This window comes from Dendropsophus ebraccatus, chromosome 6 (genome assembly GCF_027789765.1).
Source record: "Dendropsophus ebraccatus isolate aDenEbr1 chromosome 6, aDenEbr1.pat, whole genome shotgun sequence".
NCBI lineage: Eukaryota > Metazoa > Chordata > Amphibia > Anura > Hylidae > Dendropsophus > Dendropsophus ebraccatus.
In genome coordinates, this window is record NC_091459.1 from 150,524,215 (window position 1) to 150,663,794 (window position 139,580).

Here is a 139,580-nt window from a genome sequence, read left to right on the forward strand (position 1 = left end):
ACATTCCTGATCTTGCACGGTAAATGGCGTAAGCGCAAAATCTGCCAAAGTGCAAAACTGCTGATTCTACAGAGAGGAGTTGTGACCGGGAGAAGTCTTAAAGATGGCCGGGCCAGATGGAGAGGAAAAGTGCATGACTCTGATAAGAGAAGACGTTGCCTGTGAGTCACTGGTTGTAACTGCACTGTTATAACTTACATGGTGTGCAGAGCCTGTGTAGCACTGGTAGCTACCTCTGTGTGGATCAGTGTAAAGGGAGATTGAGTAATGGTATGGTGGAATTAGTCACTATGTGGTGGAAATAGTGGTGGTGGAGGTGCGGTGGTAATATTTTTTTTCCTATATACTGGTATCATTGGTCTTTGTATACTGGATTTTAGTAATGGAATGTGGTATTGGTAACTATGTTGTGATATTAGTCACTGTGGTGAAGGTGTGGTAATATATTTCTTATATACTGGTCAGTAACAGTGTCAAGGCATGGTATGAATTCACATCTGGCTTTTGCCACCTTGTCTGTTGCAAAAAATCTGCAGTTTATAGTGCTAACCTATGACTGTGTGAACAGCAGTGGACATAGTGTTTGTGCATGGTTATGTGGATGTGGTATGGTGATGAGGATGAGGTATAGCTATGGGGGAGTGGCATGGTAATGGGGATGTGGTATAGGTATGGGGGGCATGGTGATAGGGATGTGGTATAGGTATGGGTAGGAATGGTGATGGTGAATAGCAATGGGGGAGTGGCATGGTGATGAGGATGTGGTATAGGTATGGGGGAGTGGCATGGTATGGGGATGTGGTATAGCTACGGGGGAATGGCATGATGATGGGGATGTGGTACAGCTATGGGGGAGTGGCATGGTAATGGGGATGTGGTATAGGTATGGGGGGCATGGTGATGGTAAATAGCTATGGGGGAGTGGCATGGTGATGGGGATGTGGTATAGCTATGGGGGAGTGGCATGGTGATGGGGATGTGGTATAGCTATGGGGGAGTGGCATGGTGATGGGGATGTGGTATAGCTATGGGGGAGTGGCATGGTGATGGGGATGTGGTATAGGGGGGCATGGTGATGGTGAATAGCTATGGGGGAGTGGCATGGTGATAAGGATGTGTTATAGTTATGGGGGAGTGGCATGGTGATGGAGATGTGGTATGGGGGGGCATGGTGATGTTGAATAGCTTGTTAACAGGGAATGGTATGTTGATGAGATGTTGAGAGCAAATATCCCTCTTTTTTCCCATCAAAAGTTGGGAGGTATGCCGAGACTGTGACCATTCCTCACCTGTCTAGTGGGTCCATGTCTGTTCCAGTCTAAGCCACTGGGGAATCTGCAGCTAAAAGTCACAATCAGCTGATGATGTTGGACTGATTCAGCCGATTATCGCTCCAGGTGATAGGGCCCTTACACGGCAAATTATCAGCAAGGAGGGTTGTTAGAAAGGCCCCTTTGGCTGATAATTGTCCTGTGTAAAGGTGTTAGTGATCAGCAAAGGACAGGAATACACCTGCTCAACGGCTGATCGCATCTTTTGTGCAGCTTCAAAATTTATCATAATTGGCTGCACATCTCCCTGTGTAAACGGGATGTGGGGCCGATAGCAGTATATATATATATATATATATATATATATGGAAATATATGTGCTTGCTTATGTCCTTGCATGGTGAGATATCGAGCCATTTGAAAGGACCCTAAGGCTCTAGACAAGACAGGGAACACAAAATAGTATAGCGCACAAGACTCTCCTAAAACCAGTAAAAATATGAACATAGCAAAAATCCTGTGTGGTTGTGAGGAATATGTGGCTGTGGACCGGACCCCATACACTCCTGGTGTTGGGACAGCCATGTCAGGGTCCCTTGATAAGTCATCTAGGATGGGTGCTACCTGTCCCCCCTTTCAAGTTGGTTTCAGATAAAACATTGGCTGCATTTTATAAGGCGACTCATCAGGGCCGGCTCCAGGTTTTTGCGGGCCCTTGGGCGAAGGAGTCTCTGCGGGCCCCTCATTTACACACTATGCACAATAACGTGAGACACCACTAACATGTACAAACATACATTATTGACATAGACACTGACTGACTGACACTGACACAGACACTGACTGACACTGACACACCCAGACACAGGCACACAGCAGTTACAGCTCAGTCTTCTCCCTCTTCCTCTCTGTCAGGCTGCTCTCCCCACTGTGAGGTTGAGGACCTTTAGGTCATGTGATCAGGTCCCTATCCCTTTTCTCTCTCTGTGCAGGTCCTGCTCCGTCTCCTGTGTCTTCTAATGTTCATCCCCTCACCCTGCACTACAGTGAGCAGGCTGAACATCAGAAAACCGGGCCCCTCTCCTTCTCTGGGCCCCTAGAGATAATGTGGACCCCGACACTTGCCCAGGTAAGCCTTGTGCTTCCAGTTAGCCGAATAGCAGGCATGCAGAGGACCATATCGCCCCCATCTATAATACCTGTGCTCAAGGGTGTAACTACCACCGTAGCAGCCACAGCAACTGCTATGGGGCCCGCCACATCAGGGGGCACAGTGCCCCACTTCTGCAATACACTGGGCCCCCTGAGCCATTATCATTTGCAGCACCCGGTGGCCGAACAGGCTTTCACTTGACGGGTTTGTGGTTAGTCGGGGGGAGGGCAATCAAAAGTTTACTATGGAGCCCCACCATGCTCAATTACTCTTTCCCAGAATCTGTTTCTGGAGAAGGAGGTAAGGGTAGCTGGGGGTGCAGGACCGTATGGACTCTGGTCACCGCAACCACAGAATAGCATTATAGATTCCCCACATAATTGCAGATGGACGATTCATCACCACAATGGTGCACTGCTTGGCACTAAAGCCATAGTCCAGCTCCACAGTGTCCTTTGGAATATTCCTTCAGATGCCCCCAGCCAAAATGTTATTTCCAGGTACCAGCTGTATAGCCTCTGTTGGAACTACACCGGGGTTAGCGATAGTCAGGAACACCTACGTCTCCCTAAACCCCAACACTTTGAATCCATACATTACGACATCCTGCAGGTTGTGTTGCCGTGGTGTTCACTGTGTAGAACAAGCCCTGAATAGCTGATCGGTGCAGGAGCTAGGTGTCGGCAGCCTGCCAGTCAGTCACTCATCCTGTGGAGAGCTCATCACTTCATCATTGGAAAACCGCTTTAAGTGTCCTTTTAAAATTAAAATTTTTGGAAGAAAGAAAATGCTGTTGAAGCTCAAAGAGACAACGTAACCACATAAATGTCCCATCCAAACAACCGGCGACCACACAAGATGAAACAAAAGTGGAAACATGGCTTTATTTGGAGTGGTTTCTTCCTCTGTTGTTGTTGGTATTTTGTGGATGTTGGGGATAGCCTGGGACACGTGCACCCAACTATAAAAGGTATACAGCTCTACTTACCTGTCCCCGTGCTCCCACAGCCCCGCGTCACAGGTTCACTTACAGCTGCTCGAACTCTTTTTCTCCCAGGTTCCAGTGTGGTCACAACCTGGGAGAATGTACCGGACCCAGCTGATAAATTAGTTGCTCAGTCAGTCAGTGACTTCAGCGGTGTCCTGTCCCAGTCACTGACTGGTGAGCGGGCAATGAATCAGCTGGGTCATGACGTCCCTGGAGAAGGAGATTTAGTAGGATGGCAGGTGATTGTCTTCGGGAGCACGGGACATTGTGGGTTTGGACATATTATTTTCTCTGATCTTTAGAGACACGAAGCAGGGGACATAGAATGAGGCCACAAGTGATCAGAACACAATTCCCCGTAAATACAGATACAGCTGAGGTGTGGGGAGGCCCAGGTGACAACTGAGGAGTCAGGAGAGCGTCCTCACCTGTGCTGATCCCCTGGTATAGTGTATGGGGAGATTCCATCCTGACCTTATATTACGTCTTATTATCTCCCACCATGAGGGACAGAGAGCCTGTAATTCAGACACAACCTGTAATCAGTGAGCGACTGACTGAGAACATCCTGAGCCTCGGGGGGACTGACACCACTAATTCTACCAGTGTCCTGTCCGCTGAGTCCTGGGGCCTCACAGGAGCTGACACATACATGGGGAAGATGCACATGTGTCTGCCTATATATAAACATGTATACAGGGGTGGCTGTAGGGCTGCAGATGGGAGCGGGATAGTCCATGATAATAAAACTATAATCATCAATGTCCATGACTATAAGAAGACTATAAGCCGCTCTGAGGAGCATCACCCACATGTAAGTAGTTTCTCCAGGATTGTAGGATTTCTGTAGCTTTAGGGGAACATGAATATTCTTCCCGGTTACTTCGTGGACTTGTTTCTATAGATGAACGTTTCATAGTAAAGATGCTCGATCAATGATAAACTCCAACGATCTGTTAAGGGACTGGGTATAAACTCCGGGATGTTTGGGGTCTCTCGGAGCCTGGCCATCATCTTGGTAAATGGTTTGGCACTGCACACAGGAAGTGACCAGGATTGTGAGATCCGATAATGGTTCTGAGAAGCTCTTCTGAATGAGGGGGGAGTAAGCTGCTACTAAACTCCTCTGATGGCGGCTGAGCTCTCTCTAGGACAAAAGGATTTGACAAGCTGAAATCTGCCCGAGCCTTCTCTACTAAACATCTGATCTTTGGACACTGTTGGATACCCCTATACATATGATATGGCTGCTCCCATGGTTTATAATGGTAAAATCCAAAGGTTTAGCTGACATTAAGCCCATCTTTAGAGTCATTTTACACCCGAGATGGTTTTGTCTTCTTTCTTCCTTTGATAGTGTCTTGTAAGTGTTTACACGAGGAGATATATCACCAACACAAACAAATGTGTGTGAATTCTCCCAGAACGACCACTGGTTATGTCCACACTAACCAATGATAGTCACTGCAATACTTCACACAATAATTTCTCATTCATCTTCATAATAACTTTTCCATTCACTATAATGGAGAGGTGGTCATGGTTCCTCCGGGATCCCTCTCGGATCTTATGGAGAGGATTCTGTGGTTGGTTGTATCTGTTTGGATACATGTCAGTGTCTCCTACATTATATTTTCTTCGTTGTGTGTAATGTTTCTAGAATTGTGGGCCCAAAAAGAAGTGACTGATAATTGCCCCCAGGGGGTGGGGGAAGGTTAGGTCAGGACTAGGGTCATTCTTCGATGGTTAGTATGGCTGGGAAAGGACACGTGTCCATCAAGTTCAACCGAGTAGACGAGAAAATGGACAAAGGGGAGAGGATGTAGGCAACCATAGACACAAACGCCATACCTCTGCTTACATTAATGCTACTCTGCCCTAGGAATAGCTCTCAGCCTGTTAAAATGTCCTCAGCGGTCTCTGCTGTGACAGCTCCTGACGGGAAGCCACAAGAACTAAGAATCTGTGGAATAGGGTGATCACATCCCCCTTAAACATCTCAAGACTAAACAACTGTAATTCATTTTTCCTTTCCTCATAAATAACATGTTCCATGTCCCTTATCAGTTTAGTTTCCATCTTCTCCAGCTCCATTGTCCTACTAGCTGGTGCACTGAACGGAACAGCATCCACCACATTACTCCCCCAGGACATAGGACGCAGCAGGTTATTACTCCCCCTAAGACATAAGATGATGCAGGTTATTACTCCCCCTAGGACATAGGATGCTGCAGGTTATTACTCCCCCTAGGACATAGGATGCTGCAGGTTATTACTCCCCCTAGGACATAGGATGCTGCAGGTTATTACTCCCCCTAGGACATAGGACGCAGCAGGTTATTACTCCCCCTAGGACATAGGATGCTGCAGGTTATTACTCCCCCTAGGACATATAATACCTGTAGGTTGTTAGTAGCCAGATGCATAACCCTTCCACATTCTCCACACTAAACCTCATTAGCCTGGTGGATGCTCAAACACTGTGTGTCCAGGTCACCCTATATCTTATTCACACCTTCCATAGACTGGTCTGTGCTACGCAGCTTGGTGTCATCTACAAAGATTAAAACAGTGCTATTCCCATCCGCTATGTCATTAAAAAATAAGTTATATAAAAGTTCCAGTACCGAACCTTGGGGTCAGTTCTAACCAAGGAGCAGAGTAGGAATCATTGACCAACACTCTCTGGATATGGTCCTTGAGACATTTTCAATCCAGTTACAAACTAAACTTTATAAACCCACAGACCTTAATTTACCTCTCTATGACTCTATGAGATGTAAGGGGAAAGCTTTTTTCCAATCCAAGTTTCTAGTCACCTCTTTATTAAAACAAGTCAGGTTGGTGTGACAACTTCTGTCCTTGGTACAACCATGTTGGCTATCACGTTTAATATTATTACCCCCTACATGCCTTGGAAAGACTTAAAGCCCTTGTTAAAGCTGAACACTACATTTGCCTTGCACCAGTCCCTCAGCACAATATCATTCACCAAAAAATCTCTACAAATTATAGACACAGATATTGAGTTGATACGCTCGGAGATGCTAATTGTTATTGAGTTGTTGCAAATAGTTACAGTTTGGGGAATAGATGGTCACAGGCAGACCTCTCTCCTGACCACTACATGTACTGAGTCATCCCCAAAACATCATGTTTTGAAATTCAATAGCCCTAATTCGTCTCATCTTTCTTTGTCCTACAGTCCATCCATTGCTTCATTCCTTCCGCCTCACGATCTGTGCTTGCTTTATATTGACTTCAATGCTGGCAGAGATGTGAGAAGATCCCTATTGACTGGACACTGGAGGAATCAGATCTTGACTTGTCATCATAGATAGGATGGGCACTACATGCTGTATATTTAATGGCTCATGACATTCCTTCCACCTCCTGAAAACTCCATTTTATAATCATGATGGCAATGATCAGACTTCTACTCATCCTTTTGTCCTTACCGCTCTCCATAGAGCAAGACCCAAGCTGCAGACTGCTGGGGTGGGAGATGGATCCCTTCACCCAGCCCGGAGATGTTCTCATTGGGGGGGTCTTCCTGGTCTATTCTGGATATGATTTCCCACAGCCAAGTTTCCACAATTGGCCTCAGCCTGTGACCTGTAATGGGTAAGAGAGATGTTGAAAGTTGTTCTTGGAGGAGAGAAAGATCAGGCCCATTGGTTTTCAGTGTGCCAGAGCACTACACCAAGCCTCTTCAAGAAATGAGATTAAGATATCCCTTATCCCTGATACATGATAACAAGCCCTCAGCTGTGCGAAACAACAACAGTGTTTTAATTCACAGCAGAGTTTTTGAAAGTGGTGATGAACTAAAACACAAGATCTATAGACTAAGTAAAGGTTTCCTAAACAAACTCTTCAACACTGACTGAATTCCTATTCATCTAGAATATTATGGGTAGGTCCATCAGTCACACAGGGGATACAGATATCAGTATGTAAACTATTCATCCTTTATCTTGGTGTCTTCTACAGGTTCCACATTCGATATTACAGGGATGTTCTTGGCCTTATATTTGCAATCAATGAAATAAACAATTCCCCGGACCTTCTGCCTAACGTCACTATCGGCTTTAGTCTTGTCCACTCTTGTATGTCAGAGCTGCGGAATATCGGAGGGGCAATGTCCCTGATGTCCGGTACTGGAAACCCCGTCCCCTGTTATGACTGCCGCAAGACCTCAGTTATGGCCGGGATCATTGGAGATAAGCTCTCAGCTCTGTCTCTTCCTATAGCTCGAATCTTGGGGGTTCACTCTTACCCACAGGTAACACAAATATTTCTGTAAAGTCTTTTTGTCCTTAGTTTTGGAGACTTTTACTGTTACAGTCTATGTGTATGAAAGGCACATATGTCATGTCTATATATATTAAAAAATAATAAACCTTACATAACAATCTATAAGACATTTCCCCTTAACCAAGCTTGAACTATTTTACACCCACTACTTTGTGCTCTAACATGGAGTTTCACAAACACAGCAGTATAGAATATAAAAGTTAAAGGTAGATCGAGACACCAGGATAGAGCGTATAGGCTGCAGAAAGACCAAGACACAAGGGTAGAGGCTATCGGAAGACCACCAGGCTAGAACGTAGAGGCAGCAGGAATATGAGACAAAAGGGTAGCGCAAAGAGGCTGCATCCCTGTAGAGTACCTACTCATCATCTATAAGTTATGTAACTTTTGTAAAGTTGGGCAGTGTTCAGCATATAAAAAATTTAGTACCCTCCATAGTCATGTGCAAGCATCCAATTAGGCACGGCCTATTTAACCAAAATTTAATACTCTGGTTGTAACATTTCTTGCAGATCAGTTATGGAGCCACCACTTCAGCACTGAGTGATAAAGTGAACTTCCCATCTTTCTTCCGCACAATATCCAATAACATGTTTCAGCATATTGCTATTTCTCAGCTGATCGGCCAGTTTGGTTGGACTTGGGTGGGGATGGTGATTGTAGACAATGAAGTAGGAGAGCTTGGTGGGCAAGCGATAAGAACTGAAGTAGAGAAAAGTGGAAGCTGCGTCGCCTTTGCTGAAAAGATCCACCTGAGCTACTCAAAGAGGCAAGTCCTAAGGGTGGTGGATGTTATAAGGGAAAGCTCTGTAAACATCATCATTCTGCACAGCACCGAAGCCCACATGAAGTTTCTCCTTGATGCCATGTATGATGAGGGAGTGACTGGGAAGATCTTCATTTCCTCCGCATCATTTACAATAACACCTGGGCTCTTCTCCAAAAAAGCTTGGAAGGTCCTAAATGGGACCATAGGGTTAATGTCAAAAACGGGGCAGATTCCAGGATTTGAGACATTCCTACAAAGCTTACACCCTTCCTTGAACCACTCACATCCCCTTATAAAGCCATTTTGGAAAACTGCTTTTAACTGCAACTGGGAAAATGGAGAATTCATCAAAAACACAACACATGCTGACACCCAGGGGCCGCTCTGTAGCGAGGATGAAGATCTGAAGACGATGATACCTTCTTTACTTGAGACTTTTGACCTGAGCCTCACTTACCATGCCTACCTGGCTGTATATGCCTATGCTCATGCCCTTCATGCATTACTCCAGTGCCCATCAAGGGAAAATCACCAGCCATGTGGTAATGTCACCAGTATACAGCCATGGAAGGTAACACTTATGTTATAAAGTGATGTATGATCTGTGCAGAAGAGTCACACAGAGGCAAAAATCTATCATGCATGACCTCTCTATCTCTCTCCACTGACAGCATCTGTTGTTGGTAGCCGGAAGGCCTCCATATCCCTTTTGTCGTCGGCCAAACTCGGCGATGGCAGTGCGTTTAGCAAACTTTAGTATAAGGTGTATAGGCACCTCATTGGTCCTAAGGCAGATTATTGACCTTTACAAGTAAAAGTGGAACACCTACAAAGACCAATTGCTGAGAGTTAACAGGCACAAGAACAGTCACTGATACGGCTATTCCATTCCATTAGTCATCAGCATGGAGAGATACACTGCTAACAAAGTTTGCGATATAAAAAAAGAAACCAACAGAGTGGGCTTGTGCAAAGTGGCAAACGGACAGCCATAAGCAGTATACACATACCCATAGACACATACATATATATATGCTTTATGAAACAACGGCTGAAATCTATCAAGACTGATCATATTTTCGACAGTAGACTCATACAGGCCATCTTTAACCATCGTTGAAATGTAATTCTACAATGACCAACGACGGTAATTAATTCACCCTAGATGATCAGACACTGACCCTGCCATCTAATGATGGGATTACTCCATTGACCCAATATTGAGAAGATCCAGCCTACATGTAGTCACATACACAACAAATCTGACAAAACAGTTGCAGAAAAAGCTAATTTGTATCAATATTCACAACCTTCTCGAACCTCAGGACGGTCACTGTGATCTTGTATAAACTTTTCATGGATCAACAGGTTCTACGGTCTTTGAAGAAGACGCCATTTCAGGCTCATTCTGAAGATATCATAACTTTTGATGCCAACGGAGATGTTCCTGCATTACATGACATTGTGACCATCCAGATCCTTAATGGACACTTCCACCTAGTGACGGTGGGGTCATTCACTCCCGGGGCTGTAACAGGCCATACTGTTCTCATCAATCGCAGCCAGATTCTTTGGAATGACAAGTTCTCCCAGGTAGGATTTATGGATAATCAATAGATGTGAGCAGTGACATCTGATGTTTATAGGATATTTCTATCTGTGTATACATTATACTCGGCCCACTTCAGAGTCAATATGATATTTATTCATCAATGCATAATACAGGGTACAGTCCTTCCCAATGGATCTCCTACCATTATCTCCAGAATATCTGATGGTTACGTAAAATGTTACGGTCCTGGCACGATCTGGGATAGAAGCTGTAGCAGACCAGGGAGCAGGGTTATTTTTTAGATCTGGAAGTTAACATATTGTAGTATCTTTGTGAACCTCTCCAGCTCTGTACATAAGGCTCTATATTACCACAGCCTTCTGTGTAGACCAAACGCTGCGATAAGGCCAGGCTGTAACACAAGCTCACATAAGCCTTACTGAAGACACTTGTGACTTTAAAAGAGCAAACTTTTCCAAAGTTGTGATCACCTGGTTTGCAAAACTTAAACTCCATCTTTACCAGTAGCCTACAACTAGTGTAGAACAGTTAAGTCACCTACTATCTAGGTACTTGTGAGCTGTGATGAGGCGATGGTTATGGTAACATACATGGCTATAGGTACTATAATGAACCCCTGAAGGAACAGTGACATACTTAGTACATCGTAGAGCCATTAAAGGGGAACTCCAGGTAGAGGTAAAAAAATTTTAACTTTTGCAGAAGTATATAGCATTACTTACCTGTCTATCCCAGTTTCTGCTGACAATCTTCTATGTTTCTTCTATCTATGTTTCTATCACCATTGTCACAAAGATCTTCTCCTCACACCTGTATCTCCACCATGGCTGCTGTATCTACAACCATTGGGTGTGCTCCTCTCCTATCTTTTCCTGACACCTGTATCTCCACCATGGCTGCTGTATCTACAACCATTGGGTGTGCCCCTCTCCTATCTTCTCCTCACACCTGTATCTCCACCATGACTTCTGTATCTACGATTGTCCTGAAATCTACTCTCACCTCCCGCATTGCCTTTTACTGAGGTTCTGACATCCCCTCTATACTTCCTCCTGATTGGATGAAACAGCCGTTGCATGTGACTCTTGTTCATTCTTCTTTCCACCAATGCCATTTTAGCAGGCTTGGTAAAAACAAACCGCCCAAGGATCAGGTCAACACACAAAGTTCTTGCGACGTTCAAACTAAATGTGGTTTTGATGGATGCAGCTTGCTCATCTCTTCTTGTGTGGGTTACCAAGGTTTTCTCTACATCTCACTGCTCTCTCTATACTCAGGTCCCAGAGTCCGTGTGCAGTAATAGCTGTGGCCCCGGCTCCAGGAGGGTCACCAGACGAGGACAACCACCCTGCTGTTTTGACTGTGTCCCGTGCTCAGCTGGAGAGATATCTAACAGTACAGGTAAGTAGTTACATGTAAAGTTTACAATCTCTGGGCACACAAACCTTCCTTATGACATACACTGAATGACCACTTCACTAGAGACCCCTGCCCTTTCATCATTCGATCTCTTTGGATCAGTTTCCGTGTTAATCCACTATATATTGGATGAGTATTTCAAGTATGAGGAAGAACATCCAGCAAAAAACGATCCTGCAGACAGAAACAACTCATCTTCTACAGGGGCCAGAGGAGGATCAGAGCAGGAAACTGTAGCCGAAAACACAAACATCTCTGAACATACAAGTTGCCACTAAATGGGAGAAGGAAAGGCCATACTTCAGGAAGCAAACCAGTGAAAATTGTATCAGTGGAGAAACATCAACTGGTCAGATGGATCCAAAACTCTACAGAGAAATATAGACTCCTGGACACGTGTGAATAGTTCAGGCTGGTGGAGGAAGTGTAGTGGGGGGAATGTTTTCTTGGTGCCCTCCGACCACTCCGATACCGGTGGATGGATGTTTAGCCAGTCAGGCTAAGCATTATGGCTGACCAAGTTCATTACTTCATGGTAGCGTGATCTACAAGGTTGTATAGAAGTGGATTAGCTCCAGTATCATAACAAGAGTTTTCCTTGATCCCTATGCTTCACAGCCCACAGATCTCGGCCCTGAAGAGTATCTCTGGATGTTTGTATAATGGGTTGTTTAGAGCATGTCAGGACCGCCATTAAAGGCTCTATTACACCAAGCAATTATCAGACGTATTTGGACGATTATCGCTGCTTGGTGTAATAGGTAGTGTTAGTAGGCAACGGTCAGCCGACAGATCGTTGTCTTTCAATGCTTTGGTCTGCTGGCTGTCACTCCGTGTTCTAGGAGCGGCAGCAGATCGCCAATATCTCCAATCTCTGTCCGGGCAGCCCACTCATGCTGTTGGTCCATGTAATAGCGCCAACAGCGAGCAGGGAACAAGGAGCAGGTGATAGCTGACCTGACAGGTCGGCGCTCGCTTGCTCTTTTAATGTCAGCCTGTGTAATAGGGGCTTTACTTGTGGTGAGTACTGTGAGGAGCGATTCTGCCTACATTGACAGATCATTCTGTAGAGCAAATCCATCACCTGATCTAAGCCACATCAAAGTGCTGCAGATCTGAAGGACAAAGAAGATCCAGCACTCTGCTCGATGGGGGTATCTAATACAGTGGCCATTCAGTGTAGATACAGGTGATAGTGGAGCACATGTACTATAATACATTAAGAGCCACTTGTTGGGCAGTGGGCAGCATGGTGACTTAGTGGTTAGAACTGTAGCCTTGCAGCGCTGGGGTCCTGGGTTCAAATACCACCAAGGGCAAAGAGTTTGTAGGTTCTCTCCGTGTTTGCGTGGGTTTCCTCTGGGTACTCCGGTTTTCTCCCAAAACATACAAATAGGTGAATTTAGATTGTGATCCCTATTGGGGACAGGGAGCAATAATTGGCAAAAACTATGTAAAGTGCTGCAGAATCTGTGTGCGCTATACAAATAAAAGCATTATTATTATTATTGTTGGGCAGGTTACATATATTGTATTCGCTTATGCCGCCCCCTAGTGGCTATACGTGAAGACATGAACGGCACTGATCTCTAATGGAATTATAACATTTTAGGACTCTGCTACTAAACACATCTTTCTTTTGACTCATGTGATACATATATTTGGGCCCAAATTCTATTTAACAAGACCATGATTGTTGCAATAAGCCGATTCTGCTTGTAACATTAGATGAAGTAAACCAGAACAATCACATTTCTAAACTACTGTATATAAGGAAGGTCATCACTCATGGAGAATAACTCCCCCCCCCTCCCTCTGTCCTCAACAACAATGACAATAATATGCTGCCCCAATTACTAGTACCATTGCAATCTAGATACAAGACGCCAGGCTGTAGAACATTTGGACACATGACTCCATCGCAGATATATATTCATATTTAATGGAAAAAATAGGCCACCAGGCAGAACTATTCCTTTGGTGGACAAACTGGCTCTTTTCCTAAGGATGGTTTTCATTTCTAGTGCTACCAATAGGAGGAAGCTATCACATAAGTCAAGTAAGTAACCAATATTATCCAAGCCAGGAATGCACCCTTAGACAGCTGGTTAGGATACTTGTCCTTTGTACGCACAGAGTAGGGTACTGACTATTGTGTCTTTGATGCACATCTCAGATCCAGCAATGTCGGGAGCCTTAGGACCATAGTACAGTTTGACGACTTGTGGAAGTGAGCGTGATCTGCTAGAGCCTTTTACAGGGCTTGATAATCGTGCCACAAGGGCTGCACAGACATCATTATCGATGTCTGTGCAGCCCTCGCCTGAAGTATAAAATAATAAATGTTATACATATCTGTCCAAGCTTCCTGGTGTCCTTCTTGCTTCTTTCTGCCCGCTCTCTGTGACCGCCACTGGAACTTCTGAGCAGGTCTCTAAAGTGAGAAGCTGCTCAGCCAGTCACTGGCCACGGCACTGTCCTATCTTGGTCAGTGATTGGCTGAGCAGTCTGTTATTTCAGAGGCCAGCTCAGAAGTTCCAGCGGTGACTGGAGGCAAAAGCAAGAAGAAAATGGGGAAGCATGGAAAGGTATGTATAAAGTTTACTATTTTCTTTACACTGTCATCAGCCATTTGCCCACTTCGCTGGCAGCCAGGCAATTTTTAGGTACAATTAAATGTGATGAACAAGTGATAATCGTTTTCATATGCTGATTGTTACCTTTATTGCAAGAATCTATAATCTGCTAATTCGGCCTGATTCGGCAGACTATCGCTCCATGCAATAGGGCCCTTACAGTGTGACAGAACACAAAACCAATAATGACAACACAGCTAACTTTATAGAAAACTATTTTCAAACTCCAGCTAATCTACATATGCCATAACTAACACGGGCTTTGCTGTTTAGATGCAGTCAAGTGCTTCAGATGTCCCCAAGACCAGTGGTCGAATGAAGATCAAGACAGATGTATCCCAAAAACCATAGAATTTTTGTCCTATCAAGAACCACTGGGACATATTCTGGTGTCGATGGCTTCCGTGTCCTCTTTACTAGGTTTATCCATTCTACTGACTTTCATTAGATTCAAAGACACGCCAATCATCAAAGCCACCAACCGGGAGCTCAGCTACATCTTACTGACGTCCCTAATTCTCTGCTTCCTCTGCTGCTTGGTCTTCATCGGTCAGCCATCTACGGTTACCTGCCTCCTGAGACAGACCTTCTTCAGTGTGGTCTTCTCCATCAGCATCTCCTCAGTCCTGGCTAAGACTATCATGGTAATCCTGGCATTTAAAGCCACCAGACTGAACAGTCCTCTGAGGAGATGGTTGGGTCCTATAATCCCACGTCACGTTGTGGGAATCTGCTCCGGGCTTCAGATTCTAATCTGTTCTGTTTGGCTTTACAAGTCTCCCCCTTTCCCGGTACTGAACACTCAGATAGAAAACCATAAGATAATATTTGAGTGTAATGAGGGACATAAGTTATTCTTCTACATGACTTTAGGGTTCATGGGCTTCTTGGCCACCATTAGTTTCTTTGTGGCCTTTCTGGCAAGGAACCTTCCAGGCAGCTACAACGAGGCCAAACTGATCACCTTCAGCATGCTGATCTTCTGCTGTGTCTGGATCTCCTTCATCCCGGCCTATCTGAGCACCAGTGGTAAATATACTGTTGCCGTCCAGGTATTTGCTATTTTGGTCTCCAGTGCTGGACTCCTGGGTTGCATCTTCCTCCCCAAATGTTACATCATTATTGTGAGGCCGGAGAAGAACAGACGCGAGTGCTTCGGAGGCAACACAAGTTTTAAGCATGTTAGACTGTAATAACCAGTGGAGGCCACATTCTATGTGGTTAGCACGTTGATCCCTAAATGCAAACTGTAACATTTTTGGTCAAATTCTGATATGGTAAATCATATATTGCTGTGGCTCCAAAACAAGGACCTCACACCTTGTGAGTCTTTGATAAATTTCAGCTCAAGGGTCTGATATTTCCTGAGTAAAAAAAAAAAAAAATGCTATTGCAGTGTTTCAGAGCCCGCCATCTAATGTGTTGTCGGGTGGTTACTAGAGATGAATGTGGCTCGAATGCAATCGCTCTGCGTTTGAATACTGGTGGCCGACAAAGTCGGGTACAGCTCTAGAGAGTCCTATAGGCTGTGTCTATGTTTTCCAGGACTGCATCCAACTTCCTCAGCTACCATTGCATTTGAGTCAATATACAGTTAGTGAGGATATATGGGTTCTAAATATCAGGGGCCGAGAATCTCATCAAGTTATCAGCTTAAAGCAGCAGAGAATTAAAGAGTCTGACCTCCGTCCACTGGCTGGCCCACAGCTAGTGAGAAGAGGTCACGTGGGCATCAGCAGGACCCGAACAGTGCCGTACCACTGGAAGGAAGCTGCACCGGTGGAAACTGATTGTTAATGGTAAGTGTACATATCAGCCTGCAGCAGGGGAGGAGATGAAAAAGTCCACTGCTTCTTCAATATCCAGCAAAAATCCAATCCTTCATCTAGAAGAAGGCATTAGTCTAGACATAAGTAATTGTACTCAGGAGCCCTGGATTCGGTGGGTTTGGACATATTATTTTCTCTGATCTTTAGAGACACGAAGCAGGGGACATAGAATGAGGCCACAAGTGTCGATCGCCTCGCGTCATCAGGAAGCCGGGTATAAGCTACTTTCTCGGTGGTACTAGGTGCCTACTCGCTTACATCGATTCTTCCCTGACGTGTCCCCACAATGCTGGAGGAACTGCGGCGGAGAAGGATCCCTTTTGCATATTTTTTGGAGTTGTCCCAAATTAACTCCCTTCTGGAGGAAAGTGTGGCGTATTACTTCCACCTTCACTGACCGCCAGCTCCCTTTCTCTCCTACATTGTTCCTCCTGCATCTGTCCGACATTCCACTCAGAAGCTACCGTCTCTCAGTTCTCCGACACCTGATCAACGCTGCTCGGGCCTGCGTTCCTGCTTTATGGCGCCAACCCAGCCCACCCAGTCTCTCCATGTGGATCCGGAAAGTAGAGGAGATCAAACGAATGGAGAATCTCACTGCCCAGCTGCAAGACCGGAATTCCCGCTTCTACCGGACCTGGTTTTACTGGGATCAGTTCACCGACACCGCCGAATACAAATCTCTATTGGCCCAGTGAGGAGCTACCTGCCCCCCCCCTCCCATCCCCTCACCTGTACTCTCTCCACTCTCATCTCTTCCGCCCTCTCCTTCTCCTCTCCTCATCCTCCCCCCTGCTCTAGTGTGGAGCGCTAGCTCACTCCCTACCCTTACTGATGGTAAAAGCTCGCTTCGTATGGGAGCCGTGGCTTGCCTTGCTTGGCCCGTTTTCCTGGTCAGGGGCCTATATTTTTTTTTTATATATATATATTTGTTAGCATTTCTGTTGTTTTCAGTTGTATAAGTGCCTTGGTGCCCGCGAGGACGCCAAATGTTCAATGTTTTCTTTTTACTGTAAATTGTGAAAATCTAAATAAAATTTAGAATTAAAAAAAAAAAAAAAAGAATGAGGCCACAAGTGATCAGAACACAATTCCCCGTAAATACAGATACAGCTGAGGTGTGGGGAGGCCCAGGTGACAACTGAGGAGTCAGGAGAGCGTCCTCACCTGTGCCCATCCCCTGGTATAGTGTATGGGGAGATTCCATCCTGACCTTATATTACGTCTTATTATCTCCCTCCATGAGGGACAGAGAGCCTGTAATTCAGACACAACCTGTAATCAGTGAGCGACTGACTGAGAACATCCTGAGCCTCGGGGGGACTGACACCACTAATTCTACCAGTGTCCGCTGAGTCCTGGGGCCTCACAGGAGCTGACACATACATGGGGAAGATGCACATGTGTCTGCCTATATATAAACATGTATACAGGGGTGGCTGTAGGGCTGCAGATGGGAGCGGGATAGTCCATGATAATAAAACTATAATCATCAATGTCCCTGACTATAAGAAGACTATAAGCCGCTCTGAGGAACATCACCCACATGTAAGTAGTTTCTCCAGGATTGTAGGATTTCTGTAACTTTAGGGGAACATAAATATTCTTCCCGGTTACTTCACAGACTTGTTAATATAGATGCTCGATCAATGATAAACTCCAATAATCTGTTATAGGATTGGGTATAAACTCCAGGATGTTTGCAGTCTCTCAGAACCTGGCGATCATCTTGGTGAATGTTTTGGCACTGCACACAGGAAGTGACCAAGATTCTGAGATCCGGTAATGGTTCTGAGGAGCGAAATTGGAATCGAGCTTCTAATCCTCCTCTCCCCCGACATCTGAGGTTAGAACAATGTTGGAGGCCCCCATATGTAATTCATACGTTTTATTGACATTAAGCCCAGCTTTAGGGTGCTTTTACATTTTAAGATAAATTAGCAAGATTACATGCCAATTGGCAATATGGTGAGTTGTTACCATCTTTGTTATCTAATTGTATAAAATGGCTTGTTTTAATCACTCGAGATGGTTTTGCCTTCTTTCCTCCTTTGATACTGACTCGTAAATGTTTACAAAAGGAGATTTATCACCAATATAAGTGAATGTTATCAATGACATGTGAATTCTCCCAGAATGACCACCGCTAATGTCCACACTAACCAATGACTGCAAAGGTTTAGTCACTGCAATACTTCACACAATAATCTCTGACTCATCTTCATAATAAAAACTTCCCATTCACTATAATGGAGAGGTTGTGGTCAGGTAACGTTCCTCTGAGTTATCCTGTTAAAAGGATACTGTATTTGTAGTGAGACATGGCAGTGTTTTCTACCATGTCTTGTCTTAGCTGTATATAATGTTTCTGGGATTGTGGGGCCAAAGTAATTGATGATTCCCTTCTAGAGGTGGGGGAATGTTATGTTGCCTCCAGGGTCATTGTATAATGGTAAGTAAGGCTGGGAACGGACACGTGTCTATCAAGTTAAACCAAGGAGATGAGAAAATTGATGAAAGGGAGAGGATATATACAACCATAGACACTAACACTATACTTCTACATTCACGCTAATACTACTAAGATATATATATATCTCTGAACCTGTTGCAAGGCCCTTAGGTGTCTTGGCTGTGGTGGCTCCTGAAGAGACTGCTCTACAGATTCTTAGTACTTATGGTACAGATGTCTTTTATCCACATAGAACCTCAATTGTCTGATGAATGCCAGTGTATTCAGATCGCCTTGTATCTTATTCCGTACTTTTACAGGTTGTCACGTACAACAAAGCTTAGTGTCATCTGGAAAGAATCCATACTACCACCCCCATCCTCTATATCATTAATAAAAACGATATAAAAGTAGGCCGAAACGAGCTATTTTTTAACTCCAGCTACAAACTAAATGTTACAAACCCACAGGCCTTAATTTAAAGGACTCTATGAGATGTAGGGGCAAAGACCACTATGTCCACAGCTTTCCCTCATCCAAGCTTCTAGTCACTTCTTTACAAAAACAAGTCAGGTTTGTGTGACAAGTTCTGTCCTTGGTACAACCATGTTGGCTATCACTTATATTATTACCTTCTGCATACCTTGGAAAGACCTAGAGCCCTTTTTGAAGCTTGACACTATGTTTGCCTTGCACCAGTCCCTCGGCACAATATCAATCACCAAAGAATCTCTACATATTATGGACACAGTGAGTCAATATGCTCAGAGATGCAAACTGAGTTGTTGTCATCAGTTTAAGTTCGGGGAATAGATGGTCACAGGCAGACCTCTCTCCTGACCATTTCTTTATCTTTATGTAGTAACTAAGTTGTCCCCTAAAATCTTCTTTACAAACTCAATGGCCCTAATTTCTCTCATCTTTCTTTGTCCTGCAGTCCATCCATTGCTTCATTCCTTTGCCCTCCACCTAAGGATCTATGGTTGGGTTATCTTGATATCAACCATGGTGGAGATGTGAGAATATCACTATTGTTTGGACACTGGAGGAATCTATCAGATCTATACTATTGTCTTCATAGGTAGAAGGATGGAGACTACATGACATATATATATTAGATGGCTCACATCATCCCCTCCACCTCCTAAAAATTTCATATTATAATCATAATGATGTTCAGAAACAAATGTCAATGATCAGACTCCTCCTCTTCCTCTTCTCCCTACCCCTTTCTATGGAGCAAGCCCCCAGTTGCAGACTGTGGGGGTGGAAGATGGATCCCTTTACTCAGCCTGGAGATGTTCTTATCGGGGCACTCTTCTTGGTCTACTCCAGATATGACTTCTCATTGCCAAGTTTCCGCGATTGGCCTCATCCTGTATCCTGTAATGGGTAAGAGAGTATATAGATATAGCCCATTTACTCCTGGGTTTTGGACACGAGCTGGATCACATGAACTTAAATCTACTAGTCTTGTGAAAAGTGGGGTTTAATCTTAAGGATTTAGTAGCAGGGAGATACAATATTCTAGGTCTTTAACTATGTATAGAATATGGAGGAGTTTCATCAATGAAGGCAGAAAATCAACAACCTCAGATATATATAAAACTTCCGTTCCTCGTCATTTTATAGATCTCTGCTTGCTGTCGGTGTCAGAGGCAGGAAACAAGTGCTGACCTAGTCCTGCTAACATAGCTGAGGGTATGAGGACGTTCATGCAGCTGTGCTCGGCTCACAAAGCATTGTCTGCACCAGGGTTTCCCAAGAAGGGTTTCTCAAGAGCAGCAGTGAGACTTGTCACTTTTACATGAGGGATGAGAAATTATGCGGATGGCCAGTATTAGGACTGGATGAAATAAAAATTGGCCGCAAATCTCAGTTTAAATCTATAGATTTAGTAAAGTTTTCCAAACCAATATTCTAAACAACGAATAACGATGATGTAAATGTGGTCTTTTTTCCATGGGGTTCACTAGAGGCATCACAGTTTCTGTATAAACCTCCACCCAAATCCAGAATTTATATTCATCTTTGTCTAGAATATTATGGGTAGGTCCATCAGTCACACAGGGGATACAGATATTAGTGTGTAAACTATTCATCCTTTATCTTGGTGTCTTCTACAGGTTCCACATTCGATATTACAGGGATGTTCTTGGCCTTATATTTGCAATCAATGAAATTAACAATTCCCTGGACCTTCTGCCTAACGTCACTATCGGCTTCAGTCTCGTCCACTCCTGTATGTCAGAGCTGTGGGCCATCGGAGGAGCAATGTCCCTGATGTCTGGTACGGGAAATCCCGTCCCTTGTTATGACTGCCGCAAGACCTCAGTTATGGCCGGGATCATTGGAGATAAGCTCTCAGCTCTGTCTCTTCCTATAGCTCGAATCTTGGGGGTTTTCTTTTACCCACAGGTAACACATATCTTGTATTTTTTTGTTTTTAGTTTTGGTTCCTTTAACCGGTTTCACTGTTAACAATTCTGTGTGTATGAAGAGCACATGACAATCTGTCAAAAATGTCTCCACACCCTGGTGGGGGGTAACATGCAGTAAGGACCTGGGCATCATCAAGTCTTTTATAACACAAGGGCAGACAGCTCCTAGTTCCCTCTATTGCTTTCTACACCAACAATCAGCAAGCTTGCTGGATGCACGTGTTGCTTGATCACAGCAGTATTACAAATAGAAGATGAAGACGAGACACAAGGAATGAGCGTGTAGGCTTCAGGAAGGCCAAGACAAACCTTACATTCCTGAAGAGTACTTGCTCATCATCCATAAATTAAGTAACTTTTGTAAAGTTGGGCAGTGTTCAGCATATGAAAAAGTAGAACCCTCCATAGTCACCCAGAGTGATTGTACAAGCATCCAGTTAGGCATGGCCTATCCAACCAAAATCTAATATTCTGGCTGTAACATTTCTTGCAGATCAGTTACGGAGCCACTACTTCAGCACTGAGTGATAAAGTGAACTTCCCGTCCTTCCTCCGCTCGATATCCAATAACATGTTTCAGCATATCACCATTTCTCAGTTGATCGGCCAGTTTGGTTGGACTTGGGTGGGGATGGTGATTGTAGACAATGATGTAGGAGAGCTGGGTGGGCGAGTGATAAGGGCCGAAGTAGAGAAAAGTGGAAGCTGCGTCGCCTTTGCTGAAAAGATCCACCTGAGCTACTCAAAGAGGCAAGTCCTAAGGGTGGTGGATGTTATAAGGGAAAGCTCTGTAAACATCATCATTCTCCACAGCACAGAGCCCCACGTGAAGTTTCTCCTTGATGCCATGTATGATGAGGGAGTGACTGGGAAGATCTTCATTTCCTCCGCATCATTTACAATAACACCTGGGCTCTTCTCCAAAAAAGCTTGGAAGGTCCTAAATGGGACCATTGGGTTAATGCCTAATACCGGGCAGATGCCAGGATTTGAGACATTCCTACAAAGCTTACACCCTTCCTTATACCACTCACATCCCTTTATAAAGCCATTTTGGGAAACTGCTTTTAACTGCACCTGGAGAAATGGAGAATTCAACAAAAACACAACACATGCTGAGACCCAGGGGCCGCTCTGTAGCGAGGATGAAGATCTGAAGATAATGATACCTTCTTTATTCGAGACCTTTGACCTCAGCTACACTTACCATGCCTACCTGGCTGTATATGCCTATGCTCATGCCCTTCATGCATTACTCCATTGCCCATCAGGAGGAAATCACCAGCCATGTGGTAATGTCACCAGTATACAGCCATGGAAGGTAAAATGTGTTAAATACAGATGTATAATCTTTGCCAAGAATCATACAGAGGCTGATCAATGAGTGTGTTACTATCCTGCCTTACCTAAAGCTGTTTTACACATAAGATTCCAGAGTAAGGGTCCTATTAAATGGGGGGATTGTATGCTGAATCAGGCAGATATCACCCCATGTTATAAAGACAGTGATTAATCAATCATTGTCTTTCAACATGTTAGAAAATCAAGGGCTGCTGAAACAGTAAAGAAGATAATAAAGATCCATACTTAGCTCTCCATACTCCCCTGGTGACCTCCTGACTGGTTTCTGTTTTCCTCGTTCACCGCAGCCGGTTCTGAATCTGTCTCTGCAGTGACAGTCCCCTGAGCCAATCACTGACCCAAATGGGACAGAGCCAGGGTCTATGATTGGCTAAGCCATCTGTCACTGCAGACATAGGATTGGCAGTGTCAGCGGCCACCATGTTGAGCAAGTAACTGAACACGGCGGGGCATAGAGAGGTAATTATACATCTTTATTATGTAGCGACATCATCAAAGAGAAAGGAACCGCACGCACCGCCAATGTCTTCAGTACTTCTTTACTTATACACGACAGCAGATATTAAACGAGTGAAGCGTGTACATGCGGGCAGACGCCAAACAAGGCCGGCTAACAGTCTGTTTCGGGCTTATAGCGCTTCTACGGACTTTACGCTATATAAAAGGTAGAGAACAGTGATGTAGACAAACATGTGATTCAAATTTAAAGGGGTTATCCAGCGCTACAAAAACATGGCCACTTTGCACCAGAGACAGCCCCGCTCTTGTCTCCAGTTTGGGTGGGGTTTTGTAATTCAGTCCCATTGAAGTGTATGGACCTTAATTGCAAACCACACCTGAACTGGAGACAAGAGTCGTGTTGTCTCTGGCCATGTTTTTGTAGCGCTGGATAACCCCTTTAAACAATATTAAAAGCAGTGACAAAGAGGATAGGAAGCTACAATAAGGAATTGCGGTCAAGTCTGGGCGTTCTGCCTATGTGAGAAGAATCCATTTTGTTTCCGCACTTAACACACTGTGTGTATCTTGTCCTCTTTGACTATTCTTTTTTTCTATACTTGCAAATTTTATTACAGTTGCATTGCTATTATGTTATCCCTAATGTGTTAAATACATTGTGGTTGTCTATCCCCGTTTTAACTAAATAGAAGTGCTCTCTTTATGCGGACGTGCAGGGCCCTTTATGTTTTCCCACATAAAATCATCTGCACGGACAAAACATAAGGGCAAATTATGGAAAGGGGGGTGGGGCTTTGTACTTGTACGCCGGTCTTATATTATGCCCCACCCCCTTTTCCTCGGCAGGATTCACTAAGAGGTACACACCTTTTAGTGAATCCAGCCGGCCGGGCGCCTGAACCAGCGCCTGGCGTACTAAATCTACACCTGTTTCCAAGCAGGTGTAGATTTGGATCATGATTTAAGTCTGCGGGCAAGCGTAAATCATGATAAATGAGGCGCGGGAGGAGGCCACACCTCCTCCCCGCCTTGTCATCCCCCCCAGCCCGCCCATCGGGCGAGCAGGGCGTACGGGAGACTTACGCAAGGGAGAAGGGGAGAATCTGCACCTTCTCCCTAGCGTACACCTCAGGCGGACACTTGATAAATGTCCCCCATTGTGTATACCGCTTGCTTTGTGTTACAGCAAATAAAATCAATTTTTATATAGCAACCAGATTCAACACTATCCATAAACTTCTATCCAAATATTTACACTAGTTACAATTGCCACAGCAATAATTCCTTTTTTGATTGTTTTCTAACCAAGAAACATTCTTTTTAGTGGACTGAAAATTACTATGTAACAATTCATCAGACTTCTACTACATTTAATAAAAGGTAATAAAAGGCTTATTTTCTGTCCATAGTCCTAATGATTTGCCATTCTCTAATAGATATCAATATTTCAGAAATACCCTCCCAATATTATCTGCCATCGGGGACAATTTAAGAAAAGGCAAATATTTTTTTTTTGTTTTGTTTCCCCCCCCCCCCCCCTACTCTGGTTCATCGATCTGGCAAGTAAAACATCTCTGTCCTGTTCTGCTGCCTTCTGTAGGGTCTCATTCAAAATAGACTCCAGATAACTCCATTGTAGCAGGCGAAGTTTAAATTCATCTGCTTTCCTCAAGAAGAAATCCCTAGAACTATTAATACACCATAATCTAAGAAACTGGCTGTAGGACACTGCCTATCCGTGTGGGAACTAGTGTGATGAAGTAATGTATTAGCGCCTAGGGGTTTCCTACAGCTCTCTGTATAAAAGTTATTATCCTTTTTTTATAACAGAACATCTAAAAATTCCATTTCTACATGATCCACTTTACTTGTAAATAGCATGCTCATAGTGTTTGTTGTGTTTAGGTGTGCCACAAACTCCTTAAATTGGATCTTTGCGTCCAGATATTAAAAATATCATCTACAAACCAAACATAATGAAGACTAAATCTGGAAAATGGGTTATGTATGGAGAAAACGTAGCCCACCTCAAACAATGCTACACTGCAGGCCACCGGAGTGCCCATGGCGACCTCGGAGGAACCAGTTACCATCAACTTTAAACACATTGTTGTATAAAATTGAATCAAGAGCCGATGTGCATACTTAAACTGGTGTCCGAAAGTAGTGAAAAGGGATACACACAAATAACTAATAATCTATGCCGTGCAAAAATAGAATTAAGAACCAGAAATTCAGATGAACAGTTTCAAATATTTATGACCAAACTGGAGAAAAAACTAGACACATTACAGACACTGGTGGAAGATTGCGGAGTAGTTATAGTTCTAGGAATTACATCTTGAGGCAGGCAGATGAACTTAAAGGACAACACCGGCGCAAAGGGAAAAAAACCCATTAGGGGTATGGACAGAAAATAAGCCTTTTATTACCTTTACACGTAGTAGAAGTCCGAGAGATGATTTATTACATAGTAACTTTAAGTTCACTATAAAGAAGAACGTTTCTTGGTTAGAAAGTGATCGAAGAAAGAATTATTGCTGTGGTAATTGTAACTGGTGTAAAAACTAGGATAGGAGTTTATTGTTGGTGTTAGCGTGGCGATATACACTATGATTTGTCAGTGTGGATGATTTTATGTGGGGAAAACAAATAGAGCCCTGCACGTCCGCATAAGAGAGCACTTAGATTTAGTTAGAACAGGGATAGGCGCCCATGATGTATTCAACACATTAGGGATAACATAACAGCGATGCAACTGTAACTGTAATAACATTTAGAAAAAAATAATAGTCAAAGAGGATAAGATAGACACAGTGCAGAGAACACCTCTATTCAGTTAGAACAGGGACAGGCGCCTTGTCTGCCCACATGTCCACGCCGCACTCGTTTGAGGTATATTGTCGTCCTGAAGACGTTGGCGCTGAGTGCGGTTCCTTTCTCTTTGATGATGTTCTTACATCCTTGATACTTTGTCTTTCTGGATGAGCACCACGCAGTCTGCTGCTCCCCTTCCTATCTGACACAGTCTAGCAGTGCCGTGCCAACCTTCACTCTTTGATAGTATTATACACTTTTGTTATTTTTATACACACCACTATACCCTAGCTGCATGGACAGCAGCCATTGCTGCACAATTATAGAGCTGCCTAAAAGGCTCTGTAAATCATGTTGTAATATTAATCGCACACCTGGTGTGCCATTAATATTACAACATGATCTATTGAAGTTCTAATCGCACCAAAGGTGTGCACAGATATAATACTACTACTAAAAGGCTCTGTAAGTGAGCGCCAATCTAGCAGATTGGCGCACACTTACCTAGCATATCGGGTTGTGTAATATGACCTTAAAGGTCCCCCATATGGCTGGCTGGACGGCAGTTGCCCATTCTACACAGTCGAGGATTCATGTTTTTTTATAGGGAGGAATAAGCTGCAGCCAGAAAGCTAGCGAGAGCTTATTCCTTCCTATAGAAAAAAACAGCAGCTTCACTCTTTCAGAACAAAGGGGTCAGACAGTGATTTTCCATCACACCTGACACCCATCACCAACATCATCTGTCGCTGGTTATTTGGGAGAGCCTTACACACCTTAGATTGACGTCCGAACTCTGTGCCAAAAAAAGAGTTCAAGGTGTATAAGGATTTTTAAAGTGCTCATGCACCTTCAATAACTGCCTGTGGAACGTTTGTTTAGCTAGAAGATCTCTTTTCCAGCCACCCCATAAACATGAAAGAGAACACTTTTGGTAGCGCTGATCAATGGGAAGGGAAAGGATAAGCTGCAACCAGACTGGTCTGGCGCTGGCCTATTGCTTTCAGAACAAAAGGTTTAGGATGCCAAAATCCATGATGCCAGGCCTCCCTCTCCACTGGCATCATCTGTCTGAGGGGAGACAGGAACCCCCATAGGTCTTTCGTTGTTAAGCAAAATTAGCACCAGCTTTGTCTGAATTTAGTATCTGTGTATGAGCATAAAAGTTTTCTAAATAAAAAAAGAAACCAACAGAGTGGACTTGTGCTAAGTGGCAAACTACCGGCCAAAATCGACTAAGCATGCCAACCTTCTTCTAACATGACAGATAATATTCTAGGCAGACATGAGTCTTATATTGGGCATCATTCATATGTAATACTAAAACGGTTCACAATAGCCATTATATCTGAATTTCATCTTAAGTGTATAGCCATAGATCTGTAAGTAAGGGCCCTGTTACACGGAGCGATGATCTGCCGAATCAGGCTCGCTTGTCAGCTGATCATTGTCTTTTAACGTATCTAACAATCATCTCTGCGCTCAATAAGAGATGTGCAGCCAATGGCTGATCAAAGCAAGGTTATCCTACACGATACAGTCTTAACTCTCACCCATTAATGATGAGATTTAGGACCTCACCCTCTATTGAGAGGTTTCGCCTTAAATATGATCACATACACAACAAATAAGTGGCAAGAAAAAAGAACAAAAATTATTTATATGAATATTCTCAAAGTTCTCGAACCTCAGGACAGTCACTGTGATACTGTTCAGTAAACTCTCATGGATCTCCAGGTTCTGCGCTCTCTGAAGAAGACGCCATTTCAGGCTCATTCTGGAGACATTTTTACGTTTGATGCCAATGGAGACGTTCCTGCATCACATGACATTGTGACCATCCAGATCCTTAATGGAAACTTCCAGCTAGTAACGGTGGGGTCATTTACACCCGGGGCTGTATCAGGCCATAAGCTTCTCATTAATAGCAGCCAGATTCTTTGGAATGACAAGTTCACTGAGGTAGGTTTGTGGATAATCTATGATTGACTGTTGTGGATAACAGGCTATTTATACCCAATGGAGTACTCATTCAAGAGTCTCCATTGATACATTGCCCCCTAAAAATTTAGAATATGCAAAAAAAAAAAGCGATCCTTAGCGCACAGCCAGAATCCTGCTCCACACTGATGAGGGGCAAACACCCCAAAACAGCTGTCTGTGGATGGATGCCTACCTTTGGTAATCCTTTGTCATGTCGCAATAGTCACAACTGAGTAAGAATTTGAGGCAAAAGGGGCCACCCTGGTATTTTCTTACTTATGTCCTAATAATTGCAACTAAGTGGGACTAAAGGGGCTGCTTATCAGGGTGGTTTGCTGTTCTTCCCAACGGAAGCAGGTTTCCTTCCCAGGAGGGATATCTGGCCATTCCCGTGTTTTGAGACTCGTGACTAAAGCTCCACGGACCCCTTTTTTTTTAATATTCTAATTTTTTAGGGGGCAACAAATCAAATGGAGACTCTTCAACAAGTACTCAATAAAAAATTTTTGCTGATCTCCTTTAGCTCAGTGATTGTGTTTTGCTGGTCTTCTCTCTTCATTGCCCCATTAGCCAGAATCCTGATCCACAATGATGAGGGGCAAACACCCTGAAACAGCTGTCTGTGGGTGGATGTATACCTGTCTTTGGTATTTCCCTTGTTATGTCGCAATACTCACAACTGGGTTAGACTTTGACAAAAAAAATGGTCCTCCATGGTATTTCCCTACTTGTGTCCTAATACTCTCAACTGAGTGGGACTTAAGGCACCTGTTGGCAGCAGGTATCCTTTCAAGGAGGGATATCTGGCTATTCCCGTGTTTTGAGACTCGCGACAGGCTCCACCTACCACTTTTTATTTTGTTTTTACATAGGCTATTTATACCTGTGTATAAATTATACCTGGAGCACTCTGGGGAGTTGTGGTATGGTTGGTGTCCTGGAAAGTGCGCAAGAGTGACACAAAAACCTTTATGCACTGCTTTTTCACAATTGGCATAGGCTTTTGCTGAGGCTTTAACAGTACCCCCTATATGGCCTAAGTGGATGAAAGAGCTCTTTGTAAGGTGTGTGACCCTTCCTCCTTCGCCTTTTTGCCCACACTATTTCAGCAAGTTTGGTAAAAACAAAAACCACCTGAGGATCAAGTCTGCACTAAAAGTTATAGCAAAGTTTGAACTCATCAAACTTATATCTCACCGCTCTTCCTCTACACAGGTCCCAGAGTCCATGTGCAGTAGTAGCTGTGGCCTTGGCTTCAGGAGGGTCACCAGAAGAGGACAACCACCCTGCTGTTTTGACTGTGTACCATGTTCACCTGGAGAGATTTCTAATAGTACAGGTCAGTAGTTATACCTGACATCTGCAATCTCTGGACACACAAATCTTCTTTACGATAAGCACTGAATTACCACTTTACTAGAGACCCCTACTTTTTCATGATTGGATGGTCCCTGCACGGACAATATACCCTTTGTCCTGTGAAACATCATAAAATCAAGTAACATAATTTCTTTGGATCAGATGCTGTTTAAATCCACTTCAGTTGGGAAAATCCTGTGATCACAGTAACTTGGGAGCGAGGCCTGGGAATTGCTAGATGAGGTGGGGGGGTAATATCAAGCAACACTGTTGAAAGATAAGATTAAGATTCAGAAAAAAAAAATGTGGACAGAAAAAAAAACTCTTCTACAGGGGTTAGAGGAGGAACTCAAGAATCTGGTGAATTGGAAAACCAGCCACAAAACTGTATGTGACAAACACAGCCCAGTCAGATGGACCCAGATTTCTATGGAGAAACATGGCCGGTCAGATGGTTCCAGATCTCTGTGGAGAAACATGGCCAGTCAGATGGATCAAAATCTCTCTGGAGAAACATAGTATGGTCAGATGGATCCAGATTTCTGTTGGGAAACAAAATCTCTCTGGACAAAACATAGTATGGTCAGATGGATCCAGATTTCTGTTGGGAAACATCGCCGTCAGATGGACCTAAATCTCTGTTGGTAAACAAAATCTCTGTGGAGAAACATGGCCTGGTCAGGTGGATCCAGATTTCTGTGAAGAATCATGGCCCCAGTAAGGATATGTGCACACTACGGAATAAGCAAGGAGACTTCAAGCAGATTCCGCCACACGGCCTCTGCTTGAAGTTCCACCCATCCCATAGACTCAATGATATTCAGAAGTCTCTGCGTGTATTCCGTAGTGTGCACATACCCGAAGACAGTTTTCAGGAAAATGCATGATCCACAAGGGTCATATAGTCAAAGATTCACTCCAGAAACATAACTGAGTTTTCCTTGATTCCCAGCACTCACAACCCACGGATCTTTATTATAAAGAGGATCTCTAGGTGGAGGTAGAATGGGTTATTCAAAACATGTCAGGACCTCTATTTAGGTGTGGTGATTACTATGAGAAGCGATTCTGTCCTCATGAGCCAAAATTACTGCAGAACTACTCCAACTAATGCATCAAACTGCTGAACTTCTGAGAGACAAAGGAGGAACCAACACTCTACTCAAAAGGGGTCTCTAATAAGGTGGCCAGTGTGGGTAGGGATGTCACAATACCAGAATTTTGAGTTCGATACCAATACCAACTTTTTTATTTCGATACTCAATACCATTTCGATACTTGGCGTATAACGCCCCCCCCCCCCCCGCCCATAATGATTCAATTTAACGCTCCCCAATGTTCACTATGTAATATAGCTGACATGTTATCTATGTTTTTCAGGTCGGTACTATTACAATGGTACAATATACAGTGGTGCCTTGAATTACAAGCATAATTGGTTCCGGGGCCGCGCTTGTAATCCAAATCCACTCTTTAACCAAAGCAAATATTCCCATAGGAAATCATAGAAATGCAGACAATTGGTTCCACACCCCAAAAAATAAATATTTATCATTCTGAATAACATGTAAAACAAATGAAACAAACATCTAGAAACAGCAGAATCTGTGATATTATAAGTTACTGTACAGTAATGGAGAGGATGGGAAACACCAGGGCGGACAGAGACTGCAGGGAGAAGGAAGGAATGAGCAGGGAGATGTGGGCACATACATGCAGCGCTCTCTGTCCGGGGAGAGAGGGGTTACAGCTATGGAGAGATTACCTCCACAGTCCTGTCCCCTGATGTAAGCCCCAGCCTGAAGTGGATCTGCTATGATTTGGAAGGTGAGGGAGACTTCCTGGGTCAGAGTACAGGGCTGTAGACCCCGCTATGCAGACCATGCCCCTCCCCCACTCCACCTCCAACCAAGTACTGGGAGCTCTTAAACCAAAGCAATGCTCTTAAACCAAGTCACAATTTTGAAAAACTGTGAGCTCTTAAACCAAGTTACTCTTAAACCAAGGTATGACTGTATTTTCATTTTAATTTACAACTTACACTGTACAAATGTTACAAAAGTTTAGTATTTTGTAGTTTTTTCGAGTCTTTTTTAGTGCGCAATGATTTGCAGCTTTGAACACTGTTTACTGTGCGAGATTGGGAAGGTAGTATGGCTGACACGCAGTATAGTAGGACAGGGGTAGTAGTTATATGGCTGACACGCAGTATAGTAGGACAGGGGTAGTAGTTGTATGGCTGACACGCAGTATAGTATGTCGGGGGTAGTAGTTGTATGGCTGACAAGCAGTATAGTAGGTCGGGGGTAGTAGTTGTATGGCTGACACACAGTATAGTATGTTGGGGGTAGTAGTTGTATGGCTGACAAGCAGTATAGTAGGACAGGGGTAGTAGTTGTATGGCTGACACGCAGTATAGTAGGTCAGGGGTAGTAGTTGTATGGCTGACACGCAGTATAGTAGGTCAGGGGTAGTAGTTGTATGGCTGACAAGCAGTATAGTAGGTCGGGGGTAGTAGTTGTATGGCTGACAAGCAGTATAGTATGTTGGGGTAGTAGTTGTATGGCTGACACGCAGTATAGTATGTTGGGGGTAGTAGTTGTATGGCAGATGCACAGTATAGTAGGTTGGGGGTAGTAGTTGTATGGCTGACAAGCAGTATAGTAGGTCGGGGGTAGTAGTTGTATGGCTGACAAGCAGTATAGTATGTTGGGGTAGTAGTTGTATGGCAGATGCACAGTATAGTAGGTTGGGGGTAGTAGTAAGGCAGATGCACAGTATAGTACGTTGTGGGTACTAGTATGGCTGACACATAAAACAAGTATAGTATATTGGGGGTTGTAGTTGTATGGCTGACACATAACATTAGTATAGTATATTGGGAATAGTAGTTGTATGGCTGACACGCAGCTATACAACTACTACCCCCAACATGCTATACTAGTGTTATGTGTTAGCCATACAACTACTGTCCCCAACATACTATACTAGTGCTGACCCAGCACTAGTATAGTACATTGGGGATAGTAATAGTTGTAGTGGAGCAGAACCTTCACCTCCTGCTCCATGCTGCCCGGTCCCGGCGTCACTCCCCCCTCCCTCCGCTGTGACTCCCGGCCCCCGCACACAGGCTGCAGCCTCTTCACTACAGGACAATCTCTAAAGCCATCGGCTGCTGCGTACGGAGCGGCTCGGATGCTGCTGACACAGCGGCATCTACACAGTTAAATAGCCGGTGTAACTGTGTAGATGCCGCTGTGAAGTGTCAGCAGCATCCGAGCCGCTCCGTACACAGTAGCCGATTGCTTTAGAGATTGTCCCGTAGTGAGGAGGCTGCGGCCTGTGTGCGGGGGCCGGGAGTCACAACGGAGCACAGCCCAGTATGAATACCGCTCCATAGTGACAACGGCATGTTGTACCCGGACGGACCCCGCTGGTTGCAGAACAGGGGTCGGCCAGTGGGTAGTGTGGGGTCAACCCCCGGCCGTGACACATATGCTCTGGCACGCTGGCTCACTGACCTGCTTGACCGGGCAGCATGGAGATGGAGCAGAAGCTGGTGAGTTGGTAAGCAGCGTGGGGGAGAGAGATGACACCGGGACCAGGTAGCATGGAGAAGGAGTTGGTGAGCCGCGCGGGGGAGAGAGATGACACCGGGACCAGGCAGCATGGAGAAGGAGTTGGTGAGCCGCGCGGGGGAGAGAGATGACACCGGAACCAGGCAGCATGAAGGAGTTGGTGAGCCGCGCGGGGGGTGGGGAGCACACAGAGAACACGGCCGGCGCTCAGATAGCCGCCGGCCGTGTTCTCTGCACTATACTCTATGTTAAGCTGCGCTATTGCACATCTTAACAAAGTATCGATACCAGGAAATCCTGGTACCGAACCGTTTTTTTGCCCCGAATATCGATATTAGTATCGATATTTTGGTGCATCACTAAGTGTAGGTACAGGCCAAAGCAGAGCACATGCTGTAAAATACACTTACAGCAACTCGCTGGACAAGTTGGATATATTTGTTTGCTTATGCCTCCACCTGGTTGCTGTACACATACATATTAATGGCACTAGTCTAATGAAATTCTAACATTTCAAGATTCCTCTATGAACGGCTCCTTCCTTTAGACTCATGTGATACATATTTGGTTCCATCTTCGATTTTTCAAGACCAGGTTCATTCTAATAAACAGATCCTGTTACATCAGATGAAGTAAACCAGAGCGATCACATTCCATATATATATATATATATATATATATATATATATATATATATATATATTATAGGTTATCACTCATGTGAAATAAGAACTGTCCCAACAACGTCCTCTTACATGACCCGATAACGATTTTATGACTGTACAAAAGAAAATCAGCTGATGAGCTGTGGATACCATAACTAACATGGGCTTTGTTGTTTAGATGCGGTCGCGTGCTTCAAATGTCCCCGAGACCAGTGGTCGAATGAAGATCAAAACAGATGTGTTCCAAAAGTCATAGAATTCTTGTCCTACAAAGAACCACTGGGACATATTCTGGTGTCGATGGCTTCCGTGTCCTCTTTACTAGGTTTATCCGTTTTACTGACTTTCATTAGATTCAAAGACACGCCAATCATCAAAGCCACCAACCGGGAGCTCAGCTACATCTTACTGACGTCCCTAATTCTCTGCTTCCTCTGCTGCTTGGTCTTCATCGGTCAGCCATCTACGGTTACCTGCCTCCTGAGACAGACCTTCTTCAGTGTGGTCTTCTCCATCAGCATCTCCTCAGTCCTGGCTAAGACTATCATGGTAATCCTGGCATTTAAAGCCACCAGACTGGACAGTCCTCTGAGGAGATGGTTGGGTCCTATAATTCCACGTCACGTTGTGGGAATCTGCTCCGGGCTTCAGATTCTAATCTGTTCTGTTTGGCTTTACAAGTCTCCCCCTGTCCCGGTACTGAACACTCAGATAGAAAACCATAAGATAATATTTGAGTGTAATGAGGGACATAAGTTATTCTTTTACATGACTTTAGGGTTCATGGGCTTCTTGGCCACCGTTAGTTTCTTTGTGGCCTTTCTGGCAAGGAACCTTCCAGGCAGCTACAACGAGGCCAAACTGATCACCTTCAGCATGCTGATCTTCTGCTGTGTCTGGATCTCCTTCATCCCGGCCTATCTGAGCACCAGTGGTAAATATACCGTCGCCGTCCAGGTATTTGCTATCTTGGCTTCCAGTGTTGGCCTCCTGGGTTGCATTTTCCTCCCAAAATGTTACATCATTCTTCTGAGGCCGGAGAAGAACAGACGAGAGTGCCTTGGAGGCAACAGAGGTTTTGAGCATGTAAGACTGTAATAACCAAGGGTGTGTTGTTCCGATATAGTCTGCTTTTCCAAAATAAGCACCTCACATGTTCTGCGTCTTTGTGGAGGTTCAACTACAGGTTATAGTTTCCAAATACAAATACAGAGAAAAAAAATAATAAATGCAATGGTTTATACTTAAAGCTATTCAGCAACATGGTAGGCATGCCATCAAGCCATCTCCACCCTTTTATTTATTTTCCTGAGTAATTTTGTGACCCCCAACTGATCCAATAGGGGTCACGTGCATTTCCCTCATGGCATGTTCGTAGCCCTGGATACCCGAACCTATGGCCTCAAAGTGGATTTCACCACTGATCAGTCAGCAGACATGGCGACAGGTACGCTTTAATGTCAATGGTAGCAAAGTTGCCTGACACCTGCAACCAATAATCCTATTAGGAAAGGATTCCTTGGGAATGTTGTGACTCTCCGACATTACGAGGGGCACCAATCTTTGTTGCACCAAAGTAACAGTCTAGCCCCAGCCTTACAGCCCTTCCACATAGGGAAGTGCTGCCATGCAATGAATTGTGGGAGGGCATAGTATCTATGAAACGTAACATTCATGATGAATAAAGTATGTGCTAATAGGCAGTTATGATTGTACAAATGATCTATGGGGCTCTCTCTGCACATGATTAGGGCCCTACTACACGGGACGATTATCGTGTGAATTATCGTTAAATTGTTTGAATTTAAAAATTAATCGTTTTGTGTAAATACCGGCAACGCTCAAACAAGAAATTGTTCATCATTCGTCTGGTGCCGACACCAAAATCATCATCAATCGTTCGCTTCTCGTTTGCTGTAACTCCACATCGTTCCTTCATTTGCTGGGATCAGATGAAGTAAACAATCGTATTAACGATCATAACTAACGACTATCGTTCTATGTAATATGGTGAATGATTTAATGTTAGCCATAGAGAATCGTTTGTGATCGTTTATCGTTAAAGCGCAACTATAATTTCAGTAGCCAAAAAATGAAATTCCTCAAATAAAAAGCCTATGTGTTACCCTTTAAAAAGTGCCCTAAACTGCGTTGATATCTTGTACGCTCGCTGAGATATCCCCAGTTGTTTGGCTCAGAGGAATAAATGAATATTTCTCCTGGCTGAGAGAAAGTGGGCGTGGCCTATCCCTCATCTCCCTGGCTGTGTCCCTCCATTCACTGAGCAGCACCTTAGCAGATGTATCACACACATTGGGATCAGATACAGCCCCAGCATACAGTAACACAATGTAAGATTAGATACAGAGCACCAGCCGATGGTATCACACACAGTTAGTTGGATTAGATACAGTCATCTGCTCTCATTACACTGTAGGATAATGTCAGCCATGGAGGTGGGGGCACCTGCTGCAGACATCTGATAGTGAATGTTCTATGTACTATGGAAGGACTACAGCTGTGTTGTGCTGGGACTTTTAGTCCTCCCCTCAGTGCCTCACCCACTCTCCCTCATGTAGTACATTGGAGTCATGGTGGCACTGGATCCACTTGTCCCTCCATCCAGCTCTTCCCCTGCGCTGCTCCTCACACACAACACCCTCAGCTCTGCTATGTGATCTCTGTGAGGGGAGGGGGAGAAGGTGCTGCTAGGAGGTGGGGGAGGGGGGGGAGGAGGTTTTGTTTGTGTGTGTGTGTCAGGGCTGTTATCTGATCCTCCTGTCACAGTCCCTACACTCAGGACGGATCTGCAGGGAGGGGGCCTGTCCAGCAGGAATGCAGAAATAAGTCAGAGCCAGAGAGAGCTATAAGGGGATAATCAGCCTTATGTATTTATAAAACTGTTCCTTTTAGGTTATTAATGTATACTGCAAAAATTCTTATCATGACCTAAGCTAACTAAAACTGAATGGTCAAAATATTTTATAGTTGCGCTTTAAGAATCGCTTCATCTAACAGACCCCTAAGTGTGACGCTGAGGTGCACATACAGGACACCATAGGACTCGAAAGGTCTCTGCTTTACAAAGAGGCAGGAACATTATGCTCATGACCACTCATGGTTTAATGTTGGACAAAAAAGTACAAAGTAACACACAGGCGCTAGCGATCCCCGTTCATCCTGAGACCCCCTGCAGACCCTCGGGAGATTGCCATGTTGTCTCACAACTGAATACATCAATGTGTGTGCTTATAAGCTAACCCGTAAAGTGCAAAACCTTCTCAAACTAGAGGAAATAGCCTACATCAATCAGGTCAAGGCCCATCAATGGACGCCCCCCCAGGGGGCCAGTGCCCTGGACCCATAGTACTTACCTTATTAGAGAACTGCTACAAGTGTCCCTACCACTTTAAAAACTTTTGACATATGAAACATTTGATTTTTCATAATGTGGGTGTTCAGATCCCCCATTCATTAGAGCAAGGAGAAGCACTTGGCTCTGCACTTCACTCCCCAGCTCACTGCAGGAGATGGGCTCCACCAACTTACAATGGAGAATGTCTTCTGCAGCAAGACAAAGGAAGCAAGCCGGGGAGACAAGCGAAAACATTTTTAAAGCGACAGTGCCGAATTAGGATGTCCATACACCTGGAATAGCTTTATTACTCCCAACTGCTTGACGGCAGCTCTGGCAGCAGCTTATCTCCCCAGATACAAAAAGGTCAGGCAGATGAAATCTAACATGCCCAATAATTCTCCTCTCCCCCGACATCGTCTGAGCGTCGAGAGGCCTCCATGCACATGTCTAACCAAAAATGGTAGATTTGGGGGTCCTATTATCTGGCTTTAAATTAATGTTGGCCAATCTCCCTACATTAACAGGCAACTCTCCCCAGATGACAGATGTCGGGGACACAAAGGATCTTTCCCGATCCTTTTAGTCCCAGAGAAGATGATCACCACCAGAGAGGTTTCTGGCAGCGGCTTTCCTGCTCATTCAGAATACACACATGCTATATCATGCAATACAGGGAGAATAAGGGTCCAAAGTGTACAGCCAGCTATAATGGATATCGAGTGCAACTGGGGAGTGGGGGCTGTCTCCTTCTAAAATCTAGGCATCCCCCATGAAATCAGCTCTCTGCTATTAACCCTCCCAAAGCCAAACATAATAGGAATAGTGGACACCCCTGATTCTTCCAGAGAAGTAGCTACGGACAATAGACGAAGCTCCTATGTATTCGTTTAGATTAGGGATGAATGATGGGACGGTGGCGAGCACAGATGGTATTGTCTTCTCCATCTCCGTTATCCATCTCCGTGCTGCTGGTTACCTACCACTTATGTCACCTATAAACACCATGGACCTCTCTAGGACCTTACATCCTTACCCTATCAGTGCCCCTTAACCTGTGGAGGTCCATTCTGCACCCAGTATCACAACGCACTCTGGGCCAGGATGTGTGGAGCATCTGCTTTATGAGAATGGCGCAATGGTGATGTCATGTGACCCATACAAAGCAACAGGGCCTTAGGTGAGTGGAGGTGATAGGGGCAATCTGACAATGACATTCAAGAGCAGAAAATGGAAAGCTCAGGCACAAGGAATCATGGGGGTGGATTGCTCCAGGCCACGTCCTCAGCTCCGGCTCCTCTCTCCACTCCCTGCAGGATGTCCTCCACCACATGGACACGACTATGCATACGTAGCTGTGACTTGTATATGAAGGTCCTGTGGCAGCGCGTGCACTGGTGGGGGCGATCTCCAGCCATGTGGGTGCGCTGGTGCCTGTTGAGATCAGAACTCTGGCTGAAGCTTTTGGGGCACATATTGCACTTGTGGGGTTTCTCGCCAGTGTGGGTTCTCCGGTGGTGGATGAGGTTAGAGCTGTGAGTGAAGGTCTTGCCACACTCTGTGCACTGGAAGGGTCTCTCGCCGGTGTGGGTGCGTTGGTGGTCCTTCAGCTGGGTGCTGCGGCTGAAGCTCTTGGGGCACTTGAGGCACTGGTAGGGTCTCTCTCCCGTGTGTGTCCGCTCATGCTCCCTCAGCTGGGTGCTGCGCAGGAAGCTCTTCTCACAGTAGGGACATTTATGTTGTTTAGTCACATCCAGACCGGTGGTCACACCTTCTCGGAATCTGTCAGTCGCCCCTGGTAGACCCCAGTCAATAGAGAAGAGTTGAGATCCCTCCTCAGGGGCCACCAGCGGCTGCGGCGGCAATACACGGCCTGGGAACGACCCCCCGAGGCGGGCGTGCTTCTCCCTCTCCTCATCAAAATACCGTAACAGGTTCCCCACCAGCGTCTCAGGGAGAGGCTGCCCTGTTTCTAAAGTCTTTCCCGGACCCGGAGAATGATGCCCGAGGCTGACGATATCTGTGAGTAGGGAGAATGAGAAATTAGATGAAACCGAAAGAAACATCACCCAGTGCAACAGAGCAGAAAGCACAGACTGCCCTAAAACATCACATGCAACTCTGCCAACACTCCAGTCACATCCATTTCCGTCAATATACAACACCCCCACTCCTAGATCATCCAGGTAACGGCCTGCACCTTGGGACAGATGTCTACAACTATGACAGCAAGAATGAGCCTGAGAACAAACTGAAAAGCAGCAGAATAGTGAGTGCAGCTCTGGATGTGACAGGAGCAGAAGATAAGTACATAAGTAATGTTTACATCCTGACTGTCATTGCAGCTACACTTTTATTTTCTCACCTCATTCAGCAAGCTACAAATTGTCTCCTCCATACCACCAGGGGGCTCCACACATGATGGCACCGAGACCATTTAACACTTCATAAGCACACACAGAGGGGGCGCTGTTTGGGGCTGCATCATCGTTTGATTTGGATAACAGGTAAGTGTCTTGTGTCCGTACAGCTGGTCATTGTAACTACACACACAGTGCCCCCAGAGGTGACGCCTGGGATCATATAGTCGCACTAATCTAAGAAAATAAAAATATTCTAAAAATAAATATACTAGACGGCTCCAGTCAGATGCACTGGTGGAGGGCGTGCTGCTGCTATCTGTCATCCATGGCACCCATGCTGGACAGCCAGTCGTCCATCCCAGCCAGCGCTGACATAGAGAAGGGGAGGGAGCTGCGGTGGATGTTGTGGGCCTTTTTGAAGCTGTCCAGCCACCCATTCGAGGCTTTGAAGTCCTGGATACCCATGTCTCGGGCAATCTGCAGAGCCTTCTCCCGGATGATGCGGCCGGATAACGTGACATCGGTGTCCCGTGTGGAGAGGAGCCACTCCCACACAGCAGAGTTCAGCCTGTCATTGGTGGTCCTCCGCCGCCGCCGGATGCGGTCTCCGCTCACATTATTCTGCAGGGCGTCCAGCAGTTCGTCCCTCCGTTTGATGATCTGCACAATCTGCGCTCTGCTGACTCCAAACTGGGCAGCCAAGGAGCCCACCGACTCGTTGTTCTCGTAGGCACAGAGGACCAGGATCTTGTCTCGTAACTTCAGCCCATTGCGTTTGTGCACAGTCGCCTTGTCACATTGAGGCTTAGGAAGTCTTCCTGTGGATGGCATTGGAGAGTGGGTCCCTCTAGGTATAGGGGGCAGAGTCGAGGCTGGAAGGGACAGGAATGAACGAGGTTACACGTCTGAGAGCCGAAGAGGAATCTGTATCCATCCACAGCTGAGGGCAAGAACCCAACACTTATATCCAGACACAAGACATCAATGGAGGGACACGGCTATGTCACCGCGGCTCTTAATAAACCAGGGACAATACTTGTGTGCTCCCAAGCACCGGCCATGTATAAGAGCGGAGAGGATGTAAATGAGCTGCACAAGTCCCATCAGGCCCAACACCATACTACAACTCTCATCATTCATGCCATCTATGCACCACACACCCAGACAACCTCACTAGCTGTGCCCACTGCTACGGCTCCATTACTCCTGACTAAATCTGATCACAAAAGCCAAAAATGGCCATACACATCATTAAGTCAATCTCAACTGAACAGGCAATTGTAGTAAATTCAGCCGACCATCTAACGTGTATGAGGGTCATTGGACGGGAGCTGAACACATGTAGATCCTGTGAAAGAAGGAGCTGTGATACAAATAACGGACTACAGCCTTTATAGAAGAGGGGAGAAATCAGGGCAGGTGGTGAACTCTGACCCTGGCCTCACTTAGGAATACAGGAACCTAACCATCCTACTCCACATCCAGCAGCCTGAGCCATTCTCTTTCTCCTACACCCACCTCCCTTCCTACCCAGGCATTAGCTCGCTCCTTTTCATAGTCCTCCTCTCATATCTAACTCTTTGCAACTTTTTCCAAACCCATATCTCACCTTATTTTGGGCCCAGTAATATTCTCTTCTTTTTGGACCAGATAATCTCCTCCCCATGCTGCTCTCAGGCCAAGCAATCTTCTCCTTTTTGTTTTAGGACTAGAAATGTCTAACTTCCTTCTTTCGCCTCCTCTCAGGCCCCGCAATCTCCAATTATTCCTCCTTTCAGGCCCAGCAATGTCCTCTTCCTTCTCTTGCTCTCAGGCCAAACAATCTCATCTTTGTGGTCCTCCTCCTCTCAGGCCTGGCAATCTTCTCTTCCTTCTCCTTTTAAGACCAGCAATTTCCCCCTCCTCAGAGGACTAGCAATCACCTTCTCCTCTCAGGCCTAAGAATCTCTTCCTCCTCATCTCAGGCCTAGCAATCACCTTCTCCTCTCAGGCCTAAGAATCTCTTCCTCCTCATCTCAGGCCTAGCAATCACCTTCTCCTCTCAGGCCTAAGAATCTCTTCCTCCTCATCTCAGGCCTAGCAATCACCTTCTCCTCTCAGGCCTAGCAATCCCCTCCTCCTCTCAGGCCTAAGAATCTCTTCCTCCTCATCTCAGGCCTAGCAATCACCTTCTCCTCTCCGGCCTAAGAATCTCCTTCTTCTCATCTCAGGCCTAGCAATCACCTTCTCCTCTCCGGCCTAAGAATCTCCTTTTCCTCATCTCAGGCCTAGCAATCACCTTCTCCTCTCAGGCCTAGCAATCACCTTCTCCTCTCAGGCCTAGCAATCACCTTCTCCTCTCAGGCCCAAAACACGACAACTTACAACCACCAGTTGGATCAACTTCTCAGCATTGGTGCAGGAACAGGGGCTCGTATTGCTGATAAAAGCCCCTCTATTGCATAAATCGAATAAAACACATCGTCCCTATCAGCTGTGGATTTTATCCGATTTCTGCAATAGTGCTGCTTTTATCAGCAAGACGAGACCCTGTTCCTGCACCAATGCTGAGAAGTTGATCCAACTGGTGGTTGTCTAAGTTGTCTTGCTTTGGGCAATCGGATGGTGAGGGATGAGGATTGTGGGATCCAGGCCTGCGGTATTTCTGTCCATCACAAACGCTCCATATAGTTGTGCCTGTTCCAGCACAATTAGATTAGTTTTAACAACTGAACCACACCTGTTTTTCATTTACTGAAGAATACTGCACCATAGTGCGCCCCTGTGGTCTGTGTGTGTTTGTCTAGAGCTTTCTCTCAGGTCCAGCAATCTCCTCCTCCTCTCAGGCCCAGTAATCTCCTCCTCCTCCTCTCAGGCCCAGTAATCTCTTCCTCCTCTCAGGCCCAGTAATCTCCTCTTCCTCCTCTCAGGCCCAGCAATCTCCTCTTCCTCCTCCTCTCAGGCCCAGAAATCTCCTCTTTCGTCTCCTCCTCTCAGGCCCAGCAATCTCCTCTTCCTCTCAGGCCCTGCAATCTATCCCACCGCCTCTCAGGCCCAGCAATCTCCTCTTCCTCCTCCTCCTTTTAGGCCCAGCAATCTCTTCCTTCTCCTCCTCTCAAGCCCAGCAATCTCCTCTTCCTCCTCCTCTCAGGCCCAGCAATCTCCTTTTCCTTTCAGGCCCTGCAATCTTCTCCTTCTCCTCCTCTCAGCCCAGTAATTTCCTCCTCCTCCTCTCAGGCCCAGTAATCTCCTCCTCCTCCTCCTCTCAAACCCAGTAAAGTCCTCTTCCTCCTCTCAGGCCCAGTAATCTCTTCCTCCTCCTCTCAGGCCCAGTAATCATCTTCTCCTCCTCCTCTCAGGCCCAGTAATCTCCTCCACCTCCTCTCAGGCCCAGCAATCTTCTCCTCCTCCTCCTCCTCCTCCTCTCAGGCCTTGTAATCTTCTCCTCCTCCTCCTCCTCTCAGGCCCAGTAATCTTCTCCTCCTCCTCTCAGGCCCAGTAATCTCCTCCACCTTCTCTCAGGCCCAGTAATCTCCTCCTCCTCCTCGCAGGCCCAGTAATCTCCTCCTCCTCAGGCCCAGTAATCTCCTCCACCTCCTCTCAGGCCCAGTAATCTCCTCCTCCTCCTCCTCAGGCCCAGTAATCTCCTCCACCTCCTCTCAGGCCCAGTAATCTCCTCCACCTCCTCTCAGGCCCAGTAATCTCCTCCACCTCCTCCTCAGGCCCAGTAATCTCCTCCACCTCCTCCTCCTCAGGCCCAGTAATCTCCTCCACCTCCTCCTCCTCAGGCCCAGTAATCTCCTCCACCTCCTCCTCAGGCCCAGTAATCTCCTCCACCTCCTCCTCCTCAGGCCCAGTAATCTCCTCCACCTCCTCTCAGGCCCAGTAATCTCCTCCTCCTCAGGCCCAGTAATCTCCTCCACCTCCTCTCAGGCCCAGTAATCTCCTCCTCCTCCTCAGGCCCAGTAATCTCCTCCACCTCCTCTCAGGCCCAGTAATCTCCTCCACCTCCTCTCAGGCCCAGTAATCTCCTCCACCTCCTCCTCAGGCCCAGCAATCTTCTCCACCTCCTCTCAGGCCCAGTAATCTCCTCCACCTCCTCCTCAGGCCCAGCAATCTTCTCCACCTCCTCTCAGGCCCAGTAATCTCCTCCTCCTCCTCCTCAGGCCCAGTAATCTCCTCCTCCTCCTCTCAGGCCCAGTAATCTCCTCCACCTCCTCCTCAGGCCCAGTAATCTCCTCCACCTCCTCCTCCTCAGGCCCAGTAATCTCCTCCACCTCCTCCTCCTCAGGCCCAGTAATCTCCTCCACCTCCTCCTCCTCAGGCCCAGTAATCTCCTCCACCTCCTCTCAGGCCCAGTAATCTCCTCCTCCTCAGGCCCAGTAATCTCCTCCACCTCCTCTCAGGCTCAGTAATCTCCTCCACCTCCTCTCAGGCCCAGTAATCTCCTCCTCCTCCTCAGGCCCAGTAATCTCCTCCACCTCCTCTCAGGCCCAGTAATCTCCTCCACCTCCTCTCAGGCCCAGTAATCTCCTCCACCTCCTCCTCAGGCCCAGCAATCTTCTCCACCTCCTCTCAGGCCCAGTAATCTCCTCCACCTCCTCCTCAGGCCCAGCAATCTTCTCCTCCTCAGGCCCAGTAATCTCCTCCTCCTCTCAGGCCCAGCAATCTTCCCCTCCTCCTCTCAGGCCCAGTAATCTCCTCCTTCTCTTCCTCTCAGGTCAAGCAATCTCCTCCTCCTCCCAGGCCCAGTAATCTTCTCCTCCTCCTCCCAGGCCCAGTGATCTCCTCCTCCTCCCAGGCCCAGTAATCTCCTCCTCCTCCTCTCAGGCCCAGTAATCTTCTCCTCCTCCTCCTCCCAGGCCCAGTAATCTTCTCCTCCTCCTCCCAGACCCAGTGATCTCCTCCTTTTCCTCTTCCCAGGCCCAGTAATCTACTAATGCTCTCCAGTAGTGTTGATACAACCATTAGTCTTTATGGTAGAGGGATCAGGGGGTCACAGCTAGAGCAGTTGTCAGTGTCGGCGACCCTCGTCTGCTTACCTTCCACTGCTGGCAATGCCCTGTCCTCCTTCGGTTGCGAGCTGGGCTCCCCAGACGTCACTCCCTCTTCTTGCTTGATCCACAAAGCTAGCTCTGGATTAAACACTGCACTGCCTGAAAAGGAAGACGAGACAAATCATGATGGCGGCCTGTAACACGAGCCCCATCTACAGATGTGTGATGTGAAGCTGCTCCCCCATCACAGTCTGGCTACCAAGGCTCTATTGTACTGATACGCTGTTAGCTCTCAGGCAGCATGACTTCTCTGCTTCCCCCAACTGGTCATGTGTCTGTACAGCTCTAGCTCTGCTGCAGTGCATACTGGGAAGTGGAGGGTTTATACACAACAATGGATATTTATCTGATGTAGAGAACAATGCATATCCCACAATGCAGTGCAGCCAATGCAGACCACCAAGTGATGGCATTCACCCACCGGACTCTTCCTCTTCTTCCTCCATTTGTGGGACGGAGGTCTGGCAGCTCTGCTCATTGGTCATGTTCTCCAGCTTCACCCGCAGTAGTATGTCAGGTTTGATGGCAGGGAGCTCGGGCACAGGGTCAGCACAGTCGGACATTTTTTTCTCTGACTTCTGGGAGTGCGGCCTCCATGCTGTGGACAGTAACAAAGATAAGTAGGTGTCCTTCACAAAGACAGGCGGCCTGGGGGTGAGGCGGGGATCACTCACTGTGCTCGGACGCGCGCTCCGTAGCGGCATCATGTGACCCGTAGTAAGGCTCCTCCGACTGCTGGATCCGCACCAGAATACCAGGATTCTCGATTTCATATCCTAGTGGGACAAGATGGGAGAGACTTCAGCTATGGCGGCCGTACCCTCATTCCTGACTCCTCCCCCATCCAATAACTAATAATGACTCCTCCCCCTCTCACCATATAACTGCTTCTGACTCCTCCCCCTCCCCCATATAACCGCTTCTGACTCCTCCCCCTCTCATCTTATAACCACTCCTGACTCCTCCCCATCATATAATAATAATAATGCTTTTATTTGCATAGCGCACACAGATTCCGCAGCACTTCACCTATCTGTATGTTTTTGTGTGTGGGAGCTGCAAGGCTATAGTGCTAACCACTGACCGTGCTGCCCTAACCTCTGCTGACTCCTCCCCTATCATATGACCACTCCTGACTCCTCCCCCTCCCATCAAATAACCACTCCTGACTCCTCCCCCTCCCACCATATAACCGCTTCTGACTCCTCCCCCTCCCATCTTATAACCACTCCTGACTCCTCCCCATCATATAATAATAATGCTTTTATTTGTAAAAGCATTGCCCTAACCACTGCTGACTCCTCCCCCATCATATGACCACTCCTGACTCCTCCCCCTCCCATCATATAACCACTCCTGACCCCTCCCCCTCCATTCTATAACCAGTACTGACTCCTCCCCCTCCATGACAAAACCATTACATCCATCCCGTCGCTGACTCCTCCCCTTCATCCCGTCGCTGACTCCTCCCCTCCATTCTATAACCTCACATACCGACCCCTCCATCCCGTCCCTGACTCCCCCCCTCCATCCCGTCCCTGACCCCCCCCTCCATCCCGTCCCTGACCCCCCCCCTCCATCCCGTCCCTGACTCCCCCCCTCCATCCCGTCCCTGACCCTCCCCTCCATCCCGTCGCTGACTCCTCCCCTCCATCCCGTCGCTGACTCCTCCCCTCCATCCCGTCGCTGACTCCTCCCCTCCATCCCGTCGCTGACTCCTCCCCTCCATCCCGTCGCTGACTCCTCCCCTCCATCCCGTCGCTGACTCCTCCCCTCCATCCCGTCGCTGACTCCTCCCCTCCATCCCGTCGCTGACTCCTCCCCTCCATCCCGTCGCTGACTCCTCCCCTCCATCCCGTCGCTGACTCCTCCCCTCCATCCCGTCGCTGACTCCTCCCCTCCATCCCGTCGCTGACTCCTCCCCTCCATCCCGTCGCTGACTCCTCCCCTCCATCCCGTCGCTGACTCCTCCCCTCCATCCCGTCGCTGACTCCTCACCTAATGCATTGAGGGCCCCGTGTATCTCTTTCATGACATTGCGGTACAGCTTCTTCTGCCACTCCGCCAGCAGCTCCCAGTCCCGTAAAGAGAAGTAGACGGCCACATCGCTGAACGTCACTGTGCCCTGAGAGGAGAGGAAACTCATCACCTGACGGTTTGAGAGATCAGTACAACACAGCGGATATGGAGTAATGTGCAAGATCAGCTACAAAATGTACGGCCGACACCAGAGGACAGCACCTCACATCCACACAACGGCCGACACCAGAGGACAGCACCTCACATCCACACAGCAGCCGACACCAGAGGACAGCACCTCACATCCACACAACGGCCAATACCAGAGGACAGCACCTCACATCCACACAGCGGCCAATACCAGAGGACAGCACCTCACATCCACACAACGGCCGACACCAGAGGACAGCACCTCACATCCACACAACGGCCGACACCAGAGGACAGCACCTCACATCCACACAATGGCCGACACCAGAGGACAGCACCTCACATCCACACAACGGCTGCCACCAGAGGACAGCACCTCACATCCCCACAACGGCCGACACCAGAGGACAGCACCTCACATCCCCACAACGGCCGCCACCAGAGGACAGCACCTCACATCCACATACCAGGACGGGGGTGGTAATGATGATGTCAGGCTGTTACTGGGGGGGGTGATGCTGTTACTGGGGGGGTGATGGTGATGTCATACTGTTACTGGGGGGGTGATGGTGATGTCATACTGTTACTGGGGGGGTGATGGTGATGTCATGCTGTTACTGGGGGGGTGATGGTGATGTCATACTGTTACTGGGGGGTGATGATGTCATACTGTTTTGGGGGGGGGGGGGGTGATTGTGATGTCATACTGTTACTGGGGGGGTGATGGTGATGTCATACTGTTACTGGGGGGGGTGATGATGTCATACTGTTACTGGGGGGGGGTGATGATGTCATACTTACTGGGGGGTGATGATGTCATGCTGTTACTGGGGGGGGTGATGTCATGCTGTCACTGGGGGGGGTGATGATGTCATACTGTTACTGGGGGGGGTGATGATGTCATACTGTTACTGGGGGGGGTGATGTCATACTGTTACTGGGGGGTGATGATGTCATGCTGTTACTGGGGGGGGGGTGATGATGTCATACTGTTACTGGGGGGTGATGATGTCATGCTGTTACTGGGGGGGGGTGATGATGTCATACTGTTACTGGGGGGTGATGATGATGTCATGCTGTTACTGGGGGGGGTGATGTCATGCTGTCACTGGGGGGGGTGATGATGTCATACTGTTACTGGGGGGGGGTGATGTCATACTGTTACTGGGGGGTGATGATGTCATGCTGTTACTGGGGGGGGGTGATGATGTCATACTGTTACTGGGGGGTGATGATGTCATGCTGTTACTGGGGGGGGGGGTGATGATGTCATACTGTTACTGGGGGGTGATGATGATGTCATGCTGTTACTGGGGGGTGATGATGATGTCATGCTGTTACTGGGGGGGATGATGTCATGCTGTTACTGGGGGGGGGGGGTGATGTCATACTGTTACTGGGGGGTGATGATGATGTCATGCTGTTACTGGGGGGTGATGATGTCATGCTGTTACTGGGGGGTGATGATGATGTCATGCTGTTACTGGGGGGGATGATGTCATACTGTTACTGGGGGGGGTGATGTCATACTGTTACTGGGGGGTGATGTCATACTGTTACTGGGGGGTGATGATGATGTCATGCTGTTACTGGGGGGGATGATGTCATACTGTTACTGGGGGGTGATGATGTCATGCTGTTACTGGGGGGGGGGTGATGTCATACTGTTACTGGGGGGTGATGATGATGTCATGCTGTTACTGGGGGGGGGGTGATGTCATACTGTTACTGGGGGGTGATGATGATGTCATGCTGTTACTGGGGGGTGATGATGATGTCATGCTGTTACTGGGGGGGATGATGTCATACTGTTACTGGGGGGGGTGATGTCATACTGTTACTGGGGGGGGTGATGTCATACTGTTACTGGGGGGTGATGATGATGTCATGCTGTTACTGGGGGGGATGATGTCATACTGTTACTGGGGGGTGATGATGTCATGCTGTTACTGGGGGGGGGTGATGATGTCATGCTGTTACTGGGGGGTGATGGTGGTGATGTCACCATTTACATCATCTCCCCTCACAAACTAGATGACCTATTCACAGCCTGTCTCCTCCCCGTATAACATGGCGGAGGGACTCACCGGGTCTCTGATCTCCTCCTCGGCCATGTCCCCGCTCCGCGCCGATCTCCCGGTACCTTTCACCGATCTCACCACCGGCTTCCGGTCCGGAGAACGCGACTTCCGGCTTGAAAAGCCCCGCTCTGCGCATGCGCCGAGTTCCCGCCGTTTAGTCAGTAGTGCGCATGCGCTGGAGTTCTCGCAAGTTGATTTAGTGCTAATGCCTCATGAATGGCTGTAATAGAGCGGGCGCGGAGAGGCGGGAGCTGCTGTAATCTGTCACTCAACACAACACGCCCTAGGGGTTAATATGAGGGATGATTGTGCCGAGATGTCCGGTGAGAGTCTGTGCAGTCCTCCCTCCGGCCGCCAGGGGGCGCTGTCTGTCCCGTCATGAGGGGAGTTGTGGTGTAGTAACAGGTGGAGGTCCAATGGTGGGATGTCACCGCCTGGCTCCGGCCTACTGCCTCACAGCTCATTGTATATCAGTGTTCCAACCGCTTCTTTATTTGCTGTGTGACCGCCAGAGACGTGCCGCGTACCTGCTGTGTGACCGCCACGGACGTGTCGTCTAATTACTGTGTGACCGCCATGGATGTGCCGTGTACCTGCTGTGTGACCGCCAGGGACGTGCCGCGTACCTGCTGTGTGACCACCACGGACGTGCCGCGTACCTGCTGTGTGACCGCCACGGACGTGCCGCGTACCTGCTGTGTGACCACCACGGACGTGCCGCGTACCTGCTGTGTGACCGCCACGGACGTGCCGCGTACCTGCTGTGTGACCGCCACGGACGCGCCGCGTACCTGCTGTGTGACCGCCACGGACGTGCCGCGTACCTGCTGTGTAACCGCCACGGACGTGCCGCGTACCTGCTGTGTGACCACCACGGACGTGCCGCGTACCTGCTGTGTGACCGCCACGGACGTGCCGCGTACCTGCTGTGTGACCACCACGGACGCGCCGTCTAACTGCTGTGTGACCACCATGGATATGTTGTGTACCTGCTGTGTGACCGCCACGGACGTGCCGCGTACCTGCTGTGTCACACAGCAGGTACGCGGCACGTCCGTGGCGGTCACGCGGCAGGTACGCGACACGGCACAGCAGGTACGCGGTCACCGCCACGGACGTGCCGCGTACCTGCTGTGTGACCACCACGGACGTGCCGCGTACCTGCTGTGTGACCACCACGGACGTGCCGCGTACCTGCTGTGTGACCGCCACGGACGTGCCGCGTACCTGCTGTGTCACACAGCAGGTACGCGGCACGTCCGTGGCGGTCACGCGGCAGGTACGCGGCACGTCACACAGCAGGTACGCGACACGGCACAGCAGGTACGCGGTCACCGCCACGGACATGCCGCGTACCTGCTGTGTGACCACCACGGACGTGCCGCGTACCTGCTGTGTGACCACCACGGACGTGCCGCGTACCTGCTGTGTGACCACCATGGATATGTTGTGTACCTGCTGTGTGACCGCCACGGACGTGCCGCGTACCTGCTGTGTCACACAGCAGGTACGCGGCACGTCCGTGGCGGTCACGCGGCAGGTACGCGACACGGCACAGCAGGTACGCGGTCACCGCCACGGACGTGCCGCGTACCTGCTGTGTGACCACCACGGACGTGCCGCGTACCTGCTGTGTGACCACCACGGACGTGCCGCGTACCTGCTGTGTGACCGCCACGGACGTGCCGCGTACCTGCTGTGTCACACAGCAGGTACGCGGCACGTCCGTGGCGGTCACGCGGCAGGTACGCGGCACGTCACACAGCAGGTACGCGACACGGCACAGCAGGTACGCGGTCACCGCCACGGACATGCCGCGTACCTGCTGTGTGACCACCACGGACGTGCCGCGTACCTGCTGTGTGACCACCACGGACGTGCCGCGTACCTGCTGTGTGACCACCACGGACGTGCCGCGTACCTGCTGTGTGACCGCCACGGACGTGCCGCGTACCTGCTGTGTGACCGCCACTGACGTGCCGCGTACCTGCTGTGTGACCGCCACAGACGTGCCGCGTACCTGCTGTGTGACCACCACGGACGTGCCGCATACCTGCTGTGTGACCGCAAAGGACGTGCCGCGTACCTGCTGTGTGACCGCCACGGACGTGCCGCGTACCTGCTGTGTGACCGCCAGGGACGTGCCGCGTACCTGCTGTGTGACCGCCAGGGACGTGCCGCGGTACCTGCTGTGTGACCGCCACAGACGTGCCGTGTACCTGCTGTGTGACCACCACGGACGTGCCGCGCACCTGCTGTGTGACCGCAAAGGACGTGCCGCATACCTGCTGTGTGACCGCCACGGACGTGCCACGTACCTGCTGTGTGACCGCCACAGACGTGCCGTGTACCTTCTGTGTGACCGCCACGGACGTGCCGCGTACCTGCTGTGTGACCGCCACGGACGTGCCGTCTAACTGCTGTGTGACCACCATGGATATGTCGTGTACCTGCTGTGTGACTGCCACGGACGCGCCGCGTACCTGCTGTGTGACCACCACAGAAAGCACTTTTACTTACAGTCTGAGCACTATGTTATGTGTCGTTTACTTACTGTCTGCCCCCATGGGATGCGCCATTCCTTGTCTGACCAGGGATGTCTTAAAAGTATTATGGGCCCCTGGGCAGAGCTGTGACCTGGTTTCAACCCCCCTATCCTGCCCCCCCATTACCAAACCCTCCCAACCTTGCAACCCTTCCCAGCCACATCCAAAGCCACCCTAATTCCTCCCCCAAATTGAATGTTATCTTGCGGTGCATGGGTACAACGGCCTCTTGTCCCACGGATTTGTGAAGCACAGCTTCAAGTAATGGGGGGAGGGAGATAGCTCCCTGTGGTGCGGTCTGTGGTCCCATTGTTACAAGAGAGAATTATAGTCTGCTGTATGCAGAAAGGCCCCCATGAGTAATAGGCCCCTGGGCAGCCTCCTACCCTGCCCAATGAGAGAGACTATTGGATGCGCTGTTTACTTGGCATCTGACCACTACTGGATGCGCAGCCATTTACTTGACATCTGGCCACCATTCTATGGAATACGCCCATTAATCACTGTGGAACGTGCCATTTACTTGCCATCTGACCAGTACCCATACACATTGTTTACTTGCCTTCTGGCTCCAATAAAGAATAGGATTCTCTTTTTACTTGCCATCTGACCGCCACTGGAAGCTCAGTTTACTAGTCATCTGACTGGCTTGGGATGCACTGTTTGCTGTCTGCCCACTATGGAACATGCCGTCTATCTGCCATCTGACCACCATGGTGTTCGCTGTTTTATTTGCCAACTGACCACCACGAGAAGCACTTACATTACATCCGTGGCTTGTCACATGTAGTGTACAGCACCAGTATGGGCACTTTACACCATATTAAAAAACTTTGTTCTCTCTGTATAATTTCCCAAAGCAATTATGACGAAGCATCCTAAAAAGTTTGGCCCTTTTCAGGGTATGGCCAGTGTCAGCGCCCAAGGTAGCAAGTGGAAGCAAAAGAGCTTCTGGCGAGCCTAGCATTCCCCCAAGAGTCTTAACCACTGTACTCTGAAGATCTTTTGAAAGAATATCAGGACACCCAGCGGCTGGAAGGCAGCATTGAGACATTCATTAGTTTCTAGGCTGCAAAGCAGTCAGTAGAGCCACGGAGAGGGCAGCTTCTGCTAAAATACCAGATCGTACCGCATGCCGATGGATAAAGGAAGTTTAGGAGAGGAAACTTTTGCCCCAGACTACAATGATGATGTCAAAGACCCTACATGGAATCCCGGTCCACAGATGTCATCATCAGGGGATGAAGGTGTTTTTCTTCCACTGACACAGCATCAGGTCCCATCCACAGCTCGTTGGTCCAGAGGCAAAATGGGGAAAGGTAAAGCTTCAGCTTGTAGACAGAGTAGTCTTAAGGCGACTCTGTACCCACAATCTGACCCCCAAACCACTTGTACCTTCAGATAGCTGCTTTTAATCCAACATCTGTCCTGGGGTCCGTTCGGCAGGTGATGCAGTTATTCTCCTAAAAACAACTTTTAATCCTGCAGTGCTGTGTCTAACGGCCGGGGCTTACATTTGTATATGCATTAGGCTGGCACACCCTCTCTGTCCTTCCTCCCCACCCTCCTCATCATTAGGAATGCTCCAGGCAGATTGCTTCCTATTCCCCACCTGTGTGTATAATGAACATGGGCTGGATCGTTAATACACCTGTGCAAAGCTCAAACAGCAGTAAATGTTCCTGGAGCATTCCTAATGATGAGGAGGGTGGGGAGGAAGGACGGAGAAGTGGTGGCGGCCTAATGCATATACTAATGTAAGCCCCGGCCGTTAGACACAGCGCTGCTGGATTAAAAGTTTTTTTTTTAGGAGAATAACTGCATCACCTGCCGAACAGACCCCAGGACAGGACTTGGATTAAAAGCAGCTATCCGAAGGTACAAACGGTTTGGGGGGGTCAGATTGTGGGTACAGAGTCTCTTTAAGCAAGGCCCAGGCACTGCCCAAGGCAGCGTCAGCAGCCAACAACAGTCTAACAGTGCACCTGCTTCAAAGACCCACCCACTGCAATCTGTAGTGTGGCAGTTTTTCTGTCTCGTTGGTGGCAAATACCATGATGCCCTATGTGCCATCTGAGACCATAAAGTGCGTTGGGGTTTGGATACCCAGGTACTATGTGTTAGTACATGGAATGCCACCACCCCACTGCCTGGAAGAACCAGGACCCCTACGCCACTTCTTGCCTGGAACCACAAATAGCTGCATTTACCATCGTGCAGCCCATATTTGCAAGTCATAAGTCAGCATGCCTCGGTTGGAAGCAGTAGGTCCCTAGCGTCTACCCCTGCCTCCTCCGTCAGGTACAGTGTTCAAACACCGCCACTGTCAAGACATGTCTCTGTCTAAAACCAAGCTGAAAAGATAGCAGTACGCCAACACCCACAGAAGCTAAATGGACACCTGGCTAAGTCGATTGCCCTGCAGTCTCTCCCATTACAGTTAGTACAGTCCAAGCCATTTAGGGAGTTGTGCCCAACCAAGATAGAGCATGCAAAGTCACCAATTTTTTGCCAACAAGGCAATTCCAACTCTGCACTTTCTGCCTCTAATCGGGTGCACCCAAGTGCGGATATCTGGAGTTCAAGCTATGGCCAAGAGCAGGATATGTCCATGACTACCCACTGGAGAAATATCCTCCCGGAGAGCTGCAGCTGAGTGGAGGTGACGCCACTATTGGCTTCTCGGTTTCTCGGTTCAGGGGCAATAAATATATATATATAGACCTCATCATGCCGGAAAAAACTCTGTCCTTGTGGTGTGTACCAATGCTACCAAGCCCAGCACTGTCAGGCTGCCCTTCACTTATGCAGCCTCAGTGAACCCAGCCACACTGGGCAGGAACTGCTTTGGGCAATGGAGGACGACATATCCAAGTGGCTTACTCCTCGACTTCTGCAGGTGGGCACCGTAGTCACAGACATTGGGAGGAACATCACATCGGCACTGCAGCAGGAAAGGCTGACATGCTTTATGCATGTGGCCAATGTGCTAAACCCTAAGGGTATGTGCACTGATAGGGTTAACCCGAATGATTATAATTTCTGGGATTATTCCTTGTTCTTGAATACATTGAAACAACAATTATTTCCCAGTAACTGTTCTTCAGAGACTCGAGACTCCTTAGTGTTGAAGGTCTCTCTCAGACCAGATTGTCTTGTACCGCCACCTATATATGGTAAACAAACACATTGTACCAACCCGACTGCGCAGGACAGGAAACTGCTGACCATCTATGGATTGACCTATCACAGTGTGATATGTATGTGTCTTGTGACTTGAGACCCCGCCTGTGTCAAGAGTTTATGTATTTCATGTGAATACACTGGGCATGAGTAGTACCGCCCCATACTCTGTCTATAAAAGTTAACACAAATTAATAAAGGGGGCGCTTCCCAAACTTACATTACTGATACGTACATCAGCTGTCTGTGTCTGCGATTTTAAGTTGTAAGCAGAACTGCAGCTGCTATCTCTAATCTGGAACCATCCTATACCTGGGAGGACCTGTCTCCATAGAGTCAGGTCAACATCTAAGTTTAACCTTATCAGCACACTACGAAATGGCAACGGAAAACCCATTGCGCATTCTGCAGCTCACAGACTGTGTGGGGGGGGGGGTGCGTCCCTGTCATAGACTCCATTCTATGCACGGGTGGATTCCATCGTCCGTCCAAAGAATGCATAGAATGGAGTCTATAACACAGGCGGAGACACTCGCACCCACCACAGTACGCGAGCAGTAGATTCCGCAACGGATTTTATGTCGCATTTCCGTAGTGTGCACAAACCCTTAGGCCCTTGCTCACTGAGCAATAGGCGAGGAATTGAAGAGGAATCCGCTCTTAATTTCTGCTTGAAATTCCTCCCGTAAAATATGAACAGAACAATGTCCTAATTGGATTTCTGCTCTGTCGTTCACACTGCAGAATGTTCGGCGGCAGATCCACTTTCCACCCTAAGAAGTGACACGTCATTTATTTGAGCGAATAGTGGAGGAGCGCGCGTCCTCTCATTCACTCAAAGCAGGACACTTAGCACAGCGGTATTCTGCTGCGGAGAGTGTGAACGGGGCCAAAGAAGTGACATGTCAGCGAGATTCCACTAGAGGAATCCTATAGAAGTTAATAGGGCTTCAATTCTGTTTAAAATTCTGCTTGCATTCCTTTTGAATTCTGCTCAAATTCTGTTCCTATTCTGCCAGAGCAGAATAGGGCCTCATGCACACAGGGCAAGAGTGGTGGAATTCTGCCAGCCTCATAATGACACTCTATGGGAGGATTGAGCAGCTCCTCTCTCCGCGCTGAAGAATGAATATGTAGCCTCCCATAGAGTGTCATTACGGAGGGTGGCGGCGTTCTGTTGCGGACAATTACGCCGCTCATGCTCTGTGTGCACGGGGCCTAGAAGAGGAATTTCAAGCAGAAATCTTTCCTCTTCAATTCCTCATCTATTCCTCAGTGTGCATGAGCCCTTAGGCCCAGTTCACACTGAGCAAAAACGGCAGAATTCCGCGACGGAGCTCTCTGCCACAGAATCCTGCTGTGCTCAGTGTCCTGCAGTGAGTGAATGGGAGGGTGCGCGCGTGTCCACTCCTGACGCTCAAAGAATTAACATGTCAGTGTGAACTGGGCCTTACAGTGTAAAGGTTCCTCCACTCCTTCCCAGGACTGAAGGAGTTGCCAAAAATGCAGAGGACACTTTGTATCCACTTCAGCCACTCCTACGTGGCACGGAACACCCTCCACCAGATCCAGCGAATAGTGAAATCCAAGAACATCGGCTGATCTGTGCTGAAATGGTGGAACTCGGCCCTCCACATGTTGGATCAGCTGTACCAATGGAGATCAGTGGTCTCTGACTTCCTCGTCATGCATTCCTGCAGCTTCACACAGAACTGCAAATTTTAGGTCACCCGTTGGCACATAGTGTGTGATGTCTGCTGATTGCTGGTACCATTGCCCCAGTGTGGAGAGGCTGATTATAAAGATGGACTGGATTTCACCACTCCAAGGCAGCACATGCCAGTATCTATCCAGCTCGAGACACCTAAACACCCCAGAGATGTTGCATCTTGCACCTTGTTGAATCATTAACCAGCGTTGATAAAGCCAGAGGCCCCGATTCAAAAAGGTTTCGGAACGCATTATTTGCACCATGTTTTTTTTTTTGCTGGTACTGTGGGAAAATGTATTACATTTAGTATAAAGCCTTCATGAATCTGGACTTTACTCCATTCTCCATCACATGGTCCTTGCTTTTATGGCTGGGGTTTTCCTACTTTGCAATTGACTTGGTGTTGATTTCCATTTTTGGGTCGTTGAATGGCCGTTCAGCTCACCTGTAAGATTACACCATCATTCCTTGACATATTGACATATCTGTGTGTATGTTTATTGGGGGCTTTCATTCTCTGCTCGGATGGTTAAAAGAACTAAAGGGAATCTGTCAGCCCCGGGTCCTATCTGAGGTGTGGCAGTGCCCTTGTGAGCATGTTACCCTTTGGTAATTTGTTCATGGAGTGGATTATCTCGCATCTCTTACTGTAATAAAGAGTCAATGAGGAGTTGTGGCTCAGTGTTTGTGCAGCACTCTGGCACTCCACACCCCTCCTACATGAATAATCAACGCTGCCCGGCCTCCTGCTGACTCAGCTGTCAGTCACATATAGCTGAACCTCATGGCCTGTGTAGATGTGGTCTAGGGGTAAACCACCCGTCTAGAGACCTACACCGGTTTCCTTTGGTTCCATTCCCCTGATGGAAATGGAAAAGTTTTTTATTTTTTCTCGATTGCATCATTTTTAAAAGTGCAAAGAATTCCCAATCAGATCCAAATTGTTTTAGTTTTAATACAATGATGAGAAAAATAAAGAAAAAATAAATTTTCCTCATCTTAAAAAAAGAACAAATTTGAAAACTAATTTCTACCTGTTTAGGATTTTATTTTTTGCACTTTTAAAAATGATACAATAATGAGAGAAACGAACAAATAAAATGTAAATACTGACTGGCAAACGGGCACAGCTGTTGTATAACCTGTACTCTGTGATAGTCTGCGATACTCTGCATGAGTCTGCGATACTCAGTGAGGGTCTGCGATACTCCGTGAGGGTCTGCGATACTCCATGAGGGTCTGCGATACTCCATGAGGGTCTGCGATACTCCATGAGGGTCTGCGATACTCTGCGTGGGGCTGCGACAATCCATGAGGGGCTGCGATACTCTGCGTGGGGCTGCAATACTCTGTGCCACTATTGGAGCTACAATGGTTTAACTGCTTTCCTGCGATTCATTTTGTGAGGTTCGAGAATATTCGCTCAAAATGTGCAAACTCACAAAATAAAAAAAGATTTGCTCATCTGTTATATATATATATATATATATATATACATACATACATATATATACTGTACCTGCTGTATAGCTCTGATGGGTGATGTATATACCTCTGCTGTGTAGCTCTGATGGGTGATGTATATACCTCTGCTGTGTAGCTCTGATGGGTGATGTATATACCTCTGCTGTGTAGCTCTGATGGGTGATGTATATACCTCTGCTGTGTAGCTCTGATGGGTGATGTATATACCTCTGCTGTGTAGCTCTGATGGGTGATGTATATACCTCTGCTGTGTAGCTCTGATGGGTGATGTATATACCTCTGCTGTGTAGCTCTGATGGGTGATGTATATACCTCTGCTGTGTAGCTCTGATGGGTGATGTATATACCTCTGCTGTGTAGCTCTGATGGGTGATGTATATACCTCTGCTGTGTAGCTCTGATGGGTGATGTATATACCTCTGCTGTGTAGCTCTGATGGGTGATGTATATACCTCTGCTGTGTAGCTCTGATGGGTGATGTATATACCTCTGCTGTGTAGCTCTGATGGGTGATGTATATACCTCTGCTGTGTAGCTCTGATGGGTGATGTATATACCTCTGCTGTGTAGCTCTGATGGGTGATGTATATACCTCTGCTGTGTAGCTCTGATGGGTGATGTATATACCTCTGCTGTGTAGCTCTGATGGGTGATGTATATACCTCTGCTGTGTAGCTCTGATGGGTGATGTATATACCTCTGCTGTGTAGCGCTGATGGGTGATGTATATACCTCTGCTGTGTAGCTCTGATGGGTGATGTATATACCTCTGATGGGTGATGTATATACCTCTGCTGTGTAGCTCTGATGGGTGATGTATATACATCTGCTCTCCCTCGTACGGTGGCAGTATTTTCCGTATGATAAATAACGCATCAGACTTGTAAAAACAAGATTTATTGCCGGAATCGTCTCTACAGGATCGGGACATTAGAAAAGTGAATATAGAAAACAATTCCTGGTTCTACCTATGGTGCCAACTCTAAGAGTCCGGGAGAAGGCGGCAGTGACATGGTGGCCAGTCTGTGCACCTTATCTTACAGGGGGCACCACCTGCCCGCAGCACCCTGTCCATCAGCAGGGTGACACCTCCCTCTTGTGCTTTTCCCTGTATATACAGTGGCCAGGACAGCGCCCCCTATACTCTACATGTAGTGTCTACACAACCTATCATTGCTTCCCCCTGGGCAGTGACTGCAGACACCATGTGACCTCCACCAGGGCCCACCCGATGCCCTGCCACCGGGGGAGGGGCCACCTGATGCACCACCACCGGGGGAGGGGCCACCTGATGCACCACCACCGGGGGGAGGGGCCACCTGATGCACCACCACCGGGGGGAGGGGCCACCTGATGCACCACCACCGGGGGAGGGGTCACCCGACAGCCCATGACGCAGATATGTATGGATGATTTTGAGCCTTCTGCTCCTATAAGTTATGGGGGGGGGGGGGGCACCTCCTGTAATACTTCTACTAATAACACTGTAAAGAATCGCTCCGCGCCGTGTGCCACATCCATGGGGGGGGGAGAGGACAGAGCAGAACAAAGATGGCAGCCGAGTGATAGCAACCACAACACAAGATTAACCTGTAAATAACACATCATGGGGGGAGGGGGAGTAAGTGCCCCTCCTCCCTCACCACACACATTCAGTGGCCAAAAAAATACTGTGCACCTGGATGTTACCACAGTGTCCTCCACACTCACAGCATCTCATCCTCCAGAGCTGCACTCACTATGCTGCTCTTCTGACAGACAGTAGTATAAAAATGGTATCACTTGCTATACTGTTGTGAATGATTGTGGAAGACCCCCGAATCCAAGATGGTGCCCCAACTCCAGGATAGCACCCTTGTCCTGTACTACTCCTGAACGCTTCTCTTCCAATGAACAGAGGATACGGCACACCCCACGCTTTATGTATGTGTACTATATATACCGCCTGCCACGCAATAAAGCTCAACTATTATTCTGACTGCTGTCCGGTCCAGTAATTCCGTGTACACATATCCCTATTCCACTATATACAGCGTGTATCCTCAACACTGTGCATCATATCTCATCCTCCAGAGCTGCACTCACTATTCTGCTGTTGCATCATGTCTCATCCTCCAGAGCTGCACTCACTATTCTGCTGTTACATCATGTCTCATCCTCCAGAGCTGCACTCACTATTCTGCCTCCTGAAATACAGGTACAATTCTCTGATTTGGAGACATGATATAACAGAATAGTGAGTGCAGCTCTGGAGGATCAGACATGATGTAAGGGTGCTTTCACACTGAGGAATAGGCAAGGAATTGAAAAGGAAAGAATAGGAGCATAATCTAAGCCTCCATTGACTTCTATAGGATTCCTCTTGCAGAAAGTCAATTCTTTGGGCCAGTTCACACGGAGTAAGGCTCCGTTCCCACTGAGCAAAGGTAGCGGAATTCCGCGACGGAATTGTCCGCCGCGGAATGCCGTTAGCCTCCCGCTCATAATGGGACTCTATGGGAGGCGCGCGCTCCTGCCCTGTCCGCGCTGAAGAATGAACATGTTCATTCTTCAGCGCGGACAGGGCAGGAGCGCGCGCCTCCCATAGACTCCCATTATGAGCGGGAGGCTAACGGCATTCCGCGGCGGACAATTCCGTCGCGGAATTCCGCTAGCTTTGCTCAGTGGGAACGGGGCCTAAGAGAGGCGGGAATCCCGCCAGCCTCAGTGTCATACAAGCTGTCTATGGGAGGACTCGCACGGCTCTCCACTCAATGAGCTGACATGTTCTGTCGCAGAATTCTGCCCCTTACTCCGAGTGACCTGACCCTTTGGGTGGAAAGCCAATTCTGCAGTGTGAACGACAGAGCGGAGATCCCATTGGACACAATAGGCATTGCTCTGCTTATATTTTACAGGAGGAATTTAAAGCAGAGATTAAGAGCAGATTTCTTGCCTATTCCTCAGTATGAATGCAACCCAACAGCAGAATAGTGAGTGCAGCTCTGGAGGATGAGACAGGATGGAACAGCAGAATAGTGAGTACAGCTCTGGAGGATGAGACATGATGGAACAGCAGAATAGTGAGTGCAGCTCTGGAGGATGAGACATGATGTAACAGCAGAATAGTGAGTGCAGCTCTGGAGGTTAGCAGCAGATAAGACACTGATGATGTAAGATCTGAAACCCCCAATAGGGTCAGGGTAGTACAATGCACTCAGGATCCCCCTTATAGAGTGGCCACACCCCAGCCACAAGCTCTTAGTAGCAGAGTTCAGCTCCGCCTCCACTGTTTAGCCCCGCCTCCGCAGTGTTTCACATTAACATAAAAAAATATTAAAACAGGAAAGGGTTAAAAACAATGCAGCAGCACGACGGCCTCACATGTAATACTGACCGATGCCACAGAAATGCCTGCGGGGCTGCGGCTGCTGCATCAACGCCCACTAAAATGCCCTAATGGCCATGTGCAGCCCGATCACCGAGCCGCAGAGGACGTCCACTGAGCGGCCAATCTAACAAGGAGGAAGACTGGGATATAAGGCACAGCTGCGGCCCTAACACTGTCCTGGCCCGAGTCCGTGCTGACGACCATGGGGGCACAACGCCCTCCACCCCCAGAATAAATTATGATCCAGTGTGGATGGGGAAGGGTAGAGGGCGCCACAGAGAGGCTCATCCCACTGGGCCCTTCACGTGGCCCAAGCTTCCTCCAGCTTCATGGTAACGGACTGTCTGAGTGTCAGGCAGCTGACCCCGGAGCGGGTGTAGGGTGCCCCCGCACTGAGGGCAGGACTGGAACGTCCCTTGGGGGATGGTGCGGTCGCTGAAGGTCCGCTCGCACAGGTCGCACTGGTAGAGCTTCTCGTGAGGCATCCAGTCATCTCGCTCCTCGGGGGGAAGGTCGCGGACCGGCAGCCGCTGCTTGGGATTGTTGTCATCATCCTCGTCACCTTCAGAATCCGGCATCTGCTCATACCTCCTCCTCTGAGGGGGGCGCCGCTTCCTCTTACCAGGCCTTGGTCGGGTGCTGACACAGAGGGTGGAGATACCTGGTAAAGACTCCCGGTACGAGGAGAAGCTGGGCTGAGACAGGGAGATGATGTCTGCATCTGGAGAAGGATAAGGAGGTCAGTGAGGAGGGAGGGACTGACAGAACACGCCCCACACACTGAAAGGACCCACCCCTGAGGAGCACAGGACACGCCCCACACACTGAAAGGACCCACCCCAGAGGAGCGCAGGACACGCCCCCAAGCATCACAGCACTCACACACTGAAAGGACCCACCCCTGAGGAGCGCAGGACACGCCCCCAAGCATCACAGCACTCACACACTGAAAGGAGCCACCCCTGAGGAGCGCAGGACACGCCCCCCCCCAAGCATCACAGCATCCACACACTGAAAGGACCCACCCCAGAGGAGCACAGGACACACCCCACAAGCAAAAAAGCATCCACACACTGAAAGGACGCACCCCAGAGGAGCGCAGGACGCGCCCCCCCCCCAGCATCACAGCACCCCCACATTGAAAGGACACACCCCAGAGGAGCGCAGGACGCACCCCCCCCCCCAGCATCACAGCACCCCCACATTGAAAGGACGCACCCCAGAGGAGCGCAGGACATGCCCCCCCCCCCCCAGCATCACAGCACCCCCACATTGAAAGGATGCACCCCAGAGGAGCACAGGACACGCCCCCCCTCAAGCATCACAGCACCCACCACATTGAAAGGACACACCCCAGAGGAGCGCAGGACACGCCATCACAGCACCCCCACATTGAAAGGACGCACCCAAGAGGAGTGCAGGACACGCCCCCCCCCAAGCATCACAGCACCCCCCCACATTGAAAGGACACACCCCAGAGGAGCGCACGACACTTCCTACTGACAGAACACACCCCAGAGGATCACAGCACCCCCCCCCCCCCACACACACACACACACTAAAAGAACACACCCCAGAGGAGCGCAGCACCCCCCCCCCACACTAAAAGGACGCACCCCGAAGGTGCACCCACAGCACCCGCACACAGACAGGACAGACACACACACCCCATTGACAGGACACCCCAGAGGATCGCAGAAGACTCCCTACTGACAACACCCCCCCCCCAGAAGATCACAGCAGTGGCCACTCCCTTCACCATCACACATACACACCAGGGTCAGGGAGGAGGGTCTGTTCCTTGTCATCCTCTGCAGGATTTGTGTCTTCTTTGAGGGACCAGAGGGGAAGATCCGGATCAAACCCCGGGAGACCTGGAACCAAAGAGCGGTCAGTGATAACATAAAATAGAATAGTGAGTGCAGCTCTGGAGGGTGAGACATGATGTAACAGCAGAATAGTGAGTGCAGCTCTGGAGGATGAGATATGATGTAACAGCAGAATAGTGAGTGCAGCTCTGAAGGATGAGACATAATGTAGCAGCAGAATAGTGAGTGCAGCTCTGGAGGATGAGACATGATGTAACAGTAGAATAGTGAGTGCAGCTCTGGAGGATGAGATATGATTTAACAGCAGAATAGTGAGTGCAGCTCTGGAGGATGAGATATGATGTAACAGCAGAATAGTGAGTGCAGCTCTGGATGTTACTCACTGGGGCTGGATGTGTCTTGCTCCTCTTCAACTTCCTCTTGTTCCCCTCCGCTGTCGTGTTTGATCCTCAGCAGGATGTCGGGGGTGACGCTGCCCCCTGGTGCTGTCATAAAAGAAAGGAGGGTGAGTGAGCAGCCTTCATGTTTTACACTGCACAAACCACAAAAGCGCCCCCTCTCCTTGCCCTGTACGGATCCTCAGGGTCACATGATCCCACTCACCCTGTCCGGGGTCGGGGCCCCTCCGCTCCTTGTCTGTGATCTTTAGGAGGACGTCTCCATTTATGATCTTGTATCCTGTAGAGGAGATGGGAAAAGAGAGAAAATCGTGAAGAACCGCAGCAAAACCGGAACCTGAGACCTGAGCCAGCCCCCCACCCACCCGGAGGAAACTGCTTACCCCTCCCCCACACTCCTTACCCCTCCCCCACACTCCTTACCCATGCCCTCCAGGGCGGCATGAATCTCCCGCATCACATTCTTGTACAGCTCCTTCTGCCAGTCCTCCAGACTTCCCCACTCCTTGGCCGTGAAATAAGCCGCAACGTCATGGAACGTCACCAGACCCTAGAGAGAGAGAGAGTCCGTCAGTGACGGGGGGGGGGGAGAGAGAGAGGCCATCAGTGACGGGAGAGAGAGAGAGAGAGAGAGAGAGAGAGAGAGGGAGGCCGTCAGTGACGAGAGAGAGAGAGAGAGAGAGAGAGAGAGAGAGGGAGGCCGTCAGTGACGAGAGAGAGAGAGAGAGAGAGAGAGAGAGAGAGGCCGTCAGTGACGGGAGAGAGAGAGAGAGAGGCCGTCAGTGACGGGAGAGAGAGAGAGAGAGGCCGTCAGTGACGGGAGAGAGAGAGAGAGAGGCCGTCAGTGACGGGAGAGAGAGAGAGAGGCCGTCAGTGACGGGAGAGAGAGAGAGAGAGAGAGAGAGAGAGAGACCGTCAGTGACGGGAGAGAGAGAGAGAGAGAGAGAGAGACCGTCAGTGACGGGAGAGAGAGAGAGAGAGAGAGACCGTCAGTGACGGGAGAGAGAGAGAGAGAGAGAGAGAGAGAGAGACCGTCAGTGACGGGAGAGAGAGAGAGAGAGAGAGAGAGAGAGAGAGACCCTGGGTCAGGGTGGACAGGAGAGAGAGAGAGAGAGAGAGAGACCGTCAGTGACGGGAGAGAGAGAGAGAGAGAGAGAGAGAGAGAGAGAGAGAGAGAGAGAGAGAGAGAGAGAGGGGGCCGTCAGTGACGGGAGAGAGAGAGAGAGAGGCCGTCAGTGACGGGAGAGAGAGAGAGAGAGGCCGACAGTGACGGGAGAGAGAGAGAGAGAGGCCGTCAGTGACGGGAGAGAGAGAGAGAGAGGCCGTCAGTGACGGGAGAGAGAGAGAGAGAGGCCGTCAGTGACGGGAGAGAGAGAGAGAGAGGCCGTCAGTGACGGGAGAGAGAGAGAGAGAGGCCGTCAGTGACGGGAGAGAGAGAGAGAGAGGCCGTCAGTGACGGGAGAGAGAGAGAGAGAGGCCGTCAGTGACGGGAGAGAGAGAGAGAGAGAGGCCGTCAGTGACGGGAGAGAGAGAGAGAGAGGCCGTCAGTGACGGGAGAGAGAGAGAGAGAGGCCGTCAGTGACGGGAGAGAGAGAGAGAGAGGCCGTCAGTGACGGGAGAGAGAGAGAGAGAGACGCCATCAGTGACGGGAGAGAGAGAGAGACGCCATCAGTGACGGGAGAGAGAGAGAGACGCCATCAGTGACGGGAGAGAGAGACGCCATCAGTGACGGGAGAGAGAGAGAGAGACGCCATCAGTGACGGGAGAGAGAGAGAGAGGCCATCAGTGACGGGGGAGAGAGAGAGAGAGAGGCCATCAGTGACGGGGGAGAGAGAGAGAGGCCATCAGGGACGAGCTAGAAAAAAAGCATAGTGTGTTCAGTATGTTAGATCCTTCCTGGGGAGGGGGTGGGGTGTCCATAGTATAGACACTCACCTTTGAGAGTTATGCTATTGACAGGCACAATTCTGTAGCATAGCACCACAGCTTAGCGAGGAACATTAAGGGTCCTATTACACGGAGCGATTTTGAACGACTAACGATAGCAAATGAGATTGTTTATTGTTAACCTGAAATCGTTCACCATATTACACATAACGATAATCGTTAGTTATGATCGTTACTATGATTGTTTATTTGTTTTGCTGGGATCAGAAGGAATAACAATGTGCAATTATACTGATCACAGATAACACTGATCAGTGCTATGGTCACAGACAGGCTCTATGTAATGATCACAGATAACACTGATCAGTGCTATGCTATGGTCACAGGCAGGCTGTATATAATGATCACAGATAACACTGATCAGAGCTATGGCCACAGGCAGGCTGTATGTAATGATCACAGATAACACTGATCAATGCTATGGTCACAGACAGGCTGTATGTAATGATCACAGATAACACTGATCAGAGCTATGGCCACAGACAGGCTGTATGTAATGATCACAGATAACACTGATCAATGCTATGGTCACAGGCAGGCTGTATGTAATGATCACAGATAACACTGATCAGTGCTATGGCCACAGGCAGGCTGTATGTAATGATCACAGATAACACTGATCACTGCTATGGCCACAGGCAGGCTCTATGTAATGATCACAGATAACACTGATCAGTGCTATGGTCACAGACAGGCTCTATGTAATGATCACAGATAACACTGATCAATGCTATGGTCACAGGCAGGCTGTATGTAATGATCACAGATAACACTGATCAGCGCTATGGCCACAGGCAGGCTGTATGTAATGATCACATATAACACTGATCAGTGCTATGGCCACAGGCAGGCTGTATGTAATGATCACAGATAACACTGATCAGCGCTATGGCCACAGGCAGGCTCTATGTAATGATCACAGATAACACTGATCAGTGCTATGCTATGGTCACAGGCAGACTCTGAACTCTGGACTCCCCGGTATTAGGGAGTTGGAAGGCATTGGCGCATTTTACTAAATAGTGTTTTAGAATATCCAGCCCTGCAAGCGCGGTCTGCATGCCGCCACGCGCACAGAGCGCGGTCTGCATACCGCCGCGCGCACAGAGCGCGGTCTGCATACCGCCGCGCGCACAGAGCGCGGTCTGCATACCGCCGCGCGCACAGAGCGCGGTCTGCATACCGCCGCGCGCACAGAGCGCGGTCTGCATACCGCCGCGCGCACAGAGCGCGGTCTGCATACCGCCGCGCGCACAGAGCGCGGTCTGCATACCGCCGCGCGCACAGAGCGCGGTCTGCATACCGCCGCGCGCACAGAGCGCGGTCTGCATACCGCCGCGCGCACAGAGCGCGGTCTGCATACCGCCGCGCGCACAGAGCGCGGTCTGCATACCGCCGCGCGCACAGAGCGCGGTCTGCATACCGCCGCGCGCACAGAGCGCGGTCTGCATACCGCCGCGCGCACAGAGCGCGGTCTGCATACCGCCGCGCGCACAGAGCGCGGTCTGCATACCGCCGCGCGCACAGAGCGCGGTCTGCATACCGCCGCGCGCACAGAGCGCGGTCTGCATACCGCCGCGCGCACAGAGCGCGGTCTGCATACCGCCGCGCGCACAGAGCGCGGTCTGCATACCGCCGCGCGCACAGAGCGCGGTCTGCATACCGCCGCGCGCACAGAGCGCGGTCTGCATACCGCCGCGCGCACAGAGCGCGGTCTGCATACCGCCGCGCGCACAGAGCGCGGTCTGCATACCGCCGCGCGCACAGAGCGCGGTCTGCATACCGCCGCGCGCACAGAGCGCGGTCTGCATACCGCCGCGCGCACAGAGCGCGGTCTGCATACCGCCGCGCGCACAGAGCGCGGTCTGCATACCGCCGCGCGCACAGAGCGCGGTCTGCATACCGCCGCGCGCACAGAGCGCGGTCTGCATACCGCCGCGCGCACAGAGCGCGGTCTGCATACCGCCGCGCGCACAGAGCGCGGTCTGCATACCGCCGCGCGCACAGAGCGCGGTCTGCATACCGCCGCGCGCACAGAGCGCGGTCTGCATACCGCCGCGCGCACAGAGCGCGGTCTGCATACCGCCGCGCGCACAGAGCGCGGTCTGCATACCGCCGCGCGCACAGAGCGCGGTCTGCATACCGCCGCGCGCACAGAGCGCGGTCTGCATACCGCCGCGCGCACAGAGCGCGGTCTGCATACCGCCGCGCGCACAGAGCGCGGTCTGCATACCGCCGCGCGCACAGAGCGCGGTCTGCATACCGCCGCGCGCACAGAGCGCGGTCTGCATACCGCCGCGCGCACAGAGCGCGGTCTGCATACCGCCGCGCGCACAGAGCGCGGTCTGCATACCGCCGCGCGCACAGAGCGCGGTCTGCATACCGCCGCGCGCACAGAGCGCGGTCTGCATACCGCCGTTCACATAGAGCGCAGTCTGTATACCGCCGTTCACATAGAGCGCGGTCTGTATACCGCCGTTCACATAGAGCGCGGTCTGTATACCGCCGTTCACATAGAGCGCAGTCTGTATACCGCCGTTCACATAGAGCGCAGTCTGTATACCGCCGTTCACATAGAGCGCAGTCTGTATACCGCCGTTCACATAGAGCGCAGTCTGTATACCGCCGTTCACATAGAGCGCAGTCTGCAACTCTGTACACTGGTTTTACTGCACCTGCGCTTGGAACTTTAAAGAGAACCAATCATGGAAGAAAGTTAAAAAAAATTTATTCCCTAATTAGATGTAAATCGTAATTTTATTGAAATATAATTCATTATTTTTACTGTCACGTTTTTTAATTATTCACTTTTTACTTTCCTGTCTCGAGCCGGCTCTTTTCAAAAGAGCCGGCGTGAGACAGGAAACTCCCATCATGCAGATCGGAAGGAAAGGTTCCCATGATCCTTTGCCCGCCGCTCCGTTAATACACAGTGATCTCGCGCTATACAGCGCAAGATCGCTGTGTATTATCTAAAGTCCGTCTTCTCTAATCTATTTATTAAGATACAGACTGCCTCTGCAGTCTGTATCTTTATACTTTACCTATCCTCTTCTTCGGTGCAGCAAGGCCGACGCCGCCATCTTGATTACGTCACTTGCGTTCCAGCGGTGGAACCCAAGGCCCGTAATTAGGATGGCGGCGCCCGGCCTTGCGGCACTGAATCAGAGGATAGGTAAAGTATAAAGATACAGACTGCAAATGCAGTCTGTATCTTCATGAAGTCTATCTATGAAGATACAGACTGCCTTTGCAGTCTGTATCTTTATACTTTACCAGATCCTCTGTTCCCTGGCTGTTCCGGCGGCGGAGCCATCTTGATGACGTCACGCTGGAACGCAACGCTGGAACGCAAGTGACGTCATCAAGATGGCGGCGCCCACCGGAACAGCCAGGGAACAGAGGATCGGGTAAAGTATAAAGATACAGCCTGCAAATGCAGTCTGTATCTTCATGAATAGAGTTAGGGAGAGATATACTTTCATAATAGGGACAGTTATATTTAGGTGATTGGTTCTCTTTAAAGAGGAGTTATTCCAAGGCTGGGGAACCTTCAGCCCTCTAGCGGTTGCAAATCTACAATTCCCATCATGCCTGGAGAGCCAAAGCGTCGCTGGAGGGCCGAAGGTTTCCCATCCCTGAGTCATTCCCTACTGGGTCTTAGTGGGTTTCATGTCTGCATCAGTGACGAGCGAGCAAGCGAGAGAGACACAGTCAGTGACGAGAGACACCATCAGCGACGAGTGATAGAGACGCCATCAGCGATATCTGATTACAGAGGCAGCAGAGACTGCTCCGTATATATCAGGGCCCGGGCCCCCGGCAGCAGTGATTACACGGTGAGCCCCGGACCCCCGGCAGCAGTGATTACACGGTGAGCCCCGGACCCCCGGCAGCAGTGATTACACGGTGAGCCCCGGACCCCGGCAGCAGTGATGTCCGGCACACCACCCCAGCCCCCCCACCACTTCTCACTGAGCAGCGGCTCTATACAATGCTCTGTGTACATGGCCCAGGAGTCTCTAGGACAGATTCAGCCACTGAGGTGGCGACTCCTCCCCTTAAGATGGAGCCGACGATTCTTCCCTCTAGAGCTGAACTATACACTTTTGCTCCCCCATCCTTATATACAGCTACTACAGTCCCCTGAGCACTTACCCGCCCAGGGATCAGGCTCTTCTCCTGGGCCCCCAGATCTTCTGGCTCCTCCCACTCCTCTTTGATGGCGGCTTCACAGGGTCCGGGCTCCATATACGGCACCTCCTCATCTGTAACAGAGAGAAGATGGGCGGTTATCAAGGCCTGAGCGACTCCCCCACCATTTCCTCCAGTCACCCAGCTTTCTCTCCCCCACCCCACCTCCGGTTTTCCAGTTACCCTGCTTTCCCTCCTTCCCCCCCCCCCAATGTCCTCTGGTTACCAAGCAACCCCCCCCCCCCTGTGTTCTCTCTCCAGTCACCCAGCTTGCCCCCCCCCAGAGTCCTCCAGTCACCCAGCTTTCCCCAGATTCCCATAATGTCCTATGGTGTCCCATGTCCTGTACGTTCTGCTGTTCTCAGCCACGCCACGCACCCTCTTTCTTTACAGCGTGGCCATTGCTCTGGCAGCCATTCACCGTCTCATCCTGCAGCCTCTGTTTGGGTGACAGGCCAGCAGCCATCTTGAGGTGCTTCATGATGCCCCTGATCCTGGCCTCACCCACCGGCAGGTTCTTGAACCAGCGTGCGTATCCGGGGCGGTGGTCGGGCTGTGGGGTGAGGTAAAAGGGTGCATCCTTGGCCTTCATCTTGTCGGGCCGCTCGCTGGCGTACTTCTCGTAGGCTTTCACCACGTCACGGTCAGGCTGCTCGGGACTCTCGTAGATCTGCATCCTCATGGTGTGTCCGGGGTGCAGGCGGTGAGGGCCCCGGCCGGCCCCCAGCTTCTTGGTGTGCTCCAGATACTTGCGTCCCTGGGGGTCAGACTTGAGGGCGATGTCGCCCCAGCGGAGGGCGTGCTGCTCCAGGGTGCGGAGGCTGAAGTGGAGGCCGATGTTGAAGAAGAGCATGTGCAGGAGTGCGGTGGGGCTGTGCAGGCCGATGGCGCCGGTGGCGTACAGCCGCTCTATGTCACGCTCGCTCAGGGGCTCGGCCTGCCCTCCCCCCCCTCCTCCGCTGCTGCTGCCGCCGCCTCCGCCTGCACTGCTGGGGGCGCCGCGGCCCAGGCTCTTCAGGTAGGACTGGCGCTCCCGCATGGCGCTCACCGTCTTCTTAAACTTGGTCTCCTTGGAGCGGTAGATGGCGTGCGGGTAGGCATTCCTCTCGAAGTGGCGGTCCAGGCTGCCCAGGATGCCGCGCAGCGTGCCCGCCTCGTACTCCGAACCGTCCGGCTTACGGTGGGTGCGGATGAAGGTGGACAGGTGGTCATCCAGCTCTCCCACCGGGATGGAAAGCAGGGGGCGCTCCTCCCGCGCACGGCTCAGGTACGACTGCACAATCCGCAGGTCAAACTTGGTCTTTTTCAGGGTGTTCTTGTTGTCTGAGGGGCCCCCGCCCTCCGCCATCTTCTTCTGTGATGTCATAGCGATTATCTCCACATCAATTAAAGGCGACGTATGACGTCACACGACCGGCGTCACCACGTGTCTCTCCAGTCCGCGCTCCGTCTCTCGGGCCGTCCCGTTACAGCGCTCCCGCTCCTTCCCCAACAAACTACAACTTCCCGTTCATCGGAAATCCTACAAGAGCGGCGCCTCGGACTACCACGCATGCGCTGTGCTCCCGCGCCCATCTACGCATGCGTGCGGGGGCGGAGTTGCCCGGAGGGCGGAAACTGTGTGCTGCGCATGCACAGAAACGGGACAATGGCGCGATGGTATTGCGCATGCGTGTAGCGCTCCGCTCTATCTGATTGATGTCTTGTTCTGTGTGTGACTAATGGCGGCGACTGCGGTGACCGGGAGCGTGTGTGACGTGTATAGACCGTGCCGAGCCGCCGTACCCGCACCCTACTACACTGTACCCATATATACTGCACTGTACCCATATACTATACCCATATATACTATACTGTACCCATATATACTGCACTGTACCCATATACTATACCCATATATACTATACTGTACCCATATATACTGCACTGTACCCATATACTATACCCATATATACTATACTGTACCCATATATACTGCACTGTACCCATATACTATACTCTACCCATATATACTACACTGTACCCATATATACTATACTGTACCCATATATACTATACTGTACCCATATATACTATACTGTACCCATATATACTACACTGTACCCATATATACTATACTGTACCCATATATACTACACTGTACCCATATATACTACACTGTACCCATATATACTATACTGTACCCATATATACTATACTGTACCCATATATACTATACTGTACCCATATACTGCACTGTACCCATATATACTATACTGTACCCATATACTACACTGTACCCATATATACTACACTGTACCCATATATACTATACTGTACCCATATATACTATACTGTACCCATATATACTATACTGTACCCATATATACTACACTGTACCCATATATACTGCACTGTACCCATATACTGCACTGTACCCATATATACTATACTGTACCCATATATACTATACTGTACCCATATATACTATACTGTACCCATATACTGCACTGTACCCATATACTACACTGTACCCATATATACTATACTGTACCCATATACTACACTGTACCCATATATACTGCACTGTACCCATATACTACACTGTACCCATATATACTGCACTGTACCCATATATACTATACTGTACCCATATATACTGCACTGTACCCATATACTACACTGTACCCATATATACTGCACTGTACCCATATATACTGCACTGTACCCATATATACTACACTGTACCCATATACTATACTGTACCCATATATACTGCACTGTACCCATATACTATACTGTACCCATATATACTGCACTGTACCCATATATACTATACTGTACCCATATACTATACTGTACCCATATATACTACACTGTACCCATATATACTACACTGTACCCATATATACTACACTGTACCCATATACTATACTGTACCCATATATACTGCACTGTACCCATATATACTATACTGTACCCATATACTACACTGTACCCATATATACTACTACACTGTACCCATATACTATACTGTACCCATATATACTGCACTGTACCCATATATACTATACTGTACCCATATACTATACTGTACCCATATACTATACTGTACCCATATATACTACACTGTACTCATATATACTATACTGTACCCATATATACTACACTGTACCCATATACTACACTGTACTCATATATACTGCACTGTACCCATATATACTGCACTGTACCCATATACTACACTGTACTCATATATACTGCACTGTACCCATATATACTGCACTGTACCCATATACTACACTGTACTCATATATACTGCACTGTACCCATATATACTATACTGTACCCATATATACTGCACTGTACCCATATATACTGCACTGTACCCATATATACTATACTGTACCCATATATACTGCACTGTACCCATATATACTGCACTGTACCCATATATACTGCACTGTACCCATATATACTATACTGTACCCATATATACTGCACTGTACCCATATATACTGCACTGTACCCATATATACTGCACTGTACCCATATATACTACACTGTACCCATATATACTGCACTGTACCCATATACTATACTCTACCCATATATACTATACTGTACCCATATATACTGCACTGTACCCATATACTACACTGTACCCATATATACTACACTGTACCCATATATACTATACTGTACCCATATATACTATACTGTACCCATATATACTGCACTGTACCCATATATACTATACTGTACCCATATATACTGCACTGTACCCATATATACTGCACTGTACCCATATATACTGCACTGTACCCATATACTATACTCTACCCATATATACTGCACTGTACCCATATATACTGCACTGTACCCATATACTATACTGTACCCATATACTATACTGTACCCATATATACTACACTGTACCCATATATACTATACTGTACCCATATATACTGCACTGTACCCATATATACTACACTGTACCCATATACTATACTGTACCCATATACTACACTGTACCCATATATACTATACTGTACCCATATATACTATACTGTACCCATATATACTACACTGTACCCATATATACTATACTGTAACCATATATACTACACTGTACCCATATATACTACACTGTACCCATATATACTACACTGTACCCATAAACTATACTGTACCCATATACTGCACTGTACCCATCTATACTGCACTGTACCCATATATACTGCACTGTACCCATATACTATACTGTACCCATATATACTACACTGTACCCATATACTATACTGTACCCATATATACTATACTGTACCCATATATACTATACTGTACCCATATATACTGCACTGTACCCATATATACTGCACTGTACCCATATATACTATACTGTACCCATATACTATACTGTACCCATATATACTGCACTGTACCCATATATACTATACTCTACCCATATATACTGCACTGTACCCATATATACTACACTGTACCCATATACTATACTGTACCCATATATACTGCACTGTACCCATATATACTGCACTGTACCCATATATACTGCACTGTACCCATATATACTATACTCTACCCATATATACTGCACTGTACCCATATATACTACACTGTACCCATATACTATACTGTACCCATATATACTATACTGTACCCATATATACTACACTGTACCCATATATACTGCACTGTACCCATATATACTATACTCTACCCATATATACTGCACTGTACCCATATATACTACACTGTACCCATATACTATACTGTACCCATATATACTGCACTGTACCCATATATACTACACTGTACCCATATACTATACTGTACCCATATATACTACACTGTACCCATATACTATACTGTACCCATATATACTATACTGTACCCATATATACTATACTGTACCCATATATACTGCACTGTACCCATATATACTATACCCATATATACTACACTGTACCCATATATACTATACCCATATATACTACACTGTACCCATATACTATACTGTACCCATATATACTATACTGTACCCATATATACTACACTGTACCCATATATACTGCACTGTACCCATATATACTATACCCATATATACTACACTGTACCCATATATACTATACTGTACCCATATATACTATACCCATATATACTACACTGTACCCATATATACTATACTGTACCCATATATACTACACTGTATGCATATACTACACTGTACCCATATATACTACACTGTACCCATATATACTATACTGTACCCATATATACTACACTGTACCCATATATACTACACTGTACCCATATATACTGCACTGTACCCATATATACTATACTGTACCCATATATACTACACTGTACCCATATATACTACACTGTACCCATATACTACACTGTACCCATATATACTATACTGTACCCATATATACTATACTCTACCCATATATACTACACTGTACCCATATATACTATACTGTACCCATATATACTATACTGTACCCATATACTGCACTGTACCCATATATACTACACTGTATGCATATACTACACTGTACCCATATGTACTATACTGTACCCATATATACTACACTGTACCCATATATACTACACTGTACCCATATATACTGCACTGTACCCATATATACTAAACTGTACCCATATACTATACTGTACTCATATATACTACACTGTACCCATATACTATACTGTACCCATATATACTACACTGTACCCATATATACTGCACTGTACCCATATATTACACTGTACCCATATATAATATACTGTACCCATATACTATACTGTACCTATATATACTGCACTGTACCCATATACTATACTGTACCCATATATACTGCACTGTACCCATATACTATACTGTACCCATATATACTATACTGTACCCATATATACTACACTGTACCCATATATACTGCACTGTACCCATATATACTATACCCATATATACTACACTGTACCCATATATACTATACTGTACCCATATATACTATACCCATATATACTACACTGTACCCATATATACTATACTGTACCCATATATACTACACTGTATGCATATACTACACTGTACCCATATATACTACACTGTACCCATATATACTATACTGTACCCATATATACTATACTGTACCCATATATACTATACTCTACCCATATATACTACACTGTACCCATATATACTATACTGTACCCATATATACTATACTGTACCCATATACTATACTGTACCCATATATACTACACTGTATGCATATACTACACTGTACCCATATATACTATACTGTACCCATATATACTACACTGTACCCATATATACTACACTGTACCCATATATACTGCACTGTACCCATATATACTAAACTGTACCCATATACTATACTGTTCCCATATACTATACTGTACTCATATATACTACACTGTACCCATATACTATACTGTACCCATATATACTACACTGTACCCATATATACTGCACTGTACCCATATATTACACTGTACCCATATATAATATACTGTACCCATATACTATACTGTACCTATATATACTGCACTGTACCCATATACTATACTGTACCCATATATACTGCACTGTACCCATATACTATACTGTACCCATATATACTATACTCTACCCATATATACTACACTGTACCCATATATACTATACTGTACCCATATATACTATACTGTACCCATATACTATACTGTACCCATATATACTACACTGTATGCATATACTACACTGTACCCATATATACTATACTGTACCCATATATACTACACTGTACCCATATATACTACACTGTACCCATATATACTGCACTGTACCCATATATACTAAACTGTACCCATATACTATACTGTTCCCATATACTATACTGTACTCATATATACTACACTGTACCCATATACTATACTGTACCCATATATACTACACTGTACCCATATATACTGCACTGTACCCATATATTACACTGTACCCATATATAATATACTGTACCCATATACTATACTGTACCTATATATACTGCACTGTACCCATATACTATACTGTACCCATATATACTGCACTGTACCCATATACTATACTGTACCCATATATACTATACTGTACCCATATACTACACTGTACCCATATACTATACTGTACCCATATATACTACACTGTACCCATATATACTGCACTGTACCCATATATTACACTGTACCCATATATACTATACTGTACCCATATACTATACTGTACCTATATACTATACTGTGCCCATATACTATACTGTGCCCATATACTGCACTGTACCCATATATACTGCACTGTACCCATATACTATACTGTACCCATATATACTACTAATATACTGTACCCATATAATACTACGCTGTACAACACAGCGTACGGGTATACAAGACAGCGCACAGCTATACAGCACAAGGTACAGGTATACAGCACAGGGTACAGGTATACAGCACAGGGTACAGGTATACAGCACAAGGTACAGGTATACAGCACAGGGTACAGGTATACAGCACAAGGTACAGGTATACAGCTCAGGGTACAGGTATACAGCACAGGGTACAGGTATACAGCACAGGGTACAGGTATACAGCACAAGGTACAGGTATACAGCACAGGGTACAGGTATACAGCACAGGGTACAGGTATACAGCACAGGGTACAGGTATACAGCACAAGGTACAGGTATACAGCACAGGGTACAGGTATACAGCACAGGGTACATTTATAATAGTAACATAACAGTAAGTGCAGAGACGCGGCAGGTGTGTAGGTGACCCAACTTGTGCTGAACGCTGATCCTGTATTAGATCTGGACACAGGGGACTCTTGCGCTCTCTGACATGGGAGGGGGGAGACTATGTGCCACTCTCTGACGGGGGGGGGGGAGCTCTACAGATACACTGACGTATGAGACCGAAGTACTGACAGGTGACACTGAGCCGTATCCAGGGTCACAGGCTGCTCGTGTCCTGCGGATGACGCTGAAGGAAAGGTCATTGTCCCCACAGGGAAGAACAACAAGCCCATCACCCTTCATCTCACATGTGACCTCTAGGGGGCGCTGGCAGCACCAGACTATACTATAACTTAGTATGTGACCCCAGACTGTAAAATAGTATAGTGTATATATAAATATATATATATGCCTGGTATATACATATAACTATCTGCCTGGTATATATATATTATATATAGCTCTTTGGAGATGGACTTGTGGCTGTGAGATTGCTCCTGCTTTCTCACACGTCCTCAGACAGTTCTTTGGTCTTCTTTCTTCTCTCCATGCTCAATGTGGTCACACAAGGACAGAGGTGGAGGCAACTTTAATCCATTTCATCTGGCTGCAAGTGTGATTTACTTATTGCCACCACCTGTTATGTGGCACAGGTAAGTAACAGCTGCTGTTAATATATATATACACACACAGTGGTGCCTTGGATTACAAGCATAATTCGTTACGGGACCGCGCTTGTAATCCAAATCCACTCTTAAACCAAAGCAAATTTTCCCATAAATCATAGAAATGCAGACAATTGGTTCCACACCCCAAAAATAATGATTTATTATTCTGAATAACATGTAAAACAGATGAAACAAACATTCAGAAGCTGCAGAATCTGTGATATTATAAGTTACTGTACAGTAATGGAGAGGATGGGAAACACAAGGGCGGACAGAGACTGCAGGGAGCAGGAAGGAATGAGCAGGGGAGATGTGGGCTCATACATGCAGCACTCTCTGTCTGGGGAGAGAGGGGTTACAGCTATGGAGTGATAACCTCCATAGTCCTGTCCCCTGATGTGAGCCCCAGCCTGAAGTGGATCTGCTATCATTTGGAAGGTGGGGGAGACTTCCTGGGTCAGAGTACTGGGCTGTAGACCCCGCTATGCAGACCATGCCCCTCCCCCACTCACGCTCCCACCCAGTACAGGGAGCTCTTAAACCAAAGCAATGGTCTTAAACCAAGTCACAATTTTGAAAAAATGTGAGCTCTTAAACCAAAACGCTCTTAAACCAAGTTACTCTTAAACCAAGGTACCACTGTATATATTACAGTACAGACCAAAAGTTTGGACACACCTTCTCATAAAAAGAGTTTTCTGTATTTTCATGACTATGAAAATTGTAGGTTCACACTGAAGGCATCAAAACTATGAATTAACACATGTGGAATTATATACCTATCAAAAAAGTGTGAAACAACTGAAAATGTGTCTTATATTCTAGATTCTTCAGAGTAGCCGCCAATTGCTGTGATTACTGATTTGCACTCTTGGCATTCTCTTGAGCTTCAAGCGGTAATCACTGGAAATGGTCTTCCAACAGGCTTGAAGTAGTTCCCAGAGATGCTCAGCACTTGTTGGCCCTTTTGCCTTCACTCTGCGGTCCAGCTCCCCCCAAACCATCTCGTAGCCCCCATCACTCTCCTTCTTGGTCACATGGCCCCCATCACTCTCCTTCTTGGTCACATGGCCCTCCATCACTCTCCTTCTTGGTCACATGGCCCCCATCACTCTCCTTCTTGGTCACATGGCCCTCCATCACTCTCCTTCTTGGTCACATGGCCCTCCATCACTCTTCTTGGTCACATGGCCCCCCATCATTCCCCTTCTTGGTCAAATAGCCTTTACACAGCATGGAGGTGTTTGGGGTCATTGTCCTGATGGTCCAACTAAACGCAAACCAGATGGAATAGCATGCTGCTGCAAGATGCTGTGGTGGCCATGCTGGGTCATTATGCCTTCAATTTTGAACAAATCCATAACAGTGTCACCAGCAAAGCCCCCCACACCATTTTTATTTATATAGCGCCAACAGAATCCGCAGCACTTTACAATTCTGGGTGTACATACATAGACAGAAATCAGACATTACAGAGATATACATATAGTTATCCATACAAGAGGAGTGAGGTCCCTGCTCGCATGCATGAGCTTACACACTATCGGGACTTCTCCTCCGCAGCAGAGGGGACTCTTGCTCTTCCTTTCCTGGGCCGGTCCTCATGTCAGCCAGTTTCTTTATAGTGCTTGATGGTTTTTGCAACTGCACTTGGGGACATTTTCACAGTTTTCCCAATTTTTCGGACTGACTGACCTTTATTTCTTAAAGTAATGATGGCCTATCATTTTTCTTTACTTAGCTGCTTTTTTCTTGCCATAATTAAGACTCTAACAGTCTATTCAGTAGAACTATCAGTTATGTATCCACCTGACTGCTGCACAACACAACTGATGATCCCAACCCCATTTATAAGGCTAGAAATCCCACTTATTAAACCTAACAGGGCATACCTGAAAACCATTTCCAGTGATTACCGCTTGAAGCTCATTAAGAGAATGTGGAGAGTGCAAAGCAGTAATCAAAGCAAAAGGCGGCTACTTTGAAGAACCTAGAATATAAGACACATTTTCAGTTGCTTCACACTTTTTTGATAGGTATATAATTCCACGTGTTAATTCATAGTTTTGATGCCTTGAGTGGGAATCTACAATTTTCATAGTCATGAAAATACAGAAAACTCTTTGAATGAAAAGGTGTGTCCAAACTTTTGGTCTGTACTGTATATATATATATATATATATATATATTAACAGCACCTGTTACTTACCTGTGCCACATAACAGGAGGTGGCAATAACTGAATCACAATTGCAGCCAGTTGAAATGGATTAAAGTTGCCTCCACCTCTGTCATTGTGTGACCACATTGAGCATGGAGAAAAGAAAGAAGACCAAAGAACTGTCTGAGGACGTGTGAGAAAGCAGGAGCAATCTCACGGCCACAAGTCCATCTCCAAAGAGCTGAATGTTCCTGTTTCTACCGTGCGCAGTGTCATCAAGAAGTGTAAAGCCCATGGCACAGCGGCTAACCGCCCGAGATGTGGACCGAAAAGTAACATTGATGAGAGATTTCAACGAAAGATTGTGCAGATGATGGCTAAAGAACCTCGACTAACATCCAAACAAGTTCTAGCTGCCCTGCAGTCCGAGGGTGCAACAATGTCAACCCGTACTATCCATCAGCGTCGGAATGACAAGGGACTCTATGGTAGGATACCCAGGAAGACCCCACTTCTGACCCAAAGACATAACAAAGCCAGGCTGGAGTTTGCCAAAACTTACCTGAGAAAGCCAAAAACTTTTTGGAAGGATGTTCTCTGGTCAGATGAGACAAAAGTAGAGCGTTTTAGGAAAAGGCATCAACATAGAGTTTACAGGAAAAAAAAAATGAGGCCTTCAAAGAAAAGAACCCGGTCCCTACAGTCAAACATGGCCGAGGGTCCCTGATGGTTTGGGGTTGCTTTGCTGCCTCTGGCACTGGACTGCTTGACTGTGTGTATGGCATTATGAAGTCTGAAGACCACCAACACATTGTGCAGCATAATGTAGGGCCCAGTGTGAGAAAGACAGGTCTCCCTAAGAGGTCCTGGGTCTCCCTCAGAGGTCAGGGGTCTTCCAGCAGGACAATGACCCAAAACACACTTCAAAAAGCACTAGAAAATGGTGGTGAGAGAAAGCACTGAAGACTTCTAAAGTGGCAGCAATGAGTCCAGACCTGAATCCCATAGAACACCTGTGGAGAGATCTCACAATGGCCGTTTGGAGAAGGCGCCCTTCAAATCTCAGGGACCGCAAGCAATTTGCCAAAGAAGAATGGTCTAAAATTCCAGCCGAACATTGTAAGAAACTCATTGATGGTTCCTGGAAGCGGCTGTTCCCAGTTATTTTCTCTAAAGGTTGTGCTACCAAGTATTAGGTTGAGGGCGCCAATACTTCTGTACGGCCCATTTTTTGAGCTTTGTGTAAAATGATCAATGATTTGACTTTTTTTTTTTCATTCTCTTTTGTGTTTTTTTATTGCAAGAAAAATAAATGAAGAGATTATTATCAAAGCATTTGTGATTGCAATAATTGTCTGGAAGGAATTGAGTATTATCTGACAGAATTGCAGGGGTGGTGGCTCTATGGACCCTCCAGCAGCTTTGGGACCACCTGAATGGTGGTTTTGGCTCTATGGACCCTCCAGCAGCTTTGGGACCACCTGGATGGTGGTTTTGGCTCTATGGACCCTCCAGCAGCTTTGGGACCACCTGAATGGTGGTTTTGGCTCTATGGACCCTCCAGCAGCTTTGGGACCACCTGGATGGCGGTTTTGGCTCTATGGACCCTACAGCAGCTTTGGGACCACCTGAATGGCGGTGTTGGGTATATGACTCTCCCATTAGCTAGGAGATAACTGTCAGCATTGTGCCTTTTCGCTCGTCAGTTCAGGCTGTGTCTGGTCTGAACAGGGATCTGTCTTATTTGTTCAGCCCCACCCGTTTTGTCAGAGTTCTGGCAGTGAAGGAGTTAGGGTCCTATTAGACAGAGCGATTTTTAACGATAAACGATCGCAAACGAGATTGTTCATCGTTAACCTGAAATCGTTCACCATATTACACAGAACGATAATCGTTATTATGATCTTTATTGCGATCGCTTATTCCTTCTGATCTCAGGAAAACAATGGGCAATGTGCTATTACACTGAACGACTGGTGAAAAAATGCGGAACTTGAGCGAACGAACGTGGAATTATAGCGAACGATTAACGATAATTTTAGGCTCAGATCTAAATCAACGACATACGAACGATTTTTCGATCGTTGCCTGCAATTACACAGAACGATTGTCGTTTAAATTCGAATAATATAACAATTTTTCACACGATAATTGTCCCGTGTAATGGGGGGCCCTTACTCTGCTGCTCGATTCTTTGCTCCTCAGGATTCCTTCAGCTGCTCAGTGTTGTGTTCTCTTGAATGACAGGTGCATCTGCCTGTAGGATTTACTTGCACAGATGGGCTCAGGTGGCCGGTCCAATGAGGCTCTGCACCAGGCTCCTTGTGTATTATAAAAGCCTGACCCTCCAGCAGTTAGATGCCGGCTATTGAGTTATACTCTGCTACAGCTTACCCTCTGCTATTGTCTGTGTATTTCTGACCTTTGGCTTTGTTTCCTGGCTTCCCTGTTTTGCCGCCTGTCCTGACCTTACCGCCTGACTTTGACTGCTCTTTTGGATCTTGATTTTGTACTTTTGCCGCCTGAAGTTGCTGACCTGGATTGTCTACTCTGGCCTATTGTGTTTGTATTGTCTGTCCGTGTAGGGACCGTTCTCTTGGTTGTCTGCAGCCGCCTAGGGGTGTTCATGGCAAGTAGGCAGGGACAGTGGGCGGGTTCTGCTAGGGCTCACTGTCTGTGTCCTGTCTGACTGCCTTTTGCGATACCCAACGCTGACAATAACTGTCTATAAAAGGTGTCTGGGTTAGGAGTTAAATTGGGGTTAGGGGTTAAATTGCTGGCACCGGCAATAGATGGGGACTGAATGTAGCAGTGTCTAATAGGCGAACAGGATGAGCACATGCCCTGGGTTCTCCTTTATCCTATGGGAAACAAGAGTTGCACAGTATCCTGTGTTCTCTTTTGTCCTATGTGGACAGGATGAGCACAGTGTCCCGTGTTGTCCTTCATCTTATAGGAACAGGAGTTGCACAGTGTCCCGTGTTCTCCTTCGTCTTATAGGAACAGGAGTTGCACAGTGTCCCGTGTTCTCCTTCGTCTTATAGGAACAGGATGAGCACAGTGTCCCGTGTTCTCCTTCGTCCTATGGGGACATAATGAGCACAGTGCCCTGGGTTCTCTTCTATCCTATAGGAACAGGAGTTGCACAGTGTCCCGTGTTCTCCTTCGTCTTATAGGAACAGGATGAGCACAGTGTCCCGTGTTCTCCTTCGTCTTATAGGAACAGGAGTTGCACAGTGTCCCGTGTTCTCCTTCGTCTTATAGGAACAGGATGAGCACAGTGTCCCGTGTTCTCCTTCGTCTTATAGGAACAGGATGAGCACAGTGTCCCGTGTTCTCCTTCATCTTATAGGAACAGGATGAGCACAGTGTCCCGTGTTCTCCTTCGTCTTATAGGAACAGGAGTTGCACCGTGTCCCATGTTCTCTTTCATCCTATAAGAACAGGAGTTGCACCGTGTCCCATGTTCTCTTTCATCCTATAAGAACAGGAGTTGCACCGTGTCCCATGTTGTCCTTCGTCCTATGGGGGAGGGGATGTTTTTCAGAACAGACTTTTGCACAGAGAGGAAGCTTGAAATGTAACCAGAAAGTTTAATCATTACAATGTGGATCTGATAACATTGAGAAAAACAAGACTGTGTGGGATTTCAGCTGGGAGCATGTACTGAGACCTCACAGAGCGAGAGACGGACAGCACCTTGTAAGTATTTCTGGGACACGTAGAGTCCAGGTGTCCTGATATAAAGATGTGTTCTGTGCTCTTATAGAGATTATACTGAGGCCGTATACTGAGGCCGTCCTCAGCGCAGCAAGGAGACGTATGAGGAGACTTTGCCCTGTCTTATGGCAGATCGTTCACCTAAGGAGTAAATATTATGCAACAAGTCGTCGTACAATGATCACTGCTCTGTGCCTGGATTCCTGTATAATGCCGAAATATAAGGATAAATAACGCTTCAGCTGCAGGGGACAAAGGGTCTGCAGGACTGTGCGAACCTTTTGTTCTGAGAGATCAGCTGCAGTCTTACGTTTCGTGCCGAACATTCCTGCGTATAGAAAGGACGTGAGAGAGAACTGACCATTAGTTATTGGAGGTGTACGGCCACCATTAGGGGTGATATCCTGGATTATTGGAGGTGTACGGCCACCATTAGGGGTGATATCCTGGATTATTGGAGGTGTACGGCCACCATTAGGGGTGATATCCTGGATTATTGGAGGTGTACGGCCACCATTAGGGGTGATATCCTGGATTATTGGAGGTGTACGGCCACCATTAGGGGTGATATTCTGGATTATTGGAGGTGTACAGCCACCATTAGGGGTGATATTCTGGATAATTGGAGGTGTACGGCCACCATTAGGGGTGATATCCTGGATTATTGGAGGTGTACGGCCACCATTAGGGGTGATATCCTGGATTATTGGAGGTGTACGGCCACCATTAGGGGTGATATTCTGGATTATTGGAGGTGTACAGCCACCATTAGGGGTGATATTCTGGATAATTGGAGGTGTACGGCCACCATTAGGGGTGATATCCTGGATTATTGGAGGTGTACGGCCACCATTAGGGGTGATATTCTGGATTATTGGAGGTGTACAGCCACCATTAGGGGTGATATTCTGGATAATTGGAGGTGTACGGCCACCATTAGGGGTAATATCCTGGATTATTGGAGGTGTACGGCCACCATTAGGGGTGATATCCTGATACCCGGGGACATATTGCCTCAGTCATCTGTTTGCCACTGGACATTGGTCCCACGTAGCCAGAATCCTGCTCCACACTGATGAAGGGCAACACCCTGGGGCAGCTTCTCTGTTTGTGTGATCTGAGTTCCCAGTAAGAAGGAACCCTGTGACAGGGGTGATATCCTGGATTATTGGGGTGTATGGTCTACTGATGTAAGGGGTGATATCCTGGATTATTGGGGTACATGTTCCGGTGGAGTAAGGGGTGATATACTGGATTATTGGGGTGCCTGTTCTAGTGGAGAAAGGGTGATTTCTTACATTACCAGTAGGATTTCCTTTTGGATTAAGGGGTAAATTTACTATATTATTGGTCTGTATGATGTTATAAAATAGAGTAGGCTGATTTCCTGGATTACCAGGTGAATGATCTCTTGGAGTAAGGGGTGATATCATGGATTACCAGGTGAATGATCTCTTGAAGTAAGCGGTGATATCCCGGATTACCAGGTGAATGATCTCTTGGAGTAAGGGGTGATATCCCGGATTACCAGGTGAATGATCTCTTGGAGTAAGGGGTGATATCCCGGATTACCAGGTGAATGATCTCTTGGAGTAAGGAGTGATATCATGGATTACCAGGTAAATGATCTCTTGGTGTAAGGAGTGATATCATGGATTACCAGGTGAATGATCTCTTGGTGTAAGGGGTGATATCCCGGATTACCAGGTGAATGATCTCTTGGAGTAAGGGGTGATATCATGGATTACCAGGTGAATGATCTCTTGGAGTAAGGGGTGATATCATGGATTACCAGGTAAATGATCTCTTGGAGTAAGGGGTGATATCATGGATTACCAGGTAAATGATCTCTTGGTGTAAGGAGTGATATCATGGATTACCAGGTGAATGATCTCTTGGAGTAAGGGGTGATGTCCCGGATTACCAGGTGAATGATCTCTTGGAGTAAGGGTTGATATCCCGGACTACCAGGTAGGGCTGGGCGATATGGGCCAAAATCAATATCGTGGTTAATCGCACATGTAGCCGCGGTAACGATAACTGAACGATAATTATGACACGCCCCTTTTTGCAAACCACACCCACTTGCTATGAAAAACTGTCAATATCAAAAAAGTTAAAAACTCACTGAGCATGACTATACAGGGGTGGCGGACAGGGGTGTATGACTATACAGGGGTGGCGGACAGGGGTGTATGACTATACAGGGGGCAGATAGGGGTGTATGACTATACGGGGGGGGTGGACAGGGGTGTATGACTATACAGGCGGGGGGCGGACAGGGGTGTATGACTATACAGGGGGGATAGGGGTGTATGACTATACAGGGGGGGGTGGACAGGGGTGTATGACTATACAGGGGGGGGGTGGACAGGGGTGTATGACTATACAGGGGGGACGGACAGGGGTGTATGTTTATACAGGGGGGACGGACAGGGGTGTATGTTTATACAGGGGGGACGGACAGGGGTGTATGACTATACAGCGGGGGGGGGGGGTGGACAGGGGTGTATGACTATACGGGGGGGGTGGACAGGGGTGTATGACTATACGGGGGGGGTGGACAGGGGTGTATGACTATACGGGGGGGTGGACAGGGGTGTATGACTATACGGGAGGGGACAGGGGTGTATGACTATACGGGGGGGGGCAGACAGGGGTATATGACTATACAGGGGGGATAGGGGTGTATGACTATACAGGCGGGGTGGTCGGACAGGGGTGTATGACTATACAGGGTGGGGGGGTGGACAGGGGTGTATGACTATACAGGGGGGACGGACAGGGGTGTATGACTATACAGGGGGGACGGACAGGGGTGTATGACTATACAGCGGGGGGGGACAGGGGTGTATGACTATACGGGGGAGTGGACAGGGGTGTTTGACTATACGGGGGGGGACAGGGGTGTATGACTATACGGGGGGGGGGCAGACAGGGGTATATGACTATACGGGGGTGGACAGGGGTGTATGACTATACGGGGGGGACAGGGGTGTATGACTATACGGGGGGGGGCAGACAGGGGTATATGACTATACAGGGGGGGGCGGACAGGGGTGTATGACTATACAGGGGGGACGGACAGGGGTGTATGACTATACAGGGGGGGGACAGGGGTGTATGACTATACTGGGGGGACGGACAGGGGTGTATGACTATACGCGGATAGGGGTGTATTACTATACAGGGAAATGTAGTTCCCTTAGTAACAGTACAGGGCTGTAGCATAGGAGGAATGAATGGGCTGCAGCAGGATGTCTCCTATAACTTATCCTGCCTGCTGCAGCCCATTCATTCCTCCTATGCTACACTCCTGTACTGTTACTTAGGGAAGTACAGGACAGCCGCCCCAAAATGCTGCTCCTCCAGCTCTGACACGCCCGTGTCCCTGCACACACAGGAAAACATGGGCAGTGTTCGCCGGCCGGGTGTGTGGGGGAGGAGCCTCGGAGGGGAGAGGTGGGGGGCCTCGGACAGGACGGGACCAGTGGGGGGCATCGGACGGGACTGAACCGCTGGGGGTGGGGTGGTATCGGACAGGTGAAGAGCCTCAGACGGGACCGGACGGGTAAGGAGGGCGGGCGCTTGGACGGGACTTGCGGGGGGCGGGGCCTTCTTACACTGCTGCTCCTCCACCACCTCCCGCTCTGATATTAGCGCCCCTGCACATAATGTACAGCGCTAATGCCAGGCGGCGTGCGTGTGTGCGGGGGGCGCTCTCACAGGATGGGCGCAGTGAGGGGGCACTCTGACAGGGAGATAGAAAAGCAAAAATACCGCAGATACCGTCCTGGCTAAGTTGAGGTCGGTTAACCGACGCCAGTGACGGTATCGGTATTTTTGCGGTATACCGCCCAGCCCTACTACCAGGTAAATGATATCTTGGAGTAAGGGGTGATATCCTGGTAAGGGGTGATGTCCCGGACTACCAGGTGAATGATCTCTTGGAGTAAGGGGCGATATCCCGGACTACCAGGTGAATGATCTCTTGGAGTAAGGGGTGATATCATGGATTACCAGGTAAATGATCTCTTGGTGTAAGGAGTGATATCATGGATTACCAGGTAAATTATCTCTTGGAGTAAGGGGTGATATCCCGGATTACCAGATGAATGATCTCTTGGAGTAAGGGGTGATATCCCGGATTACCAGGTGAATGATCTCTTGGTGTAAGGGGTGATATCCCGGACTACCAGGTGAATGATCTCTTGGTGTAAGGAGTGATATCATGGATTACCAGGTGAATGATCTCTTGGAGTAAGGGGTGATATCCTGGATTACCAGGTAAATGATCTCTTGGAGTAAGGGGTGATATCCCGGACTACCAGGTGAATGATCTCTTGGTGTAAGGGGTGATATCCTGGATTACCAGGTAAATGATCTCTTGGAGTAAGGGGTGATATCATGGATTACCAGGTAAATTATCTCTTGGAGTAAGGGGTGATATCCTGGATTACCAGGTAAATGATCTCTTGGAGTAAGGGTTGATATCCCGGACTACCAGGTGAATGATCTCCTAGGGGACACATTTCCCATTACCAAGTATGGTGCACACATGACCTGTTTCTGCTCCTCGGATCCTGTCGTCTTCCTCTAGTTTACCACACGCCAGCTCGGAGTGTGTGATGTGTACAACACCTGAGACATTCGTGAGGGGCATGTGACACGGGCAGGAGGGTTGCAGACGGCTGATGGCGGGCCAAATATAGTTTCTACTTTGGAGGAGAAAAGGTGGAAATACCACAATGACTTTTTTCTATGACAATGCCAATTTTTCCCGTCTTTGTCATCATGGTGGAGGAACCTTCACATTTCCTTTAACCGTTTTGCTTGTGTTTGTTTCTTTTTTAGAGACCACTTTATATCACAGCCATGAGAGGGACCCGCAAGTACAAACACGTCATTGAAACTCCAGACCCCGGAAAATGGGAGGTAAATATATGAAAGGTGGACATCTTTGTAACCTCCAATATAAACATATAATGCATTATAAAGAAACCTATGAGATGGTGGACTAAAAAGATCACACATCTCATGGCTGAAATGTCTCCTGCTCATATGTCTGTCCAGCTGGCCGGCTATGAGGAATCTCTGCCGATTAGTGAAAAGTCCAATCCTATTACCAGAGAAGTGGACAAAGCTGACCCCAACACACTGGTGCAGCTCCTACGGGACTGCGATGCTGAGATCTTCCAGGAGGAAGACGAGACCATCATCAACTATCAGGTGGGTAATGGGAAAAGAGAGCCAAGAGGTTAAAATGAGATAGAACCATGGGCATGAGAAATGGGAACACCATGATGGTGAGGCACCAACAGAGTGAGGAACAAAAGGTGAACCAAGAATGTGGTACCTGTGAGTATCACAGCCATGATCGATTGGGGACCGAGAGCATTACGAAAATAACAGAAGGTCAGACCAAGAGAGACAACTGTGTTGTGACACAAAGGGGCCAAGGAGGTTAAGTCCTAGAAGAGGTTAGGTCCTATGGGTGTAAGAGATGAGGGATTTTGCAAGGAGGAAAAGAGAATAACTGGAGGATGAGGATCAAAATGAGACTTAGAATGTGGGGCCTAAGAGAACCACTGACATGAGAGATGTATGATACAAGATGTTGAGGGTCTAGGGGAGAACCATAGGCATGAGAGATGGGGAGAGATCAAGAAATAAGAGTGAGAGAACCAAAGGCATGAGAGATGGAAGGTCCAAGATGGTAAGGAACAAAAGGAGAACCATAGGTTTGAGAAACCGGGTAGTATGGTAAGGATGAGAGGAGAACCATAGGCATAAGAGATGGAAGGTCCATGGGGCTGAGAGGAGAACAATAGGCATGAACAATAGGCAGACATCAAAAGGTGAGGATGAGAGGGAACCAAGGACATGAGTCATGGAGGGTCCAAGTAAAGAAGACCTCTGAGGTGGTGAGGGATGGAACCAAAAGGAAGGAGGATGAGAGGGGAGGCGAAAGATGAGAGAAGACCAATGGGATGGTGAGGGGATGAAACCCATGTGGCTGACAGAGAGGAGAACCAGGGGAAGATGAAGGATGGCAGACAGGTCATATGTCCTCACACGTCCTGTAGACTTCCAGGTCGAGAACACAAATAAATGTCATAGAACAACCCCAGAAATTATGAACTAAATACAGAACATAAGGATGATATTAACCCTGTGTTCCCCAGAGACTGTACAGTGAGTCCATCCTGAAGACAGTGGCAAACATTGCTAAGAAGGTGCAGCACATCATAGAGGTACTTAGTACGTAGTATATACCATGTATACTGCAGTACCTAAGGGACTGAGGGGCCGATAAGTCTCCTTTTTTACATCTTTCAGAATCCAGATGATGGTCTCATAGTTCTCAGTGGGTGCGGCACATCTGGACGGTTAGCGCTACTTCTTGCGGTGAGTGTACTCACACAGAATGGTGGCTTTCCTGCACCTGGGGCAGCTCTCTGCCCTATATCTAAATTACCTTGCCAAGGCAGTGTCCTTCCCGGTCCCACACCCTGGAGACGTACTTCACACCCTGGACACATACCCTTTATCCCGCACCCTGGAGATATACCCCACACCCTGGACACATCCCCTTTATCCTGCACCCTGGACACATCCCCCGCACCCTGGACACATACCCTTTACCCCGCACCCTGGAGATATACCCCACACCCTGGACACATCCCCCGCACCCTGGACACATACCCTTTACCCCACACCCTGGACACATCCCCCGCACCCTGGACACATACCCCCGCACCCTGGACACATCCCCTTTATCCCGCACCCTGGACACATACCCCCGCACCCTGGACACATCCCCTTTATCCCGCACCCTGGACACATCCCCCGCACCCTGGACACATCCCCCGCACCCTGGACACATCCCCCCGCACCCTGGACACATCCCCCCGCACCCTGGACACATCCCCCCGCACCCTGGACACATCCCCCCGCACCCTGGACACATCCCCCCGCACCCTGGACACATCCCCCCGCACCCTGGACACATCCCCCCGCACCCTGGACACATCCCCCCGCACCCTGGACACATCCCCCCGCACCCTGGACACATCCCCCCGCACCCTGGACACATCCCCCCGCACCCTGGACACATCCCCCGCACCCTGGACACATCCCCCCGCACCCTGGACACATCCCCCGCACCCTGGACAAATTACCCTTTCACATCTTACTTTCTATCTGCAGAATTCCTTCAACCGGCTGCTCGGAGGTCTCCACCAGAGGGCGTGTTACACCTACATCATAGCCGGAGGGGACAGGTGAGGGCCATTATGTGTCAGCGTCCAGGCGCGCTCACGTACAGTTGTTTTTTCTGGCACAGATGGAATTTTTCAGGTAACTTATTCTCTCTGCAGATCTATAGTGACAGCGCAGGAAGCACCTGAGGACGACGCTGCCCGCGGGCAGGAGGAGCTACAGAGGGTAGGTCACCAGCAGGACACCTGGGAGGTTGTGTACAGAGTCTTCATGGACCATCCAGATCACTAACAGCACCTGGGGGGGTTTCCTACACAAACATTACATCTGTTTAGGGGTTCGTCGGCCCATGTGTCTAGTGCTGCGACCTATTACAAAGTGCCTGGGGCTGACTACAATCCCGTACATCACCTGCAGACCTGTGGCACTGATGGCATCAGGACGCACCATCTCTTCTCTATTACACAAGGAGCAGAAGACTCCACAAGCTGGGATGGTACTGAGGTCACATCTTGTCCTCTGCCCTGAGCTTATAACCTTATCCAGTCATGAAGGGGCACAGCATCCCCATGACAAGCACTGGATAGAAGTGAGCGGCAGGCATGACATCACCCTGGACGTGCAGATCATTCATCACCTGACAGACCGCATAGTATCCGTCACAGTCTAAGGGCCCTATTCCACGGGACGATTATCGTTCAGATTATTAAATCGTTCGAATCTAAGCAATAATCGTTTGGTTGAATAGCAATTAACGATTAAACCACGAATGAGAAATCGTTGATCGTTTAACCCCTAGGCGGCCCTGGACGTACCCGTACGTCCAGGGCCGCCTCCATTTGTTCAGAGCGGGGCCGCGCGGTGGCTGCAATCTGAACCGCCGCGATCCCGGGTGCCGCTCATAGCCCGGGGCCACGGCTATTAGCGGACACGGTTCGATTGCCGTGCCCGCTAATACATTAATCGGATGCAGCCGTCCCTGGTGTCTAGTGGGGGAGATCACTTCTCCGGGACGTTGTCCCGGAGAAGTGATCCACACATCTTACCCCGTCCGGGGTCAGCGCCATAATGGTGCTGATCCCGGCTCGGCATTCGATTGCTTCCGGCTGCAGCAGCTGTACCGATAGAAAGAACACATCATGGCGCAAAAAAATGACACCTGACACCGCCCCATAGACCAAAGGATAAAAGCGCTGTAAGCCGGGAATGGAGGAATATGTATAACAAGTCAGTTTTACCCCAGGGCGAATGGTGTAAAAACACAATCCCCCCCAAATAAAAGAAATGCGGGGTTTTTTTCAATTTCACCACACTGAATATTTTCCTGGTTTCGCAGTGTAATTTATGAAAAAATTCAGCCTGTCATTGCAAAGTACAATTAGTGGCGCAAAGAATAAGGATAAGGGCTCATGTGGGTCTCTAGGTGAAAAAATGCAAGTGCTATGTATGTATGTATGTATGTATGGCCTTATATACACAAGGAGGAAAAAACGAAAACGCAAAAATTGAAATTGGCCAAGTGCTCTAAGGGTTAAAGAGACCTGGACCTATTTTTATCGTTGCTCGTTCGTACATCGTTCGCAATTTATTCCTTGAAATAAAAAATTTTTGGTTGTTCCTTGGTCGTTAGTGGGTGCGCTCAAGTGCAAATTCTATTGGCTAAACACATTGATTAACAGGGACCGTACTTCCATTTAAAACTTTGTTTACATTTTCTCTTCATTTTTTTTTTTTTTTAACCCCTTAACGACATCGGGCGTTGATGCCGGTAAGGGAGTTCAGAGCGGGGCCGCACGTCGACCCCGCTCTGAACCGCGGCGGTCCCGGGTGCCACTTGTAGCCCGGGACCGCTGGTATTAGCGGGCACGGTCCAATCGCCGTGCCCGCTAATACAGTAATCAGATGCAGCTGTCAAACATGACAGCTGCATCCGATTACCGGACACAGCGTCATCCCTGGTGTCTAGTGGGGAGATCGCTTCTCCGGGATGTTATCCCGGAGGAGCGATCTCCGTAACTGAAGCCGGCCGGGGACCGCTCCAAGATGGCTCTGTCCCCAGCTCGGCACTCGTTTGTTTCCGGCTGCAGCAGCCGAAAGCAAACGAGTGCCGATCTCATGGATCTCTGCAGCATATCTATGCTGCAGAGATCTCTATGAGAGATCAAAGCACTTATACTAGAAGTCCCCTAGGGAGAATAACCCTAACCCCAGGGGGAATAACCCTAACCCCAGGGGGAATAACCCTAACCCCAGGGGGAATAACCCTAACCCCAGGGGGAATAACCCTAACCCCAGGGGGGAATAACCCTAACCCCAGGGGGGGAATAACCCTAACCCCAGGGGGGGAATAACCCTAACCCCAGGGGGGGAATAACCCTAACCCCAGGGGGGGAATAACCCTAACCCCAGGGGGGGAATAACCCTAACCCCAGGGGGGGAATAACCCTAACCCCAGGGGGAATAACCCTAACCCCAGGGGGGAATAACCCTAACCCCAGGGGAAATAACCCTAACCCCAGGGGGGGAATAACCCTAACCCCAGGGAGGCTTCTAGTATAAGTGTAAAAGTAAAAAAAAAAGTGTCATTATTAGTAAAAAGCCCCCTCCCCTAATAAAAGTCTGAATCACCCCCCTTTTCCCAGGTTATAAATAAAAGTAAATAAATAAATAAACATGTTTGCTATCGCCGCGTGCGTAATCGCCCGAACTATTAATTAATCACATTCCTGATCTCGTACGGTAAACGGCGTCAGCGCAAAAAAATCCCAAAGTGCAAAATTGCGCATTTTTGGTCGCATCAAATCCAGAAAAATTGTAATAAAAAGCGATCAAAAAGTCGTATATGCGCAATCACTGTACCGATAGAAAGATCACATCATGGCGCAAAAAATGACACCTGACACAGCCCCATAGACCAAAGGATAAAAGCGCTATAAGCCGGGAATGGAGCGATTTTAAGTGACGTATATTTGTTGACAATGGTTTACATTTTTTACAGGCCATCAGATACAATATAAGTTATACATGTTACATATCGTTTTAATCGTAACGACTTGAGGAACATATATAACAAGTCAGTTTTACCCCAGGGCGAATGGCGTAAAAACACATTTCCCCCAAATAAACAAAATGCGTTTTTTTTTTTCAATTTCACCACACTTTGAATTTTTTTCTGGTTTCGCAGTGTACTTTATGCGAAAATTCAGCCGTCATTGCAAAGTACAATTAGTGACGCAAAATATAAGGGCTCATGTGGGTCTCTAGGTGGAAAAATGCAAGTGCTATGGCCTTTTAAGCACAAGGAGGAAAAACTGAAAACACAAAAACCTAAATTGGCTCTGTCCTTAAGGGGTTAATGATAATATAGTTTTGGATTGTCGTACATCACTAAATAGCTCAAATATATAAAATATAAATTGTCTTGCAAACACCCTGTACATCCGACGCGCTCAAAAAGGGCTAGAAAAACATTCGCCAAACACCTCGTATATTGAGACTACATTCGGGTAAGCCCCCCCAAACACCTCGTATGAGACTACTGTGCTCAAACCCGCACACCGCTCGCTGCCAACAAAATTTCTTGGTCGAACACAAGGTCCGACCTAGGGCGAAAAACACCAAAACATTTGGGGAAGCCCCCCTTTCCCCTCACAAACTCATATATTTGTATAAAAACAGCACACCGCTCGCTGCCAGGGGGCGCTCGCTGCAGTGGACTTCACTTCTGGTTGGTGACTAAGCGGTCGAAAAGGCCCTGTTCTCAGGACGCAAATTCTTGGGCTTGGCGGGAAAGAAATTACAACTAAAAGATTTGGGGAAGGCCCACCCCCCTCCTAAAACACTGTGTATATTGAGACTATCATGCTCTATAAAACCCGTAACCTGTCCTCCGAACGCAAATTCTTGGGCCTAGGGCGAAATAAATTACAAGTAAAACATTCGGGGAGCCACCCCCCCTCCAACACACTTCGTACATTATGACTACCATGCTCTATAAAAACCCGCACACCGCTCGCTGCCACGTGGCGCTTGCAGCGGCAACCTTCAGTACCGGTCGACAACCACGCAGTCGAAATGGCCCTATTTTTCACCCTAAGCCCGATAAATCACGTACGGAGTAAAGGGCCATTTCGACCGCATGGTCATCAACCGGAAGTGAAGACTGCTGCAGCCAGCGCCACGTGGCAGCGAGCAGTGTGCAAGTTTTATTGAACATGGTAGTCATAATATACAAAGTGTTTGGGGTGGGGAGTTGCTTCCCGAATGTTTTTATTGTAATATTTTTCGCCCTAGGCTCAAGAAATTACTGACGGAGGAAAGGGCCTTTTCGAACCGCCTGGTCACCAACCGGAAGTGTAGGCCGCCGCAGCCAGAGCCACGTGGCAGCGAGCGGTGTGCGAGTTTTATAGAGCATAATAGTCATAATATACAAAGTGTTTTTGGGGGGAGAAGGTCGCCGAATGGTTTTTATTGTAATATTTTTCGCCCTAGGCTCGAGAAATTGTTTAGGAAGGACAGGGCCTTTTTGACCGTGTGGTCATCAAACGACCAGAAGTGAAGGCCGCTGCAGCGAGCACCACGTGCCTGCGAGCGCTGTACAGGTTTTATAGAGCATGGTAGTCTCGTTTTCGGGGTGGGGGCTGACTTCCCTGAATGTTTTTTATAATAGATTTCGCACTAGGCCGGACCTTGTGTTGGCTGGAGAAATTGCGTACAGAGGACGCGGCCTTTTTGATTGTCCCGTGAAATAGGGCCTTGCCAGGTAGAGATAACTAGCCCGAAGTGTCGTCGGTTTAGCTACGCAACAGCTGTTTTTTTTTTAAGTGGGCAACACACTGAAAGCTCGCTCATAGTATTCTATTTTAGGCTGGGTTCACACGATGTATATTTGAGGCTGTATTTGTGAGGCTGTATAGCAACCAAAACCAGGAGTGGATTGAAAACACAGAAAGGCTCTGTTCACATAATGTTGTAATTGAGTGGATGGCCGCCATTTAATGGCAAATATTTGCTGTTATTTTAAAACAACGGCTGTGGTATTGAAATAATGGCCGTTATTTACTGTTATATGGCGGCCATCCACTCAATTTCAACATTGTGTGAACAGATCCTTTCTGTGTTTTCAATCCACTCCTGGTTTTGGTTGCTATGAGGACCTGACATGAGGACCAAATACTGCCTCAAATATACATAGTGTGAACCCAGCCTTAAAATGTAGGTATGAAAAAGGAAAAAAAAAAACCATGGCGCATGCGTGCATATTTTTTTTTTTTTTTTTTTTTTATTTCGGCACCAACTGGAAGTGGCTGTTATTTTACACAACAGAGAATTAAAGAGAAAACTTAGTTAAAGTATTTTTTGTAAAAATCTATATTGAGCCATGGGATATACAACATATGAAAGAAGTCACGCCGCTCATGTTCTTTTTGTCAATCCAAATTAATAAATACAAAAAATTCAAGGGGATCCAATGGTAAAAAACATGGCCGCTTTTCCACCTCTCATCTCCAGTTCAGGTGTAGTTTTGCAATGGAACGAGAGACCCCACCCAATAGGGAGACAAGAGGGGGGGAAAAGTGACCATGTTTTGGTAGCAAAGTTTGACAAATTTCACATAACAGCATTTAGCTTGAATTGCATACGAATAAAAAATTATTACACCCATTGAAAGCAGACTGGGGACAAAACAAATGACTCGCCCCACCAACTGGAACGATAATCTGTTGCTTTTCGTTCAGTCAAATCACTGTGAAGCGAACAATCAACGAGGTAAAAACGACCGCAAGAACGACTAGAATTAACGACCATCGCTCCGCTGAATTGTGCAAACAACCTCAAGAAGCTCGCAAAGGGGTCGTTTGAGATCGTTTATCATTAACGATACTCCGAACGATAATCGTCCCGTGGAATAGGGCCCTAAGTGAGGGCTATCTGGCTTTGACAGCACAGTGACAGTGTGATGACATGTTTTACAGCAGGCTGTAAGGTAAAGTGCTTCTCTGGAGCTCAGACCGTTGTGCTGACATCTAGTGGCTGCAGCAAAAACTTCAATATTTCACCATCACCATGAATCAGTAGCGTTTCCTTGTGATGCTTCCACCCTGTCCCCCTTCTTCCTGCTCCTCTCGCTCCTCCATCTTGTCACATTTCTGGTTCTTATCGCTTCTGTCTCACCCTTGTTACTTTGATGTTTCCAGGTCTGTGAAGGGAAGAAGAAGGTCGTGTTTATAGGGATATCCTGCAGCCTGTCTGTGAGTATCAGTCGCCTCTATCCACACAGTCACTATACAGGACATATTATGGCTCCGGCTTGATGTCTCTAGTGATGAATTATGGAAATTTTGAGGGTGTTTATCCCAACAACTTACATCCATACAGTACATTAAGCCGCAATGGTTTGTTCTCGACTCATGTTGATCCCATCTGGATTGTTGGCAGTTCCCTGGCGTCCAGCATTTAGTGCAATCTCCTAGATAGTGAACAATAAGAATCTGTGCAGAACTTTACACACCGGCAGCCCTGACATCTTTCATGTGACAGGGAACATCCATGCTCTCTAGAGACCTGGTGGGCTGGGGGTGGTGACTCCTCTCCTGTCTGTCTCCACAGGCTCCATTTATTGCTGGTCAGCTGGACTTCTGCATGAAGAACCTGGATGTCTTTCTGCCGGTCCTTGTTGGGTTCAATCCAGTCTCCATGGCCAGGTAGGGGAGTTTATCAGGGTCTGGGGGGGGAGAAATTATCAGGGTCCGATGGGCAAAGTTACCAGGGTCTGGTTGTTGAGATGATCGGGGTCCATTGGGTTAGGTGACCAGGGGTCCGGGGGATTAAGTGATCAGGGTCTGGTGGGTGAGGTCAACAGGGTCCAGTGGGTAATGTAAGCAAGAGTTGATAAGTAAAGTGACCATGCTCTGGTAAGGTGACCAGGGTCGGGTGGGTGAAGTGATGAGGGTCTGGTGGGTGAGGTGACCAGGGTCAGGTGAGTGAGTTGATCAGGGTCTGGTGGGTTAGGTGATCAGGGTTGGGTAAAATTATCAGGATCAGATAAGTGACCAGGGTCGGGTGGGTGAGGTGACCAGGGTTGGGTTGGTGAAGTAACCAGGGTCTGGTGGGTGAGGTGATCTGGGTCAGGTAGGTGAAGTGACCAGGGTCTGATGGGTGAGGTGACAAGAGTTGGGTAGGTGAAGTGACCAGGGTCTGGTAGGTGAGGTGACCAGAGTTGGATGGCTGAGTTGACCAGGTTATGGTGGGTTAGGTGACCAAGGTTGGTGGGTTAGATAATTATAATCCGATAAATGACCAGGGTTTGGTGGGTGAGGTGACTAGGGTACGGTGGGTGAGGTGACTAGGGTTCGGTGGGTGAGGTGACTAGGGTTCGGTGGGTGAGGTGACAAGGGTTCGGTGGGTGAGGTGACTAGGGTTCGGTGGGTGAGGTGACTAGGGTTCGGTGGGTGAGGTGACTAGGGTTCGGTGGGTGAGGTGACAAGGGTTTGGTGGGTGAGGTGACTAGGGTTCGGTGGGTGAGGTGACTAGGGTTCGGTGGGTGAGGTGACTAGGGTTCGGTGGGTGAGGTGACAAGGGTTTGGTGGGTGAGGTGACTAGGGTTCGGTGGGTGAGGTGACTAGGGTTCGGTGGGTGAGGTGACTAGGGTTCGGTGGGTGAGGTGACTAGGGTTCGGTGGGTGAGGTGACTAGGGCCGGGCAGCCTCAGGAGATACCTCTGTTTCTTATCAGTATCCTTGCCTTTTAGGAATGACAGAGTAGAACGCTGGAACTCGACCTTCCGGCAGGTGGCAGAACAGATGCAGAACCTCCATGATACCCAACAGGGATTTGTCCTGACCCCTGCAGTGGGGGTAAGTGCACATCTCATGGTGTTCCGGTCCCATGTCTACCCATACATACCACCATGGTCCATGGATGGAGCCAGCTCTATAATGCAACAAAACACAGTAATCACTGAACTCAAGGAGATCAGTGAAAAAAACTCCAATGAAGTATCAATCAAGAGTCTCCACTGATGCCCCCCAAAATTTTAATATGCAAAACAGGAGTCCGTGGAGCCTCGGTTGCGAGTCTCAAAACACGGGATAGCCAGATATCTCTAGCCTGTTGCTATGGGGTGCCTCCATGATGGGGAGAGCACCACACCACCCTGATAGGTTAAGTCCCACTCGGTTGCGAGTATTGAAACATAAATAGGGAAACAACAGGGTGGCCCCTTTTTGTCAACGTCTAACTCAAGGTGCATGTGGTGCTCTCCCCATCATGGAGGCCCCCCGTGGCAACAGGCTAGAGTTATCTGGCTATCCCGTGTTTTGAGACTCGCAACCGAGACTCCACGGACTCTTGTTTTGCAGCTCTATAATGCTCCAGCTCCTCCTTGCACTTGTCTCGTAGATCATGAAGACGGATGATATATTGTATCACAGTCATAGCATGTGTCTCCATAGTCATGTGCCTCCATAGATAGCCCTTTCTTTTCTTGTGTCTCAGCCTGAAGGTCTCTGTGGTTCCTCACGCATGAAGGGTGGAAGCGCCACCAAGATCCTTCTGGAGCTGCTGTTCCTGGTGGCCCACAAGGCCAGTTCCAAGGTGGAGGTGACAGAGAAGTGAGTGGGAGGCGTTGTGTATCATATGGGGGAGGGGGGCTGTGCTGATGATGTCATTTAATGACGACATCTAGCGCTCCAGAAAACCATGGTTTCTTTTCCGCCTATACTCAGGTGCCTGCTGGAAATCCTCAGGACGTACGAGAGAGCGCACAAGGTGACATACGCCCACAGCAAGAAAATCGCTGCACTGCTAAAGCAATCGGCTACGAGGTAAGAGAGGCCTGAAAACGTACAGGGTGCAATGGTCACATGTGACACCAGGTGGCAGCACCAACTTCTCCAGCCACAGGGTTTAGGTTCGGCGAACATTGACGCACCTGAACAGTTCAGCAAGTCCGCTCAACACTACCCAGCAGATGTTATACACAGGCTGAAGATGATAGAGATTCCCCCCACCCCCGGAGCACTACACCCCATTTCCTGGCAATATGTGGCCCTGCTGGCCCTCACTTATGCACTTGTTTCAGTCTACAGAAGAAGGGACATCTGTACATCCTGGGCTGGGGGACGCTGGGACTGGTGGGGATTATGGACGCCGTGGAGTGTGGCCCCTCTTATAACACAGGTAAGATCAGGGCCCCCCCACGGCAGGCTCAGGGGGGGGGGGGGTTTATATACAATCTATTACTCTCTGGTATCAGCCATGTCAGGCTGGGGGGGGGGGAGGTGACTGTAGGACAGATATACAATCTATTACTCTCTAGTATCAGCCATGTCAGGCTGTAGTGTTCACCTATAACAGACACCTCTCAGGATCTGAGTACATAAGAAACTTCTCACCTGATAATAATGAGAAGAAGAGAGAATGTGCCTGAACCAGCGGCAGATCAGGAACCGTCACACACACAACAGAGATATGTGAAACATCTAGAACATTCTGTATAGAGGCTGCACCAGGGGGAAACCCCAGAACCTGGCCTCCTGCTGCTATATAAACCCCAACCCCACAAACCCCACCCCATGACAGGTGACAAAGCGTAATTATACTGCCCCCAGTGGTGGTGGTGTAGGGTAGTTATACTGCCCCCAGTGGTGGTGGTGTAGGGTAGTTATACTGCCCCCAGTGGTGGTGGTGTAGGGTAGTTATACTGCCCCCAGTGGTGGTGGTGGAGGGTAGTTATACTGCCCCCAGTGGTGGTGGTGGAGGGTAGTTATACTGCCCCCAGTGGTGGTGGTGTAGGGTAGTTATACTGCCCCCAGTGGTGGTGGTGTAGGGTAGTTATACTGCCCCCAGTGGTGGTGGTGTAGGGTAGTTATACTGCCCCCAGTGGTGGTGGTGTAGGGTAGTTATACTGCCCCCAGTGGTGGTGGTGTAGGGTAGTTATACTGCCCCCAGTGGTGGTGGTATAGGGTAGTTATACTGCCCCCAGTGGTGGTGGTGTAGGGTAGTTATACTGCCCCCAGTGGTAGTGGTGGTGGTGTAGGGTAGTTATACTGCCCCCAGTGGTGGTGGTGGAGGGTAGTTATACTGCCCCCAGTGGTGGTGGTGTAGGGTAGTTATACTGCCCCCAGTGGTAGTGGTGGTGGTGTAGGGTAGTTATACTGCCCCCAGTGGTGGTGGTGGAGGGTAGTTATACTGCCCCCAGTGGTGGTGGTGTAGGGTAGTTATACTGCCCCCAGTGGTGGTGGTGTAGGGCATTTCTAACTCCCTCCTTTTCCCTGCTAGACTGGCGAGATGTGCGGGGCTTCATTAATGGAGGATACCAGACTTTGGAAAACCAGGAGGGGGACCTGACCGCACTGGTGAGTGCTCCACATATGGGGGAACCTGTCTCCAACCTCATCTGCCCCACTCTCAATTGTGCCGGTGCTGGGGCACATAGTGAGGGGACAGGAGAAGCCCCAGGACTCCCTGTACAGGTCTATACATCCCCATCAGGATACTCTCTTTACTGATCATACACCATGTTCTATCATAGAGCGCCCCCTGCTGGCTGACACTGACCGCTGCTCTCCATGTTATCCCCCTCACTTGATGCCCCCCCTGCTGGCTGACACTGAAGGGTGGTCTCCATGTTATCCCCCTCTCTTGCTGCCCCCCCCTGCTGACTGACACTGACCGGTTGTCTCCATGTTATCCCCCTCTCTTGATGCCCCCCCTGCTGGCTGACACTGATCGGTCACTGGTTGTTTTTGTGTTTATCCCTCCTTCTTTTGGTGCGCCCCCTGCTGGCTGACACTCACTGCTGTCCATCAGTCCCCATGCCTTCTTTCCTGGTCAGTGAGCATCTCGTCTTCTGCAGGGTGCTGAGTTTGCCATCTCACATGAGGATTTTGTGATGAGCGTCCTCCCGTCGGTGTCGGAGGCAGACACCATCGTCCTCCTGTTCACCCTGGATGGTGAGTACAGCCCCTTCTCTTGGCCCCTCCCCCACCCCTTCACCATCTCTTGGCCCCTCCATCATTTCTTGGCCCCTCCACCATCCCTTGGCCCCTCCACCATTCCTTTGGCCTCTCCATCATCCCTTGGCCCCTCCACCATCCCTTGGTCCCTCCACCATCCCTTGGCCCCTCCACCATCCCTTGGCCCCTCCACCATCCCTTGGCCCCTCCACCATTCCTTTGGCCTCTCCATCATCCCTTGGCCCCTCCACCATCCCTTGGCCCCTCCACCATCCCTTGGCCCCTCCACCATCCCTTGGCCCCTCCACCATCCCTTGGCCCCTCCATCATCCCTTGGCCCCTCCACCATCCCTTCGCCCCTCCATCATCCCTTGGCCCCTCCATAATTTCTTGACCCCTCCACCATCCCTTGGCCCAGGAGCTAACAGAATCAGGTTCTTCATTTCCAGCACATGGTCACATGTCTTCTTTCTGCCGTCAGATGACATCACTGAGGTGGAAAAACTGGTGGAATTAGTAAAGGAGAAGACAGCGAACATTCATGCCATCTGCCACGCCACTGCAGGACAGTACATCCCGGTCAGTATGCCAGCACCACGCCACCATGAGACAGTACATCCCGGTCAGTATGCCAGCACCACGCCACTGTAGGACAGTACATCCCGGTCAGTATGCCAGCACCACGCCCACCATGAGACAGTACATCCCGGTCAGTATGCCAGCACCACGCCACCATGAGACAGTACATCCCGGTCAGTATGCCAGCACCACGCCACCATGAGACAGTACATCCCGGTCAGTATGCCAGCCTCACCATGGGTGTTGTTATTGGTTACACCCTTCGTAAAAGCCTGTACTTTTAAGAGAAAGTGGTGATGTAGTAGTACCAGAGTTTTGCCACAAGATGTCCAAGTATGTATACCTAGTTATTGCACAGCTGTAGTACTGGAAGGGTTATTGTTTATGTCCCACATGGGTCTGTACACCAATGAGAGTTCTTCTTCTCACCTATCATCTCTCACTTTACTCTTACATACGCACTCCTCACCCACTCACAGCACACCTTACATGCGCTGTAGGAAGGAAGTCACATGGGTAGAGGAAGTGTAGGGTCTTCTGGCACTGGATTCTGTGGAGGAAGGACGCAAGCCAGAACGCTCTCTACAGCGGTTAAGCTGGGCCCTGGCTCCTGCCAGCTCCCCAGTCTAAGTTGTGGTCTAGACGTGGAGCACATGTACCTGGACTCAGTTTCTTCTCAAGCAACCATGTTCCACACAGCGCCGATTCTGCTACCTAAGGCGAGAAATGAAATAAAATGAAATGATGGCGCCGCCATCTACAATTAGTAGTTAAGAAATCTACGTAACCAACTGCATAAACAGATATATACATACATATATATATATACTAGCAGCAATATACAGCACATGTATACCAATAGTGAATATATTGCACCGATATATTCTCTTTATGGCGTTCACCGTGCAGGAAAAGTATTGTAGATTTTGTTTAGTTTAGAAACTGTAAATATATCTATAGAAATATCTATAGTCTCAGGATATGTTCACACTATGGAATACGCTCAAAAATGGAGCCGTGTGGCGGACTATGCTGGAAGATCCATCTGTCCCTTTGATATTCTCAGGCTCAATCCACCTTCTGCCCAAAGAACTGAGCTGGAAAAGTCAATGGGACCAGGTGGAGTCTGCAGCACTTGTCTCCGCATGAAATGTCCGATCGTATTCCATAGAGTGAGCATACACTCATAGCTATATACTGTATATCCTTGTTTTATTACAGTACACTGCAGTAATAATGTAAGTAGTGTATACTAATCCTTATGGTATATATTACACTGCAGTAATAATGTAAGTAGTGTATACTAATCCTTATGGTATATATTACACTGCAGTAATAATGTAAGTAGTGTATACTAATCCTTATGGTATATATTATAGTACACTGCAGTAATAATGTAAGTAGTATATACTAATCCTTATGGTATATATTACACTGCAGTAATAATGTAAGTAGTATATACTAATCCTTATGGTATATAGTACACTGCAGTAATAATGTAAGTAGTGTATACTAATCCTTATGGTATATATTACACTGCAGTATATAATGTAAGTAATATATACTAATCCTTATGGTATATATTATAGTACACTGCAGTAATAATGTAAGTAGTGTATACTAATCCTTATGGTATATATTACACTGCAGTAATAATGTAAGTAGTATATACTAATCCTTATGGTATATATTACACTGCAGTATATAATGTAAGTAGTATATACTAATCCTTATGGTATATATTACACTGCAGTATATAATGTAAGTAGTGTATATACTAATCCTTATGGTATATATTACACTGCAGTATATAATGTAAGTAATATATACTAATCCTTATGGTATATATTACACTGCAGTAATAATGTAAGTAGTGTATACTAATCCTTATGGTATATATTACACTGCAGTAATAATGTAAGTAGTATATACTAATCCTTATGGTATATAGTACACTGCAGTAATAATGTAAGTAGTATATACTAATCCTTATGGTATATATTACACTGCAGTAATAATGTAAGTAGTGTATACTAATCCTTATGGTATATATTACACTGCAGTAATAATGTAAGTAGTATATACTAATCCTTATGGTATATATTACACTGCAGTAATAATGTAAGTAGTATATACTAATCCTTATGGTATATATTACACTGCAGTAATAATGTAAGTAGTGTATATACTAATCCTTATGGTATATATTACACTGCAGTAATAATGTAAGTAGTATATACTAATCCTTATGGTATATTACAGTACACAGCAGTAATAATGTAAGTAGTGTATATACTAATCCTTATGGTATATAGTACACTGCAGTAATAATGTAAGTAGTGTATACTAATCCTTATGGTATATATTACACTGCAGTAATAATGTAAGTAGTGTATACTAATCCTTATGGTATATTACAGTACACAGCAGTAATAATGTAAGTAGTGTATACTAATCCTTATGGTATATATTACAGTACACTGCAGTAATAATGTAAGTAGTGTATACTAATCCTTATGGTATATATTACACTGCAGTAATAATGTAAGTAGTATATACTAATCCTTATGGTATATATTACACTGCAGTAATAATGTAAGTAGTGTATACTAATCCTTATGGTATATATTACACTGCAGTAATAATGTAAGTAGTATATACTAATCCTTATGGTATATATTACACTGCAGTAATAATGTAAGTAGTGTATACTAATCCTTATGGTATATATTACACTGCAGTATATAATGTAAGTAATATATACTAATCCTTATGGTATATATTATAGTACACTGCAGTAATAATGTAAGTAGTATATACTAATCCTTATGGTATATATTACACTGCAGTAATAATGTAAGTAGTGTATACTAATCCTTATGGTATATAGTACACTGCAGTAATAATGTAAGTAGTATATACTAATCCTTATGGTATATATTACACTGCAGTAATAATGTAAGTAGTGTATACTAATCCTTATGGTATATAGTACACTGCAGTAATAATGTAAGTAGTGTATACTAATCCTTATGGTATATAGTACACTGCAGTAATAATGTAAGTAGTGTATACTAATCCTTATGGTATATATTACACTGCAGTAATAATGTAAGTAGTATATACTAATCCTTATGGTATATATTACACTGCAGTAATAATGTAAGTAGTGTATACTAATCCTTATGGTATATAGTATACAGCAGTAATAATGTAAGTAGTGTATACTAATCCTTATGGTATATATTACACTGCAGTAATAATGTAAGTAGTGTATACTAATCCTTATGGTATATATTACACTGCAGTAATAATGTAAGTAGTATATACTAATCCTTATGGTATATATTACAGTACACTGCAGTAATAATGTAAGTAGTATATACTAATCCTTATGGTATATATTACACTGCAGTAATAATGTAAGTAGTGTATACTAATCCTTATGGTATATATTACACTGCAGTAATAATGTAAGTAGTATATACTAATCCTTATGGTATATATTACAGTACACTGCAGTAATAATGTAAGTAGTGTATACTAATCCTTATGGTATATATTACACTGCAGTAATAATGTAAGTAGTATATACTAATCCTTATGTTATATATTACAGTACACTGCAGTAATAATGTAAGTAGTATATACTAATCCTTATGGTATATATTACACTGCAGTAATAATGTAAGTAGTGTATATACTAATCCTTATGGTATATATTACACTGCAGTAATAATGTAAGTAGTGTATATACTAATCCTTATGGTATATATTACACTGCAGTAATAATGTAAGTAGTGTATACTAATCCTTATGGTATATATCAGTACACTGCAGTAATAATGTAAGTAGTATATACTAATCCTTATGGTATATATTACACTGCAGTAATAATGTAAGTAGTATATACCAATCCTTATGGTATATATTACACTGCAGTAATAATATAAGTAGTGTATACTAATCCTTATGGTATATATTACACTGCAGTAATAATGTAAGTAGTGTATACTAATCCTTATGGTATATATTACACTGCAGTAATAATGTAAGTAGTGTATACTAATCCTTATGGTATATATTATAGTACACTGCAGTAATAATGTAAGTAGTGTATATACTAATCCTTATGGTATATATTACACTGCAGTAATAATGTAAGTAGTGTATACTAATCCTTATGGTATATAGTACACTGCAGTAATAATGTAAGTAGTGTATACTAATCCTTATGGTATATATTACACTGCAGTAATAATGTAAGTAGTGTATACTAATCCTTATGGTATATATTACACTGCAGTAATAATGTAAGTAGTGTATATACTAATCCTTATGGTATATATTACACTGCAGTAATAATGTAAGTAGTATATACTAATCCTTATGGTATATATTACAGTACACTGCAGTAATAATGTAAGTAGTGTATACTAATCCTTATGGTATATATTACACTGCAGTAATAATGTAAGTAGTATATACTAATCCTTATGGTATATATTACACTGCAGTAATAATGTAAGTAGTATATACTAATCCTTATGGTATATATTACAGTACACTGCAGTAATAATGTAAGTAGTATATACTAATCCTTATGGTATATATTACAGTACACTGCAGTAATAATGTAAGTAGTATATACTAATCCTTATGGTATATATTACACTGCAGTAATAATGTAAGTAGTGTATACTAATCCTTATGGTATATAGTACACTGCAGTAATAATGTAAGTAGTGTATACTAATCCTTATGGTATATATCAGTACACTGCAGTAATAATGTAAGTAGTATATACTAATCCTTATGGTATATATTACACTGCAGTAATAATGTAAGTAGTATATACTAATCCTTATGGTATATATTACACTGCAGTAATAATGTAAGTAGTATATACTAATCCTTATGGTATATATTACACTGCAGTAATAATGTAAGTAGTGTATACTAATCCTTATGGTATATATTACACTGCAGTAATAATGTAAGTAGTGTATACTAATCCTTATGGTATATAGTACACTGCAGTAATAATGTAAGTAGTGTATACTAATCCTTATGGTATATATTACACTGCAGTAATAATGTAAGTAGTATATACTAATCCTTATGGTATATAGTACACTGCAGTAATAATGTAAGTAGTATATACTAATCCTTATGGTATATATTACACTGCAGTAATAATGTAAGTAGTATATACTAATCCTTATGGTATATATTACAGTACACTGCAGTAATAATGTAAGTAGTATATACTAATCCTTATGGTATATAGTACACTGCAGTAATAATGTAAGTAGTGTATACTAATCCTTATGGTATATATTACACTGCAGTAATAATGTAAGTAGTGTATACTAATCCTTATGGTATATATTACACTGCAGTAATAATGTAAGTAGTGTATACTAATCCTTATGGTATATATTACACTGCAGTAATAATGTAAGTAGTATATACTAATCCTTATGGTATATATTACACTGCAGTAATAATGTAAGTAGTATATACTAATCCTTATGGTATATATTACAGTACACTGCAGTAATAATGTAAGTAGTATATACTAATCCTTATGGTATATAGTACACTGCAGTAATAATGTAAGTAGTGTATACTAATCCTTATGGTATATATTACACTGCAGTAATAATGTAAGTAGTGTATACTAATCCTTATGGTATATATTACACTGCAGTAATAATGTAAGTAGTATATACTAATCCTTATGGTATATATTACACTGCAGTAATAATGTAAGTAGTGTATATACTAATCCTTATGGTATATATTACACTGCAGTAATAATGTAAGTAGTATATACTAATCCTTATGGTATATATTACACTGCAGTAATAATGTAAGTAGTGTATATACTAATCCTTATGGTATATATTACACTGCAGTAATAATGTAAGTAGTATATACTAATCCTTATGGTATATATTACACTGCAGTAATGATGTAAGTAGTATATACTAATCCTTATGGTATATATTACACTGCAGTAATAATGTAAGTAGTGTATATACTAATCCTTATGGTATATATTACACTGCAGTAATAATGTAAGTAGTGTATATACTAATCCTTATGGTATATATTACACTGCAGTAATAATGTAAGTAGTATATACTAATCCTTATGGTATATATTACAGTACACTGCAGTAATAATGTAAGTAGTATATACTAATCCTTATGGTATATATTACACTGCAGTAATAATGTAAGTAGTGTATATACTAATCCTTATGGTATATATTACACTGCAGTAATAATGTAAGTAGTATATACTAATCCTTATGGTATATATTACACTGCAGTAATGATGTAAGTAGTGTATACTAATCCTTATGGTATATATTACACTGCAGTAATAATGTAAGTAGTATATACTAATCCTTATGGTATATATTACACTGCAGTAATAATGTAAGTAGTGTATACTAATCCTTATGGTATATATTACACTGCAGTAATAATGTAAGTAGTGTATACTAATCCTTATGGTATATATTATAGTACACTGCAGTAATAATGTAAGTAGTGTATATACTAATCCTTATGGTATATATTACACTACAGTATATAATGTAAGTAATATATACTAATCCTTATGGTATATATTACACTGCAGTAATAATGTAAGTAGTGTATATACTAATCCTTATGGTATATATTACACTGCAGTAATAATGTAAGTAGTGTATACTAATCCTTATGGTATATATTACACTGCAGTAATAATGTAAGTAGTATATACTAATCCTTATGGTATATATTACACTGCAGTAATAATGTAAGTAGTGTATACTAATCCTTATGGTATATATTACACTGCAGTAATAATGTAAGTAGTATATACTAATCCTTATGGTATATATTACACTGCAGTAATAATGTAAGTAGTGTATACTAATCCTTATGGTATATATTACACTGCAGTAATAATGTAAGTAGTGTATACTAATCCTTATGGTATATATTACACTGCAGTAATAATGTAAGTAGTGTATACTAATCCTTATGGTATATATTACACTGCAGTAATAATGTAAGTAGTGTATACTAATCCTTATGGTATATATTACACTGCAGTAATAATGTAATAGTGTATACTAATCCTTATGGTATATATCAGTACACTGCAGTAATAATGTAAGTAGTATATACTAATCCTTATGGTATATATTACACTGCAGTAATAATGTAAGTAGTATATACTAATCCTTATGGTATATATTACACTGCAGTAATAATGTAAGTAGTGTATACTAATCCTTATGGTATATATCAGTACACTGCAGTAATAATGTAAGTAGTATATACTAATCCTTATGGTATATATTACAGTACACTGCAGTAATAATGTAAGTAGTATATACTAATCCTTATGGTATATATTACAGTACACTGCAGTAATAATGTAAGTAGTATATACTAATCCTTATGGTATATAGTACACTGCAGTAATAATGTAAGTAGTGTATACTAATCCTTATGGTATATATTACACTGCAGTAATAATGTAAGTAGTATATACTAATCCTTATGGTATATATTACACTGCAGTAATAATGTAAGTAGTGTATACTAATCCTTATGGTATATATTATAGTACACTGCAGTAATAATGTAAGTAGTATATACTAATCCTTATGGTATATATTACACTGCAGTAATAATGTAAGTAGTGTATACTAATCCTTATGGTATATATTACACTGCAGTAATAATGTAAGTAGTGTATACTAATCCTTATGGTATATATTACACTGCAGTAATAATGTAAGTAGTGTATACTAATCCTTATGGTATATAGTACACTGCAGTAATAATGTAAGTAGTGTATACTAATCCTTATGGTATATATTACACTGCACTAATAATGTAAGTAGTATATACTAATCCTTATGGTATATATTACAGTGTGCGGCTATAACTATGGCATCTAGGGATTTTCTATTGCTTCCTCAGCAAGGTGACTATGTGTACAGGCTGTGGGGGCTAATAACACAACAGAATGCCAGGCACTGGGGACAGATAGCAGCGGGCAACCCTGGGCATAGACTGGGCTCAGCTACTGACATCCCTCCATACTTATACAGGGCAGATCAGATACACACACACACATATATATACACACAAACACATATACTGTATACACACACATATATACTGTACACACACACACACACACACATATATATATATATACTGTGCACACACACACACACACACACACACACACACACACACATACACACATACTGTATATATACTGTGCACACACACACTAACCTCCTGTGCCTGTCTCCTCTTTGGCAGGTGTCACATCCCAGGCCAGCAGTGGAGGGGTCAGAGAACCGGCTGTATGGGAGGGGACAGGGCACACACAGCTTCCAGTCATACCTGCTGTGGTGCTGGGCTCTGCTGCTGTGGTGCTGGGCTCTGCTGCTGTGGTGCTGGGCTCTGCTGCTGTGGTGCTGGGCTCTGCTGCTGTGGTGCTGGGCTCTGCTGCTGTGGTGCTGGGCTCTGCTGCTGTGGTGCTGGGCTCTGCTGCTGTGGTGCTGGGCTCTGCTGCTGTGGTGCTGGGCTCTGCTGCTGTGGTGCTGGGCTCTGCTGCTGTGGTGCTGGGCTCTGCTGCTGTGGTGCTGGGCTCTGCTGCTGTGGTGCTGGGCTCTGCTGCTGTGGTGCTGGGCTCTGCTGCTGTGGTGCTGGGCTCTGCTGCTGTGGTGCTGGGCCTCCCTCCCCCTTCCTCTCTGCTCCGACACAGACAGACAGCAGCTAGGAAACAGCCGCCCCCAGTGACAAGGCTGTCGGTCACTGAGCTACAAAGAGGGGGCCTGAGAAGGAGGAAGAGGGGTCTCAAGATGCAAGGGTGCCTGGTGCTGTGCCTGCAGACCGGATGCAAGTGGAAAGATAACCAGAGTGAACTTGCAGAGTAAGGCTGGGTTCACACTACGTATATTTCAGTCAGTATTGTGGTTCTCATATTGCAACCAAAACCAGGAGTGGATTGAAAACACAGAAAGGATCTATTCACATAATGTTGTAATTGAGTGGATGGCCGTCATATAACAGTAAATAACGGCCATTATTTCAATATAACAGACGTTGTTTTAAAATAACAGCAAATATTTGCCATTAAATGACGGCCATCCACTCAATTACAACATTATGTGAACAGAGCCTTTCTGTGTTTTCAATCCACTCCTGGTTTTGGTTGCTATACAGCCTCAAATATACAGCCTCAAATATACGTAGTGTGAACATAGCCTGCAAGTAAGGGATTGTGCCGCCCCCTAGTGGAGCAAAGAATCTGCCTCATGGCAGAAGCGGCCCTGATTCCACACTATGCAGTGTTAAGCTTCCACTAGAGAGGCCAAGTCAGGGATTACCCCAACCCACGCCGTGGACAAGGAGAGGCACAGTGCAGGACAGTATCCATAAAGAAGTAAGGAACTGATCCGGATAGAGCAAAGTTGCTAGAAGCCTATGAACTCTATCTCACAGCGTGGGTGTAAGCAGGAAACCCTCAGCGTACTGCTCATCCCGGGTAACAGGGTCTGAGGCTTGTGTCACCCTCTAGGACAGATCACTCGACACTGGTGGGCAATAGGTGGTGCAAAGACCAAAGAGTCAAAACACGGGCACAAGTATTCTCTCTACTTTCAAGTATTCTCTCAGTACATCCTGGTCAGTATGCCAGCACCACACCACCACGGGACAGTACATCCTGGTCAGTATGCCAGCACCACACCACCACGGGACAGTACCTGCCAAACAGTATGCCAGGAGTCAGTGACATTATGGGACTGAGCAAACACTGATGACCCAGCTCCACATACAGAGACCGGGGTTATTCCTTCTCCCTCCCACTGTAGACCACAATTTATATATATATATATATATATATATATATATGCGCGATGCCCTGCCCCGAGGGGGTCACTCCGCACTGCGGATGGTATTGCAGGCAGTAACCGGGCAGCTGCGGGATATAGAGTAATCATGGTAAGGGCACGAAGGGTGGCACAGCTGTAGGCCGGTCTGCGGTACTATGCGGGCCACTGGGCATGCGATTCCTCGTTGTACCTAGTCGGGGCACCAGATAACGGACACCAATGCCAGGGCTCAGTAACAGCGGTGGTTACACTTTTATTGTAACTGAGGTAACTGGTAGCAACAGTCTCTTCCAGATGCAACCGGGTATATAGCAGACTTGTACAAACAGAGCAAGAGTGGTGCTGCATAGGCTGAGGCGAAGCGTGCCGGATGATGGGAGTAGTTGCAGTGCATAGAGTTACCAGGACAGGCAGGACCATAATAATAAAAGTAGACTTACAGTGAGAAACAGACAGCCTGTTCTGGGACACTCATATATATATATATATATATATATATATATATATATATATATATATATTCTATATCTCATGTATTAGCAACTACTCTCTTGCCCCGTTGCGGCCACAATTATCTCAGTGAGGTCACTGTGTATCTTCATGTCTAGGACTCAACCAAAAAGGCGATTCCGAACCCAATTGTCATCACGTGGCCCATCCTCTTCCTGGAGTACGAGGGAGCCTTCATCCAGGTACACCCCGATGTTATTACCTTCTGATAATATGGGGTACTGGGAGCCAATGAGGAAGGGGTGTTGTGTGGGTTCCTAGAGACTGGGAGGAGATCTGATCTCTCACTGGGATACATTGCATGTACATAGGCTACAGCTGGAATATATGGTTTTACCAGTATCCTCTCCAGGATGTATAACATGGTCTTTCCAAAACATACCCTGTCCTCCCTTTCTAGGATGTATAACACTATGTTTCCAGTCTATAGGCTCTTCTCCCTCTCCAGGATGTATAACATGATCTTTCCAGTACATAGGCTCTTCTCCATCTTAAGGATGTATAACATGATCTTTCCAGTTCATAAACTGTTCTCCCTCTCTTGGATGTATAACACAATCTTTCCAGTACATAGGCTGTTCTCCCTATTTTGGATGTATAACATGATCTTTCCAGTCTATAAGCTCTTCTTCCTCTCCAGGATGTATAGCATGATCTTTCCATTCTATAAGCTCTTCTTCCTCTCCAGGATGTATAACATGATCTTCCCAGTACATTCACTACATAGACTGTTCTCCCTCTTTTGGATGTATAACATGATCTTTCCAGTCTATAAGCTCTTCTTCCTCTCCAGGATGTATAAAATGATATTTCCAGTCTATAAGCTTTTCTTCCTCTCCAGGATGTATAACATGATCTTTCCAGTCTATAAGCTTTTCTTCCTCTCCAGGATGTATAACATGATCTTTCCAGTCTAGAAGCTCTTCTTCCTCTCCAGGATGTATAACATGATCTTTCCAGTCTATAAGCTCTTCTTCCTCTCCAGGATGTATAACATGATCTTTCCAGTCTATAAGCTCTTCTTCCTCTCCAGGATGTATAACATGATCTTTCCAGTCTATAAGCTCTTCTTCCTCTCCAGGATGTATAACATGATCTTTCCAGTCTATAAGCTCTTCTTCCTCTCCAGGATGTATAACATGATCTTTCCAGTCTAGAAGCTCTTCTTCCTCTCCAGGATGTATAACATGATCTTTCCAGTCTATAAGCTCTTCTTCCTCTCCAGGATGTATAAAATGATCTTTCCAGTCTATAAGCTTTTCTTCCTCTCCAGGATGTATAACATGATCTTTCCAGTCTATAAGCTTTTCTTCCTCTCCAGGATGTATAACATGATCTTTCCAGTCTAGAAGCTCTTCTTCCTCTCCAGGATGTATAACATGATCTTTCCAGTCTATAAGCTCTTCTTCCTCTCCAGGATGTATAACATGATCTTTCCAGTCTATAAGCTCTTCTTCCTCTCCAGGATGTATAACATGATCTTTCTAGTCTATAAGCTCTTCTTCCTCTCCAGGATGTATAACATGATCTTTCCAGTCTATAAGCTCTTCTTCCTCTCCAGAATGTATAACATGATCTTTCCAGTCTATAAGCTCTTCTTCCTCTCCAGGATGTATAACATGATCTTTCCAGTCTATAAGCTCTTCTTCCTCTCCAGGATGTATAACATGATCTTTCCAGTCTATAAGCTCTTCTTCCTCTCCAGGATGTATAACATGATCTTTCCAGTCTATAAGCTCTTCTTCCTCTCCAGGATGTATAACATGATCTTTCCAGTACATAGGCTATTGTATATAATAAACCTTTCCCTCCCTCCCTGGCAGAAGTTCCAGCGGGAGCTGAGCAGTAAGTGGATTTTGGACACTGTGACCAGCGGAGCTCACGTTCTTAAAGGGAAGATTTACCGCAACTTTATTGTGGATTTCAAAATCTGCAATTCTAAAGACTTCCAGAGGGCAGTGTCCGTGCTGCAGGTGAGGCCTCCGGACTTCCCTTACACTAAATATATCTGCATATGACTCCTTATAATATTTCTATTTCACACAGCGGTTGACCGGACACCCCCAGAGTCGCTGCACGGACGCTCTGCTCCAGTCTATCTATGGAGAACGGACCCTGACAGAGCAGATGAAGAACTCAGAGATTTCCCAGCACACCAGGGCAGCGGCATCCAGGGACAAGGTGAGAGCAGCGAGACACAACCTGGAGCCGGGAGGAGAAAGGACTCCACCATAAGAGTGAAAAACACGTAGTGAGGAACCAGATACCCACGGTACTAGATGGCAGTGCCAGCCAGAGTACCCCAAAGCAGTACCAGCCACTGTACCCCATATCAGTACCAGCCAGTGTACCCCATATCAGTACCAGCCAGTGTACCCCATATCAGTACCAGCCAGAGTACCCCATATCAGTACCAGCCACTGTACCCCATATCAGTACCAGCCACTGTACCCCAAAGTAGTGCCAGCCAGAGTACCCCATATCAGTACGAGCCACTGTACCCCATATCAGTACGAGCCACTATACCCCATATCAGTACCAACCACTGTACCCCATATCAGTACCAGCCAGAGTACCCCATATCAGTACCAACCACTGTACCCCATATCAGTACCAGCCACTATACCCCATATCAGTACCAGCCACTGTACCCCATATCAGTACCAACCACTGTACCCCATATCAGTACCAGCCACTGTACCCCATATCAGTACCAGCCACTGTACCCCATATCAGTACCAGCCACTGTACCCCATAACCGCACCACCCAGCATACCCTATATCAGTGGCATAAACTGTACCCCATATCAGTACCAGCCAGAGTACCCCATATCAGTACGAGCCACTGTACCCCATATCAGTACGAGCCACTATACCCCATATCAGTACCAACCACTGTACCCCATATCAGTACCAGCCAGAGTACCCCATATCAGTACCAACCACTGTACCCCATATCAGTACCAGCCACTGTACCCCATATCAGTACCAACCACTGTACCCCATATCAGTACCAGCCACTGTACCCCATATCAGTACCAGCCAGAGTACCCCATATCAGTACCAGCCACTGTACCCCATATCAGTGCCAGCCACTGTACCCCATATCAGTGCCAGCCACTGTACCCCATATCAGTACCAGCCACTGTACCCCATATCAGTACCAGCCACTGTACCCCATAACCGCACCACCCAGCATACCCTATATCAGTGGCATAAACTGTACCCCATGGCAGTGCCAGACAGCATACCCTAGAGCATTGCCAGTTTAATCCCATAACAGTAGCAGCTACAATACCCAATAAGATGTCAGCAATTCATGTGATTATATAATGATACTCTAGAGAGAAAAAACATGGCCGCACATCCATATACTGATCACTAATCTCTGCTTCTCACTATATACAGACATGGCCGCACATCCATATACTGATCACTGATCTCTGCTTCTCACTATATACAGACATGGCCGCACATCCATATACTGATCACTGATCTCTCTGCTTCTCACTATATACAGACATGGCCGCACATCCATATACTGATCACTGATCCCTCTGCTTCTCACTATATACAGACTTGGCCGCACATCCATATACTGATCACTGATCTCTCTGCTTCTCAGCACTATATACAGACATGGCCGCACATCCATATACTGATCACTGATCTCTCTGCTTCTCACTATATACAGACATGGCCGCACATCCATATACTGATCACTGATCTCTCTGCTTCTCACTATATACAGACATGTCCGCACATCCATATACTGATCACTGATCTCTCTGCTTCTCACTATATACAGACATGGCCGCACATCCATATACTGATCACTGATCTCTGCTTCTCAGCACTATATACAGACATGGCCGCACATCCATATACTGATCACTGATCCCTCTGCTTCTCACTATATACAGACATGGCCGCACATCCATATACTGATCACTGATCTCTCTGCTTCTCAGCACTATATACAGACATGGCCGCACATCCATATACTGATCACTGATCTCTCTGCTTCTCACTATATACAGACATGGCTGCACATCCATATACTGATCACTGATCTCTCTGCTTCTCACTATATACAGACATGGCCGCACATCCATATACTGATCACTGATCTCTCTGCTTCTCACTATATACAGACATGGCCGCACATCCATATACTGATCACTGATCTCTCTGCTTCTCACTATATACAGACATGGCCGCACATCCATATACTGATCACTGATCTCTGCTTCTCACTATATACAGACATGGCCGCACATCCATATACTGATCACTGATCTCTCTGCTTCTCACTATATACAGACATGGCCGCACATCCATATACTGATCACTGATCTCTACTTCTCAGCACTATATACAGACATGGCCGCACATCCATATACTGATCACTGATCCCTCTGCTTCTCACTATATACAGACATGGCCGCACATCCATATACTGATCACTGATCTCTCTGCTTCTCTATATGTACAGAGATGGCCGCACATCCATATACTGATCACTGATCTCTCTGCTTCTCACTATATACAGACATGGCCGCACATCCATATACTGATCACTGATCTCTGCTTCTCAGCACTATATACAGACATGGCCGCACATCCATATACTGATCACTGATCTCTGCTTCTCACTATATACAGACATGGCCGCACATCCATATACTGATCACTGATCCCTCTGCTTCTCACTATATACAGACATGGCCGCACATCCATATACTGATCACTGATCCCTCTGCTTCTCACTATATACAGACATGGCCGCACATCCATATACTGATCACTGATCTCTCTGCTTCTCACTATATACAGACATGGCCGCACATCCATATACTGATCACTGATCTCTCCTTCTCACTATATACAGACATGGCCGCACATCCATATACTGATCACTGATCTCTGCTTCTCACTATATACAGACATGGCCGCACATCCATATACTGATCACTGATCTTTCTGCTTCTCACTATATACAGACATGGCCGCACATCCATATACTGATCACTGATCTCTCTGCTTCTCACTATATACAGAAATGGCTGCACATCCATATACTGATCACTGATCTCTCTGCTTCTCACTATATACAGAAATGGCCGCACATCCATATACTGATCACTGATCTCTCTGCTTCTCACTGTATACAGACATGGCCGCACATCCATATACTGATCACTGATCTCTGCTTCTCACTATATACTGACATGGCCGCACATCCATATACTGATCACTGATCCATCTGCTTCTCACTATATACAGACATGGCCGCACATCCATATACTGATCACTGATCTCTGCTTCTCAGCACTATATACAGACATGGCCGCACATCCATATACTGATCACTGATCTCTCTGCTTCTCAGCACTATATACAGACATGGCCGCACATCCATATACTGATCACTGATCTCTCTGCTTCTCAGCACTATATACAGACATGGCCGCACATCCATATACTGATCACTGATCTCTGCTTCTCACTATATACAGACATGGCCGCACATCCATATACTGATCACTGATCTCTCTGCTTCTCAGCACTATATACAGACATGGCCGCACATCCATATACTGATCACTGATCTCTCTGCTTCTCAGTATATACAGACATGGCCGCACATCCATATACTGATCACTGATCTCTCTGCTTCTCACTATATACAGACATGGCCGCACATCCATATACTGATCACTGATCTCTGCTTCTCACTATATACAGACATGGCCGCACATCCATATACTGATCACTGATCTCTGCTTCTCACTATATACAGACATGGCCGCACATCCATATACTGATCACTGATCTCTGCTTCTCAGCACTATATACAGACATGGCCGCACATCCATATACTGATCACTGATCCCTCTGCTTCTCACTATATACAGACATGGCCGCACATCCATATACTGATCACTGATCTCTGCTTCTCAGCACTATATACAGACATGGCCGCACATTTGTATACTGATCACTGATCTCTCTGCTTCTCACTATATACAGACATGGCCGCACATTTGTATACTGATCACTGATCTCTCTGCTTCTCACTATATACAGACATGGCCGCACATCCATATACTGATCACTGATCTCTGCTTCTCACTATATACAGACATGGCCGCACATCCATATACTGATCACTGATCTCTCTGCTTCTCAGCACTATATACAGACATGGCCGCACATCCATATACTGATCACTGATCTCTCTGCTTCTCACTATATACAGACATGGCCGCACATCCATATACTGATCACTGATCTCTGCTTCTCACTATATACAGACATGGCCGCACATCCATATACTGATCACTGATCTCTCTGCTTCTCACTATATACAGACATGGCCGCACATCCATATACTGATCACTGATCTCTGCTTCTCACTATATACAGACATGGCCGCACATCCATATACTGATCACTGATCTCTGCTTCTCAGCACTATATACAGACATGGCCGCACATTTGTATACTGATCACTGATCTCTCTGCTTCTCACTATATACAGACATGGCCGCACATCCATATACTGATCACTGATCTCTCTGCTTCTCAGCACTATATACAGACATGGCCGCACATCCATATACTGATCACTGATCCCTCTGCTTCTCACTATATACAGACATGGCCGCACATCCATATACTGATCACTGATCTCTGCTTCTCAGCACTATATACAGACATGGCCGCACATTTGTATACTGATCACTGATCTCTCTGCTTCTCACTATATACAGACATGGCCGCACATTTGTATACTGATCACTGATCTCTCTGCTTCTCACTATATACAGACATGGCCGCACATCCATATACTGATCACTGATCTCTGCTTCTCACTATATACAGACATGGCCGCACATCCATATACTGTTCACTGATCTCTCTGCTTCTCACTATATACAGACATGGCCGCACATCCATATACTGATCACTGATCTCTGCTTCTCACTATATACAGACATGGCCGCACATCCATATACTGATCACTGATCTCTCTGCTTCTCAGCACTATATACAGACATGGCCGCACATCCATATACTGATCACTGATCTCTGCTTCTCACTATATACAGACATGGCCGCACATCCATATACTGATCACTGATCTCTCTGCTTCTCACTATATACAGACATGGCCGCACATCCATATACTGATCACTGATCCCTCTGCTTCTCAGCACTATATACAGACATGGCCGCACATCCATATACTGATCACTGATCCCTCTGCTTCTCAGCACTATATACAGACATGGCCGCACATCCATATACTGATCACTGATCTCTCTGCTTCTCACTATATACAGACATGGCCCGACATCCATATACTGATCACTGATCCCTCTGCTTCTCACTATATACAGACATGGCCGCACATCCATATACTGATCACTAATCTCTTTGCTTCTCACTATATACAGACACGGCCGCACATCCATATACTGATCACTGATCTCTCTGCTTCTCACTATATACAGACATGGCCGCACATCCGTATACTGATCACTGATCTCTCTGCTTCTCACTATATACAGACACGGCCGCACATCCATATACTGATCACTGATCTCTGCTTCTCACTATATACTGACATGGCCGCACATCCATATACTGATCACTGATCTCTCTGCTTCTCACTATATACAGACATGGCCGCACATCCATATACTGATCACTGATCTCTCTGCTTCTCACTATATACAGACATGGCCGCACATCCGTATACTGATCACTGATCTCTACTTCTCACTATATACAGACATGGCCGCACATCCATATACTGATCACTGATCCCTCTGCTTCTGAGCACTATATACAGACATGGCCGCACATCCATATACTGATCACTGATCCCTCTGCTTCTCAGCACTATATACAGACATGGCCGCACATCCATATACTGATCACTGATCCCTCTGCTTCTCACTATATACAGACTTGGCCGCACATCCATATACTGATCACTGATCTCTCTGCTTCTCAGCACTATATACAGACATGGCCGCACATCCATATACTGATCACTGATCTCTCTGCTTCTCACTATATACAGACATGGCCGCACATCCATATACTGATCACTGATCTCTCTGCTTCTCAGCACTATATACAGACATGGCCGCACATCCATATACTGATCACTGATCTCTCTGCTTCTCACTATATACAGACATGGCCGCACATCCATATACTGATCACTGATCTCTCTGCTTCTCACTATATACAGACATGGCCGCACATCCATATACTGATCACTGATCTCTGCTTCTCACTATATACAGACATGGCCGCACATCCATATACTGATTACTGATCCCTCTGCTTCTCAGCACTATATACAGACATGGCCGCACATCCATATACTGATCACTGATCTCTGCTTCTCACTATATACAGACATGGCCGCACATCCATATACTGATCACTGATCTCTCTGCTTCTCACTATATACAGACATGGCCGCACATCCATATACTGATCACTGATCCCTCTGCTTCTCACTATATACAGACATGGCCGCACATCCATATACTGATCACTGATCTCTCTGCTTCTCACTATATACAGACATGGCCGCACATCCATATACTAATCACTGATCCCTCTGCTTCTCAGCACTATATACAGACATGGCTGCACATCCATATACTGATCACTAATCTCTCTGCTTCTCACTATATACAGACATGGCCGCACATCCATATACTGATCACTGATCTCTGCTTCTCACTATATACAGACATGGCCGCACATCCATATACTGATCACTGATCTCTGCTTCTCAGCACTATATACAGACATGGCCGCACATCCATATACTGATCACTGATCTCTGCTTCTCAGCACTATATACAGACATGGCCGCACATCCATATACTGATCACTAATCTCTCTGCTTCTCAGTATATACAGACATGGCCGCACATCCATATACTGATCACTGATCTCTCTGCTTCTCACTATATACAGACATGGCCGCACATCCATATACTGATCACTGATCCCTGCTTCTCACTATATACAGACATGGCCGCACATCCATATACTGATCACTGATCTCTGCTTCTCACTATATACAGACATGGCCGCACATCCATATACTGATCACTGATCTCTCTGCTTCTCAGCACTATATACAGACATGGCCGCACATCCATATACTGATCACTGATCTCTCTGCTTCTCAGCACTATATACAGACATGGCCGCACATCCATATACAGATCACTGATCTCTGCTTCTCACTATATACAGACATGGCCGCACATCCATATACTGATCACTGATCTCTCTGCTTCTCACTATATACAGACATGGCCGCACATCCATATACTGATCACTGATCCCTCTGCTTCTCACTATATACAGACATGGCCGCACATCCATATACTGATCACTGATCTCTCTGCTTATCACTATATACAGACATGGCCGCACATCCATATACTGATCACTGATCTCTCTGCTTCTCAGCACTATATACAGATATGGCCGCACATCCATATACTGATCACTGATCTCTCTGCTTCTCAGCACTATATACAGACATGGCCGCACATCCATATACTGATCACTGATCTCTCTGCTTCTCACTATATACAGACATGGCCGCACATCCATATACTGATCACTGATCTCTCTGCTTCTCAGCACTATATACAGACATGGCCGCACATCCATATACTGATCACTGATCTCTGCTTCTCAGCACTATATACAGACATGGCCGCACATCCATATACTGATCACTGATCCCTCTGCTTCTCTATATGTACAGACATGGCCGCACATCCATATACTGATCACTGATCTCTCTGCTTCTCACTATATACAGACATGGCCGCACATCCATATACTGATCACTGATCTCTCTGCTTCTCACTATATACAGACATGGCCGCACATCCATATACTGATCACTGATCTCTGCTTCTCAGCACTATATACAGACATGGCCGCACATCCATATACTGATCACTGATCTCTCTGCTTCTCACTATATACAGACATGGCCGCACATCCGTATACTGATCACTGATCTCTCTGCTTCTCACTATATACAGACACGGCCGCACATCCATATACTGATCACTGATCTCTGCTTCTCACTATATACTGACATGGCCGCACATCCATATACTGATCACTGATCTCTCTGCTTCTCACTATATACAGACATGGCCGCACATCCATATACTGATCACTGATCTCTCTGCTTCTCACTATATACAGACATGGCCGCACATCCGTATACTGATCACTGATCTCTGCTTCTCACTATATACAGACATGGCTGCACATCCATATACTGATCACTGATCCCTCTGCTTCTCAGCACTATATACAGACATGGCCACACATCCATATACTGATCACTGATCTCTCTGCTTCTCAGCACTATATACAGACATGGCCGCACATCCATATACTGATCACTGATCTCTCTGCTTCTCACTATATACAGACATGGCCGCACATCCATATACTGATCACTGATCTCTGCTTCTCACTATATACAGACATGGCCGCACATCCATATACTGATCACTGATCTCTGCTTCTCAGCACTATATACAGACATGGCCGCACATCCATATACTGATCACTGATCTCTCTGCTTCTCACTATATACAGACATGGCCGCACATCCATATACTGATCACTGATCCCTCCTCTTCTCAGCACTATATACAGACATGGCCGCACATCCATATACTGATCACTGATCGCTCTGCTTCTCACTATATACAGACATGGCCGCACATCCATATACTGATCACTGATCCCTCTGCTTCTCACTATATACAGACATGGCCACACATCCATATACTGATCACTGATCTCTTCTTCTCACTATATACAGACATGGCCGCACATCCATATACTGATCACTGATCCCTCTGCTTCTCAGCACTATATACAGACATGGCCGCACATCCATATACTGATCACTGATCTCTCTGCTTCTCACTATATACAGACATGGCCGCACATCCATATACTGATCACTGATCTCTCTGCTTCTCACTATATACAGACATGGCCGCACATCCATATACTGATCTCTGATCTCTGCTTCTCACTATATACAGACATGGCCGCACATCCATATACTGATCACTGATCTCTCTGCTTCTCACTATATACAGACATGGCCGCACATCCATATACTGATCACTGATCTCTGCTTCTCACTATATACAGACATGGCCGCACATCCATATACTGATCACTGATCTCTCTGCTTCTCACTATATACAGACATGGCCGCACATCCATATACTGATCACTGATCCCTCTGCTTCTCACTATATACAGACATGGCCGCACATCCATATACTGATCACTGATCTCTCTGCTTATCACTATATACAGACATGGCCGCACAACCATATACTGATCACTGATCCCTCTGCTTCTCACTATATACAGACATGGCCGCACATCCATATACTGATCACTGATCTCTCTGCTTCTCACTATATACAGACTTGGCCGCACATCCATATACTGATCACTGATCTCTCTGCTTCTCAGCACTAAATACAGACATGGCCGCACATCCATATACTGATCACTGATCTCTCTGCTTCTCACTATATACAGACATGGCCGCACATCCATATACTGATCACTGATCCCTCTGCTTCTCTATATGTACAGACATGGCCGCACATCCATATACTGATCACTGATCTCTCTGCTTCTCACTATATACAGACATGGCCGCACATCCATATACTGATCACTGATCTCTCTGCTTCTCACTATATACAGACATGGCCGCACATCCATATACTGATCACTGATCTCTCTGCTTCTCAGCACTATATACAGACATGGCCGCACATCCATATACTGATCACTGATCTCTCTGCTTCTCACTATATACAGACATGGCCGCACATCCATATACTGATCACTGATCTCTCTGCTTCTCACTATATACAGACATGGCCGCACATCCGTATACTGATCACTGATCTCTGCTTCTCACTATATACAGACATGGCCGCACATCCATATACTGATCACTGATCTCTGCTTCTCACTATATACAGACATGGCTGCACATCCATATACTGATCACTGATCCCTCTGCTTCTCAGCACTATATACAGACATGGCTGCACATCCATATACTGATCACTGATCTCTGCTTCTCACTATATACAGACATGGCCGCACATCCATATACTGATCACTAATCTCTCTGCTTCTCACTATATACAGACATGGCCGCACATCCATATACTGATCACTGATCTCTCTGCTTCTCACTATATACAGACATGGCCGCACATCCATATACTGATCACTGATCTCTGCTTCTCAGCTCTATATACAGACATGGCCGCACATCCATATACTGATCACTGATCTCTCTGCTTCTCACTATATACAGACATGGCCGCACATCCATATACTGATCACTGATCTCTCTGCTTCTCACTATATACAGACATGGCCGCACATCCATATACTGATCACTGATCTCTCTGCTTCTCACTATATACAGACATGGCCGCACATCCATATACTGATCACTGATCTCTGCTTCTCACTATATACAGACATGGCCGCACATCCATATACTGATCACTGATCTCTGCTTCTCACTATATACAGACATGGCCGCACATCCATATACTGATCACTGATCTCTGCTTCTCACTATATACAGACATGGCCGCACATCCATATACTGATCACTGATCTCTCTGCTTCTCACTATATACAGACATGGCCGCACATCCATATACTGATCACTGATCTCTGCTTCTCACTATATACAGACATGGCCGCACATCCATATACTGATCACTGATCTCTGCTTCTCAGCACTATATACAGACATGGCCGCACATTTGTATACTGATCACTGATCTCTCTGCTTCTCACTATATACAGACATGGCCGCACATCCATATACTGATCACTGATCTCTCTGCTTCTCAGCACTATATACAGACATGGCCGCACATCCATATACTGATCACTGATCTCTCTGCTTCTCAGCACTATATACAGACATGGCCGCACATCCATATACTGATCACTGATCCCTCTGCTTCTCACTATATACAGACATGGCCGCACATCCATATACTGATCACTGATCTCTGCTTCTCAGCACTATATACAGACATGGCCGCACATTTGTATACTGATCACTGATCTCTCTGCTTCTCACTATATACAGACATGGCCGCACATTTGTATACTGATCACTGATCTCTCTGCTTCTCACTATATACAGACATGGCCGCACATCCATATACTGATCACTGATCTCTGCTTCTCACTATATACAGACATGGCCGCACATCCATATACTGTTCACTGATCTCTCTGCTTCTCACTATATACAGACATGGCCGCACATCCATATACTGATCACTGATCTCTGCTTCTCACTATATACAGACATGGCCGCACATCCATATACTGATCACTGATCTCTCTGCTTCTCAGCACTATATACAGACATGGCCGCACATCCATATACTGATCACTGATCTCTGCTTCTCACTATATACAGACATGGCCGCACATCCATATACTGATCACTGATCTCTCTGCTTCTCACTATATACAGACATGGCCGCACATCCATATACTGATCACTGATCCCTCTGCTTCTCAGCACTATATACAGACATGGCCGCACATCCATATACTGATCACTGATCCCTCTGCTTCTCAGCACTATATACAGACATGGCCGCACATCCATATACTGATCACTGATCTCTCTGCTTCTCACTATATACAGACATGGCCCGACATCCATATACTGATCACTGATCCCTCTGCTTCTCACTATATACAGACATGGCCGCACATCCATATACTGATCACTAATCTCTTTGCTTCTCACTATATACAGACACGGCCGCACATCCATATACTGATCTCTGATCTCTCTGCTTCTCACTATATACAGACATGGCCGCACATCCGTATACTGATCACTGATCTCTCTGCTTCTCACTATATACAGACACGGCCGCACATCCATATACTGATCACTGATCTCTGCTTCTCACTATATACTGACATGGCCGCACATCCATATACTGATCACTGATCTCTCTGCTTCTCACTATATACAGACATGGCCGCACATCCATATACTGATCACTGATCTCTCTGCTTCTCACTATATACAGACATGGCCGCACATCCGTATACTGATCACTGATCTCTACTTCTCACTATATACAGACATGGCCGCACATCCATATACTGATCACTGATCCCTCTGCTTCTGAGCACTATATACAGACATGGCCGCACATCCATATACTGATCACTGATCCCTCTGCTTCTCAGCACTATATACAGACATGGCCGCACATCCATATTCTGATCACTGATCCCTCTGCTTCTCACTATATACAGACTTGGCCGCACATCCATATACTGATCACTGATCTCTCTGCTTCTCAGCACTATATACAGACATGGCCGCACATCCATATACTGATCACTGATCTCTCTGCTTCTCACTATATACAGACATGGCCGCACATCCATATACTGATCACTGATCTCTCTGCTTCTCAGCACTATATACAGACATGGCCGCACATCCATATACTGATCACTGATCTCTCTGCTTCTCACTATATACAGACATGGCCGCACATCCATATACTGATCACTGATCTCTCTGCTTCTCACTATATACAGACATGGCCGCACATCCATATACTGATCACTGATCTCTGCTTCTCACTATATACAGACATGGCCGCACATCCATATACTGATTACTGATCCCTCTGCTTCTCAGCACTATATACAGACATGGCCGCACATCCATATACTGATCACTGATCTCTGCTTCTCACTATATACAGACATGGCCGCACATCCATATACTGATCACTGATCTCTCTGCTTCTCACTATATACAGACATGGCCGCACATCCATATACTGATCACTGATCCCTCTGCTTCTCACTATATACAGACATGGCCGCACATCCATATACTGATCACTGATCTCTCTGCTTCTCACTATATACAGACATGGCCGCACATCCATATACTGATCACTGATCTCTCTGCTTCTCACTATATACAGACATGGCTGCACATCCATATACTGATCACTGATCTCTCTGCTTCTCAGCACTATATACAGACATGGCTGCACATCCATATACTGATCACTAATCTCTCTGCTTCTCACTATATACAGACATGTCCGCACATCCATATACTGATCACTGATCTCTCTGCTTCTCAGCACTATATACAGACATGGCCGCACATCCATATACTAATCACTGATCCCTCTGCTTCTCAGCACTATATACAGACATGGCTGCACATCCATATACTGATCACTAATCTCTCTGCTTCTCACTATATACAGACATGGCCGCACATCCATATACTGATCACTGATCTCTGCTTCTCACTATATACAGACATGGCCGCACATCCATATACTGATCACTGATCCCTCTGCTTCTCACTATATACAGACATGGCCGCACATCCATATACTGATCACTGATCTCTGCTTCTCAGCACTATATACAGACATGGCCGCACATCCATATACTGATCACTGATCTCTGCTTCTCAGCACTATATACAGACATGGCCGCACATCCATATACTGATCACTAATCTCTCTGCTTCTCAGTATATACAGACATGGCCGCACATCCATATACTGATCACTGATCTCTCTGCTTCTCACTATATACAGACATGGCCGCACATCCATATACTGATCACTGATCCCTGCTTCTCACTATATACAGACATGGCCGCACATCCATATACTGATCACTGATCTCTGCTTCTCACTATATACAGACATGGCCGCACATCCATATACTGATCACTGATCTCTCTGCTTCTCAGCACTATATACAGACATGGCCGCACATCCATATACTGATCACTGATCCCTCTGCTTCTCACTATATACAGACATGGCCGCACATCCATATACTGATCACTGATCTCTCTGCTTCTCACTATATACAGACATGGCCGCACATCCATATACTGATCACTGATCCCTCTGCTTCTCAGCACTATATACAGACATGGCTGCACATCCATATACTGATCACTGATCCCTCTGCTTCTCACTATATACAGACATGGCCGCACATCCATATACTGATCACTGATCTCTGCTTCTCACTATATACAGACATGGCCGCACATCCATATACTGATCACTGATCTCTCTGCTTCTCAGCACTATATACAGACATGGCCGCACATCCATATACTGATCACTGATCTCTCTGCTTCTCAGCACTATATACAGACATGGCCGCACATCCATATACTGATCACTAATCTCTCTGCTTCTCACTATATACAGACATGGCTGCACATCCATATACTGATCACTGATCTCTGCTTCTCACTATATACAGACATGGCTGCACATCCATATACTGATCACTGATCTCTCTGCTTCTCAGCACTATATACAGACATGGCCGCACATCCATATACTGATCACTGATCTCTCTGCTTCTCAGCACTATATACAGACATGGCCGCACATCCATATACAGATCACTGATCTCTGCTTCTCACTATATACAGACATGGCCGCACATCCATATACTGATCACTGATCTCTCTGCTTCTCACTATATACAGACATGGCCGCACATCCATATACTGATCACTGATCCCTCTGCTTCTCACTATATACAGACATGGCCGCACATCCATATACTGATCACTGATCTCTCTGCTTATCACTATATACAGACATGGCCGCACATCCATATACTGATCACTGATCTCTCTGCTTCTCAGCACTATATACAGATATGGCCGCACATCCATATACTGATCACTGATCTCTCTGCTTCTCAGCACTATATACAGACATGGCCGCACATCCATATACTGATCACTGATCTCTCTGCTTCTCACTATATACAGACATGGCCGCACATCCATATACTGATCACTGATCTCTCTGCTTCTCAGCACTATATACAGACATGGCCGCACATCCATATACTGATCACTGATCCCTCTGCTTCTCTATATGTACAGACATGGCCGCACATCCATATACTGATCACTGATCTCTCTGCTTCTCACTATATACAGACATGGCCGCACATCCATATACTGATCACTGATCTCTCTGCTTCTCACTATATACAGACATGGCCGCACATCCATATACTGATCACTGATCTCTGCTTCTCAGCACTATATACAGACATGGCCGCACATCCATATACTGATCACTGATCTCTCTGCTTCTCACTATATACAGACATGGCCGCACATCCGTATACTGATCACTGATCTCTCTGCTTCTCACTATATACAGACACGGCCGCACATCCATATACTGATCACTGATCTCTGCTTCTCACTATATACTGACATGGCCGCACATCCATATACTGATCACTGATCTCTCTGCTTCTCACTATATACAGACATGGCCGCACATCCATATACTGATCACTGATCTCTCTGCTTCTCACTATATACAGACATGGCCGCACATCCGTATACTGATCACTGATCTCTGCTTCTCACTATATACAGACATGGCTGCACATCCATATACTGATCACTGATCCCTCTGCTTCTCAGCACTATATACAGACATGGCCACACATCCATATACTGATCACTGATCTCTCTGCTTCTCAGCACTATATACAGACATGGCCGCACATCCATATACTGATCACTGATCTCTCTGCTTCTCACTATATACAGACATGGCCGCACATCCATATACTGATCACTGATCTCTGCTTCTCACTATATACAGACATGGCCGCACATCCATATACTGATCACTGATCCCTCTGTTTCTCAGCACTATATACAGACATGGCCGCACATCCATATACTGATCACTGATCTCTCTGCTTCTCACTATATACAGACATGGCCGCACATCCATATACTGATCACTGATCCCTCTGCTTCTCAGCACTATATACAGACATGGCTGCACATCCATATACTGATCACTAATCTCTCTGCTTCTCACTATATACAGACATGGCCGCACATCCATATACTGATCACTGATCTCTGCTTCTCAGCACTATATACAGACATGGCCGCACATCCATATACTGATCACTGATCTCTGCTTCTCAGCACTATATACAGACATGGCCGCACATCCATATACTGATCACTGATCTCTCTGCTTCTCACTATATACAGACATGGCCGCACATCCATATACTGATCACTGATCCCTCCTCTTCTCAGCACTATATACAGACATGGCCGCACATCCATATACTGATCACTGATCGCTCTGCTTCTCACTATATACAGACATGGCCGCACATCCATATACTGATCACTGATCCCTCTGCTTCTCACTATATACAGACATGGCCACACATCCATATACTGATCACTGATCTCTTCTTCTCACTATATACAGACATGGCCGCACATCCATATACTGATCACTGATCCCTCTGCTTCTCAGCACTATATACAGACATGGCCGCACATCCATATACTGATCACTGATCTCTCTGCTTCTCACTATATACAGACATGGCCGCACATCCATATACTGATCACTGATCTCTCTGCTTCTCACTATATACAGACATGGCCGCACATCCATATACTGATCACTGATCTCTGCTTCTCACTATATACAGACATGGCCGCACATCCATATACTGATCACTGATCTCTCTGCTTCTCACTATATACAGACATGGCCGCACATCCATATACTGATCACTGATCTCTGCTTCTCACTATATACAGACATGGCCGCACATCCATATACTGATCACTGATCTCTCTGCTTCTCACTATATACAGACATGGCCGCACATCCATATACTGATCACTGATCCCTCTGCTTCTCACTATATACAGACATGGCCGCACATCCATATACTGATCACTGATCTCTCTGCTTCTCACTATATACAGACTTGGCCGCACATCCATATACTGATCACTGATCTCTCTGCTTCTCAGCACTAAATACAGACATGGCCGCACATCCATATACTGATCACTGATCTCTCTGCTTCTCACTATATACAGACATGGCCGCACATCCATATACTGATCACTGATCCCTCTGCTTCTCTATATGTACAGACATGGCCGCACATCCATATACTGATCACTGATCTCTCTGCTTCTCACTATATACAGACATGGCCGCACATCCATATACTGATCACTGATCTCTCTGCTTCTCACTATATACAGACATGGCCGCACATCCATATACTGATCACTGATCTCTCTGCTTCTCAGCACTATATACAGACATGGCCGCACATCCATATACTGATCACTGATCTCTCTGCTTCTCACTATATACAGACATGGCCGCACATCCATATACTGATCACTGATCTCTCTGCTTCTCACTATATACAGACATGGCCGCACATCCGTATACTGATCACTGATCTCTGCTTCTCACTATATACAGACATGGCCGCACATCCATATACTGATCACTGATCTCTGCTTCTCACTATATACAGACATGGCTGCACATCCATATACTGATCACTGATCCCTCTGCTTCTCAGCACTATATACAGACATGGCTGCACATCCATATACTGATCACTGATCTCTGCTTCTCACTATATACAGACATGGCCGCACATCCATATACTGATCACTAATCTCTCTGCTTCTCACTATATACAGACATGGCCGCACATCCATATACTGATCACTGATCTCTCTGCTTCTCACTATATACAGACATGGCCGCACATCCATATACTGATCACTGATCTCTCTGCTTCTCAGCTCTATATACAGACATGGCCGCACATCCATATACTGATCACTGATCTCTCTGCTTCTCACTATATACAGACATGGCCGCACATCCATATACTGATCACTGATCTCTCTGCTTCTCACTATATACAGACATGGCTGCACATCCATATACTGATCACTGATCTCTCTGCTTCTCACTATATACAGACATGGCCGCACATCCATATACTGATCACTGATCTCTGCTTCTCACTATATACAGACATGGCCGCACATCCATATACTGATCACTGATCTCTGCTTCTCACTATATACAGACATGGCCGCACATCCGTATACTGATCACTAATCTCTCTGCTTCTCAGTATATACAGACATGGCCGCACATCCATATACTGATCACTGATCTCTCTGCTTCTCACTATATACAGACATGGCCGCATATCCATATACTGATCACTGATCCTTCTGCTTCTCACTATATACAGACATGGCCGCACATCTATATACTGATCACTGATCTCTCTGCTTCTCACTATATACAGACATGGCCGCACATCCATATACTGATCACTGATCTCTGCTTCTCAGCACTATATACAGACATGGCCGCACATCCATATACTGATCACTGATCTCTCTGCTTCTCAGCACTATATACAGACATGGCCGCACATCCATATACTGATCACTGATCCCTCTGCTTCTCACTATATACAGACATGGCCGCATATCCATATACTGATCACTGATCCTTCTGCTTCTCACTATATACAGACATGGCCGCACATCTATATACTGATCACTGATCTCTCTGCTTCTCAGCACTATATACAGACATGGCCGCACATCCATATACTGATCACTGATCTCTCTGCTTCTCACTATATACAGACATGGCCGCACATCCATATACTGATCACTGATCTCTGCTTCTCACTATATACAGACATGGCCGCACATCCATATACTGATCACTGATCTCTGCTTCTCAGCACTATATACAGACATGGCCGCACATCCATATACTGATCTCTGCTTCTCAGCACTATATACAGACATGGCCGCACATCTATATACTGATCACTGATCTCTCTGCTTCTCAGCACTATATACAGACATGGCCGCACATCCATATACTGATCACTGATCTCTCTGCTTCTCACTATATACAGACATGGCCGCACATCCATATACTGATCACTGATCTCTCTGCTTCTCACTATATACAGACATGGCCGCACATCCATATACTGATCACTGATCCCTGCTTCTCACTATATACAGACATGGCCGCACATCCATATACTGATCACTGATCCCTGCTTCTCACTATATACAGACATGGCCGCACATCCATATACTGATCACTGATCTCTGCTTCTCACTATATACAGACATGGCCGCACATCCATATACTGATCACTGATCTCTGCTTCTCATCACTATATACAGACATGGCCGCACATCCATATACTGATCACTGATCCCTCTGCTTCTCACTATATACAGACATGGCCGCACATCCGTATACTGATCACTGATCTCTGCTTCTCACTATATACAGACATGGCCGCACATCCATATACTGATCACTGATCTCTGCTTCTCACTATATACAGACATGGCCGCACATCCATATACTGATCACTGATCTCTGCTTCTCAGCACTATATACAGACATGGCCGCACATCCATATACTGATCACTGATCTCTGCTTCTCAGCACTATATACAGACATGGCCGCACATCCATATACTGATCACTGATCTCTCTGCTTCTCACTATATACAGACATGGCCGCACATCCATATACTGATCACTGATCTCTGCTTCTCACTATATACAGACATGGCCGCACATCCATATACTGATCACTGATCTCTCTGCTTCTCACTATATACAGACATGGCCGCACATCCATATACTGATCACTGATCTCTCTGCTTCTCACTATATACAGAAATGGCTGCACATCCATATACTGATCACTGATCTTTGCTTCTCAGCACTATATACAGACATGGCCGCACATCCATATACTGATCACTGATCCTTCTGCTTCTCACTATATACAGACATGGCCGCACATCCATATACTGATCACTGATCTCTGCTTCTCACTATATACAGACATGGCCGCACATCCATATACTGATCACTGATCTCTCTGCTTCTCACTATATACAGACATGGCCGCACATCCATATACTGATCACTGATCTCTCTGCTTCTCACTATATACAGACATGGCCGCACATCCATATACTGATCACTGATCTCTGCTTCTCACTATATACAGACATGGCCGCACATCCATATACTGATCACTGATCTCTCCGCTTCTCACTATATACAGACATGGCCGCACATCCATATACTGATCACTGATCTCTGCTTCTCAGCACTATATACAGACATGGCCACACATCCATATACTGATCACTGATCTCTGCTTCTCAGTATATACAGACATGGCCGCACATCCATATACTGATCACTGATCTCTCTGCTTCTCACTATATACAGACATGGCCGCACATCCATATACTGATCACTGATCCCTGCTTCTCACTATATACAGACATGGCCGCACATCCATATACTGATCACTGATCTCTGCTTCTCACTATATACAGACATGGCCGCACATCCATATACTGATCACTGATCTCTCTGCTTCTCAGCACTATATACAGACATGGCTGCACATCCATATACTGATCACTGATCTCTCTGCTTCTCACTATATACAGAAATGGCTGCACATCCATATACTGATCACTGATCTCTGCTTCTCACTATATACAGACATGGCCGCACATCCATATACAGATCACTGATCTCTTCTTCTCACTATATACAGACATGGCTGCACATCCATATACTGATCACTGATCTCTCTGCTTCTCACTATATACAGACATGGCCGCACATCCATATACTGATCACTGATCCCTCTGCTTCTCACTATATACAGACATGGCCGCACATCCATATACTGATCACTGATCCCTCTGCTTCTCAGCACTATATACAGACATGGCCGCACATCCATATACTGATCACTGATCTCTGCTTCTCACTATATACAGACATGGCCGCACATCCATATACTGATCACTGATCTCTCTGCTTCTCAGCACTATATACAGACATGGCCGCACATCCATATACTGATCACTGATCTCTGCTTCTCACTATATACAGACATGGCCGCACATCCATATACTGATCACTGATCTCTCTGCTTCTCACTATATACAGACATGGCCGCACATCCATATACTGATCACTGATCTCTGCTTCTCACTATATACAGACATGGCCGCACATCCATATACTGATCACTGATCTCTCTGCTTCTCACTATATACAGACATGGCCGCACATCCATATACTGATCACTGATCTCTCTGCTTCTCACTATATACAGACATGGCCGCACATCCATATACTGATCACTGATCTCTGCTTCTCACTATATACAGACATGGCCGCACATCCATATACTGATCACTGATCTCTCCGCTTCTCACTATATACAGACATGGCCGCACATCCATATACTGATCACTGATCTCTGCTTCTCAGCACTATATACAGACATGGCCACACATCCATATACTGATCACTGATCTCTGCTTCTCAGTATATACAGACATGGCCGCACATCCATATACTGATCACTGATCTCTCTGCTTCTCACTATATACAGACATGGCCGCACATCCATATACTGATCACTGATCTCTGCTTCTCACTATATACAGACATGGCCGCACATCCATATACAGATCACTGATCTCTTCTTCTCACTATATACAGACATGGCCGCACATCCATATACTGATCACTGATCTCTGCTTCTCAGTATATACAGACATGGCCGCACATCCATATACTGATCACTGATCTCTCTGCTTCTCACTATATACAGACATGGCCGCACATCCATATACAGATCACTGATCTCTTCTTCTCACTATATACAGACATGGCCGCACATCCATATACTGATCACTGATCCCTCTGCTTCTCAGCACTATATACAGACATGGCCGCACATCCATATACTGATCACTGATCTCTGCTTCTCACTATATACAGACATGGCCGCACATCCATATACTGATCACTGATCTCTCTGCTTCTCAGCACTATATACAGACATGGCCGCACATCCATATACTGATCACTGATCTCTGCTTCTCACTATATACAGACATGGCCGCACATCCATATACTGATCACTGATCTCTCTGCTTCTCACTATATACAGACATGGCCGCACATCCATATACTGATCACTGATCTCTGCTTCTCACTATATACAGACATGGCCGCACATCCATATACTGATCACTGATCTCTGCTTCTCACTATATACTGACATGGCCGCACATCCATATACTGATCACTGATCTCTCTGCTTCTCACTATATACAGACATGGCCGCACATCCATATACTGATCACTGATCTCTCTGCTTCTCACTATATACAGACATGGCCGCACATCCATATACTGATCACTGATCTCTGCTTCTCACTATATACAGACATGCCGCACATCCATATACTGATCACTGATCTCTCTGCTTCTCACTATATACAGACATGGCCGCACATCCATATACTGATCACTGATCTCTCTGCTTCTCAGCACTATATACAGACATGGCCGCACATCCATATACTGATCACTGATCTCTCTGCTTCTCAGCACTATATACAGACATGGCCGCACATCCATATACTGATCACTGATCCCTCTGCTTCTCACTATATACAGACATGGCCGCACATCCATATACTGATCACTGATCTCTCTGCTTCTCACTATATACAGACATGGCCGCACATCCATATACTGATCACTGATCCCTCTGCTTCTCAGCACTATATACAGACATGGCCGCACATCCATATACTGATCACTGATCTCTCTGCTTCTCACTATATACAGACATGGCCGCACATCCATATACTGATCACTGATCTCTCTGCTTCTCACTATATACAGACATGGCCGCACATCCATATACTGATCACTGATCTCTCTGCTTCTCACTATATACAGACATGGCCGCACATCCATATACTGATCACTGATCTCTCTGCTTCTCACTATATACAGACATGGCCGCACATCCATATACTGATCACTGATCTCTCTGCTTCTCAGCACTATATACAGACATGGCCGCACATCCATATACTGATCACTGATCCCTCTGCTTCTCAGCACTATATACAGACATGGCCGCACATCCATATACTGATCACTGATCTCTCTGCTTCTCACTATATACAGACATGGCCGCACATCCATATACTGATCACTGATCCCTCTGCTTCTCACTATATACAGACATGGCCGCACATCCATATACTGATCACTGATCCCTCTGCTTCTCACTATATACAGACATGGCTGCACATCCATATACTGATCACTGATCTCTGCTTCTCAGCACTATATACAGACATGGCCGCACATCCATATACTGATCACTGATCCCTCTGCTTCTCACTATATACAGACATGGCCGCACATCCATATACTGATCACTGATCTTTCTGCTTCTCACTATATACAGACATGGCCGCACATCCATATACTGATCACTGATCTCTCTGCTTCTCAGCACTATATACAGACATGGCCGCACATCCATATACTGATCACTGATCTCTCTGCTTCTCACTATATACAGACATGGCCGCACATCCATATACTGATCACTGATCCCTGCTTCTCACTATATACAGACATGGCCGCACATCCATATACTGATCACTGAATCTCTCTGCTTCTCACTATATACAGACATGGCCGCACATCCATATACTGATCACTGATCTCTCTGCTTCTCACTATATACAGACATGGCCGCACATCCATATACTGATCACTGATCTCTCTGCTTCTCACTATATACAGACATGGCCGCACATCCATATACTGATCACGGATCTCTCTGCTTCTCACTATATTACAGACATGGCCGCACATCCATATACTGATCACTGATCTCTCTGCTTCTCAGCACTATATACAGACATGGCCGCACATCCATATACTGATCACTGATCCTTCTGCTTCTCACTATATACAGACATGGCCGCACATCCATATACTGATCACTGATCTCTCTGCTTCTCACTATATACAGACATGGCCGCACATCCGTATACTGATCACTGATCTCTCTGCTTCTCACTATATACAGACATGGCCGCACATCCATATACTGATCACTGATCTCTCTGCTTCTCAGCACTATATACAGACATGGCCGCACATCCATATACTGATCACTGATCTCTCTGCTTCTCACTATATACAGACATGGCCGCACATCCATATACTGATCACTGATCTCTCTGCTTCTCACTATATACAGACATGGCCGCACATCCATATACTGATCACTGATCTCTGCTTCTCAGCACTATATACAGACATGGCCGCACATCCATATACTGATCACTGATCTCTGCTTCTCAGCACTATATACTGACATGGCCGCACATCCATATACTGATCACTGATCTCTCTGCTTCTCTATATACAGACATGGCCGCACATCCATATACTGATCACTGATCCCTCTGCTTCTCTATATGTACAGACATGGCCGCACATTCCATATACTGATCACTGATCCCTCTGCTTCTCAGTATATACAGACATGGCCGCACATCCATATACTGATCACTGATCCCTCTGCTTCTCAGCACTATATACAGACATGGCTGCACATCCATATACTGATCACTGATCCCTCTGCTTCTCACTATATACAGACATGGCTGCACATCCATATACTGATCACTGATCCCTCTGCTTCTCACTATATACAGACATGCCGCACATCCATATACTGATCACTGATCTCTGCTTCTCACTATATACAGACATGGCCGCACATCCATATACTGATCACTGATCTCTGCTTCTCACTATATACAGACATGGCTGCACATCCATATACTGATCACTGATCTCTGCTTCTCACTATATACAGACATGGCCGCACATCCATATACTGATCACTGATCTCTGCTTCTCACTATATACAGACATGGCTGCACATCCATATACTGATCACTGATCTCTCTGCTTCTCACTATATACAGACATGGCCACACATCCATATACTGATCACTGATCTCTCTGCTTCTCACTATATACAGACATGGCCGCACATCCATATACTGATCACTGATCTTTCTGCTTCTCACTATATACAGACATGGCCGCACATCCATATACTGATCACTGATCCCTCTGCTTCTCAGCACTATATACAGACATGGCCGCACATCCATATACTGATCACTGATCTCTCTGCTTCTCACTATATACAGACATGGCCGCACATCCATATACTGATCACTGATCCCTCTGCTTCTCACTATATACAGACATGGCCGCACATCCATATACTGATCACTGATCTCTCTGCTTCTCACTATATACAGACATGGCCGCACAT

General features: G+C 46.5%; 5 protein-coding genes across 6 annotated transcripts; 3 read left to right on the top strand and 2 right to left on the bottom strand.

The window, feature by feature from the left end:
* Positions 1-6,917: 6,917 nt before the first annotated feature.
* Positions 6,918-16,653, top strand: LOC138795370 (extracellular calcium-sensing receptor-like). Its single transcript, XM_069974355.1, has 7 exons — positions 6,918-7,036; positions 7,406-7,697; positions 8,242-9,069; positions 9,867-10,091; positions 11,349-11,472; positions 14,400-15,315; positions 16,413-16,653. The coding sequence occupies exons 1-7, from the start codon at positions 6,918-6,920 to the stop codon at positions 16,651-16,653; spliced, it is 2,745 nt and encodes a 914-aa protein (XP_069830456.1).
* Positions 16,654-19,680: 3,027 nt separating this feature from the next.
* LOC138795371 (extracellular calcium-sensing receptor-like) lies at positions 19,681-34,169 on the top strand. Its single transcript, XM_069974356.1, has 6 exons — positions 19,681-19,799; positions 20,534-20,825; positions 21,342-22,169; positions 27,224-27,448; positions 28,685-28,808; positions 33,250-34,169. Exons 1-6 carry the CDS (start codon positions 19,681-19,683, stop codon positions 34,167-34,169), a joined length of 2,508 nt encoding a protein of 835 aa, XP_069830457.1.
* Positions 34,170-35,361: 1,192 nt separating this feature from the next.
* On the top strand, positions 35,362-114,494 carry GCKR (glucokinase regulator). The gene is made up of 19 exons (XM_069974357.1): positions 35,362-35,365; positions 87,922-88,002; positions 88,141-88,296; positions 89,253-89,321; positions 89,407-89,475; positions 90,277-90,350; positions 90,447-90,513; positions 96,486-96,539; positions 96,898-96,992; positions 98,038-98,143; positions 98,784-98,899; positions 99,014-99,112; positions 99,370-99,467; positions 100,569-100,645; positions 101,146-101,242; positions 101,727-101,824; positions 112,358-112,441; positions 114,083-114,232; positions 114,306-114,494. Exons 2-19 carry the CDS (start codon positions 87,943-87,945, stop codon positions 114,492-114,494), a joined length of 1,758 nt encoding a protein of 585 aa, XP_069830458.1. The 5' UTR covers positions 35,362-35,365; positions 87,922-87,942.
* On the bottom strand, positions 36,171-48,180 carry LOC138794543 (zinc finger protein 514-like). 2 transcript variants are annotated; one of them, XR_011363462.1, is made up of 7 exons: positions 48,082-48,180; positions 45,824-45,950; positions 44,500-44,601; positions 44,247-44,423; positions 43,811-43,924; positions 38,792-39,661; positions 38,363-38,446 (listed from the first exon to the last, which is right to left on the bottom strand). XR_011363462.1 is itself a non-coding variant. In XM_069973266.1 (6 exons), exons 1-6 carry the CDS (start codon positions 48,106-48,108, stop codon positions 37,680-37,682), a joined length of 1,314 nt encoding a protein of 437 aa, XP_069829367.1. In that variant the 5' UTR covers positions 48,109-48,180; the 3' UTR covers positions 36,171-37,679. The 2 variants fall into 2 exon arrangements, 1 of the variants encoding a protein (XP_069829367.1); XM_069973266.1 differs by lacking the exon at positions 38,792-39,661 and having other exon boundaries at positions 36,171-38,446.
* On the bottom strand, positions 59,646-70,300 carry LOC138795161 (uncharacterized). Its single transcript, XM_069974146.1, has 7 exons — positions 69,117-70,300; positions 68,703-68,812; positions 63,021-63,147; positions 62,803-62,877; positions 62,583-62,684; positions 62,146-62,244; positions 59,646-61,091 (listed from the first exon to the last, which is right to left on the bottom strand). Exons 1-7 carry the CDS (start codon positions 70,102-70,104, stop codon positions 60,655-60,657), a joined length of 1,938 nt encoding a protein of 645 aa, XP_069830247.1. The 5' UTR covers positions 70,105-70,300; the 3' UTR covers positions 59,646-60,654.
* Positions 114,495-139,580: the final 25,086 nt, after the last annotated feature.

Coding starts and splice junctions, on each gene's coding strand:
- LOC138794543 (XM_069973266.1), bottom strand. CDS start 48,108: ATGGCCGAGGAGGAGATCAGAGACCCG. Junction 44,602..45,823: donor CGGGGCCCTCAATGCATTAG/GTGAGGAGTCAG, acceptor TTGTCCCACTAG/GATATGAAATCGAGAATCCT. Junction 38,447..43,810: donor GGCATTGCCAGCAGTGGAAG/GTAAGCAGACGA, acceptor CCCTACTCACAG/ATATCGTCAGCCTCGGGCAT.
- LOC138795161 (XM_069974146.1), bottom strand. CDS start 70,104: ATGACATCACAGAAGAAGATGGCGGAGGGCGGGGGCCCCTCAGACAAC. Junction 63,148..68,702: donor AGAGCCTGATCCCTGGGCGG/GTAAGTGCTCAG, acceptor CTCTCTCTCTAG/GGTCTGGTGACGTTCCATGA. Junction 61,092..62,145: donor GACCCTCCTCCCTGACCCTG/GTGTGTATGTGT, acceptor ATCCTTCTCCAG/ATGCAGACATCATCTCCCTG.
- LOC138795371 (XM_069974356.1), top strand. CDS start 19,681: ATGGATCCCTTTACTCAGCCTGGAGATGTTCTTATCGGGGCACTCTTC. Junction 19,800..20,533: donor CATCCTGTATCCTGTAATGG/GTAAGAGAGTAT, acceptor TGTCTTCTACAG/GTTCCACATTCGATATTACA. Junction 27,449..28,684: donor GGAATGACAAGTTCACTGAG/GTAGGTTTGTGG, acceptor TCCTCTACACAG/GTCCCAGAGTCCATGTGCAG.
- LOC138795370 (XM_069974355.1), top strand. CDS start 6,918: ATGGATCCCTTCACCCAGCCCGGAGATGTTCTCATTGGGGGGGTCTTC. Junction 10,092..11,348: donor GGAATGACAAGTTCTCCCAG/GTAGGATTTATG, acceptor CTCTATACTCAG/GTCCCAGAGTCCGTGTGCAG. Junction 15,316..16,412: donor AGTTTTAAGCATGTTAGACT/GTAATAACCAGT, acceptor CATTCCACTCAG/AAGCTACCGTCTCTCAGTTC.
- GCKR (XM_069974357.1), top strand. CDS start 87,943: ATGAGAGGGACCCGCAAGTACAAACACGTCATTGAAACTCCAGACCCC. Junction 90,514..96,485: donor GGCAGGAGGAGCTACAGAGG/GTAGGTCACCAG, acceptor TGATGTTTCCAG/GTCTGTGAAGGGAAGAAGAA. Junction 96,993..98,037: donor AATCCAGTCTCCATGGCCAG/GTAGGGGAGTTT, acceptor CTTGCCTTTTAG/GAATGACAGAGTAGAACGCT.